This window comes from Oryx dammah, unplaced genomic scaffold (genome assembly GCF_014754425.2).
Source record: "Oryx dammah isolate SB20612 unplaced genomic scaffold, SCBI_Odam_1.1 HiC_scaffold_10, whole genome shotgun sequence".
Lineage (NCBI taxonomy): Eukaryota > Metazoa > Chordata > Mammalia > Artiodactyla > Bovidae > Oryx > Oryx dammah.
In genome coordinates this window covers 18,897,180-19,012,626 of record NW_024070194.1, presented here as the reverse complement: position 1 = coordinate 19,012,626, position 115,447 = coordinate 18,897,180, and the positions used below count along the sequence as shown (strand labels likewise).

The 115,447-nt window shown below is 45.0% G+C and overlaps 2 protein-coding genes across 3 annotated transcripts; one reads left to right on the top strand and one right to left on the bottom strand.

Annotated features, from left to right (window-relative positions):
* The first annotated feature begins 4,998 nt into the window (after positions 1–4,998).
* Positions 4,999–28,910, top strand: MYH7B (myosin heavy chain 7B). Its single transcript, XM_040247473.1, has 41 exons — positions 4,999–5,130; positions 6,391–6,497; positions 6,654–6,797; positions 7,280–7,436; positions 7,743–7,770; positions 9,037–9,133; positions 11,344–11,367; positions 11,521–11,613; positions 11,752–11,815; positions 12,979–13,077; positions 13,697–13,800; positions 13,888–14,026; positions 14,319–14,437; positions 14,530–14,679; positions 14,862–15,032; positions 16,152–16,331; positions 16,426–16,558; positions 16,643–16,719; positions 17,151–17,238; positions 17,404–17,521; positions 19,170–19,293; positions 19,395–19,531; positions 20,493–20,748; positions 21,723–21,965; positions 22,617–22,793; positions 22,881–23,026; positions 23,332–23,422; positions 23,500–23,889; positions 24,786–24,912; positions 25,003–25,121; positions 25,213–25,409; positions 25,516–25,865; positions 26,035–26,159; positions 26,258–26,373; positions 26,827–27,223; positions 27,317–27,442; positions 27,527–27,697; positions 27,797–27,901; positions 27,984–28,079; positions 28,546–28,683; positions 28,759–28,910. Exons 1-41 carry the CDS (start codon positions 5,040–5,042, stop codon positions 28,768–28,770), a joined length of 5,826 nt encoding a protein of 1,941 aa, XP_040103407.1. The 5' UTR covers positions 4,999–5,039; the 3' UTR covers positions 28,771–28,910.
* An 83-nt stretch (positions 28,911–28,993) lies between these two features.
* LOC120868679 (transient receptor potential cation channel subfamily C member 4 associated protein) lies at positions 28,994–98,943 on the bottom strand. 2 transcript variants are annotated; one of them, XM_040247470.1, is made up of 19 exons: positions 98,755–98,943; positions 85,108–85,236; positions 82,649–82,765; positions 74,522–74,579; positions 72,469–72,524; positions 66,489–66,617; positions 61,199–61,406; positions 53,465–53,650; positions 41,898–42,064; positions 39,583–39,714; positions 37,945–38,003; positions 36,193–36,294; positions 34,788–34,871; positions 33,636–33,726; positions 32,498–32,638; positions 31,800–31,908; positions 31,109–31,221; positions 30,059–30,265; positions 28,994–29,897 (listed from the first exon to the last, which is right to left on the bottom strand). In XM_040247470.1, exons 1-19 carry the CDS (start codon positions 98,920–98,922, stop codon positions 29,760–29,762), a joined length of 2,394 nt encoding a protein of 797 aa, XP_040103404.1. In that variant the 5' UTR covers positions 98,923–98,943; the 3' UTR covers positions 28,994–29,759. The 2 variants fall into 2 exon arrangements, with proteins under 2 accessions (XP_040103404.1, XP_040103405.1); XM_040247471.1 differs by having other exon boundaries at positions 41,898–42,040.
* Positions 98,944–115,447: the final 16,504 nt, after the last annotated feature.

The following is a 115,447-nucleotide window of genomic DNA, read 5'->3' as shown; positions in this document are numbered from 1 at the left end:
CACCTGGGTCTGGGGGCCCAGGGCCACGGGCTAGAAAGCCTGACGCCCAGCTCTCCCTGACAGCCCTTCCCAGGGCTGTTAGGCGCTCTGTGCATGCTATGCTACGTCGCTCAGTCACGTCTGACTCTTTGTGACCCCATAGACTGTAGCCCACCAGGCTCCTCCATCCGTGGGGATTCTCCAGCCAAGAATACTGGAGTGGGTTGCCATTTCCTCCTCCAGGAGATCTTCCTGACCTAGGGGTGGAAGCCACGTCTCTTATGTCTCCTGCATTGGAAGGTGGGTTCTTTACCCCTAGTGCCACCTGAGAAGCCCAGAAAAGATACAGGAAAGTACAGAAAACAAGCCATTGCACATTTTGGCATATTGGCTTCAAGTCTTTGGACCCAGAACTCTAGCACTTCAGGGTTCTACCACCCCAGGACTCTAAACCAAGATGCATATATATCTTGTCTCTGTGCTTGTAACATTGGGAAGAGAGACAGAACAAAGAACTCCAGGTCGTCCACACTGGCTACTCAGTGGGTGGGTTAGTTGGGATGAGAGGATGGTTGTTAAGAAACAAAACTTCCAGAGGGTCTAAAATTCTGGAACCCTAGCGTCCTAGAAAGCAATGGCACCCCACTCCAGTACTCTTGCCTGGAAAATCTCATGGATGGAGGAGCCTGGTAAGCTGCAGTCCATGGGGTCGCTTGGAGTCAGACACGACTGAGCCACTTCACTCTCACTTTTCACTTTCATGCATTGGAGAAGGCAGTGGCAACCCACTCCAGTGTTCTTGCCTGGAGAATCCCAGGGATGGGGGAGCCTGGTGGGCTGCCGTCTCTGGGGTCGCACAGAGGTCGGACATGACTGAAGCGACTTAGCACCGGCAGCAGCAGAGTCCTAAGGTTGGAACAAACCTCAGAAGTTGTCCAGTCCAAGGCCTCAAGCCCTGTTGCAACCTCTCCTTGATTCTTCTTTGCTTTTGGCAATCTCACTTTCTTCTAAGGCAGCCTCTTTCTTTGCTGATTGGCTTCAAGCATGAGAAAGTCCTTTTGTGTATGGTCTCCAAACGCTGCTTCCTTGTAACTGCACCACTGATCTGCTCCTGAAAGAAAGTGTTAGTTGCTTGGCTGTGTCCAATTCTTTGTGATCCCATGGGGTGTAGCCCACCAGGCTTGTCTGTCCATGAAATTCTCCGGGCAAGAATACTAGAGTGGGTTGCTATTTCCTTCTCCAGGGGATCTTCTAGACCCAGGGATCAAACCTGGGTCTCCCGCATTGCAGGCAGATTCTTTACCATCTGAGCGACCAGAGAAGCCTGTTCTGCTCTTAGTTAAGTCGCTTAGTCGTGTCCGACTCTGCGACTCTATGGACAGTAGCCTGCCAGGCTCCTCAGTCCATGGGATTTTCCAGGCAAGGATACGGAGTGGGTTGCCATTTCTTGCTCCAGGGGATCTTCCTGATCCAGGGACTGAACGTGGGTCTCCCGCACTGCAGCCAGATTCTTTACCATCTGAGCCACCAGGGAAGCCCATAGACTCCCTCTGCTGCAGGACAACTCCTCAGGTGTTTAAAGTTGGTACCTTAAGTCCTTGCAGATTGTAGCATTTGCTGCATCTCTCAGATGCATCTTGGGCTTCCCTTGTGGCTCAGCTGGTAAAGAATCCGCCTGCAATGCGGGAGACCTGGGTTTGATCCTTGGGTTGGGAAGATCCCCTGGAGAAGGGAAAGGCTACCCACTCCAGGATTCTGGCCTGGAGAATTCCATGGACTGTACAGTCCATGGAGTCGCAAAGAGTTGGACACGACCGAGCGACTTTCACTTCACTTCAGGTGCATCTTAGGTTTCCTCATTGCTTTGCCATGTTCGTCTGTGAGCTCATCTCAGCGGGAAGGTGTGCCCTGCATAGTAGAAGTGAACTTTACAAGGGCAGTTCCAGAACCATTTCTTTGGGCTGGTTTTTCAGTCCCAGATTTCTACACCAAGCAGTTAATTCTAGAATTCAGATCCACGTTATATTTGGTACAGGCTAGGCTTGTTAGAGCTTCTGATTCTCCAGACCAATTCTATTGCTTGGGCCTTAGGCACAAGGCCCTGCTTCCTGAGCATCTTTGAACAGGAGCATCGTTTTCCTTACCCTCTTGGCTTTTTATAAATTGCTCAAACCCAGGTCCTTATCTTCTGAACCCGTATGGAAATTACAACTCTATAATCTAAACTGTTAATCAAGTTCATTCATTCTTGTTTCATTCTCTTACTTCATAGGTATTTATTGACTTTCTATTACGTGCATCCCCTCTGCAAATTGCTGGAGACGCAGACCAAGCTCTTGTGCTTTTCAGAGTGTGGGTGTGGGTGGGAGGGAGGGGCAGGGAAGAAACAGTCTAAGTTCTATGAAGAGCATTAAAACAGAATGATGTTCTCGAACTTCTCTGGCAGTCTAGTTGTTAAGACTCCAGCCTTCCACTGCAGGGGGCGCAGGTCTGATCCCTGGTCAGGGAACTAAGATCCTATGTGACTCTGCCAATTAAATAAATATCAGGTTATTTAAAAAGAAAAGAAAAGAAAAAAGGGACTTCCCTGGTGGTGCAGTGGCTAAGACTCCACACTTCCAAAGTGGGATTTACTGGGTTTGAACCCTGGCCTGGGAACAAGATCCCACATGCCAAAATCAAGAGTTTGCACGTCACAACTAAAGATCACAGGTGCCTCAACAAAGACTGAAGATCCCATGTGCTGCAACTAAGACCAAATACAGCCAAATTACAAAAAAAGAAAAAAAAATGATGTTCTCACAAATATGGGGAGAGAAAGAAGAAAGCAATACAGATAAATTTCAAAACAATCTATGATATTTAGAAGTCAGAGTAGTAGGTGAAGGAGTGATAACTGAAAGAAGGTTGAGGGGGATGATAGTAATTTGAGGAGGGGTGCTGGTAATTTTGGGTTCTTGAACAGGATGTGTTTATTTTGGGAAAAATTCATCAGACTGTACAAGAATATTCACTGCAGCCCTGACTGTAATGGCAAAAAGAGAACAATCTAAATGTCTACCAGTATCATTTTGTAACATGGGGGAGTACCTGTAGGGTAAACTACTAACAGGATCTGGATGATTGTAATTTTGATAGACATTGCCACAGTTGGCCATGCTTTTTTATTTTGGCTACATCGTGTAGCATGTGGGACCTCAGTTCCCCAACCAGGAATCCAACCCACACCCTCTGCTTTGGAACCGCAAAGTCTTAACTGCTGGCCTGCCAGGGAAGTCCTTGGCAATGCATTTTAAAGTGCATATATCTTAAGCTTACAGCGTGATTAGTTTCAGAGAGAACACACCTGTGTAGCCACAGCCCAGCTCAGTTTATAGAGCATTTCCTGCATTTCAGAAGCTTCTCCTGTGCCTCCTCCCATCCTTACTTTCCCTCAAAGGACTACTGTTTCACTTTTATCATCATTAGCTAGTTTTGGCTGTTTTGAACAATGTACAGTTGAAACGGATCTTTGAAATTATTTCTATATATTTTATAGACTATAGATATGTCTATATATTTGGTGCTGGTAGCTTGTTGGTGTGGAAGATTTATCTCTGTGAGCTCAGCCCAAGATACCTGGCGAGAATCCTGGCTCTGGACCTCTTTGTGTCAAGTGTCGGAGGTTCCAGGATCCTTTGATTTTCTGACTCTAAAATTCTGTGGCATCACCAGGGCTTGAATGGGGTGATGCACAAGGAGAGCCCAAAAGTGAGGAAGGCAGCGGGAGTGTCAGCACCCCCAACTCCTGATGAGAATAGGGTGCAAGAGAGGGCTAAGGTGGGAAGTTGGCTTCCTGTGAATCTTCAATGCCAGGATGAAGGAGGCTCCTAACTGGTCTACATTCCCTCTATTTTCTTCCTCTTCAGCCAGGTTATTCCTTTTCACCTGTGGTTTGAGACCTGCTTTTCTTCTTGTGTGATTTCCCCAGGGGACCTGGGAGAACTGGGGATAGAGGGGAGCAGAAAGGGGAAACGACAGCATCCAGGTGCTTGGAGAGGGATGTCTCACTCTCTATGCTTCTCTTTTTTTCTTTATTTTTTAAAATATTTTGGCCATGCTACGTGACATGTGGGATCTTAGTTTCCCAACCAGGGATCAAACCCGCGGCCCCTGCACTGGAAGTGTGGAGTCTTAACCACTGGACCCCCGCTCCCCCACCCAGGGAAGTCCCTGCTTCTCTTTTTGACTTGGTCTCGGCCACCGCTTTTTGGTGAGACTTGACCAGTGCTTTCCTTTCCCTGGGCCTCAGTTTTCTGGATGTACAGAGAAGGTTGGACCAAATAGTCCCAGAGTGCATCCTGTGGTTCCTGCTCTCTGAGTTTTCTTGCTCTTCATTCCTGGACATGTGGACATTTTTCTGGGCATATCAGACTCCCTGAGACTTGGTTTCTCTCCTCCAGCACCTCAGTCTTCCCAAATCTCTCCCTGCCTTGTCCCTACCCCTGTCAGTTTGAATCTCAACCTCCCAGTCTCTGAGTGGAGCGAGTGTCCCTCTCCGCCTTTGTGATCCCTTGACAATGGGAGGTAAAAATAGCCCAGGGGCCGAGCTGGTGGAGATAAAAGGGAATTTGCCTTTTGTGTCCTGTGGCCAGGCTGGGGGGGCTGTGACACGTGGAGATTGCTGACATAGCTCTCCTCCGCTGACCTTGACGGCGGCAATAAAAGGGGGAGCCCAGCTCCCAGCCCTCACCGTGGTGCCGAGGTGGGTGATCAGGGCTGGAGTGGGAGCCCAAGGGAGGGCAGACAGGCTGGTGGGTGAGGGTGCTTGTGGGTTGGCACAAGTCTCTCCATTTCTGTGGGAGAGGATGCTCTGGTGTCTGAGAGGGTGCGTGCATGTGTTGGGGGCTTACCAAAGAATCACCTACTATCAGGTCTTGTGGGTTGGTTGATCACACCCCAGTTTGGGGCCCCTGCCCTCAGTCCCCTCTCCGTGCCATCTTCCAGTGCCTGCTGCCTTGGACTGCCTTGAACCTCCAAGATCTCTGCTGCTGCACCCTCCACCTTTCAGTGCCACTACCATGATGGATGTGAGTGAACTTGGGGAGTCTGCGCGCTACCTCCGCCAGGGCTACCACGAGCAGGTGAAGGTGCACACCGTCCTGTGGGATGGTAAGTGAGGGCAGAGGTGGGCAGAGCCACAGAGAAGCTCTTAAGGACTTAGAACAAGAGTGGGGAGGGGTGGCACTCCCCTTGGGTCTGAAGGAGCCCTTTGGCCTGACAGCTTTAGCCCCAAGAAGAAAATCCCAGGGACTTAGTGTAACTCACTTGTGTGCCTGTGAGCAAGCCTTGGTTTGCTCCTCTGTAAAATGGGACAGTATCGCCTGCCTCCTGTGACTGCAGTCTGCGGCCAGAGCCTGAGGCTTCTGAGATGAGAGTGACTGGTATGTGTGCAGGCTGCCTCCACGTGTCCATAAAACCTGTGCTGGAGTTATTTTTAGTGCTTTCCCTAGAGCCAAACCCTCTGTTTATTAGGGACAGGAATAAAGGCGACTATTTATGACCCGGTTTGCTCATAGGACAATAATAACAATATGCAATGTGTATCAAGCACTTATTGTGCGCCAGGCCCAGAGCAGATGACTTTCCATGCATCACTGCAACAACCTGGGGAGTTGGTGACCAGGGCCAGGGCCAGGGCCAGCTTCATGGGTGTGCGACCTCTGCAGCTGCACTGGGGGCGTTATACTCTTTGCTATCACCATCTTGAAATTTTAAATAATTTCTTAACAAGAGGACTTGCATTTTAACACTGGAGCCTGCAAGTTATGTAGTTGGTCCTAAGGTACTTGGCCAGTAGGTGACAGGATACCTAAGTCTTTAACTTTCATGATGCCTTTAACTACCATGAAATATGGGCTCCCTGGAGCTCTGGGACCAGCTGCCTGGGCAGGAAGGAGCATAAGACAGACTTACAAGGTGCAGGGCTTGAGTCTTGGGTGAAATAGGGGAGTAGAACTCACTAATATTAAGTGCCTGATACTGAGGGTTGCTCCAGAGGAGAACTAAGGCGATGCTCACAATGTGTTGCCTTTGAGGGACAGGCCCAGAGAGAAAGGGATTTTCCACAGGTCGCAGGGCAAATACAAGAGAAGCATGCATCTGAACTGAAGTGTAATCCAGGGCTGTGGGGGACCCTTACTTCAGTCAGGGGATCCTTTGAGGAGATCTCTAGAGAAACCTCCCAGTGCTTGCTGCCTTTTCAGGACACAGGGTCTGGAGGGATCTTTCCTGGGTACTCCCGTGTCCTGATAGAGGGGCTCCTGGGAGGCACACAGCTCTAGGGACACGACAGGGGAACCCAGTTGGGCCCCCAACCCCTGGATGTGCATCAGCCTCTTTCAAAGCCCCAATGCTCTCCCGGAAACCCAGGGAAGAAGCGGGTCTGGGTACCTGATGAACAGGAGGCTTACGTGGAGGCTGAGGTCAAGTCGGAAGCCACTGGGGGCAGAGTCAACGTGGAGACCAAAGACCAGAAGGTTTGGCTCCCTCCTTTTCCTGGAATTAGCTCCTCTGCCTCCCCGACATGTAGCTCCTGGAAGGCATGCTCTGGATGAAAGGGGGTCTGGGGGCGTACAGGGGTGAGAGGCTGAGGTCACTTGGTTCCTGCCCCCACGATATGGCCTTCCTGGCAGGTGCTGACGGTTCGCGAGGCTGAGCTGCAGCCCATGAACCCGCCCCGCTTCGACTTGCTGGAGGACATGGCCATGATGACGCACCTCAACGAGGCATCCGTACTGCACAACCTGCGCCAGCGTTACGCTCGCTGGATGATCTATGTGAGCCCGGAAACGAGGAGGGGCCACGGGTGGGATGGGGCTGTGCTTGGTGGGGGCGGGGCCGTAGCATCGGGGGTGGGGCTAGAACGATTGCCACGGCTCGGCGGGGTCGGGACCGTGGGGAGGGCGCGGGGCTGTGTGCGGTGGGGGAGCAGGGCTAGAGGTAGGGTAGGGTGATGTCATGGGGCTGAGGGGGCGGGGCCACCGGGTGGTGGGCGGAGCTGGAGGTGGGGCAGGAGGTTTGGCTACGGGACTGTAGGGGCGGAGCGGAAGCCGCAGAGTCGCTGGGCAATAGGCTGTGGAGGTGGGGCTGAGGGCCGGAGGGAGAGCTAGGGCGGGGCCAGGACGGCCACAGAGGTGTGGCGTCGCACCTTAGGCAGCTCATTTTGGGGAATTTTTGCAAAGATCATAGTTTTGCGAGGGCTAGAGCTTGAGGACGGGAACTTGGCCTCCAATAACCCATCTATACTGTCTCCCCCCAGACATACTCGGGCCTCTTCTGTGTCACCATCAACCCCTACAAATGGCTCCCTGTCTATACAGCCTCGGTGGTAGCCGCTTACAAGGGAAAGCGCCGCTCGGAGGCCCCGCCCCACATATACGCGGTGGCGGATAACGCCTACAATGACATGCTGCGCAGTAAGGGCTGCCTTGACTCCTCTCCCTGAGTCCTCTCTCTCTCCTGAGACCCCTCCCCCGGCTCCCGGATCCCCTTCCCTCCACTCGCAACTGCCCTCTTTTCCATCCCGCTGGATACTGAAGCATAGTCGTTCTGTCTCTTCAAGTGGGAGGTGGCCTGCAATGTGAAGGTTCCCACCTGGTCCTTCCCATTTCTGGCTCTGGGTGGCGGAGGGGCTGTCCCAGCGCCAAGGATACCCCAGGTGTTCCACCTGTGGCTGGTCCCTCACTTTGGCTAACTTCTCTGTCTCCTCCCCTTTCTTCCAGACCGAGAGAACCAGTCCATGCTGATCACGTGAGTGTGGGGCTCTGGAGATGGGGTGGGAAATGCTGGCCATCTGGCAGGGAGGGAGTGGAACTAAGATCATTTCCCGAGATTGAATAATTGAATACAGAGTGCTAAGGGCAGGGGTTTTACCACCTAGAGCCAGTGTCCCAGGTGAGGCTAAATTATAGTGTCTTCTCTGTCCCTGCTCTGAGCAGAGAAGTAGAAAAGGAATGCCAGACTGATCACCCACCCTCATACCTGCTGTTCCTAGGGCTTGGAATCTTCTCTCACCTCGATCTTTTGGGAGTTCTGATTCTGGCTCGGGGGTGGGGAGGAGATCCCCTTCCCTTTCCTCTATTGTTGTTATTGTTTAGTGGCTCAGTCATGTCTGACCCTGAGACCCCACAGACTGTAGCCCATCACACTCCTCAGTCTATGGGATTTCCCAGGCAAGAACACTAGAGTGGGTTGCCATTTCCTCCTGCAGGAGATTTTCCTGACCCAGGGATTGAACCCATATCTCTTGCATTGCAGGAGTCTTCTTTACCACTGAGCCACCAAGAAAGCCCTTCCTCTTTATTACCAGCTTCTTATTTCTGAATCTTATTTATAACCCTTTGTTTGCCTCCTTGAGAAAGTGGTAGAATTCTTACATACCAAGTTTAGGTCCAGCCAAGCCAATATGGACCTCGGTTGCACGTGAGTGTGTGTATATGTGTGAGTGTGCAGCCTGCTGGTTAAGAGTAAGGCCTTTGGAACCAGAAAGACCTGGATTCAAGTTCTCATGGGTCCACTTCCTGCTGGTGCCCTTGGTCCTCTGAATCTCATCAGTATAAAAAGGACAGTCCTGCTTACCTACTGCAGAGCTATAGGAGTCAGCCGGTGAATGTTTGCACCTGGCACCCAGCAGAAACAGCTACGTGACCTCTCTGAGCCACATACTCTGCTCTATCAAAAGAGGGTGATGATGGCGCCTGCCTTACAGGGTTCCTGAGGCTTCAATGAACCAGTTCAGGTGAAGCACTTGGCCCAGGGCCTGGCAGTAAGTTAGCGCTCAGTAAACAGTGGCATCATGTGTTTTCTCATCTCACTGGGATGATCTATGCTAGTTTGTTTTGTAAACACCTCTGGGATTTGACCCATCTCTGAGGAGTTTTGGGTTGGGGGGCTCCTGAGTTGGGAGCTAGCTGTGGGGAGGGCAGAGGCACCCTGCTGGGGAAGTAGGGTGCTAGGGGGTGGGAGGAATTAGAGTAGCCAGACAGACATTGGTGACTCATGTTTGTGTCGTCCAAGGGGAGAATCGGGGGCCGGTAAGACCGTTAACACCAAGCGAGTCATTCAGTACTTTGCCATCGTCGCTGCCCTGGGAGACGGGCCGGGCAAGAAGGCTGTAAGACTTGCCCACGCGGGCACTGCTCCCTGCTGCTTCTCACTGTTTTTCTTTTCTTTTTTTTTCTCCTTTTCTTCTTCTTTTTTTAAAAAAGTTGATTCCCCAGAGCCTCTAGCCCTGCCTGAGCCTCCCACCCTGGTGGCAGACTCTGGCCCGAGCAAGGCTTGACCAGAGAGGCTGCGGCCATTCTCTGTCACGTGACGCAGTTCCAGGCTTGCCTCATTGTTCCCATCTGTAATGCAGAGGGGCGGGACCACATTGCTAGTCCTCAACATTTCATGTAATTTTTCCCTTTCATATTTTCACGACCTTCATATTTTCAAAGTTTACCAAGCAGGCTGTTTTTACCAAGAAGTAATAATCAGTTTCTTGGTTTTCATGCTCCAGTTACCTGCTGTCAATCAAACAAGGCAGGTTCAGCCAGAGCCAAGGGCACTTGGCCTTCTCAACAGTCAAGATTAAGGGGCAGTTTTGCACCCTATGATTTCTTTATGGTTTTTGAAATTTTCTGAAACAATGGGGGACCAGTATTTTGGAGTTTTTTGTTTTCGAGGTGCAGTTTTCCTTCCTAGCCCTATGGTCAGCTGTTTAGAGATGTGTGGGCACTGCACACCCACCCCCAAATAGGTTGACTTTTCTTTCCAGAAGCCTAAGGCCTCTACCTACCCAGCCCTCACTCCTGGTCTTGTTGAGCCTTGCTTTTATTCTGGGGCATTTTTCTTTCTTCTTTTTCTTATCTTTTTTTTCCATTTAAAGTTTTTTTTTCTTTTTCTTTTTGCCTTTTCCTGTTTTCCCATTTGATTTTCTTGTGTTTTTTTTTTTTTTTTCAGTTTTGGTTTTTTGTTGTGGTGGTGGTTGTTTTTCTTGTTTGGTTTTGTTTTTGCTGTTGACTTTTTTGGTACTCTTTCCTCCCTCCCCTCCACCTCATTTTCCCAACTCCCAAAATGTCTCTGAGGATGCTACAGAAAGTTGGGGCTTGGTCCAGGAATGGGAATGGAGGGCGGGAGCTGACAGGGATACAGCCAGAATGGGTGAGTCTAGGGGGCACCTGGGCAGAAAGGAGCCCTGCATCATGGATTTGAGGTTTGGGGGAGCTGTCAGGCAAGGGAGGTAGAGAGAAAGGCTGGCCCACAGGGGCCATGGGTGTTGTAGCTTAAAAACCTTATCAACCTGCCTCCCCTCTGCCCCAAATTTGATCACATCTATCAGAAGGAGCCCTGTTCAAAAGCCCTGGAGCTGAGTGTGTGGGGTGGAGCTCAGGGGAGGGCTCCTGCCATCTCTCTCCTGCCCTTGTCTCTCCAGCAACAGCTCAGGGGGACTTTTAAGTCTTGGGCTCCCTGGAGGTGAGTGAATCACCAAAGTCTCGTGGCATGGCACCTGTCACTCCAGAATCCATTCCTTCCTTTCCCCCCTTTTTTTCCCAGGCTGCTGGGATCCAGGGCAGGGAAGAGATAAAAGGGTAGATGGAGGGAAGATGAGGCTAGGAGAGCAAGTGGGGAGGAGTCCTTTGGTTCAGCAAGTCCCTCTAGATGAGAGACAGGGGGCTTTGGGCGTCATGGGAAGCAGGATGCCTCTGACTTACTGTGTCATCTTGAGCAGATCACTTTCCAGCTCTGAGTCTTAGGTTCCTCATTTGCAAACTAGGGCTAATAATATCACCTGGCGGGGCTATTTTGAATAATACTCAATATATAGTGGTACAGTGAAAATGCATCCAATCATAATAGAAAGGAGAAGTGTGAAGAAGGGCCATCACACAGGGGGGTCAAGGGTCAGAAGGTTTGGGCAGGAAGAGTCTCTTCTAGCCTCAGAGAATCAGGGAAGACTTCCTAGAGGAAGGGGCTTTTGAGTTGGGCTCTAAAGGGGAGTAGATTGTAGTCAGGAACCTCTGGGGCTTGGGGCAGTGTCAATTCTGGGGTTGTGAGAAATGAAGGGATATGGAGGAGGCCAGAGACAGAGCTTTGGGGCACTGTGGGTAGGGGACACCCACATACAGCTCCTGCCTCAAGCCCCTCCCTGACTAGAGCCCTGCCTGTTCCATTTCTTGCATTTCTCCATCTAACAGCCCGTGGAGGGTCAGGCATAGGGAGTGGGGTGACATTTGGGTGACTAACGTTCACTGTCCTGCTAACCCACCCCACTCCCCCACTGCCACACTCCCGCCTGGTGAGACCTCACACCCTCTAACTTTGTCTTCCTTCTCCTCCCAGCAATTTCTGGCCACGAAGACCGGGGTAGGTATGGGGCTGGTATGAGTGGGGCAGGCAATTATTATGAAGTCCTGGGGACCCTCCCTCCCCTTTCCTTTCCCCTTCCCAAGCAGAGGTGGTCTGGGATGGGCTAAGACCCAGGACCACAGGGTGAGAGACCCCTCATCCTGCCACCAGGGCACCCTCGAGGATCAGATCATCGAGGCTAACCCCGCTATGGAGGCTTTTGGCAATGCCAAGACCCTGCGCAATGACAACTCGTCCCGCTTTGTGAGTGGCTTCAGTGGGAGACTTGGGGGGGTTGGGGCAGGAGGGTGGGGAGGCGGGGAGACACAAGGTCTGGGGAGCCCTGGGTGGATGGAGCAGCACTGCCTGGGCCGCCGACTGAGGCTGCTCCTCTGCCCACAGGGCAAGTTCATCCGCATTCACTTTGGTCCCTCTGGGAAGCTGGCATCTGCGGATATTGACAGCTGTGAGTTCAGAAGAGGGTGGGGAAGGAGGAGGATGGGAGAGGCCCAGGCCTGCACCTTCCCACTAAGATTGAGCAAGTTTCATCAAGTCCTTGGGGCTCCCACCTGCCCCAGACACTGCTCTTTATCCCCAGGCCACTGCCCAGCTCATGCCACCTCACCTCTCACGTGGAACTTACCCACTGCCTCCATGTGGTCTCCCAGCCTCCATTCCTCTGCCTGATCTTCTTTCAGCCAGAGTGATCTTTTTTGGCTACTAATCTGACCACATCGAATTCCTGCCTAAAAACCTTCTCCAGATCCCATCACCTTAAGATGGAGACTCCCACCCTTATTTGGCCAGTCAGGCTCCTTGTGATTGGCCCCTCCCCCTACCACAACCCCAGCCTTTTCTCTGACCCTCCATCCAGCAGACCTGTGCCCCTCCTGCCCAACCTCATCTCTGACACCTTGAGACACTGTCCTTCCAGGAAGGTCTCCCCAAGTGTGTCTCTGCAGTCATCACCTATCCCTCCTGACCCAGTCTGGCTATGCAGACACTGGGTGCCCAGGTCACATGCACAGAGAGACTCCCCCACGTTGACTGCTCCCCATCTTAGGATGCAGGGCCAGATCCTGATGGACAAGCATAGGCAGGTGGTGATGGGAGGAAACGTCATAATTTACACCCTGACGGGCCCATGTGCAAACACAGAGGCTCTGCTCTCTGCACACACTGGCACATCAGCACGGCTCTGGGGGAAAGCAGCAGTCTGTGGGTGGAGGAATGACAGCCTAGATAAAAGAACAGACAAACCGAGAGCCACACACAGGGGATTTCCCCGGTGGTCCAGTTAGGACAGTGAAGACTTGGCACTCGGTGCTGAGGGCCCGGGTTTAGTCCCTGGTCAGGGAGCTAAAATCCCACAAGTCATGTGGCCAAAAAAAAAAGACCCCTACACAGACACTCACATTAATACATGCACACTGGTGTACAGACACCACATTCCCACACTGTGGCACATGTGCCAATGGAGAGACCTCCTGTAGTGTGTGCCGGATGGGCCGGGGGCGGGGGTGGGGATGTGCAGACACCCTTGCCCCCAGCCAGCCCCTCCCCGCTGCTCCTCAGCCCTAGTGGGGTGACCCACTCGGGACAGTAGGCCAGCTCCTCCCTCTCCCCCAGATCTCCTGGAGAAGTCACGGGTGATCTTCCAGCTGCCCGGTGAGCGAGGCTACCACGTCTACTACCAGATCCTTTCGGGGAAGAAGCCAGAGCTGCAGGGTGAGGGCCAGCAGCCCGACGGGGTGGGAGTCAGAGGCCGCAGGTCTGGGTGGCAGTGGGGCTGCCCAACCCTGTCCCGGGCCCCCTCAGACCAGGCCCTGGGCTGCCTGTTCCCCTGCTGTTCTGGAGTCTGTGACATCCCTTCTTCCCTAGCGACCCAGCACTCCTAGCCACCCACCCCTTTCCTGGGATTTCAGCACTGCTGCCCTGGCCAGGTTGTCTCTCCTGCTGTCCTGAGACTAGGGAGGGTCCCCCCAGCACCAAGTGGGGAGCAAGGGCTCCATCTGGGCCTGGCTCACCTCTCTTGCAAGCCCCTCGAGGGCAGAATCTGATCCTCCTGGTACCTGAGCACCCAGCAGGGGTCTGGGCCAGAGGGGTGGCCATAGCAAGGGTCAAAAGGTGAGTGAGAGGTAGGGACTGTGGCTCTTTTCCCAGACTCATAAAGAAAGAGAAGCCTTGGGCATTGGCATGGAGGAGAGAAACTCCGGGTACAAAATCTAGAGGGGGCCCTAGAGTCTCCTGCCGTGACAGTCCCCAGGACCCACCATGCTGGGATCAGGGGAAGGAGGAGAGCTGGTGAACCCAGCCGACACCCCCTGCTCGGCCCTGTGTCCCCCAGACATGCTGCTTCTGTCTATGAACCCCTACGACTACCACTTCTGCAGCCAGGGCGTCATCACCGTGGACAACATGGATGACGGGGAGGAGCTCATGGCCACTGACGTACGTCTGGTGTGAGGGGAGCAGGTCCCGTGGCTCCGCTGGACCCTGAGGAGTCCAGAGTTCTCTGAGTCTTCCCTTCCCCCACAGCACGCCATGGACATCCTGGGCTTCAGCGTGGAGGAGAAGTGCGCCTGCTATAAGATCGTGGGGGCCCTCCTGCATTTCGGCAACATGAAATTCAAGCAGAAGCAGCGGGAGGAGCAGGCTGAAGCCGACGGCACTGAGAGTGAGGCGCCCTGACCCTGACCTGACCTGGTCATGCTCTTGACCCTGATCCCAGCCTCCAGTCCATGACCGTGATCCCTGAGCCTTGTCCGCAACCTTTGACCTCAGTCTGGCCCTGATTTGTAAACCGTGACTTCTCAACTCCAGCCCCTCCCCGTTCTGAGCTGTACAGTTTGCTGACCCTGAACTTGACCTCCCCAACCTCCCTCTTCTAACCCTAAATTGAGACCAGTAGAGCCCCCAAGAACCCCTATTCTTGGCCGCCTCCTCACCTCACCTGTGTGTCCTGCTAGGTGCTGACAAGGCTGCCTACCTGATGGGGGTCAGCAGCGGGGACCTCCTCAAAGGCCTTCTGCACCCCCGAGTGCGTGTGGGGAATGAGTACGTGACCAAGGGTCAGAGCGTGGAGCAGGTGAGCTGCCGGCAGGCCGGGGCCCACCCTGGGATGGCTGGGACAGGGTCTGCCTCTTGCCGGGTCCCAGCCCAGCCTCCCCGTGACTCCAGGTGGTATTTGCCGTGGGGGCTCTGGCCAAGGCCACCTATGACAGGCTATTCCGATGGCTGGTGTCTCGGATCAACCAGACGCTGGACACCAAGCTGCCCCGTCAGTTCTTCATCGGCGTCCTGGACATTGCGGGTTTTGAGATCTTTGAGGTGCGGGCAGGCCCATGGCCCCAGGCGCTGTTCTCTCCCGGGTGGAGGACCATGGGGGTGGGGGCAGGAGCCCTGAGGGTCTGCCTGGAGGCGGGGTGAAGTCCCGCACATCCCTGTTCTCTGTGGGCCTCCATGTCCCCATCTACAAGGAGGCCGGCTGAGCCGGGCACTGCCCTCTACAGTTTAACAGCTTCGAACAGCTGTGTATCAACTTCACCAACGAGAAGCTGCAGCAGTTCTTCAACCAGCACATGTTCGTGCTGGAGCAGGAGGAGTACAAGCGGGAGGGCATTGACTGGGTCTTCATTGACTTCGGCCTGGACCTGCAGCCCTGCATCGACCTCATCGAGAAGGTGGGGCCTGGGGCCAGGTCACTCCAGCAAGGAAGTGCCTGTGTGCTTGTGTGTGAACGAGCGTGTGCAGGCATGCATGTGCGTGTGCATTGAAGTGAGCGTGTGTATATGAGCATGGCTGTGAGCGTGTGTGTGTAATGTGTATATGAACAGAAATGTATGCGGGTGTGTGACTAGGTGTGTTGGAGATTGAGTGCGATCGTGTGTTGGTGAGCAGGGTGCGTGTGTGAGCATGCATCCCTGTTGTACTGCTGACAATAAGCCCTGGCGCAGACACAGTTTCATTGGACCCTCAGAACTGTCCAGAATTACAGGGCAGGGTAGGGTGTGTTTATTTGTTTATAAAACATTACACATATTTTCCTATGGTACAAAGACTAAAGGAAAGAAAAATCAAAGAAAAATGGAAAAATCAGAAATAAAGGGGAAAGAATATTTCCCCCAATCCTACCACAACGTGCGTCCTCTCCATCCTTTATCCTTGGCATCTCTGTTCTCTAATGGACACAGACTCACTTCTCATCCTACCTTTTCTCTGAAAGTGTATTCTGGGTGTGGTGCTTTGTTGAAGAAGACACAGTGGTTCACACAGCAGGTGATGCCCATGCATTTCTGTAATCTCTTACCTGTGCACATTCAGGTGGTTGACAATTCTTTGCTATTATGGCAGCAATGAAAGTATTCGTGTCCCCATTTTGCAGGTTAGAAAACTGAGGCTTAGAGAGGTCTAAGGGCCCCTTAACCACTAAGTGAGGAAGCCAGAGTTTGACATCAACTGTGTGTTTTGACTGCACCATGTGGGAGAGTGTGAGACCACAGATGTCGGGGGTGTGTGGGTACAGGGGTGCTGGTTTGAATTTGCACATTTATAAGCAAAGAGAACAACTCAGGGCTGCGAATTGGTCAGAAGCAGGTTGAAAGCCAAGCCACAAACTTTCTTTCTTAGAAGACAGGGCTCCTGGGTGCAGATCCATTCTGCCTCCCTCTGGGCAGATGGTGGCCGAGGTAGGGGGGGTCTGGGGAAGCTCCCAGAGAGAGGGGCTCCAGGAATTGGGGGTCCGGTCCAGCCTGGATGGACTGGCTTGATGGAGACCCTTCACGCTTGCACCCTGTCCCCAGCCACTGGGCATCCTGTCCATCCTGGAGGAGGAGTGCATGTTCCCCAAGGCCTCAGATGCCAGCTTCCGGGCCAAGCTCTATGATAACCATGCGGGGAAGTCGCCCAATTTCCAGCAGCCACGGCCTGACAAGAAGCGCAAGTACCAGGCCCACTTTGAGGTGGTCCACTATGCAGGCGTGGTAAGTGCCTGTTGAAACCCCAGCTCTTGACCTCTCTCCTCCCTTCCTGGGGTTCCCCCGCCCCTTGGGTCAGCACCTGTCTGTTCTCTGGCAGGTGCCTTACAGCATCGTGGGCTGGCTGGAGAAAAACAAGGATCCACTGAACGAGACGGTGGTCCCCATCTTCCAGAAGTCGCAGAACAAGCTCTTGGCTACTCTCTACGAGAACTACGCTGGCTCCTGCTCTAGTGAGTACCAAGTGGTGCAAGTCTGCAGGGAACTCACAGAGGGATGGTCTCTGCCCTGAGTGACTGGCCCCATGTCTGTCCTAGCCGAGCCCCCCAAGTCCGGGGTGAAAGAGAAGCGTAAGAAGGCAGCATCATTCCAGACGGTGTCCCAGCTGCACAAGGTGAGGCCCCGTCTAGGCCCCGTGCAGGCCCCCCCGCTGCCGCCCCAACTCGGTCCTGGCTCCCTGCTCTGTCCCCTGCACCCGGGGCGGGCGGCTGTTAAGACTTGCAGTGATGTTTAACTCCTCTCCACGTGAACATCACAGCAAGTCTGTGCTGCTTCCCGTCCCCACGCTGCCTGGGCAGGGTTTAGGGGGGATGGGGTGGGAGCTACGGGGCCTGTGGGAGGGCTGAGGGAGAGGTTGGGGGGCCCGCCTGGTCAAATGGAAGAGGGCCAAGGGTCACAAGGAGAGTCAGAGGGTGGCGCTGCAGAGACCCAGCGCTGAGGCGCCCAGTCCTTAGTGGGCTGGTCCATCCTTGACGGGCTGGTCCACTGCGGCTTCCAATCCTGCTTCTCTGCCCTCTTGTGCTTTCTCCCCTCTCCCTCCCCCAGGAGAACCTCAACAAGCTGATGACCAATCTGCGGGCCACACAGCCCCACTTTGTCCGTTGCATCGTCCCCAATGAGAACAAGACCCCAGGTAGTCACCCCAGCGGGGGCTGGTTCCCCATGGGGGGACATGGAGGGAGAGGATGGGGTGGACCAGAGCTGGGTCATCCCTTTCCACAGGGCCTGTGCGGCCTCGAATTCATGAAGGTGTGTCCCCTGACTGCTAGTCTTTTCCTTTAACCTCCACTGTGCCCAGGGGTCATGGACGCCTTCCTGGTGCTGCACCAGTTGCGCTGCAATGGCGTGCTGGAGGGGATCCGGATCTGCCGACAGGGGTTCCCCAACAGGCTCCTCTACACTGACTTCCGGCAGCGGTGGGTGTCTCCTGGCCCCAGCCCTGGCTCCTCCCCAGCTCCCCCCGCCAGCCACCTTCCCTCTTACCTTCCTCCCAGGTGGAGGCAGAAGGCTGGGTGGGGTGGGAAGGGCACCGAGGAGGATGCAGGAGGGCTGGGGAGGGGCCTGGGGGGCATCCCAGTGGGAAATGCTAGTCGGTGAGACCTGAGGGAGTGGGTTTGGGAGAAGTGAACAGGCTCTGGGTAAATACTGCAGGTTCAGCCAGCAGGGTTTGCTAATGAACTGGAAGTGGAAAGAGAATGAAAAAGACAGGGGTGACTTCCAGGTGTTTGGCCTATCAACTGGGGAGTTGGTGGTAGATTTACTAAGAAACCAAGACAGATTTTTAAACTTTTGGTGGTGGGGAGGTAGGTGGACAGTGGATTGAAGTCTCCTTGGAACATGTCAGATGTGAAATGTCTCCAGCAGGAGGCCCCGGAGGGAAGTCGGGCAGGCAGAGCCAGGTGTGGGTTTGGGAGTTGAACGAGGGCTCACATGGACTGGGCTTTATGTAATGCCTGGCAACGAGCGCTTGGTCAGTGCTGTAGCCTCTCTGCCTTCCCCTTATAGGTTTGACTTCTGTCTGGCTGCAATTGTCCACGGGTCCCTCCCCCTTCAGAAGTAATTGGGGCCATCCACGCTGACCATTATACATGTGTGTCTGTAGAAATACGTTACACATGAATGCACACACACACGAGCACACAAGCATGAGAACACACACATGAGAACACACACACATGTTCTGTTTTTTCCCTGTAACCATGTCTTGGGGATTGTTCCTTGTTAATAGACATAAGTCTGCATCATCACCCTTTTTTAAAAAAATTAAAACTACTTTTCTAGAGTAGTTCTAGGTTTGCAGCAGAATTGAGGGGAAGGTACAGGAAATTCCCCACAGTCCCGCTGTCCCCGCACATGCACAGCCTCCCCCGTTGTCAAGGAACCCCACCAGAGTGGGGCATCTGTTATGGTGGCGTGATAATCACTGAGTGTCTATATTCACCATTACAGTCCACTCTTGGTACTGTGCCTTCTAGGACTTTGGATAAACGTAATGACAAGTAGCATCATCCATTTTGTTATGGAGTGAAGTATTCTGTAATCTAGTGACCTGTGCTTTGTAATCAGTCCCTTAGCGACGGGCCTTTTGTGTTTCCAGGGTTTTGCCTTCACAGTGTGGTCACCACAACCTGACCCACATGGCCCTGTACACACGTGCAAGTGTGTCCTTCTGAAAGTGGGCATGCCGGAACGCTTGCTCTTGTTGATCACAATTCGCTCCCAATGCTTCTTCAGTTTGTGATATGCTGTAACACATTGCCTTCTTTACTTTTTTATTGCCTTCTCAAAAAACTGATAAAGTATTAAAAATTATAAGTTAAAAATTGTAACAGTGCCATAGGCCTTCTGTAAATACTGCCACCTCTTAAAGAACTACTGAAGCCATTTAAATATTACCTGAGCTTTTAAAGCAGAGTATGCCCACTCCCCCAGTATCACGAGGCTGTCAAGTGTCACCTGTCAGCTTGTTCAGTGGAGCCGGAACAAGCCTCCAAGAAGCCAGCCTCTCCAGTCCTCTGTTCCCCGCCCAGCACTCTCCTCACCAACCCTTCCCCACCCCCTCAGGTACCGCATCCTGAACCCCAGCGCCATCCCGGACGACACCTTCATGGACAGCAGGAAGGCTACAGAGAAGTTGCTGGGCTCGCTGGACATCGACCACATGCAGTACCAGTTTGGCCACACCAAGGTCGGGGCACAAGGGAGTTAGGGTCCTGACCCAGTGTGGGCACACACTCTGCAGGGGGTCATGCAGACGATTGAGGGTTATACCCACCACGCCCACTCCAGGTGTTCTTCAAGGCTGGGCTCCTAGGCGTCTTGGAGGAGCTTCGCGACCAGCGTCTGGCCAAGGTCCTGACACTGCTGCAGGCGCGGAGCCGGGGCCGCCTGATGCGCCTGGAGTACCAGCGCCTGCTTGGAGGCAGGTGGGTGGGGGCAGGGGGGTGGGACACAGGGTTGGGGGTCAGCCACTTTCCCCCAGCTCACAGAACTTCTAGGCTCTCTGAACCTGGTCGTACTGTCCTGTGGGTCAGATTTTGCATATGGCTGGTTGTCTCCGAAGGGGCAAGGCTCTGCTGTGTGCCCGTTAGCCCCCAGCTACCTGCCACTTCCTCCCCTCAGAAGGTGGGGAAAGAGAGTCCATCTCTATTCCAGGCCATCCCAGAGTGTGGTCCAGAGTGGGAATAAGGGCATCTTGTGTTTTCTAAGAGTCTTATGTGCCAAGCCCTGGGCAAGATATTTTGTTTGAATGTATCTTGGTTAAGGATGGACTTCTCAGGTGCCCCTGGTAAAGAATCCGCCTGCCAGTGCAGGAGATGCAGTTGGGAAGATCCCCTGGAGAAGGAAATGGCAAACCCACTCCAGTATTCTTGCCTAGAGAATCCCCTGGACAGAGGAGCCTGGTGGGCCACAGTCCATGGGGTCACAAAGAGTCGGAATAGGCTGAGCACACATGCAAAAGGCAGATGACCATCTCTGCTCACCAGACGGGGAGTCTGAGCAGAGAGAGAGCCGTCAGCTGGCTCATGGGGGGAGATGGGAGGCTGGGATGGGAGCCAGACTGTCCGACCTTATATGACAATCAGTGGCTTAACCACCCCTGGTGTCGTCTTCAGGACCTTTGCAGGGACCACCAGGCCATTCAGGGTTTGTGAGTTCCAGCCCTAGAGGCAGACCTGCATGCCCTGGGCTTCTCCCTCAACCTTGTCTGTAAAGCAGAGGATTAGGACCTATTTGAGAGGCTATGGGGAAGGTTAACGCCATCGACCACACACTGAAGTGCTTGGTGCAATGTCCAGCCCAGGGGAGGTGCTCAGGAGCACCGGGGCTATGGCTCTCAAGGGGCAGCTGTGAATCTGCTGACCACCTGTGGTCACTTCTCCCCAGGGATGCCCTGTTCACCATCCAGTGGAACATCCGTGCCTTCAACGCTGTCAAGAATTGGTCATGGATGAAGCTCTTTTTCAAGATGAAGCCGCTGCTCCGCTCGGCGCAGGCTGAGGAGGAGCTGGCAGCCCTGCGGGCAGAGCTGCGGGGGCTGCGGGGGGCCCTGGCCACCGCCGAGGCCAAGCGCCAGGAGCTGGAGGAGACGCACGTCAGTGTCACCCAGGAGAAGAATGACCTGGCCCTGCAGCTTCAGGCGGTAAGCGGGGAGGGGCGGGTTTCCTTTCTGTGACCTGGTGCCCCCACCCCCAGGCATCCTCAGGGAACCCCAGGCTGCTCCGAGGAAATAGCACAGGCAGACCCACCACGCCTCCCTGCCCCTTGCCCGGCCAAGGCCAGCCTGGCCTGTGCTGGGTGCTCAGGCTTTACCTGGGTCCTTTTTGCTATTCTGGAGGCTCACGGGCTCATAGCTGCGTGCGGCCTCCTCGTCAACCTCCCCACCCAGTCTGGGCACGTGTCCCAGTGCTCCCACACCCTGGGCCCCCATGGCTTCCTGCTAAAGCCTCCGTGGAGCCCCATCTCCCCAGCTCTCTCCTCCGCTCCCTCCCTGAGACAGTGCCAGGCTCCCTTCTCTGGTTAACGGCCACGGGAACCCCGGCACCAGGTAACAGTAACAACCAGAGGGCACAGATCAAGGGTCCAGATCCTCCCCCAAGTCCATACAGCCTTTCCTTCCTTCGGCAAATACCTTGAGTGTCAGGCCCCACGGCAGCTCTGGAGATGCACTGGTGGGAAGACAGATGGGCCTGTGCTCACAAACCCGCCTGCTAGAGCAGGAGACGGCTATCCAGTCAGGTGGTGAGGAGCAGCACAGTGGCTGAGAGCCTGGGCCCTCCGTGGCCCCGCAGGGCCCTCCCCACCCCGATTGCAGTGAGGGCGGACCTGGCAGTTGGCTTCTCTCCTTGAGCCCTTGTTTGGGCCTTTCTCTGGGTAGCCCCGCAGCCTAAGGTTCCCCTCTTGTCCCCGGGTCCATCCCTCCACTTGTGCCCTCATCCCACCGCACCTGCTTGCCTTCAGGGCCCAGAACAGGCCATTGGCATGGCATTCCTTGGTCCCAGAACCCAACTGAACCTGTGTCAGGCCTTGGCACGGACAAATGAGCTTTCTGTCCAGGACCTGGCCTGGGGTCCCTCGGCTGTCCTGACTCTGTGCCATTCCGGTGTCCCCCTCCAGGAGCAGGAAAACCTGGCGGATGCCGAGGAGCGCTGCCACTTGCTCATCAAGTCCAAGGTGCAACTGGAAGCGAAGGTGAAGGAGCTGAGCGAGCGGCTGGAGGACGAGGAGGAAGTGAACGCAGACCTGGCTGCCCGCCGCCGCAAGCTGGAGGACGAGTGCACGGAGCTCAAGAAGGACATTGATGATCTGGAGCTGACGCTGGCCAAGGCCGAGAAGGAGAAGCAAGCCACGGAGAATAAGGTGTGGGTGCGGGCCGGGGTGGGGCCAGGCACCTGCAAGTCCCACACCTGTGTGGCCCGGGGCAGGTCTCATCCTCTCTGTGAGCCTCAGTTTCCTCCTCTGTCAAATGGGGCTAATGGCAGCACTTCCCTAATTAGGGCAGGTGAGGATTCAGTGTGTAACTAGTCTGTGCGAGCACTCGCCACCGAGCCTCGCACATAAAGTAGGTGCTCAGCAGATGCTAGCGATCGTCATCCACCAGCTCCACGTGCCCCAGGCGCCTTCCCTCGTTGAACCCTCCCGAGAGCCCGTGTGGATCACTCTGGGGGGACTGACTCCATTATACAGGAGGGGAAAGTGAGGCTCTGGAGGAGGGTGGGCTGCTTATTCAGGTTCTCACAGGTGCTCCCCGAGGAAGCCAGGACTAGGGAACAGCTGCTTAAACACCCCTGAATCCCCAGATAGCTGGCATCTGTTGATCTCTCAGTGCCGGCCAGACACTGGGGAAGGGCTCAGTAATCCCTCGAGGGGGAAGCTACAACCATCCCTGAAGGATAAAGAAATTGAGGCTCGGGATGAACTGACTCGCCTGAGGTTCCCTGGCTGGAAGGGGCAGCTGCTCGGGACAGAATTGGGGGAGGCAGCCCCACGGTGACCTTGGCTCCGACACAGGTGAAGAATCTGACGGAGGAGATGGCGGCGCTGGATGAGTCTGTGGTCCGGCTGACCAAGGAGAAGAAAGCCTTGCAGGAGGCCCACCAGCAGGCCCTGGGCGACCTGCAGGCTGAGGAGGACCGTGTGAGCGCGCTGGCCAAGGCCAAGGTCCGGCTGGAGCAGCAGGTGGAAGACGTGAGTTGGGGCCACAGCAGGGGGCTGCACGGAGGGGCTGGGCTGGCCAGGACGGGGGGAGCCCACCCACCCTATCCTGCCCCACAGCTGGAATGCTCCTTGGAGCAAGAGAAGAAGCTGCGTATGGACACGGAGCGGGCCAAACGCAAGCTCGAGGGGGACCTGAAGCTGACGCAGGAGTCGGTGGCAGACGCTGCCCAGGACAAGCAACAGCTGGAGGAGAAGCTCAAGAAGTAAGTGTGGGGAGGGCCCAGCCCCGCTCTCCTGGGCACGGGGGCCTCCCGAGCCTGCAGCCCGCCTCTTGTTGCCCCCGGGACTCTAGTCAGTGTGGCACCACAGCAGAGGTTGAACCGTAGGGTGAAGAGGGCTCACCTAGGGCCAGGCTCTAGGGCCGGGGCTTGGGAGAAAACACCGGGGAGGTCTTGAGGGCTACTCCAGGCACAGTGCCAGCGTGTATGCTGGGGGTGGTACCCAGGGGCCCCAGGTAGGTGGGCAGCAGTTAGGACCTGGGCCAGCTCTTGCCCACCCTCTCCTCCAGGAAGGACTCTGAGCTGAGTCAGCTGAACCTGCGGGTGGAGGATGAGCAGCTCCTTGGAGCCCAGCTGCAGAAGAAGATCAAGGAGCTGCAGGTGCGTGAGGGACAGGGGTGGGCAAGGACCCGGGTCAGGGGCCCATGGAGGTGACCCTGCCGCCTGCCCGTCCCCAGGCTCGGGCCGAGGAGCTGGAAGAGGAGCTGGAGGCCGAGCGGGCGGCCCGGGCCCGTGTGGAGAAGCAGCGGGCAGAGGCGGCCCGGGAGCTGGAGGAGCTGAGCGAGCGGCTGGAGGAGGCAGGCGGTGCGTCGGCCGGGCAGCGCGAGGGCTGCCGGAAGCGCGAAGCCGAGCTGGGCCGGCTGCGGCGGGAGCTGGAGGAGGCGGCCCTGCGGCACGAGGCCACGGTGGCGGCCCTGCGGCGCAAGCAGGCGGACAGCGCAGCCGAGCTGGGCGAGCAGGTGGACAGCCTGCAGCGGGTGCGGCAGAAGCTGGAAAAGGAGAAGAGCGAGCTCCGCATGGAGGTGGACGATCTGAGCGCCAACGTGGAGACCCTGGCCCGTGGCAAGGTGTCGGCCTCCTTCCTGACCCTGACCTCTGACCCACCATTAGCAGCCCACCCTCACTGAACCCCTCCTGACTGCAGCAGCTGACCCCACCCTCTGAGCCCCGAGCACCCCCTGCCTATCTGACACCATACTAGTGCTGACCCTGCATCTGATCCTGATCCCCGGCCCATTCACCCGGCACCCAGCCCGAAACCCCCCACCAGTTCTGACCTCAAACCCTACCTCCTAAACTCTGTGCCTTGATGCCAGAGGATTTTGACCCAGTATCCAATTCCAACTTCTCAGTCTTTGACCTTTGAATTCTGACCTCATCCCTATCCTGTTTGGGCTTCCCTGGTGGCTCAGATGGTAAATAATCCGCCTGCAATGCAGGAGACCTGGGTTTGATCCCTGGGTTGGGAAGATCCCCTGGAGAAGGGAATGGCAACCCAGTCCAGTATTCTTGCCTGAAGAATTCCATGGACAGAGGAGCCTGGTGGGCTACAGTCCATGGGGTCACAAAGAATTGGACATGACTGAGCAAATAACACAGACCTGTCCTGACTGTTCTTGTCCTGAATCCCAGCACCCAACCCTGACCCCTGACCTTTGTACCACCTAATCTTAACAGCTGACCTGTGACTGCTGTCCCCAGCTGACTTCAGACTCGGGTATCCTAACCTCATCTTGACCCACTGGCCTTAGGACTAGTTCAGCCTGCTCACTTCTGACACCCATGTTTTAAGCCATAGTCCAGCCCTAGAATTTCTGACCCTGAACTTGGGGTTCTGTTCTCCCTTTGATTCCTGGGCACACATCTAGCCTTCTAGTTTCTGGCTCCAGTCTCTCTGATTGGCAGCCCTAGATCCTGCCTTGTGAGTCTCTGACTTGTTCTGATCCCTGATCCCGGCTCCCAGGCCAGTGCCGAGAAGCTGTGCCGGGCATATGAGGATCAGCTGAGCGAGGCCAAGATCAAGGTGGAGGAGCTACAGCGGCAGCTGGCTGACGCGAGCACCCAGCGTGGGCGGCTGCAAACCGAGAGTGGTGAGGCACGGGGCTCGGCCAGGCCACGGTGGGGCCTCCGTGCTGCCCACCCACCTTCACCTGACCTGCTGGCTCCCCTTTGGCCTGCAGGGGAGCTGAGCCGCCTGCTGGAGGAGAAGGAGTCTCTGATTAGCCAGCTGAGCCGCGGGAAGGCCTTGGCCACCCAGAGCCTGGAGGAATTGCGGCGGCAGCTGGAGGAAGAGAGCAAGGTGGGCCAGCTGTGGGCAGCCACAGAATGGTGGGGGCGGGGGCACAGGGCCACCGGCCAGCTCCACGCTGAGGTCACCGGGCTCTCTGCAGGCCAAGAGTGCACTGGCTCACGCCGTGCAGGCTCTGCGGCATGACTGTGACCTCCTGCGGGAGCAGCACGAGGAGGAGGCTGAGGCCCAGGCCGAGCTGCAGAGGCTGCTGTCCAAGGCCAACGCCGAGGTGGCCCAGTGGAGGAGCAAGTATGAGGCGGATGCCATTCAGAGGACCGAGGAACTGGAGGAGGCCAAGTGAGTGCCCTGCTGGCCTGGCCAGCACCACCTCAGGGCAGGGTAGGGTCAGGGAGGATGCGGGGCTCAGCTTCGCGCCCACATCCCATCTGCTCCCGGGGCCCAGAAAGAAGCTGGCGCTGCGACTGCAGGAGGCGGAGGAGGGGGTTGAGGCTGCTCACGCCAAGTGCTCATCGCTGGAGAAGGCCAAGCTGCGGCTGCAGACCGAGTCGGAGGACGTGACCCTGGAGCTGGAGCGGGCGACCTCTGCGGCCGCGGCACTGGACAAGAAGCAGCGGCATTTGGAGCGGGCGCTGGAGGAGCGGCGGCGGCAGGAGGAGGAGATGCAGCGGGAGCTGGAGGCGGCCCAGAGGGAGGCCCGCAGCCTGGGCACCGAGCTCTTCCGGCTGCGGCACAGCCATGAGGAGGCCCTGGAGGCCCTGGAGACGCTCAGGCGGGAGAACAAGAACCTGCAGGGTGCGGCCCGCCACGGGGTCAGAGCCGCCCTGGGGGTCACTGGGAGTTCCCTCTGAGTCACACAGGCAGGGTGCCCTGGCGGGGGCACCCTGGAATTACAGGGGGGTGGAGTGATGTGGCTGCAGCATGAGTGGCGGGGTGGCCCCTCAGTGCCCTGTCCTCTCTGCAGAGGAGATCAGTGACCTCACAGACCAGGTCGGCCTCAGTGGGAAGAGCGTCCAGGAGCTGGAGAAAGCCAAGAAGGCGCTGGAAGGGGAAAAGAGCGAGCTCCAGGCAGCGCTGGAGGAGGCCGAGGTCAGGGGTGGGGCGACGCCAACCCACTGGCTCCTCTGGCCTCCTCTCTCAACACACGTTCGTGGACCTCCTGGCTCATGGCTTGCTCTGTACCCCAGGGGGCCCTGGAGCTGGAGGAGACCAAAACCCTGCGGATCCAGCTGGAGCTTTCCCAGGTCAAGGCTGAGGTGGACCGGAAGCTGGCGGAGAAAGATGAGGAGTGTACTAACCTGAGGTGCGGGGAGCTGGCCCTCCTCTGCAGGCCAACAGCCTCTCCCGTCCCAACCGCCTGAGACCAGAGGGCAGGAGGTGTTGGCTGAGCCCGTGTGCATGCGGATTGGCATGACACCTAGTCCCCCACCCCAGGACTTTCTTCGTGGGGAGGAATGGATTATTGTCCAGAGTTCAGAGGTGAACCGAGGAGAGGCCAGAGGACTTGCCCAAGGTTATGCAGTAGAGGCAGAGCCAGGGTTCAGTCCGTGTCTGTCTGCTCTGGAGCCTCACTCTTGCCTGTGAAGTTGCTCTGATGGGCAACAGGCAGTCACGAGGGGCTTGAAACCAGGGAGAGACCGGTCACTTAGTTTGGTTTACATCTCCAGCGTTCCTTTTGCACCTGTCAGCAGGTGCGGTGCCCGGGCCCCTGCTCCTCACAGGTCACCACGCCTCCTTCCGTCCCTCCCAACCATAGGCGCAACCACCAGCGGGCAGTGGAGTCCCTGCAGGCCTCCCTGGATGCGGAGACTCGGGCCCGCAACGAGGCACTGCGGCTCAAGAAGAAGATGGAGGGCGACCTCAACGACCTGGAGCTGCAGCTGGGCCACGCCACCCGCCAGGCCACAGAGGCACAGGCCGCTATGCGGCTGCTGCAGGCCCAGCTCAAGGAGGAGCAGGCGGGGCGGGACGAGGAGCAGCGGCTGGCGGCAGAGCTCCGCGAGCAGGCACAGGCCCTAGAGCGGCGGGCCGCCCTCCTGGCTGCGGAGCTGGAAGAGCTGCGGGCAACCCTGGAGCAGGGTGAGCGCAGCCGGCGGCTGGCGGAGCAAGAGCTGCTGGAAGCCACCGAGCGTCTCAACCTCCTGCATTCGCAGGTAGGCACAGAGGGGCTCACCAGAGCATGCGGGGCGGGGGCCTGCTTGGTGTGGGCCTGCAATGCCTGACTCTAAAGCTCTGCTTCCCTGCAGAACACAGGTCTCCTGAACCAGAAAAAGAAGCTGGAGGTGGATTTGGCCCAGCTGAGTGGGGAAGTGGAGGAGGCCGCCCAGGAAAGGCGGGAAGCCGAGGAGAAGGCCAAAAAGGCCATCACTGATGTGAGGCTGGGCTGGGGCTAGGGGTGCCAGAGAAGAGTCCAAAGGGACCGTCACCTCATGACTAGACCGCCGCCTCCCCCGCAGGCAGCCATGATGGCGGAGGAGCTGAAGAAGGAGCAGGACACGAGCACACACCTGGAACGGATGAAGAAGACTCTGGAGCAGACGGTGCGGGAGCTGCAGGTCCGGCTGGAGGAGGCAGAACAAGCCGCCCTCCGGGGCGGGAAGAAGCAGGTGCAGAAGCTGGAGGCCAAGGTGTGTGCGGCCCGCCTCCCGGCCTGCTGTCCTGGTGGGTGGGTCAGCCCTGGGGAGGGCAGGACAGGGGCACCAGGCCCACCGGCTGGCTGCTTGCAGGTGCGGGAGCTGGAGGCCGAGCTGGACGCGGAGCAGAAGAAGCATGCGGAGGCCCTCAAAGGGGTGCGGAAGCACGAACGTCGGGTCAAGGAGCTCGTGTACCAGGTGGGTAACCAGGACCACCTCAAGGGGCGGCCCTAGAGCTGGCCTGCTTTGGGCAAGACCTGAATCCCCTTTGCCTGCCCAGGCCGAGGAGGACAGGAAGAACCTGGCTCGCATGCAGGACCTGGTGGACAAGCTGCAGAGTAAGGTCAAGAGCTACAAACGTCAGTTTGAAGAGGCGGTGAGTGCACGGGGTTCTGGGTCTTTGGGGCCTAGTACCAGTCAGGATGCTGGTGGTCACCCCACTTATACAGCTGGCCCCAGTCAGTGAGGATGCCAGCAATGGTCAGGCCTGTTCCATCTCTGGGCTATTTCCCCCATGGTGGCTTTGTGTGTTGGCTGGGACAGTGACCCCACTGCCCAGTGGGAAGAAAGACAAGTTTCTAACAGCTCCAGCAAGACACAAGACCCAGCTCTGTCTCTGAGGGACCTCTCTGCTTTCCTCTTCCAGGCAGGTCTGGCACCCGGGCACCTCTGGAACAAGTGGCTCCATGCCCTTCCTTCCTGCTGTGGGGACTGGGGAGGGGTAGGGAGGGCCGTGGGCAGCGGTGGTGAAACAGACTGGAGGACCAGGAGAAAGCGGCCCCTTCTGGGGCAGCTGACCGTCTTAGTGGTCCGAGAGTGAGCAGGCCTGCCTGTGTCAACAGGAGCAGCAGGCCAGCACTAACCTAGCCAAGTATCGAAAGGCCCAGCATGAGCTGGACGACGCAGAGGAGCGGGCAGACATGGCGGAAACCCAGGCCAACAAGCTGCGGGCACGCACCCGGGATGCCCTGGGCCCCAAGGTGAGGGGTGGTCTGGGGCACCTTCCCTGCCCCCTGCCCCGGGAGCCGCTCACTCAGGCACCCCTCTCCCTTTAGCACAAGGAGTGACGCTGGAGCCCTGGGCTCTGAAGAGGGACACCTGCTCTCTGCCCCACCCCGATCCTGGCCTCTCCTCATTCACACCTGCTGGAGCCTCGCCACCCCAAGTCCTACTCCACCCTGAATAAACCCTGTGGCTGCAGCTCTGACTGAGTTCCTGCTCATTCTTTGGGGTTCAGGAGGGGAGGGGAGCACATGGTCTCACAGACAAAAGTCAGGTCCACATCAGTCATTTAAAATAAATTCTTTAATAGTCTCCATTTAATTGGTTTATTTGTTGTTAATAAATTGGCAACACAAGAAGGGGCCAGGGGTGTGCTCCCAGGCAGGCTCCTGTGCGGGCAGGCTCAGGCAGGAGACGCTGCCTGGGGGTGGGGCATAGCCACCCTGTGCCCCAGGGGATTGAAGGAGAAAGCCCCCCAACTTCTGGGGGAAACCCCTGGGATGAACACAGCGGCCAATGAGCAAACAGAACCAGAGGAGCTAAAGGAAAACAAGGGAGGGAGGGACAGGTGGGCAGGCCTGGGGGAAAGAGGCGTTCTCTGGTATCCCCCACCCCTGCCCAGGGGCTCAGAAGCCTTTGCCTGGGTCCAAAGGCCAGGGCAAGTTCGGCTCACAGATTGGGGGAAGGGGCCCACATCTCCCTCCCCACGCCAGGACTGACAGTCGAGAGACCGGCGGGAGCTCAGACAGAGCTGTTTTTAAAAGTCCCCTTAGCTCTAGGTGGGCCAGGGCCCCAGGGTTCTGAACAAAGGGTGGGCACAGTGCCCCTGTCCTCATCATGGCGATCTTGAGGGAACTGAGGCACCCCAATGACCCAGAGCCTCAGAAGCCAGAGGCCAACGGCTTCTAGATGCTCCCTCCCACCCAGCCTGTACCTGAAGACCCGGGGCAGGTGGAGCAGCAGGGAGGCGGGGGAAGGGTGGGGGCAGGGCGTGAGGCACGCGTACCCCGCTCACCCGCGCTGGCCCAGCAGCCACGCGAGGCCTGGGCCAAGATCACTCCTCGGTGAAGTCCCTGTCTATGTCCATGTAGGGCTCTTCAATGTAGCTGACAAGGGCAGAGGGAGACTGGCGGTCCGGGTTCAAAAGGATGGACACGGTCTCTTTCCAGTATGAGAAGCTGATGCAGGAGCTCTGTGCAGAGAGAGGGGCCACAGAAGTGCCCTGGTAAGGGGTAGAGAGCTGCCTTCCACAGGGCCCTGGTGGGAGTCAGGTGGCCCGGACACCTGCCCCTCCGAGGAGCCTGGGCCGGCGTGCCGGCAGCCTGCCTGCCACCCTCGGGGCGGGGCACTCACGTTCTCCAGGCAGGTGCTGTCCTTGTCCTTGTGCAGGTAGTGCTGCTGCCAGAAGCGCAGCAGGTTGTGGAAGTTGTTGAGCAGGAAGCCGGGGTACTTCTTGCTGTGCTCCATCCGCTGCAGCAGCCGCAGGTAGAGGGGCAGCCGCTCTTTCCGTCGGGCCAGCATCAGGATCACCAGGCTGGTGTTGAGGCAGCTGACGTTCTCCTACAAAGATTGGGCTGTGCGGGTCAGGCGTGTGCCGGCAGCCCAGGGGCCCTGGTGGACTGGGGCAGGGGGTAAGGGGGTAGTGGGCAGGGCGGAGGTGTCCACGGGCCTCACACGGTGCTGTCCTGCATAAAGCCAACAGAGGCCTGCGGAGAGGAACGATGGGGCTCCTGCCCCCAGTGCCTTCCTGGCCCTCACTGTCCCCTTCTTGCACCCCAGAGGTAAGGGGAGTGGCATTATTAATCTAGTCAGTCCATGCCTCCTCCAGAATCAGCTCAGGCATGGCTTCTTCCTGGGAGCCTCAGTCCCTGGGGCGGCTGGGCGCACGCATCTCTCTTACTCAGCACTAGACTGGAAGCGTCTTGGTCTGTTTATTCACTGTGCGTCCCCAGCCCAGGATCTTGCCTTAATAAATGTTTGTTAGATGAAGGAACAAAAGAAAACCTCTGAGTGTCACCCCCATTTTAGAAAAGAGAGTGTGAAGCTTGGAGGAGGGCAGCTGCACAATTGTTTGTTGAAGGAGATGGGTGTCAACATCAGATCCAACCCCAGGTCTGTGCTGCAGGCGGGGCCTGGAGAGCACTGGACGGGGAGTCAGAACTCACTGCCCACCCAGACTCTGCCCAAACCACTTGTGACCTCGGAGCCTTGCTCCTTCCCTAGGCCCCTTCTGTAAAATGGGGAGCTGATCCCTTACTGGAACAAGTCCTCAGAACAGCTGGGGGGTCTCCTAGGAATGAAGGGGTGGGTGACAGGAGAGGTACTTCTAGGGTGAAGGTGGCCCCAGGATGAGGGTAACTTTCCAGTCCCCCTTTCCCCGGGGCAGGTCTGTGGGCCTCTCACCTGGGTCAGCGTCTGCACGTGAATGATATTGATGAGGCGGAAGAGGAAGGACATCTGTGTGGGCACCTGGGATATGTAGGCGAGCAGGCGGCACTCGGACAGGACCTCCGCGACTGCGGACAGACAGGCAGAGGCGTGAGCAGCGGGTGCAGAAGCTGCTTGGGGGCCCTGGGGCCTGACACCCAGGCTTCTAGTCAAGCCCCACTGGGGTCCCGACTCTGAAGCTCGGGTCCTGACTCTGAAGCTGGGAGCCCCCGACTGTCGAAACGACTACAGAAAAGCTGGGCCGCGCAGGAAACAAAGCTCCAGCTGCTCTGCCACCCTGGCCAAGCCTGCGTTCCCATGAGAGCCCCAGCCAGGGCGTGCCTTCACCTTGTCCTTCAGGCCCATTCTGGAGCCGTGCTTCCCTGAGGCCCTCCCCAGGCTTCACCACTTGAATCCTCATCCAGGCAATTCCAGGCCAGGAGAGGAAGGGTATGAGTTGTTTTTTGCATTTTGCTGGCAACAATGTTTTGACCTTCATTAAAATGTCACACATGCCCATCAGAGAGAGCCTCTGCCCTGACCCCACCCATGTGGGCGTTTGGTGTAGTGACTCTTCAGAAGCTTCTGTCTCCTTGCGAGAGGCTGGGTGTTTGGCACCAGTGCAGCCACAATGGACGGACTCGCTTCGGCACTGGGCCTTTCTTACCTTTCACGTCCACCTGGCTTTCGAATCGGTCCAGTGACAGAGTGACACAGCGCACCAGCATGTTGGAGTCCACCAGCGAGCTGTTGACCTGCTTCAGGAACACCTGGAACTGGAGTGGGGCCAGGCTGACGGGGGCGGCGGGCTCTCGGCTAAAGACAGCCACGGCCCAGGGCGTGTGGGCGCTGCAGGGGGCACCCACCTGCCCTGGCCCAGCTGTTGCCAAGGGGAAGACTGAAGCTCAGAGGAACTCGGTGCCCTGCCCTCCCCACCTAATAAGCAGCCCCAGCGAGAGCTGAACCAGATCTTCAGATACCACGTCCAGTGTTTTCTGCACCAAAGGGACTGCTGTCATTTTTACTTCAATTAGTCTGGGCTGGGTTTCTACCACATACACCCTGAAAGCTTAACACATCAGGCCCCGTCCTGCCCTTCCAGGGCCCATCATGGCACCTGGCACACTGCGTCAGAGTCATTTTCAAGCTCACCTGCTCCCGCCTGCCCACAAGCAGGCGAGACTTTCATCCCCGCATACCTAGGGTCTAGCGCAGAGCAAGGACTAATGAATGCTAACTGACATCTGCCCGCTGACCCCAGGACTCTCCAGTATAAAACCAGCACCTGAAGACTGGCAAGGACCAGGGCTCTGACATAACTTCTGGACGAAACAGTGAACTCATGAAGCCCTGGCTTAGACTTACCTTTGCATCAGTGTTGATGTACTTATTGAACCTCTTGAATGCATCAACATTAAACTTCATCAGCTCCCCAAGGAGGTCAAAGTAACTCTGCAGCACATCCCGTGACTTGCACTCACTGTCCACGATACAGTAGAGGATGTGCTGGGGGTGGGAGAGGACAGAATGAAGGCAGGAAAAGGTGGCTGGTCTCCAGAGGCCCCAGGCCGTGCTCATCTGAGCTGCCCATCGCCTGCCTCCCCCACCCTGGTATGTAGCTCAGCCCATGTGCTGTTAGCTTCGAGCAAGCATCCAGGTTGATAGAACCTGCTCCCCTGTCTAGATTCTCACTGGAGGATGCTGGTGGCTCCAAGGGCAGGGCCAGGCCTGACACACCTAACCAGGAAGTGGGACGGGTAGGGGTGAGGGCAGGTTGGGGTATATGTAGCCATAACCTCTCTTGCTTGCCCAGGTCTAAGCTAAAGTCTTTTTATGATGGCCAAGCTCTCCAGCTCACAGGGAGGGAGCTGTCTCCAGAGGTAATACGGCCCTGGCCTGAGCATTGAGGCCATTCAAGTGAAGCATGGGGTTTAAGGACAGGAGACACATTTTAACCCCATGGTTCATGTTAATAAATGGAAAAGTTTACAATGAGTGAATTTTTACGAGACAGTTAAAGTGTTTCCTTTTCATTTTCTTGAGTTATATATACTGATTTAGATGAATTCTTTACCTTATAGATTTTATTACAATTCATGGGTCAGTTTCTTCTTTGTATCTTTTTTTTTTTTTTAACCAATTGTAGCTTTGGACATTTTGCTTTACCCTCTTTTTGTAAATTTTGCTTTTTCTAGAGACCATTTTTCAATAAACATAAATCAGCAGCAAAGTATCCTTGGGGTCAAAAAGACTTGCTGAGCAACTTCACAGACTCCTATAATCCTCCATGGCCACCCCTCAGATCCCTCAATCACCCGGTAAGCACCCATGGGGAACCCAGAGCTGAAAGCTCAGGGGAAATACCAGAGAGATGTGCACTGGCGTTTGAAGATAGAGAGTCTGGTCTGCTTCTGCCAGCTGTCTAGGTCTCAGGGCAGGAAAGCAATGCATGGGGCTGGGGGAGAAGGGGACACCCGACACCCTGGCTCCTCCAGGCCATTACCTCTAGAAGGCCTCGCTTCAGCAGGAACATCTGGTCTGCATAGGAGGTGGTCCCTCGGAGGAAACTCTCCACAGCCCGGGCTTGCCAAAACCTGCGACCCAAATGTTGACCCCTGGCCCAGGGGGCTAAGGCTGCCCTCTTCTGGCCCACGTTCCATTCACAGAGGGGCTGGGAGATGTCTATTGCCCTTTTCACTGATTCAACACACTGAACACTGGGAGATGTTTACCGAACATCTCCCAGGCCTTGGGCCTCATACAGGGCACTGGGAACACGTGGCGAGTCCCCATCCTTAGGGAGCTGACGGCTCAGTGGGGAACAGTCCTCTATGTGGTTCGTCTGGAAGGAGTATGTGGGCTCAGAGGACTGCCCCAGGAGTCACGTGTGAAAACATACTCTAGGCTCTGCTCCTTCAGAGGAACAGGAGGACATGGAAGAGAGGGCTCAGAAATGCACGAGGGACCAGACAGGCATGTGGACGGGTCACTGAACTCACTTCTGATGGGCTGTCCTAGAGAAGAGGAGGCTGATATTGACTGAGTGGCCGCAGAGGGCAGAGCTTGGATCCGTGAGGGTATGAAGGGACAAGGTAGGCTGAGCTGACAGGGGACTCTTGGGCGTGGAGCCTGCTGACAGCTCACACCCACCCTGATGGAATGCCTCCCTCAGCCGCTGTCCTGTCCACAGCCTCTAAGACAATATGGATGAGTCTAAGGAACCGGGACGCCCTCCCTGTCTGCACCCACCCCCCCGCCCCACAAGCCCTTCCTTCGCTCCCACAGTCCCCAAGGCAGGTCCTGGCTCTGAGCCCTTCTACACCGCATGCCCCACATAGGGGTCTTTCCATGCTTATTTCCTGCAAGCCAGGGGCCTCCATATGGGTAGGGATTGTAGCTCCCATTTCTCCCCGCTTGTCCAGCATCAGCACAGAATAGGTGCTTGCTGAATGCTGGCTCAATTCCTGAAACACACTGCCAGCACACAGCAAAATCTAGTACGTGCTGAGTCAACACCAGGGAGCCAGCAGACTCCCTCTCCCTGACAGTAACCAGCTATGCGGGGTGGAAGCTGGTGACAACAGAAGGCATTTCTAACAGCTTAAACACTTGGTTTCTGCACCCTCAGGAGTGGGAGGTGCATGTCCAGACCTACCTGAAAGATGACTCAGCTGGCTCCTTCTTCATAACCTGCAGAAGACGTGTTAACAAGCCCCTCTTCCCATCACAGACCAAACTCCTGAAAGAAAACAGACAAAAATCTTGATGGCAGATTGGAGAGGCTGACAGAGGCCAGATTCCAAATGGCAGAAGAACTATGTCTTGAGACCCTGGGGCTGGGGGTCTTTGCTGACGTAGGTGGGTAAAAAGCAAAACAAAACAAAACAAAACATGAGGACATTTCTAAACCTATAGGATGTCCTCCTGCTCCACCTGGGTCCAGAGCACCCTAAGGACTCCTGCAGTCTCAGAACTAAACAGCCAAATGCATTCTCACATCTCAGGGCAGCCTTCCCTGCCCAGGCTTGCTGACAAGTGACCAGAGGCCAAAAACGCATCCAGAGTCATATGGGGCTCAGAACTGCTGGAGGGAGGGCTGCTCGTGACAAAAGTGGGTTTGGATCACCATGAGAGAGTCTAAGAGATGGGGCAAAGTCCGTGCCACTGATGGGGTAAGTAAGGCCGGGAGTACCCTGGGCCCCAGGTTTGGCTTCAGGTGGCCATGGACACATACTCAAGTTTCTGGGCCTCTGCTTCCCGATCTAGGAAGCAAAGACAATAAATGAGAAAAGCACTCAGGCTGCATTATGGAGGAGAGAGGAATAGCAGGCAGCGACTCTAGACCCTTACACCTTCCCTTCAAATAGAGCAGTCCTGCTGGTCACCTACTACAGGCCTTGTGCTGTGTGCTTGACTGCTCAGCCGTGTCTGGCTCTCTGCGACCCCACGGACTGTAGCCCACCAGCCTCCTCTGTCCATGGGGATTCTCCAAGCAAGAATACTGGAGCGAGTTGCCGTGCCCTCTTCCAGGGTATCTTCCCAACCCAAGGATCATACCTGGGTCTCCTGCACTGCAGACAGATGTGGGACTACATTCAATTTCACTTGAACAAAGATTTCTGCTGCTTTTAAATCAAGAACAACAACAGAAGACCAGAGAATTATGACTCCTGTTGCTGCACACAGTCCTCCTTGCCCTGATTCCTATGAGCCTGAGACCCCACCCTGCTCTGCTCCAGGAAGTGAGGCATTACTCGGCTAATAGGTTTTGGCAGAGGGCAGAAGAGGAGGAGGCCAACAAAGCTGAGTGAGCAGGGAGGGGCAGAGCATTCACGCCCTTTGGCAGGCGCCCTTGCTGAGCCCCTGCTCCCCAGTTTGTGAAGTGGGTGACAGTGGTACTTCCCTCCGAGGCTGCTAAGGGGCTCTGATGAGGCATCACAGGTGGCGGGAGGACAGAGCCTGGTACACGGGAGCCCTCGGGCATGCCAGTTACACGTGGGTGAGAAAGGATGAGTATGCAGACCCGGCTGCACCTGTCTGTGAGCCCCTCCCATGCTCACCTGTCAGTGTTGAGGACAGCTTCCACCTCAGGGATGTTGGCCTTGAGAGAGATGGCACTGAGCTCATTCAGCTCTTGGTTGTTGAGCAGTAGATATTTGTTCCTGAAACAGATGTGTTGGAGGCGGTAATCGACAGGCACTGGGGCCGCCACGTCCACACTGGGCCAGTCTCTTGCTGCCCACTTCTGTTAAGAAGCCCCTGGTAGCCACCCTGAAAACCACCCACCCCAAGGCAGCATTCTGGGGGAGGGCATGGAGCCCACTGCTGTTCGGCTGAGGGAGTCTCCCTGGCCCCACGGCCCACCCTCTGGAGGCCTGCATGTTCACTAACAAAGCCCCTTTCCTTAGTATGTGTGAGGCCCTTCTTTTGCCACCGAACGCTTCTATTTAATTTCTCAAAGGCACTTCCAACTCCATGAGGCCCAGATGGCCATCACTTTACTCAAGCCTGGCCCTAGTCCAGCTCTCCCACCAGGAGGCACGAGTGTGACATTCTTCCTTCCCCCTTCACACCCAGGCCTCTCGTCACCCAAGTCATGAGGACAGAACCAGCTTCCTAAACGGTCTCCCACAGGAATCCATCCCACACACAGCACCCAGAAAGATCTTCGGGAAACTGGAACCTGACCCTGCCACTGCATGAAAAGCACGCCCTCCTTTCCTGCTGCTGCAGAATATACACAATCCAAGCCTGCGAATGTGACCTGTCAAATGACGGAAGCGAGGGACCCAGGTCCTCAGGGAAAAAAGGACACATTCAGGACATACTGGTGCCATTTTTCAGAAAGTTGCCATATTTCCTGGGGCTTAAGGCCTTCAGAGAACCTCTCAGAGAGGATGAGCCACACCACCAACACAAAAGCTTCAAAGTGAAGGCCCCTGAGGCCACACGGGTCCTCAGGCATGTTCTATCAGCTTACACAAAGAATCTAAACCAGCACCTAAAAATCAGGACCTTGCACATAAATCTTCATTTCTGGCTTCTCTTGGAGGAAAAACTCAGAAACTATACAACAGTGGGCCCTGTTTCCTGTACCCAACAGGTGGTAAGAGCTGAGTAGCACCTGCTTCTGTTTGCTAGCTCACCAACGTCTTCCCAGTGTCAAGGGTCAGCTGCCATTTACCCCTCCCCTGCCTGCACTGTTCCCTCATAGCACAAAGTCATTCTCCTACACATCCTCCATCAAAGGCTGAAGAGTAAAAAATGAGAGGGCAGAATGTGTACTGTTCCCTCATAGCAGAGACTCATTCTCCTACACATCCTCCATCAAAGGCTGAAGAGTAAAAAATGAGAGGGCAGAATGTGTTCCAAGGAAAATGGGAGAAAACACATCTCCTCATACAGGCAAAGAATATCCCACCTGTTCAATGTATAAATACTCAGCCCACTCTGGCCATCTGAGGTTCCTATAGGCCCCCGTGAATAGCCAAGCTGTCTACTCCCAGCTCAGAGGGACAGACGGCCGAGCGACGGCCGAGAGCTGCATTGACTCCAGGGGTAATAAGGGGCCAGCAACTTCCGCACTCACTTCCAAGGTGGCTGTGGGGGGTCAAGGGGAAGCTCAGGTAGTGCCTGGCATAAAGGAAGGGCTGGGCAAATGGCAGCTCTTATGGAAGTGCGGCCTCGTGGTCACACTGAGGTGACTGCGGCTCTCACGGCTCCCGGGTCCTCCTCAGCTGAGGTCAGTGATGAGACAAAGGGAGAACAGCGACAGCAAACCAAGTCTCCTCTTGGGGACAGCTTGTACTTACTCGTGGTGGTCGCTGAAACTCTGGAGGAGCCTCAAAAACTGGATCTTCAAGGTGATGTCCTAAAATACACGTGCATCCTCGATGTTAAGACCACAGTCACAACGTTCAAAGAAAACAAAAGGCTTTGGTGAGAGCCTGGGCATCCTGCTGCTTCTCTGAGTCCCTGTCCTGGCGCACAGGGAGGACTCCTCTTTAGTCAGAAAACCTTTTGTCCACATCTGGGCAACAGTGGATTAAGCTAAGGCAGAACCTTTCTGTTAAAAACACTCCAAGATACTGGATACAAAATAACTGAAATTATTTTCAATGTGAGTCTAAGCACACATAGGAAAGAAAGGAAATTCCACTAGAATTAGAAATGAAAGAAGGACTGAGTTCAGAACAGTGAGCACAAGAGCTGATGGCTGGCAGAGAGGGGAAAATGAGACTTATTTGGGCCAGGGCTTGGGTTTCAAAGCTCTGTAGGGACCAGACAGGACCTTGGGCCTATGCAAAGCCTGTGGAGCTGATACGTTTAGTGAAAAAAGGGTTAGAAAAGCCTCACCTACCAGGCCCAGGAGCTGGCAAAGAACCCTGTCTCTGCTGGTGGAGGGGAGTCCCCAGGTCCGCAGGACCCTGGGCTCACACTTCCAGAGGGGGAGGGCAGATACTCAATGTGAAAACTTGCCCTGGGACACTGCTCCCTAAAGCACCTGACAGACAAAAGCCAAATATTCTATGGGACTACTTCCAGTATCCCCAAGGAAAACAAGCCCCCCGAAGGTGACCTTCTATAAATGGTACAGAACACAAGGCGAAACTCCACCCCAAGCTGAGTCTGCAGACACAAACACAAGTATTAGCACTCTGTTAACAATCCAAAAAAAAAAACCATAAAAAAGTATGAGTAACTAAAGAGATGAAATTAAAGAGAAAACACAACAGAAGAAAATATTTAACATAATCAATAAAAGACCAAATACTTTTTGACAAAGATCCAGACAAAATGTCTAGAAACACAAAATATATGAACCCAAATGGATCTGTTGAAAGGTAAATCTGACAAAGCCAAGGAGAAAAACAGCAAACTGGAAGACACGGCACTGAGGAAAGTCCCCAGAATGCAGCAGAGAGACCAGGCGGGACACGGCACTGGGCCCTGCCAGCCGTGTGGCACTGTCGCGGTGCTGATGGCCGATGACTTAGACTCCCCGTTCAGGGCTCTTTAGGGCACTGTGATGAAAACCAGGTAGACATGAGCCCTTGACCCTTAAAAAAAAACAAAAAAACAAAACTTCCTAAAGTCCTTTTTGGAGGCCAACCGCTGCCGTGGTTCTGGGAAGCAAACCTAATATTAGGGATGTCAATTAGGATGGGGTAGAGAACAGAATGAGGAAAAACCTGCTGCCCTGGAGTGGAGTGAGTGGCCCTGCCTGAAGGCGAATGAACAATGGGAGGCTGCTGGAGGGCCTCCAGAGGGATTCCTGGGTAGGTGGAGGGTGGGGGTCAGATCCTTTCCCAAGGTGGCTTCCAGTTATGGGAGTACACGGGCTGTGACTTTTAGTTTCTGCTCTACTCTCAAAGAAGGAGATTTCAAAGGGCCAACGGCAGGTCTTGAAACAACCACTCCTGGCCTCTGCCGTCAGGGTCCCTGCTCACCGGGCTACAGTCACAGTTCTGGTTGTGACCGTGGAGCACGAGGGCAGATGCTGAATGCTTCCTCCAGATCAGTTTGTCAAACAAATTATTCAGCCCAGGGATCAGCTTGAACTCTGCAATCATTCTGTGAACCTGGAGGGGTAGGAAGGCAAAAGTATGAAGACAGATGTGAGTTGAAGGTCTATCAAAAGCCCAGGCATATATGTACAAGAAGCCTTCAGGATGAAGAAAGCAATGCTGAGCTTTAAAGCAAACATCTACACTTATTCTCACTATGCACCAATACACTTTCACACTCTCTAGAGACATTAAAAATTGGTAAAATTAGATGCCTCATGGAAGAACCTTGAATGTTCAGGATCAGAGGGGAGAAAGGCTTCATTGATACTTATTTATACCTCAATACAGAACTATGTGAATTACTGACCTACTAAAATAATCCATGTGCCCGTAGTACCTGGCATACAGTAGGAACTCAGTAAATGCTGACTGTGCAAATAAGGACACAACAGCATCACACTGGCTCTCAGGAAGGCAGGGTCTTGAGGCCAGCTGGAAAGGGTGGCTGTGATCAGTTTAACCAAAGACCACAAAGATTCATAGAAACTTGGTACTGGGGAGACTAAGGGAGCAGGGGAACTATCACAGTGAAGGGACAGAAAGAAAAGTCAGAGCAGCAGGATTTAAGTCCTGCTCTGATGATGCCTGGAGACTGAGAACATGGCCCTTATATAGGTCTTGGTTTTCACAAGTATCAAGTGGGATGGAGGCCACCATCTGCTGTGTAACTTACCAAGTACCCGCAAATTCAAATATGATTACAGAAGTGTCTCGAAAAAGAAAAAGCACTCAACACAGGTAAGACATCGTGACTAGTATTTTTTATACGAAATATATACCACATGGAAGGAGGGAGCCCCAGTGCTGTGGACGTCACGGCAGGATCTCATCCAGTGTCCTGGTTTTAAATGCCAACCACAGGTTGACAATCCCCAAAGTTATACCTCCAGGGCCCATCTTGCCCCTAACTTAGGTGCAGGTAACCCCAGTGCCAATTCTAATAGACACCTAAACTTAACCTGTTCAAACCGAACCCTGTCCCTTCCTCCCTACAGACGTCTGCCCCTCCACTCCTTACCCACTAGTCTTAACCATCTCAATAAATGGCAACCATTCCTCCCACCTGCTTGGAAAGAGGTAAGGAAGTCATCTTTACTTCCTCTCTCCACTTAAGTCCATACCTAACTTCTCAGAAAATCTTACCTGTTCTACCTTCAAAACAGATCCAGAACAAAAGCACTGCTCACCACCCCTGCCATCAACACGTGGGTCCTAGCTACTGTCAGCTCTTGCACATAGCAGCCAGGGGATGGTTTTCCATTTCACTCAGGGTGAATGCCAGAGTCCTTAAGTGGTCTATGAAAGCCAGAGGCCTCTCCTGACTGCTGGCTCCAGTCCACCCCCAGCTTTCTACTGTTCCACTGAACCACCAGGCCGGTGCCCACCAGGGCCTGCTTCCTTGACCTGGTAGGCCACCTCGGGCGAAGCGGTCAGCATGCCTGGCTCCCTTGCTTTCTTCAGGACACTGCCAGGCCAGATGTCATCTTTTCAGCCAGTCTTTCCCCTTCCACCTTCTCTAAAATTGTTCCTCTCTTGCAAACTTGTAATAACCGCATCCATCTGAGAGAGAGCTGTGAGAGAGAACAGTCTCTGACTCAAAACAGTGCTCAGGGACTGCCGAGCTCCCAGCTCCCCTCAGGCCTCTTGCTACATCCCTAGGAGGTAGAGGGAACAGGAGGGGGCCATTTGTCCATCCTGGGGAGAAGCGGGGTGTGCTTCCAGAGCACCCCCCATCCTTCCCTCCTGGAACTGCTTCAAGACTCAGGGAACCTCCGCACAGCAGGACCCCTGGTAGCTGCCCAGCTGTCATAACTTGACTTAGTTCTGGCCCAGCACCCCAAGCCATCAGACTGGCAACTCCTCCAGTGCCATCTGCAGGGCAGACACCCACCCTTTATCCTGTGTATTAACAAGGTCGGGTAACATGGCTACGCCACCCACTTCTGCCTGGGGCCCCAGAGCTCTGTCTAGAAACGTTGCCCCAGTACAGTGTGGTGGGAGGACTATGGGCTCTGGAATCAGACTGCAGAGCTGAGGAACACGACTCCTCGCGCTGCTGGGCCAGGGCCAGGGCCCTGTGGGGCCGCGCGCCCCCGGGAAGCATCTCCCGCGCGTGCCCCCGGGAAGCGCCTCGCGTGCGCGCCCCCGGGAAGCGCCCGCCCCGGCGCCGCGGCCTGGAGGCGGGCGGGCCTCACCTGGTTGCGCTGGCGCCCCATCAGCAGCACGCACAGCACGTACAGCACCTCCAGCTTGTACATGATCTCATGCATGATCTTCATCGACTGAGGCAGCTGAGTCCTGGTGGAGCTGTGAGGCGGGCCGTTCTCCTCAGAAGCCCCTGGCGGAGGGAACACAATGGAGGCTGGCACAGCCACCAGGAGACAGGCTTCAGTCACTGTGCGCGAGGAAACGCGTTTCTGCCCCTCAAACCTGCTCTGTGAACAGACTTGAGGGGACAGCCTTTAGACAGGGCCCCAAGTCTGTGACGGAGACTCTGAAAGGCAGGCCACCAGGGGCCCAGGGGAGCTTAGACGCGTAGCAAATACGAACTCTGCAATCCTACCCCATCCGCTTTTAACGCTCTGATGCAGCCCAGGCAGTACCCTAACACCACTCTCTGCCCTCATCGGCACCCCTCACCCCACCTCCGCCCCCAGAAGGCACCCAGACACGTGTCCAGCAGGAAACTCCGTCAAATTCTCTTCAGGTCACAAATGACTCCGAATATGTGGTCATTCTGCCGACATTCCACAAGGGGGCACCGCTGAAGGACTGAAAGGGATCTTTTTAAAAGACTTTTTTTCTCCTATTGCTCAAACAATAGCCATGGGAAATTTCCTAAGGCAGATGAGGCATCACAATCGCTACTAGAGATGGAGATGAACATATTACCTACTAGCAGATTTTCATTTCCCCCGATTTCATTATTAGCAAATGACAGCAACAGCTATGTAGTACCTATGGGACATGATGTGTGTCAAACACTGTGTTCTGGGCTTTAGATAAACCATTACCCCACTACCCCACTAACAGAATAGTCTCAGTGAAGTCACACAGTGGAGGGTACTCTCAGGAGTGTGGCAGAGCAAAGGGATGAAGACTGAAGGCTGTGGAACAACAACCTGCTGGCTGTGGGACCCTGGGCATGTCACCTCCTCGCTGGGCTTTCAAGGGTTCTGTAAGTGGGGAGAACAGAAGTGCTGCCGCGGCCAGCTAGACATCCTGTGCAGAGTGAAGGAGCCCAGAACCTGCTTCCTGGGAAGCCTCACTCTTGCTGTGCTGTGCTCAGTTGTGCCCGACTCTTCGCAACCCCCAAGACTGTAGCCCGCCAGGCTCTCTGTCCATGGAATTTCCCAGGCAAGAATACCAAAGCATTCTTCCTGGAGTATTTCCTTCTCCAGGGGATCTTCCAGACCCAGGGATCTAACCTACATCTCTTGCATTGGCATGTGGATTCTTTACCACTCAGTCACCTGGGAAGCCCCAGTCTCACTCTGCGGTCCCTATTATTTTAAATGCTCAGAGTCAGGAGACCTTAGGATTTACTTCCTCTTAGTTTTTCTCATCTTTAAGGTGAAAGGATAAATCAATAACTACTGAGGTCCTTTCATACTCCTCCTGAACTGCTGCCCTGGAGCCTTTTGGAAAGGCCAGAAAATCTGTTACAGAGCAGTGGTGCTAAGATATACCCAGATGAGGCACTCACAGTTATGATTTCTATATGGTGATATCATGCCACAAGAACCTAACTTACTCCACCCCATGGACTTGGAACTATTTTTCCAGCCATGTTAACCATCACTAATATATAAGCTGGAAGACGACCAGTTGCTGAAAGAAGCATGACTGCACCACAGGGCCTAAAGACTTGGAGCCAGACTGTTAGGTGGCTTTGGGAAATCTGTTGACATGCCTATGCTTCAGCATCCATCCTTATCTATAAAACAGGAGTAACGGCAACAGTGTGTGTGCTGTTGCTCAGTCGTATCCAACTCTTTCCAACCCCCTGGACTATAGCCCGCCAGGCTCCTCTGTCGATGGAATTTTCCACGCAAGAATACTGGAGTGGGTTGCCATCTCCCGCTCCAGGGGATCTTCCTGTCCCAGACTGAACCCACATCTCCCGCATCTTCTCTCTTGTGTCTCTTGCACTGGCACAAGGATTCTGTAATACTGCAACACCAGGGAAGCCCAAAGGCAACAGTGTCTATCTATTACCAATGCTGCAGAGGTTAAATGACTTAAAGTGGCAACAGTATCTATTACCAATGCTGCAAAAATTAAATGACTTAATATGTTAAAAGTGCTTAAAAACTGCCAAGCACATGTACCCTACATACAAATGTTTGTCAAGCAGAAGTAAAAAACTAACTCTGGGATTTTCAGTTAATGCTTGCTTGCTACTTGTTTTCTTTCTTGTAATCTGCAAGCTCTTAATGGCAACTAAAGAGGCAGCAGGCAAAAATTAAGAAACATTTACTCAGGAAAATCTAATTGAGAAAATGCTATTTATTGATATATTTTCTTGCATGTTGGGAGAAAAACCATCATTACTCAGTTTTATGTCTTGGGACTCCTTGGCCCAGCTCCCAGAACAGTCAACTGACTGGTAAAGAGAATCTGATGAGTTATCACGCAGAACCACACCTCTGCTGCACACCTGCCGGGTGCTGTGAAGCCTCTGGTGCCTCAGCGTCCTCATCACCTAGACCAGGAGTTTTTGGTGGGGGAGGGGGGGCACTGTGGCAGAGGGCCTGTGTGGAAGGAGCAGGTATGGTGGGTGGCACACAAGCCCTCCTCGGTAATGAACCTCTGTGAAGAGACACAGGCAGCTTGGATTCTTCCGAGTCACTGCCAACTTTTGCTGCCTGGTTTGCAAAGGCCTCATAAGAAACTCTCTGGGATAAATAGTTTCAACAAACACAGGCCTCAAAGCAATAGCCAGAGTGCAGGAACAAGACAATTCCCAAGGATTGAGGATGGGAAAACTCGTTTAAGAGGCCTGGCCTTCCCTCCACATCTCTTCAGTTCCACAATACTGATTAAAGTGGGTATGACCCTCCATACATCTGTACTGTACCCTGGAGCACATTAACTTAAAAAAAAATAGCTTTGAGCTATAATTCAGATACCATACAATTCATCCCTTTCAAGAATATAACTCACTGGTCTTTAATATATTCACACAATTGTGCAGCTATCATCACAATCAACATTAGAGCACTTTTATCACCCCACAAAGAAATCCTATTTGCTTTAGCAGCCTCTCCCCTTTTCTCACCAAGCCCCTAGAAACCCAGGCATCCATTAGACTATGTTCTGTCTCTTTCTACAAATGGAATCATACAACTCGTCATTTTTTTTTTTTACCAGCACAGTGTTTTCAAGGTTTATTCAGGCTGCAGTATGTATCAGTACTGAATAATAATCTATTATATATCAATTTTGTTATCCATTCATCAGCTGATATGAGTTGTTTCTGTATTTTGGTTGTAATAAATCTGCTACTATGAACATCCACGTGTAAGTTTTTGTATAAACGTATATTTTCATGTATCCTGGGTGTATACCTAGAAGTGGAATTTCTAGGACATATAAAAACTATGTTTAACTTTTTGAGTAACTGCCAGACTGTTTTCCACAGTGGCTGCACCAGTTTGCATGCTTACCAACAGAGAATGAGGGTTCTGATTTTTCCATCTCCTTAAGGACACCTGTTACCAGTCTTTTTGATGATAGTCATGCCAGTGGGTATGAAGGGATATCTGATTGTTGGACTGGATTTGCATTTCCCTGATGGCTAATGATGTTGATAATGTTCCCATGTGCTTGCTGGTTACTCTTACATCATCTCTGGAGAAAGTCTATTCAGATCTTTTGCCCATAATTTGAAATGGGTGTCTTTTCATTATTGAGCTGTAGGAGTTCTTTATACCTTCTAGATACAAGTCCCTTATTAGATACATGGTTTGCAAAAATGTTCTCTTCTACCCTCCAGAAGTGTTCACCCATTCTGGCTTTTCCCTTTCTTGATGTTGCCTTTTGAAGCACAAAATATTTCCATTTTAGTGAAGTCCAATTTACCTAGTTCTCACTTGGCTGCCTGTATTAGGCATCATCTAAGCAAGCACCAGGGGTTCCCTGGTGGCTCAGCAGTAAAGAACCCACCTCCCATCGCAGGAGATCTCTGGGTCAGGAGGACCCCCTGTAGAAGGAAATGGCAACCCACTCCAGTATTCTGGCCAAGAAAATCCCACAGACAGAGGAGCCTGGTGGGCTACAGTCCGCAGGGTCACAAGGGGTCAGACATGACTGAACCACAACAACAACAACAAAGAAACCACGACCAAATTTAAAGTCCTGAAGAGTTATCCTTGTTTTCTTCTAAGTGTTCTCAAGGATTAGTTCTTACATTAGGTCTTTGATCTTTTTGAGCTCATTTTTATATATGATGTGAAGTGGCAGGGGAGGGAGGTCCAATGTCATTCTTTTGCATGTGGATATCTAATGGTCCCAGTACCATCTGCTGAAAAGACTACTGTTTCCCCAACCAAATAGTCTTGGCACTCTTGCTGAAAATCAACTGACCATATAAGTGAGCATTTATTTCTGAATTCTCAGTTTTATTTCATTGTGCATAGCTCTTGAGGTCAGTAGCACAATGTCTTGAATATTACAGCTTTGTACTAAGTTTGGAAATTAGGCAATGTTAAGTCCTCCACTTTGTTCTTCAAGACTGACATAGCTATTTGAGGCCTCCTGCATTTCCAAATGAATTTGAGGGCCTACTAGTTCATTTCTGCAAAGAAGTCAGTTAGGATTGTGACAAGGACTGTGTTGAATCTTTAGACAGACCTGGAGATCAAGGTGTGAATTACTGCTACTTTAATAATATCAACTCTTCTGATTCATGAACAAATGCTTTCTTTACAATTGTTTAGGTTTTCTTTCAGTAATAATTATGTTTTGTAATTTTCGTTTCCTATTTCTTTGTTAAATATGTCACTAAGTATTTTATTCTTTTCTGATGCTTTTTTAAATGAAATTGTTTTAATTTCATTCTTGGTTTGTTCATTGCTACTGTACAGAAATATAACTGATTTCTATATACCTATCTTGTATGCTGAAACTGTTGAATGAACTTGTTTATTGGTTTAGCAGTTTTTCAGTGGATCCTTAGGTTTTTCTATACAAGACATCATGTCATCTGTGACTAGAGACAGTTTTACTTCTTCCTTTTATTTCTTTTTCTTGCCTAACTACCTAGCCAGAACTTCCAGTACAATGAACAGAAGTGTTAAGAGCAGATATCTTTGTCTTCTTCTAATCTTAGTAAGGGAAAAGTTATCAGTCTTTGGCCATTAAGTGTTATAATACTGGCTGTGGGCTTTTTTAGATGCCTTCTAACAGGCTGAGGAGTTCTTTTCCATTCCCACTTGGAATGTTCTTATCTTAAAATGGATTTTGTCAAATGCTTTTTCTCCACCTACTGAAATAATCATGTAGTTTTCGTCCCTTTTCCATCAATATGGTATATTAAATTGACTTTCATATACTGAGTCAGCTTTGCATAAATTCCATTTAGTCTATACATACTTGATCAGCTATATAATCCTTTTTTGTTGCTGTATTTGGTTTGCTAATGTTTTTGATGAGGTGTTTTGCATATACGTTTATAAGTTACGTTAGTCTGTAATTTCCTTGTGATGTCTCTGGTTTTGTTATCAGGGTAATAGTTTCACAGAATGAATTAAGAAATGTTCTTTCCTCTTCTACTTTATGGAAGTCTGTGATGTACAGGCATTACTTCTTCTTTAAATGGTTGGTAGAATTAACCAGTGAAGCCTTTCGAGCCAGGACTTGTTTTAGGGATAGTTTTTCATCACTAATTCAATCTCTTGTTACAGGTCTGTTCAGATTTTCTATTTCTTCTTGAGTCAGTTGCAAGAGTTTGTGTCTTTCTTATAATTTTTCCATTTCAGCTGGATTATCTAATTTATTAGCATATAGTTGTTTATAGTATTCTCTTATAGTCCTTTTATCTTTGTAGGTTGGTTATAATATATCCTCTTTCACTCCTGATTTTGGTAATTTGAATCTTGTCTCATTTTTTTTTTTGCTTGATCAGTGCAGCTCAAGAGTTGTCAATTTTGCTGATATTTTCAAAGAATCAGCTCTTGGTTTTGTGGATTTTCTCCACTGTTTTTCTATTCTCTATTAATTTCCAATTCAATCCTATTATTTCTTCCCATCTGTCTGCTCTGGGAATGTGGTTTGCTCTTTGTTTAATGACTTAAAGCAGAAAGTTAGGTTATTTTTTTGAAATCTTTTATGTAGGCATTTACAGCCATAAATTTCTAAGCATGCTTTAGTTGAAATTCTGTAAATTTTGGTATGTTGTGTCATCATTTTAATTTCATCTCATTCATCTCAAAGTATCTTCTAGTTTTCTTCGTGATTTTATCTTTGAACCATCAATTATTTGGAAGTGGACTGCTTAACTTTCACACATTTGTGAATTTCCCAAATTTCTTTCTATTATTAATTTCTAATGTCACTCCATTGTGATTGAAGTATATACTCTACAACTTTAATCCTTTTTTAAGTTTTCTGAAATTTTTTTAGGGTTTAGTGCACATATATATATATATATTTAGCCTAGTTGGCTTACTGTGTTGCTCAAGTCTTCTATTTCCTTGTTGATCTTTTATATAGTTATCCATTATTGAAACTGGGTTATTAAAGTTTCCAACTATTATGTTGAACTATTTCCTCTCTTCGAATCTGTTAGTTTTTGCTTTCTTTACTTATTTTTGGCTCTGTTGTTAGACACATATGTGATTTTAACTGCTAAATCTCCATAGATTTACTATAAAATCTACTTATAAATCTGATAACTTTTTATTTTTAAAGTCTCTCTTATAGTACAGCCATTACAGTTTTTTATGGTTATCTTCTGCATGATACACTTCTATCATTTACTTTCAACCTATTTCTATCTTTGAAGAGAAAGTGTGTATCCTGTAGGATGCATAAAATGGATAGGTTTAAAAAACCCAACATGGCAATCTGTTTTTTGAATGAATTGTTTAATCTATTCACATTTAATGTTATTACTGACAAAATTGAATGTACTTCGGCCTTTTACTTTTTGTCTTGTTAAAGCTCACTTGTATTCCCCTAGTTCTTAACACTTTTTGTATTAAGTAAACATTTTCTAGTGTAACAACGTAATTCCTTTAACTATATTTCTAAAGTTACCATGTCAGCAGTCACTACAGGGCTTGCTTGCCATATACATCTTGACAGACTCTTTTTTAGATTTAAACTAACTCCAGGGCTTTTATAGGTCCCTCTCCTCCCTTTTTGTGCTATTATTATTATGCATACTACATCTACATATGCTGAAAACCAAACAATACAATGTACTATACAATACACTGTTACACAACATTTTAATTATTTCATAAAATTGTATGTCCATTAAAGAAGCTAAGAAAAGAAAGGAGAATAAATATTTATAATTTTCTATAATGACCCTCTTTATTTACCATTTTGATTTTCTTCAGATTACTGTCAATTCCTGAGTTACTATCTTATAAAAATTTCCTTATTCCAACACAACTTTGGTCCCACCCTCTTTCTTTGATCTGTTATTGTCAAATATATTACTTTTCTATTTGTTATAGGTTCAACAATATAATTATAAACACAGTTTTACACAATTGCTTTCGAAATTAGTTAAGGAAAAATATGCACTTATATTGTCTTTTAAATTATTATAATTACCTTTACTGATGCTGCATTTTTTTGGCGTGTGAATATGAATTACTGGCTGAGGTCACTTGCTTTCAGCCAGTATTTCTCATAAGGGAGATCTGCTAGCAGCAAATTCCCTAAGTTCTTCTTTATCTAAGCAGTTTATCTAGGTGTTTATTTCACCTTCATTAAAAGAAAATTGTTTTAATTGAAGCATAGTTCATTTACAATGTTGTGCCAATCTCTGCTATACAGCAAAGTGACTCAGTTATACGTGTACAGACATTCTTTTTTAAAATATTCTTTTCCATTATAGTTTATCACAGGGTATTGAATGTAGTCCCACGTGTTATCTAGTAGGACCTTTTTGTTTATTCATCTTGTATATAACAGTTTACATCTGTTAATCCCACACTCCCAGTCCTTCTTCCCCCCAACTTGCAGCTGGCAACCACAAGTCTGTTCTATGAGTCTGTTTCTGTTTTGTTCATCTGTGTCTTATTTTAGATTTCACATATTAAGTGATATCATATGGTATCTGTCTTTCACTTTCTGCCTTACTGCACCCAGTACGATAATCTCTAGTTGCATCCATGTTGCTGCAACTGGCATTATTTGCTCCTGTTTATGACTGAGTAGTATTCCATTATGTGTACATACCACATCTTCTTTATCCATATGCTGATGGACATCTGGGTTATTTCCATGTTTTTGTCTACTGTGAACAGCGGTGCATGCACCTTGTTGAATTACAGTTTCATCTGGTTATACGCCTGGAATAGGATTGCTAGACCGTACAGTGATTCTTAGTTTTCTGAGGAGCCTCCACCTTGTCTTCAACAGTGGCTGCACCAACTTACATTCCTACCAACAGTGTAGGGGGCGCTCCCTTTCCTTCACAACTTCTAAAGCATGTGTTTATAGACTTTTTAATGATTGCCAATCTGACCAGTGTGAGGTGGGACCTCACTGAACTTTTGATTTGCATTTCCTTAAGTGATTTGAGCATCTTTTCATGGGCCTACTGGCTATCTGTCATGTCTTCTTTGGAGAAATGTCTATTAAAGTCTTCTGCCCATTGTTTGTATATTTTGGAGATTAAGCCCTTGTCTGATGCATCATTTGCAAATACTTCCTCCCCTTCCATAGGTTGTCTTTTCATCGTAGGTGTTGTTTTTTATGGTTTCCTTTGCTATGCAAAATCTTGTAAGTTCAATCAGGTCTCTTTTGTTTATTTTTGTTTTTATTTTTATTGCCTTGAGGGATGCACCTTCATTTCTGAAAGGTTTTACTGGATATAATTCTTGGCTGAGTTTCTTTCCCAGCACTTTGAGTAGGTCATTTCACTCCCTTCTGGATGCTGTCATTTCACGCCCTTCTGGCTGCTATCATTTCTGATGATCTTATTGAGATAATCTTGGGCATGATGAGTCATTTCTTTCTTGCTATTTTCAAGATTTTCTCTGTCTTCCAGCATTTTCATTATGATGTGCCTGGGTATAATTCTTTTGAGTTTATTTACTTGTAGTTCTTTGAACTTCTTGGATGTGTACACATTGATTAAATTTGGGGAGTTTTCAGCGACTACTTTGAATATTATTTTCCTGTTCCTTTCTCTCAGTGAACTTTTCATTTCAGTTATTGCATTTTTCATCTCTGGAACTTCTTTTTGACTTTTTAAAAAATCTGGTTATTAATATTCTCTATTTGATGACTCATTGAGCTTCTTTGAGCATAGTTACCTTTAGCTCTTTGACCATAATTATGATGTCTCTGTTAATTCTAACATCTGAGCTCTTCCACAGGAAATTTCTTCTGCCTGCTTTCTCCAATGTATGGGTCATATTTTCCTGTTTCTTTGCATGTCTCAATTTTTGTTAAACATTGGACATGTTAGGTAAATATTATAGCAACTCTTGAGGCTGATTCCCCTTCCTCCTTTCAGGGCATGTTGTTGTTTTCTTGTTTGTTCAGTGACCTGCCCAGCCACTTGTGATAAAGTCTATTTCTCTGAGGACTGATTTGTTGTTTTCTTGTTTATTTGTTTAGTGACCTACCTAGCCACTTGGGGATAAAGTCTACTTCTCTGAGGACTGATTTGTTGTTTTCTTGTCTAGTGACTGCTCTCTGAGGACTGATGAGCCCCTCTGCCAGCCTTGGGCATGTGTCCCTGGATGACAGTGTTTTAGCAGGGCTCTCTTTGTCTGGATCTTTCCCTCATCTCTCTGTTAAACTTTCTGCCTCATCTGATACGAAACCCAGCTGTCAGGCTCCAGTAATTGCTAGCTGACCACTCTACTGTTTTTGACAAAAGCCTTGAGGCATAAATTGCTCCAGAGTCTGATTCAATTAAATTCAGGCAGGGGTAGTTTTTGAGACTGAGGTTTCTTGTGACCTCAGCTTTAAGCTCTTCTTAGCCACCTCTTTCCCTGGTTCTCTGGGGGAACTAGTTGGCATATTGTTTGACTTTTAATTCTCAATTAAAAATAAGTCCTTTTATTTTCTTAAAAAATCTACATTGTTTCTGAGAATGACCTTGAGCTCAAACTTCCCAACATTCTGTTCTTACCTATTACCTCTCTGCCTGGCAAAATCTCAGTGTTACTACTCTGAGCAGGATTGATAGCCTCTACTGTCTTCTCAGCTTGCCTCTCTCTATGTGGTGGAACCTCTGTTCCACAAGTGAACTGGGGCAAGGTGATAAGGGCCACAGAATTCTTGGCCTACTGGGCCAAGCTTCTGAGCTATGAGTATGGTATGGAGGTGGATGGAAGGAAGGAGCCCCTGGCATTATGCTAAGTAAAATAAGTCAGAGAAAGACAAATACTGTATAATACCAATTACATGTAAAATCTAACAAAAGCTGAACTCAGAGAAACAGAGTGGTGGTTACTAGTGGTTAGGAATCAGGAAAATGAGAAGTTACTGGTTAAAGAACACAAACTTCCAGTTATAAGATTAATAAGTTCTGGGTGTCCAATAGGGAAGATGGTGATTACAGCTAATAATACCATTATCATATACCTGAATGTTGCTAATACGGTAGATCTTAAATATTCTCACCAGAAAAAAAATGTTAATTATCTGATGGGATAGAGGTGTCAGCTAAGGCTACAGTGGTAATCATTTTACAATACATAAACGTATGAAATCAACACGTTGGGAAGGGAAAGGAAGGGAGAAGGAAAGGAGCCCCTGCCCTCATGGCTGTATTCATCAAGAATTCAGCCTCTTCCACTTGGAGCTAGAAGGAATGAGAGCCTGTCCCTCCCAGTGAGATTCTGTATCCTCATCTGGGAGCTGAGAGAGCCCTATCTTTCTGGCCACACCTGGCTAGAGTGGAACTTGCATCACGTGGAAATTCCAGCGTTACAAGCTCTCAAGGTTCCCAGTTTTAGTAGATTTTTCTGGAAGAAATGTTTCCCTACTCGCTGTATGCTCTGAGAACAACTTCCACAGACTTTACATGGATGTCTGTTGCTGCTGCTGTTGTGTATCGCAGGAATGAAACTCCTCCCTTCACTTTTATCTGCACGATTCCAGTGGGAATTCCTGTGTTTGTACAATTTGACCCCAGAGTCAAATGCTTTGGGCTGAGCACCTCATCTAAAACAGAGCAGTTCACTGAGACTAGAAGTCCACACATTTCCAGGCGGCATACTCATCAGAATGGAGAGCGGAGAAGACTAAAGAAATGTGTAGGAAGAAGCACGGACAGAGAAAGATCCTCTGGGCTGCTAAGAATGTTCTGGTAATGCTTTTCCAGTTGGTCCTTTGGGTTCTGTAATAAAGGTCCTGTCCCTGAAATCAGGTCTGCTTTGAGAGAGCTCCAAGAAATTCTGCCATTTGCTATTAAAATCTGAACAATCACGATTCAGAACCGCCCTGAGGGAGATTCTTTTTTGAGTCAATTTCAACTTATTCTCCTTGGAAAAGAGGTCAAGAATAGCTCTAGGAACCCACAGGAACACTCTCCACCTCTCAGGAGACCTGCCCAGGGTACCTTGACTGTGCTCGGATTCCTCGTTAGCCACTCGCATCAGGGCGTCTAGCACCAAAGCATTGTCCAGCCACGTGTACCACTCCTCCAGCTCCTGCAGGAAGCTGGCTGCGCCCGTTGATTCTGACACCTTTCGAGTTGCCAGCTTGCAAAGCCGCTCGACAAAGCCAGGGATGCTGAGGAGGGCCGCTGCCGAGGAAAAACAAGAGAGGAAACGTGACCACAGAAACCAGTGTTACAGCTCTCAACAGACAGCCAGATCCTCACCTGCATGAGAGGAATGATCTCTTTTTTTTAGGTGAAAATTCTGGGTTTTTTTTTTCTTTTATTTTTTAATTGGAACATAATTACTTTACAATGTTTGTGTTAGTTTCTGCTGTACAACAGCCTGAATCAGCTCTATGTATACATACATCCCCCCTCCCTTTTGAGCCTCCCTCCTGCTCCCTGAATCCCACCCAGAGGAATGACTCTTAAGCTGACAGCAGTTAGAACTTCCTTTTAAAATGAAATGCCCACCCAAGGTAAAATAATAATAAAGGTAGAGAAATAAGAGCAATTTTAGCAGGTGCAGGGAGTCAGGCTCTCTCATATCAGTTGGTGGAAATATAAACTGGAATAACCTCTAGACCTTGCATCTTTGTCTTTGAGCTAGAGGTCCATTTCTGTGAATTCACCATAAAGAAATAATTACATATAGATAGCTAGATAGCTAGATAGGCATCTATATAGAGAGGTTCGCTGGTGTTCCTGTAACAGCGAAAGTCACAGATGACTGTATGTTCATTAGCAGCACACCGCTTACAGGCAATACACCCATGCAGTGGAGTGCAATACACAGACACTAAACACAACGACACGTATGTCTTCATGCAGCAACTCTAAAGAGGTGTTTAATTCACTTCTTAAATTATCAAACAGTATTGGCTTAAGCCCAATTTCTTTCAATTTTACAGTTTTCTTCTTTAAAATATGCACATAATATATATATACACACATGAAGAATGGAAGGATATATACCAAAGTATTTACTGTGGCTGTTCCTGAGTAGGAAAGGATACAAATACTTCTTTTAGAATTACTTAACTATCTGATTTTCCTATAACACACACACCTTTTTTTCTTTTTTAAGGTAAAGAAAGCAACTTAATCACCTACCTCCTATTTCCACCAGTTCCATTGTACTCACAATGATGAGTAAGACAGAAATTCTGGTCAGCATAAACAACATAATAAACTTTGAAGGCAGGGAATTCAGGTTCAAATCTTGGCTCCAAAAATTAACGCTCTTTAAAATAAAGCTAATGTCTGTGCCTATTTGCTTGTGGATATACTAAATCTTGGAAGGACAGAAAAGAGTGGTTGCCAAAAGCAAAGAGAATATGGCCATTGGGAATAGTGTGAGGGGACATTTTCAGTGAACACCTCTCTGAATTTGTGATTTTCTGAACCATGAAAATGTAACATTTAATAAAAAATTAACAAGTAGATTTCAAAATATCAAGATATTAATATTACTTTGGGAGAGTATAATATGGTATTAAGAGTTATGGTTCAAGAATCACCATCTTATAGAAACAATGAAATATATGCAGGCGAAATATTAAAACGTCTTGGATCTGCTTCAAAATATCCAAAGTGAGGAAGGGAGGAGTAAAGGAGGGTGGAGACAAAGACAGGCCATCAGTTGATAACTGTTGAAGGTAGGTAATAAGTAAACAGGGATCATTATACTGTTATATACATGTCTCTACTTTTATATGTGTGAAGATTCCCATAACAAAAAATTTAAAATAAATCCTAAAAGAATACAACTTTAAAGAAAAGTCTTTAAAAATAGAATAAATAAAAACAAAGTAACTAATGAGGATTATGTCATATGAATTTAGTCCCAGCAGAAATTGGCAAATCATCTTAGCCCCCCTTTCCATCCTCTACAAATTAGTGACTATAAAATAATGTATGACCTCATTAATAAAGATGAAATAAAACTACATTTAAACTAACTTTTCCTCAAAAAGTTAAACATAGAATTATTATACTATATGACTTAGCAATTCCATCCTAAGTATTCATTCTGTAAGATCTTACAGAAAAATCTGAATGAACTTTTTGGCCAACCCAATACATACCCAAAAGAAGTGAAAGTAGGTGCTCGAACAAATACATGTGTTCAGAGCAGCACTATTCACAGTAGTCAAACGGTGTAAGTAACCCAAATGTGCATCAATAGATACACAAATTTTGTTATATACACACAAAAAAGAATGAGAAAAGAATGAAACAGTGACATTCAACAGCACTGATGAACCTCAAAAACATCATGGTAAGTGAAAAAGGTATGAGATGTGATACAAAAGGTCACACATTTTAAAAATCCATCTATATGAAAAACCCAGAATAGATGAATCCACAGACAGAAAGCAGACGATGGCCAGTGGTTGAGGGGAACAGAGCTTCCCAGGTGGTGCTAGTGGGTAAAGAACCTGCCTGCCCTAAGAGATCTTCCCCGGTGGCTCAGATGGTAAGGCGTCTGCCAGCAATGTGGGAGACCCGGGTTCGATCTCTGGGTTGGGAAGATCTCCTGGAGAAGGAAATGGCAACCCACTCCAGTACTCTTGCCTGGAGAATCCCATGGACGGAGGAGCCTGGTAGGCTACACCCCATGGGGTCGCAAAGAGTCGGACACGACTGAGCGACTTCACTTTCACTTTAAGAGATGCAGGGGTCTGATCCCTGGCTCAGGAAGATCCCTTGGAGGAAGGCAATGACAACCCACTCCAGTATTCTTGCCTGGAGAACCCCACGGACAGAGAAGCCTGGTGGGGTCGCAAAGAGCTGGACACAACTAAGGCCACGGGGGTGCGGGGGGAGAGGTTGGGGAATAACTGTTGAATGTATTCAAGGTTTCCTGTTGGGTTGAGGAAAATGTTGTGGAACTAGATGGAGGTGGTGGCCACACAAACTGCAAATGTACTGTAAGTCACCGAATTAAGTGGTTAGTTTTTTAATGTAACTTTCACCTCAAGTAATAAAAATATACTGGGATAGAATTTTTTGGTTTTGTTTTTACATTTGTTTCTTTTGAGATACCATTTCTTACTTATCAAGTTTGACAAATATCAAGAAATCTAAAATAGCCCTATACTGGGAAGGGTATACAGGGTGGGAAGATGAACTAGTAATTTCTTTGGAAGGTAAATCTGTTAACATCTATCAACATTTAAAAGGCAAATATCCAGCACATTAAACTCTATACATAAGGATGTTATTTGTAGGAACAAAGACGAGGGAAACCAAATTTCCATCAACAGTGGACTAATTAAATAAATTGCGGTACGCCCATACAATGGCTATCCACTTGTAAAAAGGAATCAGGTAATTCTACATGTACCGTAATGGGATGCTTTGCAAGATAAAGTTATCTGAAAAGAGTCAGAGGCAGAATGGTGCTTATTTTATATCATCATCAGTACAAACAGAAAGGAGCCAGTCTTCTCTCATTCCCTCCTCCACCCCCGTGGCTGGGCATGTACAGATTATCTCTGGAGGGACAGATGAGAAACTGGTAATATGTCACCAATGGGAGGAAAACAAACTTTCTGCTGTATACCTGCTATTCGTCTTGTAGTTTGTGAATAAAAAAAAAAAATCTGTAGATTTCTCCTCCACAAAAAATAAAATAAATGAGTTTGAATTCTAAAAATTTCTAATTTTGAAAAATTTCAAAAACATGGACTTTTAGCCACACCTTCTTTCTCCAGGTAAACAGCCCAGTTTTCCTAACTGTTCCTCGGAGGGCAGTTCCTAAGACCTAGTCTACACACCGTGAACACCAAACACAGCCATTTAGATGTGACCTGCCCAGTATTTAGGATTCTGAGACTGATTCCCATCCCACAGGGTCCTGAGCTTTTGTTAGTCACTCATCTTGGCAATGGCACCCCACTCCAGTACTCTTGCCTGGAAAATCCCATGGACGGAGGAGCCTGGAAGGCTGCAGTCCATGGGGTCGCTGAGGGTCGGACACGACTGAGCGACTTCACTTTCCCTTTTCACTTTCACGCATTGGAGAAGGAAATGGCAACCCACTCCAGTGTTCTTGCCTGGAGAATCCCAGGGACGGGGGATCCTGGTGGGCTGCCGTCTCTGGGGTTGCACAGAGTCGGACACGACTGAAGCGACTTAGCAGCAGCAGCAGCAGCATCTCTGATGAATGTTATGGATTTTCTGATGATGAAAGCTGATCAAAGTTATGGATTCTCTTCTCAGAAAAAACTCACTGGCCTCATTTTACTTACCAACTTATGCCCAATCTTAGGGGACTGGCACCCCAGCATTGTACAATCTTTGTACTTCTCACAGCTTTACCAGTAGTTACCACACACACTGTTGGCTAATGTTAAACCAGTTGAACATTAAAACATCCACAACTTCCAATAATTTCTGCAAAAGCAGACCTCGTCTCTCTTGTTAAAACATCAGTATTTCCAAAATATTCCTGTAAATTTTTCTGCTGCAGTTGAGGCCCTGCTTTTCCAGATCTCTGAGAGGATTCTGAATTCCATTCTATCTCATATGCTGTGTAAATTAGCCCTTCTCATCCTGGTGTCACCTATAAATCGATAATTGCCAGGCCTGAGGCTCTATTTACATCTCTGACTAAAATTTGAAAGACTTTTCCCCGCAGATGGATCCATTTGTTCCCATCTGAATCGACAGAAGAGATAATTGGTAGTTTCTGAGCAGCCTATAAAGTGCTCTGACATTTTCATTAACTGAGGGGCAGGAAGATAGCATAAATCATCATTTTGCCGGTCAAGAAAACTATTTCACAGCCGCAGTTTACTAGAAACAAAACAAAAACTTTTTGGCAACATCCTACACACTTTAGCCTTCCATACTATAATGGAATGAACTGTGTCCCCCCACCCCATTCTTATGTTGAAGCCCTAATCCACAACATGACCATATCTGGAGACAGAGTCTTTAGGGAGGTAATCAAATGAGGTCATAAAATGAGGTCCTAATCTGACAGGAATGGTATCCTTATTTAAGAGGATGAGACACCAGAGCTCTCTGTGCATGTGCAGAGAAAAGGTCACACTGAAGGCGTGAGAAGGTGGCCATCTCCAAGTCAGGAAGAGAGGCCTCACCAAAACCACTGCTGATGGCACTTGCATCTTGGACCTGTAGCCTCCAAAACTGTGAGAAACTAATTTCTGCTGTTTAAGCCACTCAGTCTGTGCTACCCTGTTATGGTAGCCAATGCTGACTCTTATGTATACCTCTATTGCCTTAAACAACTAACAGCAGAGCTACCAGTTAGATCCTGCAATCCCACTCCTGGGCATATATCTTGGGGGTTTAGCCACTAAGTCGTGTCCGACTCTTGCTACCCCACAGACTGTAGCCTGCCAGGCTCCTCTGTCCACGGGATTCTCCAGGCAAGAATACTGGAAAGGGTTGTCATTTTCTTCTTCAGGGTATCTTCCTAACCCAGGAATCAAACCTGGGTGTCCTGCCCTGCAAGCAGATTCTTTACCAACTGAGCTACAAGGGAAGCCCTGCATATACCTGGAGAATACCATCATTCAAAAAGATACACACGCCACAACATTCATCACAGCACTATTTATAATAGCCAGAACACGGAAGCAACCCAAATGTCCACTGATGGATGAATGGATAAAGACGTGGTACATATACACAACGGAGTATTACTCAGCCATAAAGAATGAAATAATGCCTCTTGAAGCAACACGGAAGGACCTACAGACTGTCATACTGAGTGAAGTAAGCCAGAGAAAGATAAATACCATACAATACCCCTTATATGTGGAATCTAAAAGTAAAAAAAAAGGTACAGGTAAACTTATCTACAAAACAGAAATAGAGTCATACATGGAGAAAACAAACTTACAGTTACTAAGGGGGAAGCAGGGGAGGGATAAACTGGAAGACTGAATTGACACATACACACTACTATATATAAAATAGATAACTAGTAAGAAACTTCTGTATAGCACAGGGAACTCTACTCAGAATTCTGTGATAACCTATATGTGAAAAGAATTTCTTAAAAAAGTGGATGTATGTATATGCATAACTGATTCATTTTGCTGTACAGCAGAAACTAACACATTTTGTATCAACTATACTTGAATAGAAAGAAAGACTGCTGAAATGACAAATGATTTAAGAATATTACATAAACTTAGTTGATAAAGCAACAGCAGGGTTTGAGAAGATTGACTCCAACTTTGAAGTAAGTTATACTATGAACAGCATTGCCCGCTACAGAGAAATCATTCACGAAAGAGTCAATCCACGTGGCCCGCTACAGAGGAATCATTCATGAAAGAGTCAATCCACGTGGCAAACTGCTATCTTATTTTAAGAAACTGCCACAGCTACCCAAGCTTCAGCAACCACCACCCTGATCAGTCAGCAGCCCTCAACACTGAGGCAAAGAGATTATAGCTCTCTGAAGGCTCAGATAATGGCTAGCACTTTAACCAGTATTTTTAATTAAAGTATGTACTTTTTTTAAGATACAGTGCTATTATTACACATTTAATAGACTAAGTATAGTGTAAACATAACCTTTATATGCACTGGGAAACCAAAAAGTTTGTGTGACTCTATTGCAGTATTTGTTTTACCACAGTGCTGCAGATACTGGAATCGAACTTCCAGTCTCTCTAATGTATGACTGTATATATCTTTCTCTGTGTGTGTGTGTGTGTGTGTGTGTGTATATACACACACACACGTGCTAAGTCACTTCAGTCGTGTCTGACTCTTCACATCCCCATGGACTGTAGCTCACCAGGCTCCTCTGTCCATGGAGATTCTCCAGGCAAGAATATTGGAGTGGGCTGCCGTGCCCTCCTCCAGAGGATCTTCCCCATACACAGACACATACACACACATATACACACACACACACAGCATATAGCATCAGTCAGTATCAGTTCAGTCGCTCAGTCATGTCCGACTCTTTGTGATCCCATGGCCTCCCTGTCCATCATCAACTCCCAGAGCTTGCTCAAACTTATGTCCATCGAGTCAGTTATGCCATCCAACCATCTCATCCTCTGTTGTCCCCTTCTCCTCCTGCCTTCAGTCTTTCCCAGCATCAGGGTCTTTTCCAATGAATCAGTTCTTTGTATCAGGTGGCCAAAGTACTGGAGTTTCAGCTTTAGCATCAGTCCTTCCAATGAATATTCAGGACTGATTTCCTTTAGGATGGACTGGTTGGATCTCCTTGCAGTCCAAGAGACTCTCAAGAGTCTTCACCAACACCACAGTTCAAAAGCATCAATTCTTCAGTGCTCAGCTTTCTTTATACTCCAACTCTCACATGCATACATGTGAACTGGAAAAACCATAGCTTTTGACTAGACTGACCTTTGTCAGCAAAGTAATGACCAAAGATTTTTTGCATATAGCATAAAGACCCAGAAAAGGTGTAGCAGAATAAAAGATATGTGTACTTTTAATTTTGATAAATAATGGTGCTTCACTTTTTTGAAATTCTGGCTCTATTAAAAAATCTGATGGCTATGGACTTGGTCCCCCAAAATAATGAACAGATACACACAAATTTTACATACTCTAACTGGACCCAAGGAGCCCTCATATGGGATTCAAATCTCTAGAAATACTGAAAGAAGATTTAGGAAGGGATCTCAGTGCTACAATGTCAAAATTCTGACAACTTAGAGAGTTTACCTTGGTTAATTTCAGCTGCAGAAGGCCCCAAGCTCAAGCTCTTCTTCTGCTGAGCATTTTTGGCAAGAAGCGTATGCTTGTCATCATTCCCTGTATCCATCTCTGAAATGGTGACGGCCAGAATCCGGCAGAAATTAGCAAGCTGTTGCTGATCAAAATTGGATACTAAGGAACTCAGATTGGGGACTTCATCTAGTCGGATCATTTCCTACAAAAGACACAAACAGAACAATTCCCATGCTCAGTTCATTTGAGATTGAATGTGCTACTCTGCTGCATTCCCCTAAGAATGGAGCTTGGTATCTAGACCACTTACGTTCAAATCCCAGCTCCGCAATTTGCAGCTGTGCAACCTTAAGTAAGTCATGGAACTTAAGTCTTTGTTTTCTCATTTATTAAATGGAACTAATCTACCTCACAGTCTTGGTTTGAGGATTAAACCCTTTGAGCGCCACTATTTGTATTCTCTACCTTTGCTCATATGTCCCATTTTGGCTTAAAAAAAAAAAGTCTACCATTCAAATTTTATGAATGAGAAATTGCCACAGATGTTCTCTTTTTAAGACATAAAATATTTTAAACATAGCTGAAGGCCCCTGTGTGTCCCTATCCAGTTGCCTTCACTTCCTTCCCCTCAGAGGTAACCATTACTTTGAAATCTATTTATTAGATCTACACATGTTCACATGTACAAATATTTCCACAACAATACTGTACACAACCTACTATGTATAAAATAAAGATATAATGTATAGCACAGGGAATGCAGCTAGTATTTTATAACTTTAAATGGAGTATAACCTAGGGACTTCCCCAGTGGTCCAGTGTTAAAAATGCCTGCAATGTAGGGGATGAGGGTTTGATCCCTGCTCAGGCAACTAAGATCCCACATGCCTAGGAGCCACTAAGTCTGCATGCTGCCAACCACTGAGCCTGCATGCCACAGCTAGAGGGTCCATGTGCCACAACAAAAGATCCCATGTGCCAAAACTAAGACTGGATGCAGCCAAATAAATTCTTAAAATAAATTTTAATGGAGTATAATTTTTTAAAATTTTGAATCACTAAGCTGTATACCTGAAACTAATATAATTATACCTCAATGAACAAAATATATGGTTTTGTTCTGCATGCAGTGGGATTGACATATTATACCCTATTTTTCACAGTCAACACTGTAATTTAACTTTATTGATACAAGTCAGTCTGGTTTATTCATTTCTCACTGTTTTACCCTATGATTTATTCAATCCTTCTCCTTTTAAAATATGTGTATGTTAAGGTGGACTACAATTTTTCACTATTAAACAAATTTGCAATGAACATTCCCACAGGTGTCTCCTTGTGTACCTGCCTATGTAACCAATTATCAAGAGTAAATGATAGACATTCTCCCCTTTTCCTGTAATAGAAGTATTCCCAACGTTTCAGGTTCAGTTTGATGTCTGCTGTAAATTTTAACAGATAGTCAATATCACCTTAAGGAATTTTCTTTCTATTCCTAGCTTTTATCATGAATGAGTACTGAGTTTAATGAAATGCTTTTTGTTGTTTGGTTATATTCTCATTTCCTTTCTTTCTTAATAGCCACAAATGCTGCACATATATCACATGAGTTTCTCTCCTTGGAGCAGCCTGACATGCTTCAGATAACACCTGCCACCCCTCATCCCATAAATTTACTCCACTTTCACTGGATTGGGTATTTCTCTATCACTGCACATATCACATGAACTTGAAGTTTTCTATTCTTGCATCTAATTTCCCGAACAAACTGACACTGTCTTGAGGGCGAGGTGTGTCTTACCTTCTCTCCAGAGCTTCAGTGCATAGAATCTGGTAGTGAGGGTCTCAGTAAGTATGTACTGAACAACTGGATGATTCCTAGAAGCCCTCCTGAATCCTACTCCCACTTCTGGTTGTCTGTGGAGGGGTATTTGAGAACAACTTCTTCCACCTTTGCTTCTCAGTAACAACAGTAACAATAAATGTTGGCTATTGTTATTATTGAAAACTGGGACTTTCAGCTTATCAGTTACTCTGCTGCTGCTGCTGCTGCTAAGTTGCTTCAGTCGTGTCCGACTCTGTGCGACCCCAGAGACGGAAGCACACCAGGCTCCCTCGTCCCTGGGCTCCAGGCAAGAACACTGGCGTGGGCTGCCATTTCCTTCTCCAATGCATGAAAGTGAAAAGTGAAAGAGAAGTCGCTCAACTCTTAGCGACCCCACAGACTGCAGACTACCAGGCTCCTCCGTCCATGAGATTTGCCAAGCAAGAGTACTGGAGTGGGTTGCCATTGCCTTCTCCCTCAGTTCCTCTAGCCGTGGCTAACAGGGTGTGAGGTTACAACCCAGGCCCTCCCACTCTTCAGGTGCACTTCTTTGGGTTACATTTTAATTTTTATTTAATACTTGGTACAATATATGCTACAAAGTAAAACAAGGTGAACAGCTATGTGTGCCTTTTCTATCACATTTCCCTGTCTCTCTATCAGAGGTAACCACTATCCTGAATTTTATTATTGTTTCTTCATTGAAAAAAGTTTTGTATAATTTAAGTTTGCCTATTTTTGAGCTTTGTAAAAATGATATACTATAGACCACCTTCACTGACTGACTTCTATCAATAATTTCTATGATTTGGCTATGTTGCTGCTTATAGCAACATTCATTGTATAATATCCCATTGTGGGAATAGAGGACATTTATCCATTTTCCTGTTGATGGATCAGAGAGACCTGATTTCAGGCTCTTAATCAATAATGCTATAAACATTATGTGTTTCTTGATGCACAGGTGTAGAAGTTTTTCTGGGGCAGTGGCTTCCAAACCATTCTGACAATATTCAAGAGTAAAAAATAAAATTTCCATCACAACCTAGCAAATATACATAGGTAAATGCATAAATATGTGTATAAACATGAAACAAAAACTTAGTACCCTTACAGAATACATTTTGATCTTTTCTATTAGCTGGTAGATCCACTGAATTGATTTCACACCCTTGTGGCTTCAATTTAGTGTTTTTATTTCTAAGAATCACTGTTATGGGGACTTCCTAGTGGTCCAGTGGTTAAGAATCCGCCTGCCAATGTGAGGGATACAGGTTTGATCCCTGGTCCAGAAGATTCCACATGCCATGGAGCAACTAAAAGCCTTTGTGCCACAACTACTGAGCCTGTGCTCTAGTGGCCGCGAGCACTGCAACTGAGCCCACGTGCTGAAGCCTGTGCACCCTAGAGCCCATGCTCCAAAAACGAGAGACGCCAATGCAATGAGAAGCCTGTGCATTCCAACTAGAGGGGAGCCCCTGCTCGCTGCAACTAGAGAAAGCCTGCACAGCAATGAAGACCTAGCACAGCCAAAAATAAATAAATAAAAGAATCACTGTCCTGGAACTTAGCTTCCCCACAAGCATGCCTGGGCATAGGTTACAGATGTCCTAGGCCACGATACAATGCCTCAGTCCTCAAGGAAATGCTTCCATAGGTGTGGGTCACAGGGAAGGCACATATTCAACTAGAAAACAAAATAGGTTTACTCCACTGATACAAAAAGGTGTCCGCAGTAATGCGTTTGCAGTGATACACATTCTCACGGCAGTTAAGCATCTTCTATTTATGGATCATTTGTCTCTCTTCTGTAAAATGCTTGTTCCTATCACTGCCCATTTTTCTACTGGGCCATTTGTCTCTTCCCTGCTGATGTGTAAGAATTCACGATAAATTCTATTGTTGCTTTTGGTCATTTTTGTTGTTTGTCTGGCCATGCCACGAGGCATGCAGGACCTCTGTTCCCTGGCCAGGTATTGAACTCATGCTCCCTGCAGTTGAAGCTCAGAGTCTTCAACCACTGGAGTGCCAGGGAATTCCTCAAGATAAATTCTGAATACCAGTCTTTTGTTAGTTGAATGAGTTGTAAATATCTTTTCCCAGTTTGTGGCTTGTGTTCCCACTCTCTTTATGGTGTCTATTCTTTCCAACTAACATCTAGCAGAACTCATCACCATTTTTGGCAACACAGAAAAGTATGAGAGGGGAGAGAGCACACAAGAGACAAGAGGGCAAAGTTATGAAGGAGCAATCCCAGAGACTCATGCTGAGATTGTCAGGGAGTTTGGAGTTTCCACCTTGGAAGCCCCTTCTCACAAACTGGAACATACAATTATTGGAAAAATAACAAAGCCTTTTCATCAAAGGGCACAAAGGGTCTGTCTGGGACCTGCACACATCTCCAGTGTGTTTCTACAGACAATGGGTCACTTGTGCATCTTTGGCCTGGGCAATGACAAGCAGAGCCCGGGGAAAGTGCAGCAGAATGACAGAAGTGAAAGCGGGGAATCTCCACAATGCACACGGTGCTCTTTTCACCGCAACAGCAACTCTAAGAGCAATGCTAACTCCCACCTCCTCATTCGTAAAAGAAAGAAATCTGCCAACTGACACGGACTGGGGGAAGAAAACCAGGTTCTAACAAGCATTATGCCAAAAATCTAATACAGTGCTTCTCTAACATGTCTACAGATGTGTTCTGGGGAGGTCTGTGAGTACTTGATGACAAGTTTTTAATTTAGTGCTTTCCATTACAGTTTGCCTTTGGGAAAAAAAAAGCATATTCTGCATCATTTGAAAGTCTGTCTTAAGACCAAGTAGCAGGATTTCAGTGCTCATATTTGTTATTTCCTATGTTGGTCTCAATTAAAACTAACTGCTGAAGATTAATGAGAAAAAACACAGGTGAATGTAACAAGTGAAAGTTAAACATCACCACAAGAAAGCTTCACAACAGTTCAAATATAGAGAAGTGGTAGCAAAACAGAGTCCCTGAACAGCATACAGCAGAAGAGCTATGCGAAAAAGATCCTGCATCATAATAGAGGGACGATTTGATTTCAGCACAGTAACATTAGCTGACACATTAAATTCACGTCAATTTGTCCTTTTGAGTTTTATAATTAGTTTGATTTCAATCTGTCTTAATTTTTATAGTCACTTAAGACCTGTTATAAGGAGCATAACCTAGTAAATATATTTAACACAAAAAAATACCTTTTTTGTGTTAAATATATTTAAGTATTTAAAAATATCTTTAAGTATATGTTTATATATAAATATTCTGTTAGCATATACTATAATAAATATTATATACTTATAAATATATTTAAGTATTTATAAGGAATAAGGTAAAATTCTTCTTTGAAAGAGCTCTTGTATATTACTCATGTTTAAAAATAAACTGTCTGAGACATTCTGCTCCACCCAGTCATGCACCAGCTAGAGGACCCAGCTCACCTTTTTAACACCCAAAATATCTTCAATGAGGGTTGCTGTTTGTAAGAATGTCTTCTTACTCGTCATCAGTGTAAACAGGAAGATCACAAAGTCATTTTTTTCCGCCAAACGCTTTGTAACCCCTTCCGTCTGTCAAGGGAGAAGAAAAGACAGAACAGGTTAAAAATCACAAAATAAAATATGAAGGGCAAAATATACCCTCCAGACACTGGAAAAGCAATTCCATGCTATACCAGGAATTGTGGCTGAGACCGTAAATTCCTACAACTATATAAAAAACACTGTGTATGAATGCATTTTTTTTTCTGGGGAGGAGTTTTTAAATAATATCCATCATAGGCTCTTAACCTAGTATCTGCCTAGTATTTAAATCAAGCACTACAAACCAGCACATAGTAGGCCAAGTTTTATTTGGCCAGCAGCACCTTTTAAATTTTGAATTTAAGTCTTTAGACAGGACAATCTTATTCCAGGTTAGTCACAAGTTCCCACTCTAAAACAAGCAAACCTTTCTTGTTTGCTACCTGATCCTTGGAGGCACTGGTGTTTGCAGCTTTAAAAGCCCTAGGTTTCCATCTAACCTGGATGTAACTCAAATCAGCACAAGGTTGCACTATATTATCCTATCTTCTTTATGTTTTTGTTTCTTCTTCTTTCTTCTCTTTCCTTTGTTTCATTTTCTTTCTTTCTCGTTCCCTTTTTTTCTTCCTTCTTCCCTGTCTTTCCTTTCCCTTCCTTGCCCTTTATTAAAACCAAACTGTGTTCTACTGGAGTATCATTAACATTAGGTATCATTATTAAGAAACACTCTTGTAAGACTGCCCCATAAGACTATTAACAGCATGGAAGCTGTGAATGATGGAGTCTTCACATCATACATGCATCATCTTTTTTTAAATAAGAACAATTTCTTACTGGCTTTAGTTATAAGAGTAATTGTGTACTATTACAATTAGCTTATTTTTATCTTATGGGTCTGTTTGTGCCTACCTGTGCCACTAGCTACACGTGACTACTGAGGACTTGAAATGTGGCTAGTCTGAACTGAGATGTGCTGTGAGAGTAAAAACTACACTGGATTTTCAAAGTTTAAAACAAAAAAAGAATGTATCATTAATAATTACTTATACTGATTACCTGTTATCTCACTAATAATTACTCATATTGATTACATGTTGGAATAGTATTCTTGACATACTCAGTATTAAATAAAATACACTGTTAAAATTAACTTCAACTATTTCTTCCCACTTCTTTTCTTACTTTCAAAAAAACTGCCTATGAGGACATCTAAAACAACCTAGTAAGCGGAGAAGGCAATGGCACCCCACTCCAGTACTCTTGCCTGGAAAATCCCATGGATGGAGAAGACTGGTAGGCTGCAGTCTATGGGGTCGCTAAGAGTCAGACACGACTGAGCGACTTCAATTTCACTTTTCACTTTCCTGCACTGGAGAAGGAAATGGAGGCCCACTCCAGTGTTCTTGCCTGGAGAATCCCAGGGACGGGGGAGCCTGATGGGCTGTCGTCTATGGGGTCGCAGAGAGTCAGATACGACTGAAGTGACTTAGCAGCAGTATGTTGGAGTGATGGGTTATTTCATCTGTTTTTGGAGTATTTTTATATTATACTCTAATATTCTTGAGAGACCAGTATAATACATTTTTATACTTTTTAAAATGTGGTACACAGAAGCAAACACAAAGTATACATAGCCTAAAGTGAAAGTGGAGAGTGAAAAGGTTGGCTTAAAGCTCAACATTCAGAAAAAGAAGATCATGGCATCTGGTCCCATCACTTCATGGCAAATAGATGGGGAAACAGGGGAAACAGAGTCAGACTTTATTTTTGGGGGCTCCAAAATCACTGCAGATGGTGACTGCAGCCTTGAAATTAAAAGATGATTACTCCTTGGAAGGATAGTTATGACCAACCTAGATAGCATATTCAAAAGCAGAGACATTACTTTGCCGACTAAGGTCCATCTAGTCAAGGCTATGGTTTTTCCAGTGGTCATGTATGGATACGAGAGTTGGACTGTGAAGAAGGCAGAGCGCCGAAGAATTGATGCTTTTGAACTGTGGTGTTGGAGAAGACTCTTGAGAGTCCCTTGGACTGCAAGGAGATCCAACCAGTCCATTCTGAAGGAGATCAGCCCTGGGATTTCTTTGGAGAGAATGATGCTGAAGTTGAAACTCTATTATTTTGGCCACCTCATGCGAAGAGTTGACTCACTGGAAAAGACTCTGATGCTGGGAGGGATTGGGGTCAGGAGGAGAAGGGGACAACCGAGGATAAGATGGCTGGATGGCATCACGGACTCGATGGACGCGAGTCTGAGTGAACTCCGGGAGTTGGTGATGGACAGGGAGGCCTGGCGTGCTGCGATTCATGGGGTTGCAAAGAGTCGGACACGACTGAGTGACTGAACTGAACTGAACTGAATCAGGGACTAAAAATGCAGATTAGGTGCAGATTTATTACATAACTCCTTTTTTGTTTTTTTTTAAAAGAAAAAACAGATCTGAATCTTCATGGTTTTAAAATTCTACATGTCTTTTACATTTGTTATTTAAATGACCTCTAAATGGTTAATGTACAATGAATACTTTTTTCAGAAACTGAACCATGAATTCTGACCTCATCAATATGATTATTCTAAACAGAATAAGAGAGTGTTGGGAAGGGCTGTGTGCTGCTTGGAGACTACCACCAGCACATGCCTTCTTGTAGAATCCAGGCGACCAATCTGTGCAAAATGCTTCTGAAGACTAATGATTATGGCTGATTTTAAAGTCAGTCAATGGGATTAGAGTTTCTGTTTTGAAACATCAAAGGGCATTTAAAAAAATAAATGAAACAATTTGCTTTCACAGTCTACAGAGGTAAACTCAAAATTATGAATATCTGCATGCAGTACACTCCTTTTCAAATATTTTTGAAAAATTTATACATTTTATAAAGCATGTCTTAAAGAGTGTAAGTTTTCTGATACTGGTTTCACAAAAGGACAAATGCTGCTAACAATAACTAACAGTGAATATCTAAGTTCAAGCTAATGTATATGTAACAGGCAATTAAGGTAGCTAATCATAAGCCACAATGCACATTTTCCCTATGAAAAAATGAACTAGTTTGACCCACATTTCTAGAGTTACTTGGGTAGAAAAACAAAAACCACTTTAATTCAGCTGAGAGTTTTTATGAATTTATTGTTCCTAAAATGTAACCAGGTAAATAGTAAATGATATGTACCACTGAACTATACTATTATTTTAACTTTTCTATAAAAAGATGGCCTGCTGTGTTGGAAGGGATGAATGAGCACTGTTGGACAAATGAGAAAAATGTCACAGAATGTCTGTTTCTTCCATAAATTATACTTTCTTCTTCCATGACACAGGTTTCACTCTATAAAACTTTGTCCCCAAAGGAACTTTACAACTGTTTTGTGCCTTTCTGGCCTGACAGTACTCCTTCTCCATCACTTTTCCAAGGACCCATGGTCTTTAAGATGTACCTGAAGCCTGGACTGGGATGCGGGTCCACCAGTGGGCACGGTGGCTGGAAGCTGGAGAGTGGGGACTGGAGAGCAGTCTCAGGGCCAGGACCCCAGGACCCCGACCTACCACAGAGAGATGGCCTGAGCGAACAGGAAGGAGGAAATTTCTGGCAAGGAGTGCCCCAGAGGAAAGCTGCACAGCCATGGAAGCAGGGCACCACTGCTGAGTCACACATAGGGGTGCAACTCCTTTTAAATATTTTATTTCAACAGATCAGTAGACTAAGCTTGTTTTAGCCTTTTTTGGTGACAGTAGTCTTTGATGAATCCTTTTGAACTCTGAACTTACTGACAGTTTAGGCCCTTAAACAATTTTTCATTTGTATGCTGGAATCAAGATTGCCAAGAGAAATATCAATAACCTCAGATATGCAGATGACATCACCCTTATGGCAGACAGTGAAGAGGAACTAAAAAGCCTCTTGATGAAGGTGAAAGAGGAGAGTGAAAAAGTTGGCTTAAAGCTCAGCATTCAGAAAACTAAGATCATGGCATCCAGTCCCATCACTTCATGGGAAATAGAAGGGGAAACAGTGGAAACAGTGTCAGACTTTATTTTGGGGGGCTCCAAAATCACTGCAGACGGTGATTGCAACCATGAAATTAAAAGACACTCCTTGGAAGGAAAGTTATGACCAACCTAGATAGCATATTCAAAAGCAGAGACATTACTTTGCCAACAAAGGTCTGTCTAGTCAAGGTTATGGTTTTTCCAGTAGTCATGTATGGATGTGAAAGTTGGACTGTGAAGAAAGCTGAGTGCCAAAGAATTGATGCTTTTGAACTGTGGTGTTGGAGAAGACTCTTGAGAGTCCCATGGACTGCAAGGAGATCCAAACAGTCCATTCTAAAGGAGATCAGTCCTGGGTGTTCTTTGGAAGGAATGATGCTAAAGCTGAAACTCCAGTATTTTGGCCACCTCATGCGAAGAGTTGACTCACTGGAAAAGACTGATGCTGGGAGGGATTGGGGGCAGGAGGAGAAAGGGACGACAGAGGATGAGATGGCTCGATGGCATCACCGACTTGATGGACATGGGTTTGGGTGAACTCCAGGAGTTGGTGATGGACAGGGAGGCCTGGTGTGCTGCAATTCATGGGGTTGCAAAGAGTCAGACATGACTGAGTGACTGAACTGAACTGAAGACATATCTCCCTTGCTCAGGACCTCAGTTTTATTTCCTGTATGTTTATAGTTATATCCAAAGCTTACCTCTTTTTAATTATTTTTATTCAAATGGTCTATCATGTATGTTGTCAAGATCTTTGTGGATGCTGATTTTTACCTTAGGATATCAATCCTGAACTAATAAACACGTCATTTCTAAAGGTAAAATAAAAAAAACCTGAGTGTTTTGTGTTATATTTCTATTGCAGAGCACTGTTATAATAGGCTTAACTGTGTTAAGCACTGAAACATATTTCCCTATTTGTGTTGGTTGCTAAGACGCTTAAACCCAAATTTGTACCCCAATCCACGGTACAGATGATTTTATGTTCAGCCCAATTCCTGGATACCTGCTTCTAAATTAATGATCTTGGTAGATTTTACATGCTCCTAACAAAGTACCTGAAATCCTTCTTTGAATGAGGCAAGCAATGAAATGAAATGAAATATTCCTTTGGGCTTTGACTACATATAGGTTTCACTTCTACAGCAGCATCTGTTTCCTTCTATTGTATATGATTCACTCTTTACAGTTTACCACATAAGCTCCCAAAAGACAGGTACTGTGTCTTACAAAAATTAACACTGTATATTGCTTTACAAAGTGCTTTCACATCTATCATCTCACTTAATTCTCACAATAACCCTATGGTGTTATTAGTATGATTACTAACCACACTCTGCTAAGAAATGAAACTGAAGCAAAGGGAGAAGGAATAAGCAAGAAGACAAGAGCCAGAACCCCGAGTCAACTTCCAGCCCTAAGTGCTATGCTCTCTCTACCAAACTGCTTCTTCTATTTACCATTCTTTCTCACTCAGTGATCAACCTAGATGAGCGTCCTGCTCAACAAAAGGTGGGCCTTCTGGTTCTTGTTCTGTTTTCTAACAATAAAAATGAAGGAGTAGGCACAGCAGAGTTTAAAGAAATCCTAAAAGGTCATAGACACGCTTCCAATGCTTGCATCCATTTAACAAGTATTTGTTCAGTCTCTGCTTGGACTCCTCCAGGGCTAGAGGAGTTCAGTAGCTGTTGAATCAGCCATGGTTCTTAACAATTACTATGAAATTTTGCCACCCCACAATTTCTACCTGTTGATTCTGGTTCTTGGGCACACATAAGTCCGTAAGTCCAATTCTCCAATGTGTGAAGATAGCTGTCATGTCTACCACCCCCATTCAAATCTTCCTTCCTCAAGCACTGCAGATCTGGTAGGGAGATAAGTGAGGTCCCAGTGGCAGGGGTACTTACACAGACACAGGTATTATACAAGATGCTCAAACAGTCCTTGGACATTTCATCACTTACTGAAAGTGAAAGGGGAACAAGTGGTTATTTTTCTCATTGGAAAGACAGTACCACAGAATCAAAGTTTTGAAAATAAGAATTGTTCCCCATAATCCCAAAATGATTATTTTCCTTTCCGCATACCTCCTTCCAGTCCTTATTTACCTGAGTTTCAGGATGCCTATCAGAACCTATTAACCGATTTGTATATAGCTTTTTGGTCTGATATACTACTATGCTTATTAGGCTCCACAGTCGTCATAACTTCAACCTGTTGTGGTGTTACCACTTAATTAGCCATGTTCCCTTTGTAGCTTGCTAAAAATCATATCCAGCTTTTTTCTTTTTTACTTTTGCTATTTAAATAGGCTAGAAATAACGTAATATACAGCCTTAATTTTATGCTTGTGTTGAACTGGTTCCCTAAAACACATTTCCAAAAACAGAATTGTTAAGAACCCACTAAAACTAAAGTATCAGCGCCATGATTGTTGTTATAAATCTCCACTGAAAATTCTATCAGCAGCAAACAAGGAAGTCATTTTTACTCCAGCCTCAAAGTGTTCTGTTTTATTATTTGTGCTAAATAAAAGGCTTTTAATCCCTAACCTACTGACTCTAATAAAGAACTAGTTACTTCTCTGTGAGCAGGAACAGAAGAGTATGACAAAATGGAAAATAAATTTTCATGACCTCAAAAGCAGGAGATAATAAAGCTGAGTATGAACCATGGATAAAGTGTTTTGTTTGGCATCATTTTTTTATTTTTAAAAACTGTTTACATTCATTCCCATGCTGCCACAAACTCTAAAATGTTGGGCTTCTCTTCACAATTCCAGTGGGCAGCCCTGCCAAGCTAGAGTGACCAGAGGGCTAACTGACATAATCTTGAGACAATGGAGATGTCCTATATCCCTCACCACCGCTTTTCAACCTAAGGGGGCTTTTTCGTTTATTTCATGACTTCAGAGCAGGCTGGAACACCAAATCAGTGTATTTCAATACGTCTAGACCTTCATTTTCAAAGGGAATTGGAATTCACTCATTCATCAAATATTTATTCAGCATCCACTCTAGAGCAGATACAGAATATACAGAGGTTAGCAGGGGGAAAAAAAAAAGACAAAGCCTCACAGAACTTATAAATTTAGAGTGGAAGAGAGAATAAATAAGTACACCAACAGGTAATTATAAGATGCTACTTGCTACGAGGACCAAGGACATGAAGAATCAATTTAGACAGGATACAAAGGTACAACATCAAAGATGAATATAAATCCTCTTAACCGCTCCTGCACATATAAACAAGGCCTTCCTTATACACTAGGTCATGTTTTTTTTTGTTTAGAAGAAAAATTTTTCATTAAAAAAAAAAAAAACAACTGATGTTTGTAGTAAACATTCATTATATGTTAACTGATCCCTGGCTTATAATGTCAAAGTAAGTGTACTTACAATTTTTAAAAAAATTATAAAAGGACTACCTAAAAATAGTATTTGCAACATGTGTAAGTTATAAAGACTAATAATAGGACAATACCCATATGCCCACCGCCCAATTCAAGAAATTATGTGCTATCTTAACACTCTGACTTTTCACCATACACATTCTGGTAGTAACAGAACTTTTTACAAAGAGCATGAATAACCTCATAACAACAAAAACAAGACAATAATTAAAAAAAAATAAATGATCTTGCCAGTTTTTTCCTTACTCTCTCAATTAATGATATGAGAAATAAGAATTTGCAAAGAAAACATAAAAGCTGAACCCAAAGACTGTTAGAAATTACGAAGATGCAATTCTTTTAGTCCAGTAGTTTTCACACTTTTTGATTTAAAGCACCAGATTTGTATTTTCTACCGAGTATACAATAAAGAGAGCAGTTAGGCAGAGAATGTTCTACAGCTGAATGTAAGGCATGTCCTCAGTGTGAAGGGAAAGAAGAGACACTCCTGGGAATCACCACAATAGGAGGTTAGGAAATGAGCACCAGTAGCTGTTGAGTATACTTACTTTTCAGCTTCTGTCCCCGAATAGAAATTGTAGGCCTCATAAGAATTTCTACAAGGAGCTATTTAAAAAAAAAAAAAAGGATAAAATCTTCAAAATTCAAAGCACAACTTGTAAAACAATCTTTGCTGTGATAACGCATGGTCCAAATATCTGTCATGGTACTGCAAGACCCTTTTGTTCCCAACACAGGGAAAAGGCAGTGAAGTTCAGGGAAATGAGCACTGTACCAAGAGTCAGGAAACCTGGGTTCTAGTCACAGCTCAGCCACCTATTCTCCATGTAAACTTGGGCAAGTCAGGGTCCCACCATGGTCTCAACCCTCATTTCAAAAGAATGTTAGATTAGTTAACCTCTGGGATCCAATATGGCTTCTATTTTTTAAAAGCTGCAAAACATTATAACAATGATTACTCTTGCTTTAGAATATTTATGTTCTTTTATAAACACAAGTTTATAAAAAGAATCACAAAAGATACACCATAAACTGTTAATACTGATTTCCACAGGGAGAGGATATGCATTCACTTATCATTTTACATACCTTTAGTACAACATATTACTGTTTAAGGGCTTCCCTGGCGGCTCAGACAGCAATGTGGGAGACCCAGGTTCAATTCCTGGGTCAGGAAGATCCCCTGAGAAGGGAATGGCAACCCACTCCAGTATTCTTGCCTAGAGAGTCCCGTGGATAGAGGAGACTGGTGGGCTATATATAGTTCATGGGGTTGGAAAGAGTCAGACATGACTGAGTGACTAACACTTTCACTTCATAACTGTTTAAACTGTTTATAATAAATATGCATTTAAAAGCTCATTCTGAAAAAAAAAAAACCCAACATTTTGTTGAAAGAGAGCTTACAATGAAAAAAGGGTCAATCCAGTGGAAAAGATATAACAATAATAAACATATATGCATCTAACAACAGAGTCTCAAAAGACACGATGCAAAAACTGACAGAACTGAAGGAAACAGACAAGTCAAAAACAGTAGTTGGACAATACAATACTCCACTCTCAATAATGGATAGAAAATGAGGTTATCACCAAACAGAAGACCTGAACACAATAAACCAATCAGCTCTAACAGATAGCTATAAACTTCTGCCCAGCAAGAGCAGAAAACATGTTCTACTAAAGCACACATGGAATACACACACACACAGAAGAATACTACTCAGCTATAAAAAAGAACAAAAATTTGCCATTTGCAGTAACAGCAACAGACTTGGAGGACATTATGCTAAATGAAATAAAACAGAGAAAGACAAACACTATATAAGTATCACTTGTATGTGGAATCTAAAAAATAAAACAAAATAGCGACTATAGTAAAAAAAGAAGCAAACTCACAGATACAGAGAACAAACCAGTAGTTACCAGTTGTGGGGAGGGGCAACATAAAAGTGGGGGAAGTACAAATACTGAGTGTAACACAGGTTACATGAATGTATTATAAAACAGGGGGAAGATAGCCAATATTTATAATAACTAAAAATGGAGCATAACCTTTAAAAACTGTGAATCACTATGCTGTACATCTATAACTTATATAACATTGTATAGCAACTGTACTTCAGTAAAAATGCAAAAAATTTCTCTTAAAAGAAAAAAAAAGGAGTTATCTCAAACCAATAGCCTAATCTTTTACTTCAATTCACTGGAAAAAAGAGGTGTAAGCCAACCCCAAAGCAAGCAAAAGAAAAGAAACAATAAGGATTAGAATGGAAACTAATTTAGCAGAGAATAGAAAATAACAGAATATCAACGATATCACCACTGACCTTATGGAAAAGAAAAACTACCTTCCTCCTGATGAATATTTTTAACTATTATATGTAATGTCACACTAAGCATTTTTGTATACAAAGCTTTATCTCATTTTGACTTATGTCCTCAGAAGAGATTCACATAAACACAAACAGCAAAATCAGTAACGATCTTTAAGATTTTGAGATGTACTATACAAAAGCTTTTCAAAGAGATGCCCTGCTTTTCAGTCATCCCAGGAAAGTATGAGGAGCTCATCCTACATAGATTATTACATTTAAAATAAACTATCTTCAAATACATGATGTACTATGTCAATGAACAAATTAAAAGTCCTTGAATGCCAAGCATGGATTATACCTGGCCCACAGATGTAATTCATGTCGTCCACATCTACTAAAAAGCTGATTCTACTTACGAATCTAGATTTCCTACATCCCTGAGGGCAAAGGTCAACCGAAATGGAAGTCATTTCCCCATAAAAGCAGGCATGCACTCTCCAGTTCATCTCAGTCCCTGCAGTCATTTAATTTATGTAGATCATCTTACTCTGGGCCTGCTTCACTATATACCTACTTGATCCTACAGGCATCTAACTTTACAAACTCTAGGATACACTTTCCAGTGTTACATTAGGGGTTTGTTCAAGTTGACAAGGAATGGTCTAGCCACCACTCCACTTCAGCTAAGCATTAGGCAGCATGTTGAAAAGGGAATTACTTTGGAGCCTTTCTGGGGATTGGCAGCAGGAGAAATACAGAACTTTGAAAGATACTTTTAGAAGCAAGATGACAAGAGTATTCAGCAAGAAGAAATGGACCCAAATAATGGTTAGTGAAGAACAAAATGATCCAAGCCAAAGCCTCTATCTGTAAACAGACTGAGATTCTTGGAGAAGCTAACCTAACTCAAAGCAGGGAAGAAAAACTCCACAAAATCAAGAACTAATGATCTGAAGATGTCCTAAGATGGGACATGTACCTCCAACAGAAAAGCCTCGTTCCCACTGCAAATAAGACACCAGGCTAAAGACTCCTATCTTCTTTTTCCTCCCAGGAACACACTGGTTTCTATTAAGCAAATTCTTTGATGAACGATTCAGAAGTAAAGGCCCTTCAAACTGGCCAGTAAGTAAATGCGACAGGACCGCTAGGACTGCTAAAGAGGGAATGGTGGGCAACAGTTGAAGGAATACAGTCTATGACTCATGCTATGGATGTAAATGTTCAACACTCAAACTTTGCTTTGGGGAAAATGGCATCTTTTGAAATGTTTTTTCAAATTGAAGTAATAATATGATAGCAAACACTCTCTTCCAACAACACAAGAGGAGACTACACATGGACATCACCAGATGGTCAATACCGAAAACAGACTGATTATATTCTTTGCAGCCAAAGATGGAGAAGTTCTATACAGTCAGCAAAAACAAGACCAGGAGCCGACTGTGCCTCAGACATGAACTCCTTATTGCCAAAATCAGACTGAAATTTAAAAAAGTAGGGAAAACCACTAGACCATTCAGGTATGACCTAAATCAAATCCCTTATGATTATACTGTGGAAGTGAGAACTAGATTTAAAGGACTAGATCTGATAGACAGAGTGCCTGATGAACTATGGACAGAGGTTCGTGACATTGTACAGGAGACAGGGATCAAGACCATCCCCAAGAAAAAGAAAGACAAAAAAGCAAAATGGCCATCTGAGGAGGCCTTACAAATAGCTGTGTAAAGAAGGGAAGCGAAAAACAAAGGAGAAAAGGAAAGATACATCCATTTGAATGCAGAGTTCCAAAGAATAGCAAGGAGAGATAAGAAAGCCTTCTTCAGTGACCAGTGCAAAGAAATAAGAGGAAAACAATAGAATGGGAAAGACTAGAGATCTCTTCAAGAAAATCAGAGATTCCAAGGGAACATTCCATGCAAAGATGGGCTCAATGAAGGACAGAAATGGTATGGACCTAACAGAAGCAGAAGATACTAAGAAGAGGTGGCAAGACTACACAGAAGAACTTTACAAAAAAGAGCTTCACAACCCAGATAATCACAGTGGTTTGATCATTCATCTAGAACCAGACATCCTGGAATGTGAAGTCAAGTGGGCCTTAGGAAGCATCACTACAAACGAACCTAGTGGAGGTGATGGAATTCCAGTTTAACTATTTCAGTCCTGAATGATGATGATATGAAAGTGCTGAAGTCAATATGCCAGCAAATTTGGAAAACTCAGCAGTGGCCACAGGACCGGAAAAGGTCAATTTTCATTCCAGTCCCAAACAAAGGCAATGCCAAAGAATGCTCAAACTACCGCACAATTGCACTCATCTCACACGCTAGTAAAGTAATGCTCAAAATTCTCCAAGCCAGGCTTCAACAATATGTAACAGTAAACTTCCAGATGTCCAAGCTGGTTTTAGAAAAGGCAGAGGAACCAGAGATCAAATTGCCAACATCCGCTGGATCATCAAAAAAGCAAGAGTTCCAAAACAACATTCCAGAAAAACACCTATTTCTGCTTTATTGACTATGCCAAACCCTTTGACTGTGTGGATCACAATAAACTGGAAAATTCTGAAAGAGATGGGAATACCAGACCACCTGAACTGCCTCTTGAGAAATCTGTATGCAGGTCAGGAAGCAACAGTTAGAACTGGACATGGAACAACAGACTGGTTCCAAACAGGAAAAGGAGTACGTCAAGGCTGTATACTGTTACTCTGCTTATTTAACTTATATGCAGAGTACATCATGAGAAACGCTGGACTGGAAGAAACACAAGCTGGAATCAAGATTGCCGGGAGAAATATCAATAACCTCAGATATGCAGATGACACCACCCTTATGGTAGAAAGTGAAGAACTAAAGAGCCTCTTGATGAAAGTGAAAGAGGAGAGTGAAAAGTTGGCTTAAAGCTAAACATTCAGAAAACTAAGATCATGACATCTGGTCCCATCACTTCATAGCAAATAGATGGGGAAACAGTGGCAGACTTTATTTTAGGGGGCTCCAAAATCACTGCAGATGGTGACTGCAGCCATGAAATTAAAAGACGCTTACCCCTTGGAAGCAAAGCTATGGCCAACCTAGACAGTATATTAAAAAGCAGAGACATTACTTTGCCAATAAAGGTCTGTCTAGTCAAGGCTATGGTCTTTCCAGTAGTCATGTATGGATGTGAGAGTTGGACTATAAAGAAAGCTGAGCACTGAAGAACTGATGCTTTTGAATTGTGGTGTTGGAGAAGACTCTTGAGAGTCTCAGGGACTGTAAGGAGATCCAACCAGTCCATCCTAACGGAAATCAATCCTGAATATTCATTGGAAGGACTGAAGTTGAAGCTGAAACTCCAATACTTTGGCCACCTGATATGAAGAGCTGACTCATTTGAAAAGACCCTGATGCTGGGAAAGACTGAAGGTGGGAGGAGAAGGGGACAACAGAGGATAAAATGGTTGGATGGCACCACTGACTCAATGGACATGAGTTTGAGTAAACTCTGAGAGTTGGGTGATGGACAGGGAGGCCTGGCGTGCTGCAATCCATGGGGTCACAAGAGTCGGAAACGACTGAGCGACTGAACTTAAAAACATGATAGAGCAAACAGTATAAACTGTAAACACACAGCTCCAGTTTTCACAAAGTGCATCTCATTCCAACACAGTCAACACCCAGATCAAGATACAACACAACCACAACACCCTGAAAGCCTCCCTCATGCTCCCAGTAACAGGGGAAAGGACAGGTATCTGAGAGAAAAGCAGCAGGATCCCTATGTAATCCTCACTCATTACATAGAGATAAATTTCAAGTGGTGCAAAAATTAATCATACATGATAAAAACTTTAAAGTATTAGATGGAAGTAAAGACATAGTTTATAACTCAACAATGGGCAAAGAAAAACTCTGAACCCAGGAACGGAAAGACTGATCAGTTTGACAACTTAAAAAGTAAACCTAAGGAGTTCCACATTAAAGTGTATCATAAACAAAGTCAAAATTCAATTTTCAAACTAGGGAAAAAAATCGAACACTTATGACAAAGGACCTTTAAAAACTGAGTATTTACAAGTTACTATAATCTGCACGTTAGTGTCTTCTGAAAATCACGCTAAATCTTAATGCCCACTGTGATAGCATTAGGAGGTGGGGCCTTTGGGGGTGATTAGGTTTGAGGGGAGGGCGCTCACGAATGGTGTTACACCTTATGAAAGAGGCTCCAGAGATTCCCCAGCCCCTTCATCATGTGTGGACACAGGGAGAAGCTGGCAGTTTGTAACCCAGAAGAGGACCTTCACGAGACACCAAATCTGCCAGTGCCATGAATTTGGACTTCCCAGCCTCTAGAACTTTGAAAAATAAATCTGTTGTTCATAAACTACTCAATCTGTGGATTTTGCTATAGCAGCCTGAACTAAGACAAAAATCAATAAGAGAAGGTGAATCAATTAGAAATCAATATTTCTAATAAACAAATAGAAAAAAAAGGAACTACTTATAAACACATGAAAAGATATTCAATTCCACTCATAGAAAGATATAAATTTTTAAAACTATACAGAGACTATATAAAGGGCTCTCAGAATTCATAATAACAATATTTTCCAAAGAAGACAAACAAATGACTTAGAAGCACATAAAATAATGTTCAACAGCATTAGGCAACAGGAAAATGCAAATCAAAACCACAATGAAGTAACATTTCACACCCATTAGGATGGCTATAATCCAAAGTAGAGAGAATAGCCAGTGTTGAAGAGGATGTGGAAAAATTAGAACCCTTGTGCATTGCTGGTGGGTATGTAAAATGGTGCAGCTGCTTTGGAAAACAGTCTGATAAATCCCCAAAGAATTAAATACAAGAGCTACTATATGACCCATCAACCCGACTTCTAGGTATATACCCAAGATTAATAGAAAGGTATTTCTACACACAAACCTGTACACAAATGTTAAGAGCAGCATTATTTGTAATAGTCAAAAGGTAGAAATAGCCCAAGTGTCCACTAACTGACAAGTGAACATACAAAATGTGGTATATCCACACAGTAGAGTATTATTCAACCATAAAATAGAATAAAGTGCTGAAACATGCTATAATGGGGATGAACCTTGAAAACATTAAACTAAGTGAAACATACCAATAACAAAAGATCACATATTATGTGACTCTGTTCACATGAAATGTCCAAGACAAGGTTATCTATAAAGACAAAGTGGAGGAACAGTTGCCTATGACGGGGCTGGTGGTTGGAGGAGTGGGAGAGTGACAGCTTAAACTTATGGTTTCTTTTCTGGGTGATAAAAATGTTCTACTAGAGTGACTGTGGTGGTGGTTTCACATATCTACAAACACACTAAAAACTACTAAGTTGTACACTTTAAATGGGTGAATTATATGATGTGAACTGTATCTCAGTAAAACTTAAAAAAGCTATGAGGAAATATCATTTTTCTCATATCTGCTTAGCAAATATTTAAAATACTTAAAACATATTGCTTAGTGAAGGAAGCTACTATGTGTTGGTAACATTCTATTTCATGGTTTGGGTGGCAAAGGTGAACTTATAGTTACTGACATACTTCACTGTATGCAAGTTATACCTCAATAACAAAGTCCATAAAAATACACATACGCACACCGTGTTGGTGATGGAGTGGATAAAAAGACACTCTTCTTCTTTGTTACTGGGGATACAAGTTGATAAAAGTCTCTTAGGTACATAAACTGGTAAGTTTATAAACAATAAAAGATATATGCTTTGATTCTAAAAGTATAACATGTACAAAAACTTTCACTGCAACCTTGTTTGTTATAGGAAAGGTGTTGAGAAAGCTAAATGTCCATCAACTAAGTCCTGGGTAAATAATGGTATAATCATACCAGGGAATACTATATAGCTGTTAATAATAATGAGGCTGATTTACACATATTAAAATGAATCTACCCCCAAGTTACAGAATCACATGAAAAAAGCAAGCAAGGTACCTGTATATATGATATGCTACTTCTATGTGGGGAGAATATAAACCTAAGGTGGGGGCAGTCAGGGTAACTATTTACACACACACACACACATATATATATTACATCTCTGGAAGGACAAAGAAGAAACTAGTAATCACAGCTGAACTAGGAAACATTAACTTTGTGCCTTAAAAAAGTTGATATTATTATCAATTCCCATAAATCAACTCTTTCAATGTAAAAGCTATGGTATTTCAACACAGGTGAATATCATGGAGCTTCTAAAGGAGAGAATTCTGAAATGCTTGCTATAAATTCTAAAACGCTTCCTAATTCCCATTTTGAAAGTTCCCAAGCCATTAAATAGCAGTAGTAATAATAAACAATGACTTACATCAACACCTCCAAACAAGTCAAAAATATAAGTATTTGGATAAGTGGTTTCTTGGGTAAGTTTCCTCTCTTCAGTAACAAATGCCATAGCCTCCATGGAGAGAAGAGGAGAAATTTCCTAGTGAAAAAGGATACCAAGAGACACTGAGTTTTACTATCCAACACAAACCAGACACCAAAAGAACAGTTTGCATTTTAGTCACAACTTGAATTCCCATGAGGCCAAAAACAGCCTCCACAATGAATTAAAAAAAAAAAAAAAAAGCCAACTTACAGAAAAGCTGATATGATAAAAGTTGTTGTAATCGTAGTAGAAGCTAACTTATTAAATGTTTATTATGTACCAGGCATGGTTCTTCATAAGTTACCTCTTTTAATCCTCACAGCTTTATGCTGCAACAGTAATGTACTGGGCCCAATTTTACAGATAAGGAAACTAAGACACAAAGAAGTTGTCAGTGTCAAACAGGGTAATGTGATAAAGTCAGGACTTAAACCTAGGGATGTCTGGCTCCTGAGTCTATGCTTACAAAAGAAAGCATACCTATTGTGGGTCAAACAGGAGAAAGAATAGGAAGAATACAGGGTCCTTGCTCTCTTCTTAGGAACCTCAAGGGAAGACAGAACCCACTGGACTAGAGCAGTAGTTCTCATACAGTGGTGAGCATCCAATCACCTGAAGGACATGTTAAAACCCAGACTGCTGGGTCCCATCTGCAGTTTCTGATTTAATGGGTCTGGGCTGGGGCCTGAGAATGTGCATTTATCCTAAGTACCCAAGTCATGTTGATGTTGGTCCAAGTACCACTCATCAAAAAAAAGCAGAACTCTCTTACAGATAACCTATTACATGACAAGCACCGGATTTGTATACTTAAGTCCATTTAATCCTTAAAATAATTCAATGAAGTGAGTATAGTTTGATCCATTTTACAGATTAAAAAACAAAAATCACAAAGTTGTACAAGGTCACATAATTAGTGGGAGAACTACTTCCTCTGGGTTTCATTTCTCTCATTTATAAAACTAGAATGTAATTCTGCAGGCAACACTGTACAATGGAAGCTGGTTTCAGGAGTAGGACAAATCTGGGCTCATCATAATGATAACCACATGACGGTGGGTGGATTATGCTGAGTCTGTTTTCTCAACTGAGAAAGGAAATGGAGAAGACATCTGGATTTTCCTGCTCAGTATCTCCTTTTCTCTTCTTCAGGTAACAGCCCTACTTCTGTGGAAGAATACGAGGCCACACACAGATGTCAAGATAAGAAATAGACTGCCTAACTCTATTTGGCCCCTGAATTCACATCTGTGCTTTCTGAAGATGTGAGACAATAAATAATCTTTTTCGCTAATCTGAGTGGGTTACTGTTACATGCAATCAAAGTATTTTGGACTAATCTACTAATACCACCCATCTCACAGAGTTATCATAAAAATTAAATATGCCTGGTACATAGTAAATTCCACATATTTGCTGAATGCATAAAGAAATGATCATATAGCAAGCACTCACAAATACAAATTTCCCTCTTTCATCTACCTCATATCTCAGAGATTTTGCAGGAATCAAATGAAATAACGTATAATTCTTCACAAAATGTTTTCAAGCAAGCATAAGACACAGTAATTATTTCTATCCTAAATCAAACTGTGAGAAGATCAAGAACACAAACGTCTTTTTATAAATTTTTACTTGGGAATGATTTTCAATTTACAAAAAAAGCTATGTAGACAAAACATCTCTTCTGAAAGGTAAAGATTAAACTTATCTGGCCCTATTAATAATTATAAATGATTTATGTGAAATAATAAACAGAACTTCACATATGAAAAACATATTTTATTATGATCAAATATAACTTGAATAGATTTTAGCTACATTAGAGCCAGTAATCTAAACTCAAAGTTGGACCTGCTTTCCCAGTATGAAGTCTGACCTACTAAATCAGAAATTCTACTGGCAGGGCCCACCATTAACAAGGCTTCCAGGTGACTCTGATACACACTCCAGATTTGAGGACTGACTGCCCTGGATGTCTCTGCACTCTTTCCAAGTCCCTTCACCTTCAGATGTCGGTCATACTTATCAACAACCACAAGGCCACTTCCTTGAAGTCTCACCAAAATGGGACCTTTTAAATCCCATTGAAAAAGAATATATCCCAATCCCAGGGCAAGGCCTCCTTAATTAGGCAAGTACTAGGACAAAACAAGTGTGAATAAAACCCAGAAGTATATACACCGGGAACTTAATGGTGATTATCTCTGGGTGGTGGGATTATAGGTGATTTTTATTTTCTTCTTTGCACTTTTTCTGAACTTCCCAAATTTTCTACAGCTTACTCAATAAATACAGGCTATTTTAAAAAGCAGACTGAAGAAGAGGAGTAACCCAGATGTCTAGTATCACCTGGAGGCCCTGAATGCAGCCCCTCCAATGCCCCTAACAGTTACCTTGAGGATGTTTTGGCATTCAACGAAGTCACTGTGGAGGTGGCTGGTCGCATACAGCTTAAGGAGCAGCTGTGGAATTCCACTCCATTTGGACTGTTTGTCCCTTTCCGTCAAAAAAGTTTCAGTGAACTGTAAGTCCAAAGGAAAAAAAAAAAGAGGAAACTATTACTGGTGAGGAAAGAACTACTAGAACATACAGCAAAGGAGAGCAGCTGGCTCCCAAATCCACCCAGGACAAGTCAGTCAAAGGTCTTTTCAGAAACCTTCAGAAGTTCCCCGACAGCCTGTAAGGCCCAAGTCCAGCTCCTCGTTTATGATACACCCCCTTCCTGTTCTATCACCGACTTTCCTCTCTTAACTTCTTCTTTGCCCAATGCACACTCTAGGCTCCAAAATGTATGTGTTCTCTCCCTATGCTTTGCATGTGTTTATTCCCCCATACATGGCTCTGTATAGACATACAGGTATGCCACCTGTATGGGGAGAAAATAAACCTAAGGTGGGAGCAAGAGGGGTAATTATTCACACACACACACATACAGGTTTGAACTGCATGGGTCCATTTACATGAGAAATTTTTTTCAATAGTAAACATTACAGTACTACACAATCCATGGCTGGCTGAATCTACAGATGCAGGGAAACTGTGGGTACGGAAGGCTGACTCTTAAGTTATACAGTAATTTTGACTGTGAAGGGGCCCCTATGCCCCTGTGCTGTTCAAGGGTGGACTCTATGCCACAGAACATTTCTGGGCGTCTTTCCTACCTGGAAAGCTCCTCCTCCTCCCTGTCTCTTCTACCAGAAAGTTCCTTCCCCTTCAAAATGCAAGCCAAAAAAACAGAAACTTTCCTTGATAGGACTTCCTCTCTCTCCTTTCTAAGAGGGTCTGGGACCTTACCTAACATTTATCATACTGTATCATAATTACTGGTTCATTTGTCCTAACCACCGCCTGCCACTATAGAGCAGGTGCCAGGCTGTGTTTATTGTGCACGCCTTCTTTCTCTCAAAGAACGCCAGGCACGGAGCAGAGGCTCAGTAAGTGTCTGAAGGCATGAGCAATAGCCTAGTCTAATGACAGGTTCATTAATCATGGCAATGTCTATTTTGGGGATATGGTATTATCGGTGCCAGAAGTGAATTATTTTCATGTAGACTTGTCCCTCAGTTAGATCAAAAGCTCACTGCAGCTTACAAAGGACATGCAGGTCTTCAGTAACAGGTTGGCCTATCCTGATACACATCAGTACTCTGATCTTGGACAAGTCCCATTACTCTTCCTGAGCCTGTTTTCTTAAATTGTAAAAATAAAATAATTCAAGGGTCATGAAAGATAATGAAATGTTTCTGAGTATTTGTATTAGGGTGAACCATAGGAAATTACCATTTCTGTAGGTCTAAATGATTATCAAAATGTTATATTCTTCAAGCAAACTCAAATTAAGGCAAACCCCAAAACAATGGAAAAAAAAAACACCTTTCCCTTCCTTGAAAGGAAAAAGACAGAAAACAACAATGGCTTCATGGGACTAGGCAAAAGCAGTGCTTACAAGTTGATAGCTATAAACATTTATATTAAAAAGGAGAGCAATCTCAGATTATCTTATCTTCCATCATGAGAAACTAGGGGAAAAATGGAGTAAACCCAACCCAAAGCAAGCATGAGGAAATTAAAAAGATCCTTGCAAAAATAAGTGATATAGAGAAAAGAAAAATAACAGGAAAAAAAATCAACAAAATCAAATTTGGTTCTTTGAAAAGACCAACAATATTGAAAATAGTTACACTGACTAACTTACATTGACTCAAATTACTATATATTCAGGAATGAAAGAGGAAACAATTACCAATTTTAACAAGATAAAAAGGTTTAACATGGAAATACTAGGAGCAACTATATGCCAACAAACTACATAAATTAGATGAAACATACAAATTCTCAGAAGGACACAAATAACAGAAACTAACTTAAGAAGAAACAGAAAATCTGATATACCTAAAACAATTAAAGAGATCAAATTAGTGATTTAATACAAAAGGAAGAAAAAGAGGGAGGGATGAAGGAAGGAAACGACCCATAAAAAAAAGCCCAAGTGCAGATGCTTCACTAGTAAATTCTACTGAACATTTAAACAGAAATTGGCAAATTCTTCACAAACTCTTCCACAAACAGAAGAAGGAACACTTCCCAACTCATTCTATGAGGCTAGTGTTACCCTGATACCAAAACCAAAGACATTAAAAGAATACCTAGAAATAAACTTAATCAAGGAGGTGAAAGACCTATACTCTGAAAACTATAAAACAATGATGAAGAAAATTAAGGATGATACATAGAAATGGAAAGATATCCTGTGTCCTTGGATTAGAAGACTAGTTAAAACATCCATACACGCAAAGCAATCTACAGATTTAATGCAATCCCTATCAAAATAGCCATGGCATTTTTCACAGTACTAGAACAAATTCCTAAAATGTATATGGAACCACAAAAGATCCAGAACTGCCACAACCATCCTGGAAAAAAAAAAAAGAACAAAGCTTGTGGTATCACGCTCCCTGATTCAGACTATACTACAAAACTACAGGAACCAAAACTGCACAGTCCTGGCACATGGACGCAGACACACAGATCAATGGAACGAAACAGAAAGCCCAGAAATAAACCCACCACTTATGGTCAATTAATTTACAACAAAACCAACAAGAATATACAACAGTGAAAAGACAGCCTCTTTAATAAGCAGTGTTGGGAAAACTGTACAGCTATATGTAAAACAATGAAATGTGTAACACAACATTGCAAATCAACTATACTTCAATAAAATAAATTTTTTAAAAAAGAAATCTGAACATTTTTTCACACAATATAAAAAATAAATTCAAAATAGGTTGAAGACCTAAATGTAAGACCAGAAACCATAAAACTCTTAGAAGAGAAGAGAGGCAGAACACTCTCTGACATAAATCATTGCAGTATGTTTTTTGTATCTGTCTCCTCAGGCAAAAGAAACAAAAACAAATAAATGGGACCTGATTAAATTTAAAAGCCTTTGCACAGCAAAGGAAGCCATCAACAAAATGAAAAGGCAGAACCTACTGAATGAGAGAAAATACTTGCAAATGATATAACTAATAAGGGATTAATATCTAAAATATATAAACAGCTCACACAACTCAAATCAAAACTACAAAAAACTAATTAGCACAAATTAGCATAACATTATAAATCAACTATACTTCAACAGAAAAAATAGAGGAAAAAAATATAAACAACCCAATTTAAAAATAGGCATAAGACCTAAACGGACATTTTTTCAAAGGAGACCAACACAAACACTTAGAGCTAACAAATGAGTTTGGCAAGGTTTCAGGATACAAAATGAATATACAAAAATCACCTGAATTTCTATCCATCTGCAATGAACAATCCAAAAGTAAAAATAAGAAAGCAATCCCATTTGTAACAGCATCAAAAAGAATACTTATGAATAAATGTAACAAAATATAAGATCTATACAATGAAACACAAAACATCGTCGAAAGAAATTAAAGAAGTAAAGAATGCCTAAATAAATGGAAAACCATTCATGCTCAGAGATTGGAAGACTTAATATTTCTAATATGACAATATTCTCCATATTGATGAGATGGTTGGATGGCATCACTGACTCAAAGGACATGAGTCTGAATAAACTCCGGGAGTTGGTGATAGACAGGGAGGCCTGTTGTGCTGCAGTCTATGAGGTCCCAAAGAGTCGGCCACAACTGAGTGACTGAACTGATCAAAATTCCAGATGGCTTCACTGCAGAAACTGACACTACATTTAATAGCTACTCTCTATACATTCTTTGCAAGTATACAGAACATTTACAAAATGCACAGCTGCTGGGCCATGGAACAAATTTCAACACATATCTAAATGAATCAAAACACAAACTATGTTCTCTAACTGCAGTGCAATCAGCGTAAAATCTGTAACAGAAAGATAATTATAAAACCCTGATATTCATAAATTAAAAAGTATACCTCTTAAAAATGCATAGGTCAAAGAAGAAATCCAAGGAGAAATCTGAAAATATTCTGAAATAAATGACAATGAAAATACTACAGATCAAAATTTGTGGGGTCCAACTAAAGCTATGACTAGTGGCCAGGATAAACTTGACGCCAAAACCTGGTGAAAGGAAAATTATAGGCCATTCTCATTCATAAACACAGAAGGAAATAAATCCTAATAAGAAAATTAGGAATCAAATTTAGCAATCTATAAAAAGGATGAAGTTTTGAATCAGAAATTCAGATTTGGTTTAATATTTGAAAAGTTTACTCAGTGTAATTCATCATATTATTAACATAAAGGAAAACAATTATATTAACATCTTAATGTAGAAGTAGCATTTTGATAGAATTCAACACAGAAATTCAGAAAAGAAGTGAACTCATAAGAGTATCTACAGAAAATATTCAACAAACATCATACTTAACGGTTAAGTGTTTAAGGCTCTCCCTCTTAAATCAGTAACATGCCACTTCAATTCACTGTAAAGGAGCATCCCAAACAGTAGTTAGGTAAGAAAAAAAAGTTGTAAGATAGGAAGGGATAAAATAAAAGCTTCATTTGCAGATATACTTGCAGATGACTGTACACATACACAATCCAAGTATTAAAATACAGGAGCAATATAAACACTGCAGCAATACAAACCCAATCTTGCTTTTATATTACAGCTACAGCTAGAAAACATGACTTTTAAAATGCTATTTACAATACCACCAAATCATATCAAATGCCAAGGAATGAATCTAACAAAGACCACTACATAGAAAACTGTAAAATATCATCAAGAGAGATTAAGGAAGATTAAATCAGAGAAAAAGAGATGTAAGGGAAGGAGAGAATGAGTGTGCGGTATTGAATAGACTGAAAACAATCCCAATCAAAATCCTGTTGTAAAAATGTACATACTCATTCAAAAATGTATATGGAAATGGCAAAGGACCAAGAAGAGCCAAGGAATTCTTGAAGAAAAGCAGGAGAAGCTACTCTTCTGATTCAATATTCTATAACCAAAATCAACACATAAAATTACAGAAAATAAGACAATGTGATATTAGCATAAGGGAAAATGGGCAAATCAGAGAAACAGAACAGACATGAAACAGACATGAAAACAAACACTACAGAGCACTGGACGGACAAAAAAGACTCTTCAATAAATAACTGGTCAACTTGATCTCTCTATGGAAAAGCTCACACCACACCCAAAAATAAATTCCTAGCAGAACATGTATTTCAACGGCAAAGGCAAAACAGTAAAGCTTCTAGAAGACAAGCAGAGTATCTTCATGACCTTAGAGTAGGTAAAGATTTACTAAACAGAATACAAAAGGCACTAACCATAAGGGAAAATAGTGGTATTAAAATTAAGCACTTCTGTTTACCAGAAGATCTCTTGAGAGACTAAAAAGCCAAGCCACCAAATAAGAGATGATATCTGCCAAATATAACTACAAAGGGCTCATATCCAGCAAATAAAAAGAACTTTATTTTAAATGAAAAACCCCACCAGAAAAATATGTAAAAGATTTAGACAGGTAATCCACAAGACAGAAAGTCCAAATGGCCAATAAACTCCTGAAAAGATGCTTCACTAGTCATGAGGGAAACACAAACTCAAATCACGAGACGCTACTTCTCACACACTCGAATGACTAAAATTAAAAAGACTGGCAACACCACAGGTTAGTCAGAACATGGAACAGGAGCTCATATATACTGCTGGTGGGACTGTAAATTAGCACAACCATTTGGGAAACTGTTTAGCTGCTAATGCTAAACCTATGGATATCCTATAACCTAGCAATTCTATGTTTAAGTATACACCCCAAAGAAATTGCACAGATACGCTTAAAGAGAGAAGTACAAGAATGTTCACATAAACATTATTCAAAACCACCCAAAACTGGAAAGGTCCCAAATACTCATCAAAATTACAACAAATTAACTGGGGTTTAATACTATATAGCAATGAAAATGAATGAACTACTGGAGAAGGGAATGGCAAACCACTTCAGTATTCTTACCTTGAGAACCCCATGAACAGAATGAAAAGGCAAAATGATAGAATAGTGAAAGAGGAACTCCCCAGGTCGGTAGATGCCCAATATGCTACTGGAGGTCAGTGGAGAAGTAACTCCAGAGATGGCATCACTGACTTGATGGACAGGAGTTTGGGTGAACTCCGGGAGTTGGTGATGGACAGGGAGGCCTGGTGTGCTGCGATTCATGGGGTCGCAAAGAGTCAGACACGACTAAGCAACTGAACTGAACTGAACTGTGGTTTAATACTATACAGCAATGACAATGAATGAACTACAGCTTTACCTGTCATCACAGATGAATCTCACAATGTGGGCTGAAAGAAGGCAGAAGGCAGACGTAGTACATACTGTTTGATTCTATGTATGTATGTATGCATGTGCGTGCTCAGGCGTGTCCAACTCTTTGCGACCCCATGGACTATAGCCTACCAGGCCCCTCTGTCCATGGGATTTTCCAGGCAAGAATACTGGAGTGGGTTGTCGATTTCCTTCACCAGGGAATCTTCCCAACCCAGGGATGGAACCCTCGTTTCCTGGATTGGCAGGCAGAGTCTCTACCACTGTGTCACCTGGGAAGCCCTGATGCTATTTGTATAAAGTATAAAAACTAGTATGACTAAATGCAAAGTTAGAAGTGAGACTAGTGATTTCATTTGCGGGGAAGACGAGTAGAGAGAGAGGGTAGTAAGGAGTACAGAGGTGATGCAGTATTTGCTACACAGTAGATAATTTTGAGCTGTTCATTTATCTTTGTGCATTTCAACACAGAAAGTTTGGTAAATGCCTAAAATAAAATAATCTTATGTACTGATTATGGAAGGATCTCTAAAATACATTTGTAAGTGAAAAAAGCTAGAAGCACTAGTATGTATACATACTACACAATAGTATGTATAGTACAGTATCACTTGTATAAGGAAGACTACAGCGACATATTTGCTTTCCTAAGCTTAGATAGAGGGATCCACCAGAAATCAGTAACCAGAGTTGCATCTAGGAGTAGAACTGGAGGGAGACAGCAGAGGTGGCAGCAGGCCATTTTTAAGGCAGACTGACTTTCCTCCCTTTTGTACATGTGTCTATGTTACTCAAAACAAATGTTACCTCCGGCAGGGAGGGACTGACATGAAAGGGGCATTAAATATATTAATAACTTCTCAAATTTGGCCATGGGTACATGTTTACTGTGGCAACACACTGGTATTACTTATTACAGCTTTTTAAAGGTCAAACATTTAACAATAAACTTAAAAAAAAAAAAGCTAACTGTACACACAATGGCATACTGTGGATGTCCAATAAATGTTAGCTACGTTCCCCACCCTAATCCCAAATATCTAAACTTACCTCCCACTGATCTCCCACAGGAGCACTTCACTTTCTCTTCTGTCTTCTAATGGCCAGTTATCGGGACTTTCTCAATGGTGTTCCTGAGAAATATCTACGCTACTGTTAAAAGTCTACTCATTCTTCAGAACCAACTCACGTCTCACTTATTCTATGAAGTTCTCCAAAGCAACCATAGCCCAAATTTCAAAGGAGAGAAAATGTCTTTTAAAAATAGGAAGATCCTAAGAGAACACTCAGTGAAATCATTTTGCAGAAGGGTTAGTCAGGTGATAGACATGACTTCATTATAGTTGTTACATGTTTTAATGTACATCTACCAAAGTGTACCCACAATGCATAAGAAGACTTTCATCAATGCATATTATAGCTAAAACTACAGAAGACAAGCTCTTAGGAGGTAAGGAGTGGGAATATAGGTCATGCACAAAGGTTGGGGAATGAGAACAGAACCTTTCGACAGTTACACCAAATGCTTAAAGATAATGGAATAATATGCCATTAAAACTTTAAGGGAAAATAACTTCTAACTTAGAATTATATACCCAGCTAAACTAAATACTCAAGTATAAGAAAAAAAAGACATTTTCAGACATACAAACTTAAAAGAAAGTTACCTCCCATGTTTGCTTTCTTAGGTGGCTACAAGAGAATGTACTCCAAGAAAAAGGAACACAGAATTCAGAAAACAGAGATCCAAAACATGAGAAAAAGAAATAAAATGTCCTGAATTTGGTGAAGGGAAACCCCCAAAATTCAGCTATACAGCTGTTCTAAGTAAGTAACTAGTCCAAGCTGAAGCAGGCCAGAGGGTTCCAAGAAGAATTTCTTTTTTAAAAGAAAAAAGTAGGAGTTTTAGAATTTGGTAGTAAATTGTAATAAAAAGTAAAGCAAATTTTATACGGATGATTACAGTGAAAGAAGCCAGACTCAAAAGTCTACATATGGAATGGTTCCATTTCTGTGACAGTCAGTAAAACAGCATAATAGGATAGACAACAGATGAGCAGTTGCCAAGGGATGGTGGTGGGGAAGGGTAGACCACTACAGGGGAACTTTCTGAATCTTAACTACAGTGGTGGTCACACAACCATGTGTGTTTGTCAAAACTTACAGAACTATACACTGAAAGGGTGAATTCTACTATACCTAGGTCTCAATTTAAAAAGTAGGGGAAGAAAGGGCAGCTTTTAACTAAGAAAAACACATTATACAGAATATAATTGTTGCATACTATATGGCTCTGCCGTAAACAATTATATCTTATCCCTATCATCATAAAGAAAATACCAATGGCCAAAACTGACATAACCACATTAGGAGAATCCCAGAGACCAAATGTGTGGCACAGGGTGCTGTGAATTAAACCCTAATCCTCTACAAGAGGAAGAGAATAGATAACCTTTAAAACTGTACAGTCAAGTATTAGCCTTATGTCATTTAGAATATTGGCTTTCCTGTTTCGTGGACTCTTCGCCTGCAAAAGAAAACAGCCACAGTGTGGACAGTGACTGCCTGGGGAGAGTGGAACTTGGGGTGAAAAGTGGGGGCACTGCTATTATTTTTTACAAGGTTCATGATACCCAGAGATTCTCCAAATCACATTCAAAATATTCAACTTCACATGGAATTTCTTTTACTACTACCAGTTTGTCTTACAAGGCATTTACTCTCATTTAAAAATAATCATCTGGATTTTGTTTTCCTGTGAACATCTGAGTAGTATGATGAAAAGAGCCACCATCCAGGCATCTTCAAAGCTGAATTTTTGGCAGGTGTTGTATGGGTTTTTTCTCTTGGAGTACTTGTGGTTTGACAGTTTACAGGAGTGATAATCTCTTACATCATGCTGCCTAAGCTGTCAACCTATTTAGTAAATGTGACACTTCCAGACATTTACAGTTTTTGTTGACTTATTTTTGCCTTTAGTGCTTTTCTTTTTAAATAAATGCTGAACTCCATAAACATAAAATGTATATTTTATTTGTTTAGTTCTAAGTGTAAGATATCAAATGCCTTGAAATAAATTAAGTGCAAGTAAACAGCATTTTTCAAGATTAATGAAAATTAAATACCTTTAATTAATGAAGATAAAAGACATTGTTAGATTATTCTGGTAATATTAACCAATGAATGCTTGCATCCACTTTAACGGGATCTGTTATGTTTTAATATAATTAAAAGTGAATTTTATGGTTTGTGAATATACAAAGCTGTTTAAATATTATCCATATTTTTAAAAGAATTTATCCTACTGGGGGGCTTTCAATATCAAATTATCCTTGACAGGCGAAGAAGACAGTATTTGATTTGAACCTCTAGGTTTCAAATGTTAATGCTTAGAACAAGGCTGAAAGAGGCAGTACCAATTGAAAATTAAAAAAAAAAAAAAAAAGAGGGGGTCAATCTAAAAAGATACATATGAGGTAAATAACACTCAGGTAGAATTTAGATATACCAATAATTACGAAGGAAGTGATGACTGGAATTTGGGAAACAGAACAGGATGCCATAACCCAGCCTATCATTAGATTTCCAAACTGAAGTGGTTTATCTCTAGGTGTGGTGGGTCATGACCTGTTGAGTTGCCCTGCCTAGTCTATCCCTTTCCCGCAATTCCCACTGACCATGCAGGGTCCTGTGCACCCCTGGGAAGGAAACTGGATTTGATACCAACTGCCATGGGATGCCACTGGAGGGTTTTAGGCAAGGGATTATAAGATCTGATTTGTTTTAGGAATCAAATGTGCTGATAAATCTGGACAGGCTCTGTAAACACTAAAGCATCATACCAGCATATTTTATTACCCTGACAGAGGACAAACTGAAAGGCAGAGATGAAAATAAGGCACACTAAAATCCAAGTAGGATAGGCCCATTTTAAACCATTCAGCCTGGAGTCTTCTCCCACGCTCCTCTCAAGTTCCATTTGGGACTTGAGGAAGATCAGATTAGGTGGGCTGTATTTGCTATATTAAGTTTTTGAGGTGCCCATTAGATGTCTGTGTGGAGATGCTGAGAAAGTATTTGGATATATCCAACTGGAGCTAAAGGGGGGGAACCAGGATAGAAATATAGATTTAGGATCTATCAGAATATAGTTTTGCTAAAAACAATACTTGCTAATCTTTATAGCATGCCTACTATATTTCAGACACCATTTTAAGTGCTTTACATGTATAAATGCTCTTGGTCCTTACCACAGCCTTACCAAGCTAGAGCCCATGATTATCTCTATTTTATAAATGAAGTAACTGAGGCAAAGAGAGATTAAACTACTTGTTCAAAGACACACAGCAAGTATGTACCAGAGCTGGGATTCAAACCTAAGTAATCTGACTCCAGAACTCTTTAAAGCCATGGGACTGTGTGGGATATACAAAGAGACAGCACTGAGAAAGACAAAGCCCTCAGATACAGTATTTCAAGTCAAACAATTTCCTGAGTCCTGAGGATCAAATGACTGGTGCTGTTTCAGGCTCTGCAGACACATAAAAAAATAAAACACAGTCTTTCAAGAGGCCTAGTCTCAGATCTATGAGCTGATGACAACGATTTACTGAGCATCTACTATATGCCATATACTGGGCAAGCTTTTTAGATATATTATTCTACTTACTCCTCCCCCAACAGCACTAAGAAGATGTTACCATTGCCATTTTAGAAAGAACGAAACTGAGGTTAAGAGAGGTTATATAACCTAGCAATAAATGACAGAACTATGGTTCAATACAGGTCCATCTTACTTCAAAATCTGGTTTTTCCCAAGGAGTTCCTGTTACATGCTACAACACGGATGAACCTTGAAGACATTGGGCTAAGTTAAATAAGCCAGGCACAAAAAAACAAACAATGCATGATTCCACTTATATGAGGTATTTAAAATAATCAAATTCATGGAAACAGAAAGTAGTAGAACGGTGGTTACCAGGGGCTGTGAGAAGGGGAAAAGAGTAGTTTAATGGCTCAAGTTTCAGATTTACAAGATGAAAAAATTCCGGAGATCTGCTTCACAACAGTGTGAATACTTACTGACTGCACACTTAAAAATGAATGAGTTGGTAAACTTTACATTATGTGTTTAAAACACAAAGAAGAAAATTTTAACCTGGTCTTTCCAAGTATTCCACAGGCCATAAGAGAATATACTCACTGTGTCATGGAAATACCTGTGAGGAAATCATTTATTCTGCAATGTGGGGGAGGAAAAAGAGTGAAACAAGGAAGAGATCAAAGAAAGTTACTAAGAAGCGACACATTTGAAAGATGAAGATCCCCACTTTATCTTCACTATAGTTTTGGGAAGGAACCTCAGTTTCAGCTTCTGATATAGCTCCCACACCTGTATTGTATACAACTTGATTACCATACTAATGGTGGTAATTAATGTGGTAATCAATTATTACCACAGACTATAAATGGGGCTCAAGAACATTCCAGCACCTTCTATCTGATGAGTTCCTCCAGTCTCCTTCCACTCCAAGTCGTCCAGCATTGGGTACAAATAAATGTAAAGAACTTAATTTTCTTTCATTCATTGAGTTAAAGAACTTTGGTGGCTCTCTATTGCTCTCAGAACACAGAAGATTATCAAGAAGAGTGTTTAGGAGCAAATTACCTAATCTTTCTGAGCCTAAGTTTCTTCATCGGTGTTAAGAGATGAGTTCTGACACTTGATTCAAAAGACTTGAGAATGAAATAAAGACACTGTATAACTTGCACAATGCTTGATCCAAAGTATGTACTCAATAAAGGTGAGTTGAGTTCCCTTTCTGCCCATTCCTACCTACTCAGGTCAGTAAGAGTCTTTGGGTTAAAGGACAGAGCAAGTATTTCCAGGATCTTAAGGAAGATAGAGAAGAATGCAAAGGGAAAAAAGTTGCTCATCTATGGTTATCTTATGGCAAGGAAAATACTGCTCACCCAGAACTGCTTCTTCATCTGTAACCCTATACAAACACACACACACACATATATGTCCTTTTAACCATATAATATTAAAATGGTTCAAAACTAAGTTACTATGAAAAATCTCACTCTCATTCTCTCCCTCATCTACCCAATTCCCACTCCACCAATCACTTTATTAGTTTCCTGTACATACTTAAAAGTTTCTTTATGCAAAAGCTGTCCTTAAGTTAAGCTAATGTTTTACAGGGGTGTTTACAAGGTAACTTCCGGGAACAAGGTGAGGGGGAAGGGGAGGGGCAAACAAACTTGGTCTTATTCATCCTGATTTACCCTAAAGCAGTGTCCTTCATTCATTAAAAAAACAAAACAAAACTAATCATATAATAGGCACGTAGAGTAAGCTAGATAACAAGTACTGCATTATTAACTGATTACCCTTCAGCTTTTTACTATGCACCAGAAACGCATTTAATGCTTTACACAATTGTCTTTGATCCTCACAACCCCTTAACAGGTTGGTTACTAATTATCATCTTCATTTTACAAATGAGGAAACTGAGGCACAGAAAGGTAAACTTGCCCAACCAAGAGACAGCAGGGTTCTGAATCCAGGCCTGACTCCAGAACCCTAGCTGTTAACCATGACGCTTTACACACGCAACACAGATACAGTCCCTGCACCCGTTGGAGCTCAGCCGAAATGTAAGATACAGGCGAGAAAAAGAGTAGACAACAAAGAAATATGTAATTAGAGACTAAGAAAGTAATGTAAACCACACGAACTCTGGGCTGTAACTGAATAACAATGGGGACCTACTTTAGAAGCGGGGGAGGGGTTATGTCAAGGAAAGGCCTCTCCGAGAGAATGACATTTATGATGACTTGGGAACCCTTTGGTGGCTGCAATGATGACCCACCGCCCAGTTCAACGCGGAGAAACTCGCGGCCCGTAGAGGCTAAAGCAAACTCGCCCAGGGTCCCCCAGACGTGCAGACGTGGCGCAAGGAAGGGAGGATCCAGGAGCTGGGCCCAGGACTCGTACACGCCATCAGTGCCCGATGCAGCCCAGCCCGGCTCGGCCCCTAACCCGGAGCCTCTAGCCCGCCGCTGCCCACTGCCCCGCCGCGGCTGACAGCGTCGGGACAGCCTTCAGAGAGGCCCAGCGACTGGCCAAGAGGGGTCAGGCCCGTACTGCGGCGGCCTGGAAAGGCCTCTTCCCCGGCCCCCCGCCAGCTCCCGCCCGGTCCACCCCGCCCCGCCCCTCCGGGCCGGCTTCATACCTGCACGGCCCGGGCCAGGCCCCGGCCGGTCAGCTGGCCCTGCCGCAGCTGCAGCAGAATGTTACCCGGCCGCGGCCGGCCGCCCCATCCGCCCCAAGCCGCCACCGTTGACGCCGCCCGTCGCCCTCGGCCGGCCCCAGACCCAGCAGCCGCCGGCGCCGCCGCCATGTCTCCTCGTCCTACAAACAGGAAGCAAGCGGCCCCGGGGCCGCGGAGATTTCTACGGGGCGGCAGAGGGGTCGCCGCAGCGCCCCCAGTGGGCTGACGGCGGAGGCGCAGGCCGCGTGGCAGGGGCTGTGCGTGCCGCGGTGGCTGCTGGGAAATGTAGTCTTGCTCCCAAGCGGGCCGTTGAGAGAGAGGCGTTTCTTGCGCCACTTGTCCTTCTGGCCCCTCGGTCCAGCATTTCACTGAGGTCCCTCCAGGTCGAAGACAAGTCCCTGCGTGCGCAGTCTCCCATTTCTTGCCAATTTGGGGAGGTAAGAGTTAAATGACTAGGAAAAGATCTTGGGTTCCAGACCAGGAATCAGGCCGCCTGGTCTGATTCCCACCTGCTTCTTTCTGCTTAGACTCGCCACGGACCTCCCCGAGCCTCATTTTCCCGAGTTCATTCAAGCGGTAGTTCCTGGGAGCCTATTCAGCCAATACATAGTTCCTTGGAGCCAGCTCTGCGCCCAGCACCGAGCAGTCCCTGGAAAAGCAGTGGTGAGCAGAGAAAATAACTAGGTCCCTGTTTTGGAATGCGAGTTGCAGGGGAAGACAGCACATCCCTACTCAGACGCACAGTAGGGTAAGTTGTGTAACTTGGTAGGTTGCTGTGAAGTTAAATGAAATAAGGGGAGGGAAAATGGTTGGTAAATTGTGACGTCATATTCACTGTCAGAGGAAACGACCTGATTTCTCCCCACCAGTATGTTTTTACTCTACTCTGAGCCCAAATAATCATGCTTTGGGCAAACTTCTGTGGTAGGATCGTGGCGTCTCCTTGTCTTTTTTCGTTCTGGGAGGGGGTCTTGTATTAATGACATAAATGAAAGAGGAATGCTGGGTGTGGTGCAATAAGGAATGGTGGAGATTGTAACTCATAATTTATTCCTCAAACCAGAACATTTTTGAGAATGAAAGAGTGCTATTAATTACAACAGGACAGTAGGCATATAAAGAGGCTGTTTCTGGTAACCTGGGATTGTGGTCATCATCCTCTTTCCCATCTACAGGGAGTGGGCTCTACTTGCCTCCAGCAGGTTGTTGCTAAATTGTCTGTTTTTTTTCCCAGAAAGGCCAAAAGTCTGAATTTTTATGTGAAATTACCCAATTTTGAAAACCCCATGGGCCAAATAAAACCCTATTTGTGACCCCTGAAACAAGGAGATCAAGATCAGATTCAGGTATGCATGGAAATTTAACATGTGGTAAGGGAGACATTTCAAATCAATGAGGAAAGAAAAAAAAAAAAAAAAGTTAGGTGTTGAACTTTACACCAAAAGCTAAAATGAATCTCAGACATACTAAAAGCTGTATGTAACAAAATCAAAGGACAGTTTTAAAGGTGGATTGTGCTAATGGTTATACAACCATAAGTTGGCTACAAATCATTAGACTCAAAAGTGGGTGAGTTTTATTGTATGTAAATTATACGTCATAAACTTATGAAATGTAAATTATATATGTTAAAAATCAAAGTATAAAAACAGTAGAAGTGAATCTATGGGACTACTTTTATGATTTGGGAGTATGAAAGTTCTTCTCAATCATACAGCCCAGAAGTCATAAAGAGGAAAAGATTGACAAGTTTGACTGTAACAATATTAAAGCCTTCTGTATAAGACACTGTAGTGTTAGTCACTCATTCGTGTCCAACTCTTTTCGACCCTTTGGACTGTAGCCTGCCAGGCTCCTCTGTCCATGGGATTCTCCAGGCAAGCATATTGGAGTGGGTTGCCATTTCCTTCTCCAGGGGATCTTCCCACCCTGGGGATTGAACTCAGGTCTCCCATATTGCAGGCAGATTCTTTACTGTCTGAGCCACCAGGGAAGCCCCATAAGACAGCAGGCTGCTGCTGATAAGTTGCTTCAGTCGTGTCTGACTCTGTGCGACCCCCTAGATGGCAGCCCACCAGGCTCCGCCCTCCCTGGGATTCTCCAAGCAAAAATGCTGGAGTGGGTTGCCATTTCCTTCTCCAGTGCATGAAAGTGAAGTCACTCGGTCGTGTCCAACTCTTCGAGACCCCATAGACTGCAGCCTACCAGGCTCCTCTGTCCATGGGATTCTCCAGGCAAGAGTACTGGAGTGGGTTGCCATTGCCTTCTCTGTAAGCATAAACAACCATAAAAGGCAAGGAATATTCTGGGGAATAGTCAGTATCCAGAATGTGTGAGGAACTTACAGTGTGCTCTCAGCCAAAACTTCTCATCCCCAGGAAGCTTTCTTAATGGCTTGCTTTCTCATGTACTCCAGGTTTCTATTCAAGGAGAGACCTTCCCTACCATCCATATAAAAACAGCCCTTGCACTCCTTACTTACGCTCTCCATCTTATTACCTGCTTTGTTTGACCTAACATGGTTTTTCACTTTCTGCACCCCTCCCCCTGCCTAGAGGATAATCCAGGTCTTTGCTCATTGCTGCATTTATATCCCCAGCACATAGAACTTGACACATAGTAGGTGATCAAATATGTTTATTGGCTCAGTAAATTAATGAACAGATGCGTTTTTCAGTTCAGTTCAGTCGCTCAGTCATGTCCGACTCTTTGCGACCCCATGAACCGAAGCACGCCAGGCCTCAGGCCTCCCTGTCCATCACCAACTCCCAGAGTCCACCCAAACCCATGTCCATTGAGTCGGTGATGCCATCCAACCGTCTCATCCTCTGTCATCCCCTTCTCCTCCTGCCTTCAATCTTTCCCAGCATCAGGGTCTTTTCCAATGAGTCAGCTCTTCACATCAGGTGGCCAAAGTATTGGAGTTTCAGCTTCAACATCAGTCCTTCCAATGAAAACCCAGGACTGATCTCCTTTAGGATGAACTGATTGGGTCTCCTTGCAGTCCAAGGGATTCTCAAGAGTCTTCTCCAACACCACAGTTCAAAAGCATCAATTCTTCAGCACTCAGCTTTCTTTATAGTCCAACTCTCACATCTATACATGACCACTGGAAAAACCATAGCCTTGACTAGATGGACCTTTGTTGGCAAAGTAATGTCTCTGTTTTTCAATATGCTATCTAGGTTGGTCATAACTTTCCTTCCAAGCAGTAAGCGTCTTTTAATTTCATGGCTGCAATCACCATCTGCAGTGATTTTGGAGCCCCCCAAAATAAAGTCAGCCACTTTTTCCACTGTTTCCCCATCTATTTGCCCTGAAGTGATGGGACCGGATGCCATGTTCTTAGTTTTCTGAATGTTGAGCTTTAAGCCAACTTTTTCACTCTCCTCTTTCACTTTCATCAAGAGTCTCTTTAGTTCCTCTTCACTTTCTGCCATAAAGGTGGTGTCATCTGCATATCTCAGGTTATTGAGATTTCTCCCAGCAATCTTGATTCCAGCTTGTGCTTCCTCTAGCCCAGCTTTTCTCATGATGTACTCTGCATATAAGTTAAATAAGTAGGGTGACAATATACAGCCTTGATGTACTCCTTTTCCTATTTGGAACCAGTCTGTTGTTCCATGCCCAGTTCTAACTGTTGCTTCCGGACTGATTGGCTCAGTAAATTAATGAACAGATGTGTTAACACCTACAAAAATCAAGGAAAACCAAACAACCCAATAGGTATGGTGGACTAGACTGTCTCATCTTTGTCACAACTGGGAGACAGGATCCTGACACATCTTACAGTTCAAATGGCCCTTCAGGTTTCCCTTGGCACTCACTCATCATGCTAGAGGCAAGTCTTCCCATCTCAGCTGTGACCCAACCACAAATGTCACTGTCCGTTCCTAAATTTGTACGTTCCTCAGCCCAGCCTGGCCCAGGCATTCCCCAAATCTGTCTATTCACTGAGTCAAAAATGATCACTTCAAGTTCAGTCCCAAGGTCACTACCAACTAGGAAATAACGAGATAGGTTTTCAGAAAGTGGAAGTGAAGTCACTCAGTCGTGTCCAACTCTTTGAGAACCCCAGGAACTGTAGCCTACCAGGCTCCTTAGTCCATGGAAATTTTCCAGGGAAGAGTACTTGAGTGTGCTGTTATTTCCTCCTCCAGGGGAATCTTCCCAGCCCAGGGATTGAATCCCCAGGTTTCCAGAAGCCTCTGGGTAAAGGCACTCCCGCTTCATCTCTTTTCTGCCGGCCTTTTCCATAGAAACCAGATGAGTGTCTTTCACCACCAGAGGGCGTAGGACCCCTCCCAAAAAGAGCCCAGTTGATGTCAATTGGGGTCACGGTTAGAAAAACTGAAGCTTCTTAATAGGCTAATTTCCCCCCCATATTAATCCCAAATGGTTTAACCAAACATGCTGATACTACTCAGAGACTATCACTTCTTGTAAATGAGTTACTCAACTGGGCAGATGGATTTTCTGGGGCAATTTAAAAAATTTTTCAACATAGAAAAGTAATTTTAATCAAAGCAACTGGCACAGTTATATTCAGACCATAGAAACAGCTGTTCATATATCGTCCTTTGCTGTTATTTCCAACGATTATATTTTACACATTACACTTCTAATGTACAACTTTTCAAGGATTTGTTTCAAAAATGTTTGTTGGGTACGGTTTCACTTGCCAGGCGCTCGGGATACAGTGCTAAATAAAAGAAACAAAATCTCTGCCCTCATGGAGCTTATATGCTTATGTAAGACCCACCCTTTTCTTTTTCGGCGGGGAGGGGGTGGGAATTTACCATTGGCCAAGCAGTTTCAATATTTTATTTTCCCTCCAGTTTTTTGGGGGAAATTTTCAAATCTTCAGAAAAGTTGAAAGAATAATACTATGAATACTCAGATATCCTTGCTTAAACTCATCAATTGTTTACATTATTTTATCTTTATTTTTCTCTATCTGCATATATATATATATATATATATATACACACACACATCAAATTTGTTCCCAAACCATTTGAAAGTAAATTACAGATATCATGATACTATACCTCAGTACTTTAGCATATTGTTTCCCAAGAATATGGACCTGCTTCTAATAACTATGACACCATCACATCTAAGAAATTTAAGGTTATATAATATCACCTTCTATTCAATTGTATGCAATTGCCCCCAAGATGTCGTATAGGGTCTTCCCCCCACCCCACCCCCCCAACAGGATTCAATCAAGGATCATGCCTTGTTTTTGAATATCTCTTTAGTGTCTTTTAATGTCTAAGAGTCCTCTCATCTGTTCTGTCTTCAGGACACTGACAGTTTTTAAGGGTCTGGGCCAATTTTGCTGAATGCCCTATCTGGATTTCTTGATTAGATTAGGGTTCAGATTTTCTAGCAAGAATACTATATAGTTGATGGTATCCTTCCCACTGATTCACATCAGGATGAAATAATATAAATTTATCCCATTATTAATGATGCCAAGGTTGATCTCTTGGCCTAAGTGGTATTTGCCAAGTGTCTTATTGGAAAGGTACATTTTTTCCTTTTGTAATTAATAAGTAATATGTGGCCTCAAGACTGAAGCTATCTTGTTCCCCCCCCACCAACTTGTTGTTTTAATTGCTAAGTCGTGTTTGACTCTTTTGAGACCCCGTGGACTGCAGCCTGCCAGGCTCCTCTGTCCATGGGATTTCCCAGGCAAGAATACTGGAGTGGGGTGCCATTTTCTTCCCCAGGGGATCTTTGCAACCTAGAGATCCAACCTACATCTTCTGCACTGGCAGGTGGATTCTTTACCACTGAGCCACCTGGGAAGCCCAACCTTTTCCCTAGGATGATAGTAATTAACCTTTCCTCTGTTGTCAAAGGGGCTTCCCTTGTGGCTCAGCTGGTAAAGAATCTGCCTGCAATGTGGGAGATCTGGGTTCCATCCCTGCCTAGGTTGGGAAGATAAGGAAATGGCAACCCACTCCATTATTCTTTCTTGGAGAGTTCCATGGACAGGGAAGCCTGGTGGGCTGCAGTCCAGGTGGTTGCAAAGAGTCAGACACAACTGAGCGAGTAACACACACATATACACGCACCCCTGATTCCCATCATTCTTCCAAAGAGTCTGACACCCTGATTCCCACCATTCTTCCACATCCCCTTCATGTTCCAGGCAGGCTCGGATCCTTAGAGACCTCCTGGGTGAGAAGACCCAACTCCTGCAAATCCCACATTTTCTTTAAGACTAAGTTCCTACTCTTTGCAGAACTCTGGAAGCATTTCTGGTCAGACTCTCACAACCTAACCCTTGCTCACCAACATTTTTAGTATTGTTCTATACTTAGTTCTCGTGGTTTCTTTCAACTTCCTGGTAGACTGCCTCTGACAGAAGGATAAAGTAACAAGATTACTTCCCCTCCTCCTAACATACATATAGTTCAAAAGACATTCAAAACCTTATTTCCTGCAATTGTATAATTATCCCTTTTTGAAACTCCTTTTTAGAAAGAATCAGAAAAAAAAAAAAGGTCTCTTTTGAACAGAAAGAAAAAAATCTAAGTAAAAGCCACTGCCTCTGAGTCTTTCCCGTAATTCCTGGGAACTTCTTGACAGGCGACAAATTTGACTTCTCTGGTGAATTCGAGTCTCAAAAACAGGCCAAAGTCCTTGAGTGAAACGATGAATAGTGGATGATTAATACCATTTTTTTGTTCTTAAAAATTTTTTTTAATTTGGAATAATTTTAGATTTACTAAAGAGTTGCAAGAATAATACTAACAGTTCCCTTACATCCATATCTCATCTTTCTCCAATATTTACATCTTACATAACCATCCTTTTTCTGTTTGTTTTTTTAAAGTTCAATACAAGGAAAAGAAGTTCCAGATTGACTGTTGTGCTGCAATCCTAGAAAGTAATCAATCAAATTAGAAGAACCACTAAGAAGAAAACAGAATAGATTCCCACCAGGAATTAGTATCAAAAATTGAGATTCTTCAGCATTCAGAAACTCATAAGAGGATATACTTACAATTTTATGCCTAGACATTTGAATATTTAGATGGAATAAAATTTCTAGGAAAAAAATCTATATCTAAATGGACAAAAGAAGTAATAGAAAATTGGAATAATCCCATAACTATTAAAGAAATTGAATCTATAATTTAAAAACCTTCCTCCCCCCCCCACACATACATACACACACACACACACAAATACAGTCCCAAATGGCTATGAAATCTACCAACCTTTTAAGGAATAAATAATACCAGTAATATATAATTTCTTCCAAAAGCCAGATAAAGAAGTAATATTCCCCGACTGTTATTGTGAAGCCAGCATAACATTAATACCAACAATAAGAGATAAGGGGCAATGAAGATCTCTAATTTTATTTCGTTTAATTTGAGCTGCTTTCATTAATAAGGTTTCATCGATTTCTTGCAACAATGATGGGGACATCAAATACCCTGGTTCTGAAATGTGAGCTTACATCAGAATCACCTGGCCAAGTTGAGCATGCAAAGTTGCTTCAGTTGTGTCCACTTCTTTGTGACCTTATGGACCGTAGCCCGCCAGGCTCTTCTGTCCATGGGATTCTCCAGGCAAGAACACTGGAGTGGGTTGCCTTTTCTTCCTCCAAAGGATCTTCCCAAATCAGGGATCAAACTCGCGCGTCTTACCTCTCCTGCATTGGTAGGCAGGTTCTTTACCACTAGCGCCACCTGGGAATCAGCTGGAAGGCTTGTTAAAACACATACTGCTGGCCCTCCCTTTTCTGAATCAGAAGTTCTGGGGTGGAGCCCATGGGTTTACGTTGGTAACAAGTTCTCTGGTGATGCTGCTCCTTCTGCATCAGGGGCCACACTTGAAAACCATGGAACCAGTAGCATGTATTAGGTTGGTACAGAAGTAACTGCAGTTTCGGACCGTGAATTTTAAATCATTATAACGAGGATCAGCTTCAATGGTTGCTGTCAGTTGGTTGATTTCAATTTCCAACGATTCGCCACTATGCACCTCAGCTTAAAGGCTCTTGTCTCCTTTGCAAAACTTCTTGAACCACCACTGCACTGTACATTTGTTAGCAGTTTCTGGGCCGAATCCATTGTTGATGTAGCTAGTTGTCTCCACTGCTTTATGACCCATTTGAACTCGAATAAAAAAGGTTGCTCAAATTTGCTTTTTGTCTTAACATCATTTCTATAGTCCAAAATAAATATAAAATAAACAGCAAGTAATGTCATTAGCAAAAAACCAGAAAGTGAGAAATGCAATTAAAATGATGTATAACATAACCACATTTAAGAATGTATTCTAATACCAAACAGCAAAGTCCAACAGTGCAAAACCACAATTACTTTTGCACCAACCTAATATATTGAAATTTTGCTTGCCATTGTAGTAATATCATTTGAAATGCTTGGATAGGCCTGAAATGTTAGACTGGGTTTCCTAAGAACTTTCTAATTTAATTCACTAAGAATGTTAAAAAATATATCAGTCAAATAGGCCAACATTGTTATTCCAAAAAACAACTTTGAAAAGATTTTCCAAATGAGATTGCTTTTTGGCTAGAAAAATAGGAATTTTATTCTTGTAATGTACTTTAGACTTTTCCTTAAGACCACCAACTAACTCTGATATGATAAAATAAGTGGTAGGTCACCTCTAATCCCTGAAGAATTTTTTTCCAAAAATTGGCTATTCTGTTGACTTCCTTTAATAAAATGAACAACTTCCACTGTTTCTGCCAAACATACACATGAATTTTAGCAAAATTTGTTTTCCAATGATTTACAACCTGTAAGACTATGCCAAATAACATTGTTTTCAGATGCTGCTAACATTTTTAAAATGCCTTTGTCATATTTTAATTTTTCCAGACTAATTTATATTGACCAAAATCACACTTGTCAATTTTGTAAACATTTTTAATCCAGTTTTGTGTGAGGAGAATAACTAAATACATAACAAGACCCTCCTTAAAATGGCCTTACCACTCATCTCAGGCATAAACTAAGCATTATGCAATACCCAACTTGTCTTTCTCAAGTTAGATTGCAAAATCAATACCATAATTAACACTACTTTCAAAATTCTGCAAAGATTCAAGGAGAAATCATATTATTGCTAAAACGTATGTTTATTGATTTACCATGAAAACAGTACACAACAAAAAATATACCAGAAGACTAAAAACCTTTAGCACAGGGAAGGAAACCATCAACAAAACGAAAAGTCTACCTACTGAGTGGGAGAAGGTATTTGCAAATTTCACATCCAATAAGAGGTTAATATCCAAAAGAGACAATTCATACCACTTAACATCAAAAACAAAACAAAACCTAAGTAACCCAATTAAAAAATGGGCAGAGGATCCAAACAGACATTTTTCATACAGATGACCAACAGGCACATGAAAAGATGCCCAACATCACTGATCAACAGGGAAACGCAAATCAAAACCACAATGAGATATCACCTCCCAACTGTCAGACGGCTATTATCAAAAAGACAACAGATAACAAACATAGGTGAGGATGTGGAGAAAAGAGAACCCTTTTGCACTATTGGTGGAAATGTGAATTGATGCAGCCACTATGGAAAACAGTATAGAGATTCCTCAAAAAAGTTAAAAATAGAACTACTATACAATTCACTCCCGGGTATTTATCCAAAGAAAATAAAAACACTAATTAAAAAAGATATGTACTCCTGTGGTCACTGTAGCATTATTTACAACAGCTAAGATATGGAAGCAACCTAAGTGCCTATCAATAGCTGAATGGATAGAGTATGTGGTATAAATATATATTACCCAGCCACAAAAAAGAATGAAATATTGCCATTTGTGACAACTTGGATGAACCTAGAAGGTATTATGCTAAGTGAAGGAAGTCAGAGAAAGAAAAATGCTCTATGATTTTACTTATATGTGGAATCTAAAAACCGAAACAAAGCAACAGAACAGAACAGAAACAGTGAGATACAGAGACCAACCAGGTGATTGCAGAGGGGAAAGGAGTCAGGGGTGGGGGAGGAAAGAGATGAAGGCAATTAAGAGTTCCAGAATTCAGGTTACAAAAGAAATGAGTCAAGGGTACGAAATGTCCAGTGTGGGGAATACAGTCAATAATTATGGGGACTTCCCGAGCGGTCCAGTGGTTAAGACCTTGTGCTTCAAATGCAGGAGACATGGGTTCAATCCCTGGTCCAGGAACTAAGAGCCTCCATGCTGTGCAGCAAGGCCAAAATAAGTTTTTTAATAAAATAAATAAGTATGTAATGTCTTTTACAGGGACAGACTGTAACTAGACTTATTGAGGTAATCATTTTGCAATGTCTAAAAATAGCGAATTACTATGTTGTGTAAAGGGACTAAAACAGTGTACACAGGTCAGTTGTACTTCAAAAAGAAACTCAGAAAAAGAGATCAGATTTATGGTACTAGAGGCAGGGGGAGGGGGCTGGGAATTGGATGAAAGTAGTCAAGAGGTATAAACTTTCAGTTATAAGGTAAATAGATACTAGGGATGTAATGTACAACATAATAAATATAATTAACACTACTATATATATGAAAAGAGAATAAATCATAAGGGTTCTCATCACGAGGAAATTTTTTCTTCTATTTCTTTAATTTTGTATCTATATGAGATGATGGATATTCACTAAACTTACTGTGAAAATCATTTCATAATGTTATGTAAATTGAATCATTATACAGTGCTGTGTGTCAATTTATATCTCAATAAAACTGGAAGAAAAACAAAAGCAAAATATATATATGCCAGAAGAACAGTTTCTTATTTTTTCAGGAGCTTTGTGAGCAGTTTTCCCTTTTGGCACCGAATATACAATCCAATACAATGATAATAAGGATTTCTCATTGATAGCTACATCATGGCTCAGAAAAATCTGTCCCATCACATTGTATATACTTTTCTTTTTTTGAAAATATTCAAGGGACTGATTCAGCATGTCATGTTTCCAAGTATCTTTTTAATACTACTACTGCTACTAAGTCCCTTCAGTCGTGTCCGACTCTGTGCGACCCCATAGACGGCAGCCCACCAGGCTCCCCCGTCCCTGGGATTCTCCAGGCAAGAACACTGGAGTGGGTTGCCATTTCCTTCTCCAATGCATCTTTTTTATATTGTTGGCTTATTGATGCTTTCATCGGCAAGAGTATCATTACAAATAATGCGTTAGTATATGTCACTTTTGGTTTTGTACATTTGATAAAGTCATATTTTTAAAATACTGTCTCACTAAACTCACCCTTTTTTTTGGCTGTCCTGGGTCTTCCTGATGTGTGGGCTTTTCTCTAGCTGCAGAGAGTGGGGGCTACTCTCTAGATGTGGTGCAAGGGCTGCTTCTTGCAGCGGCTTCTCTTGTGGAGCACTGGCTCTAGGGCAGGCGGGCTTCAGTGGTTGTGGCGCAAGGGCTCCGTAGTTGCAGTTTCCGGAGGCTTCAGAGCACAGTTGTGGCACACAGGTTTAGTTACTCTAAGGCATGTGGGATCTTCTCAGACCAAGGATCCAACCCGCGTCTCCTGCGCTGGCAAGTGGATTGTTTACCACTGAGCCACCAAGGAAGTCCCTACCCTTTCTTCTTCAGTTCAGTTCAGTCGCTCAGTCGTGTCCGACTCTTTGCAACCCCATGAATCGCAGAACGCCAGGCCTCCCTGTCCATCACCAACTCCCGGAGTTCACTCAGATTCACGTCCATCGAGTCTTAATGAGGCACAAATAAAGCCATTGTCTGCTAACTAATGTTAAGTACTTTCCCCAATATCACTATTCATTCTTCCTATATTTTCACCTTCTCATTCTCAATTTTTGTAGCATGAAAACACTCCATTTAAGGACAATTTGAACTATTTCAGTAAAAATGCTACATTTTTCACATGTTCAAGATATTCCTGATTATGAACTGTCTGAAAAAAACCACACTGCAAATTCCTAACCAAACTCAGTTGAAAGTTATGGCAATGTTGCCAAAAATGAAAAATTCTCCCACACTTTCATTCATAACTAATTTCAAATTAGTTTGTGGTAACTTGTTATAGCAGCCCAAATAGACTAAGACACCATGTCCTAGTGGGCATGAAGTGGTATCTCATTGTGGTTTCGATTTGCATTTCCTTAATGACTAATGATGTTAAATATCTTTTCATGTGCTTGTTGGCCATCTGTATTCTTTGGAGAAATGTCTATCTCCTTTGCCCATTTTTTCATTGCATTGTCTTTACTGTTGAGTTGTAAAAGTTCTTTATATATTCTGGATATGAAACCCTCACCAGCTATTTGATTTGCAAATATTTTCTCCCATTCTGTAGGCTGTCTTTTCATTTTAGTTATAGTATCCTTTGAAGCACAGAGTTTTTAATTTTTAGAAACTCCAATTTATCTGTTTTTCTTTGTTTACATATGCTTTAAGGTATCTTCTAAGAAGCCACTGCCTAACCCAAGGTCACAAAAATTTATGTTTTCTCCAAAGAATTTTATAGTTTTAGCTCCTATTTAGGTCTTTGATTCACAGAGTTAGTTTTTTATATGGTATTAAATAGTGGTACAAAATCTTTCTTATGCAAGTAGATATCCAGTTGTGCCAGCATAATTTGTTAAAAATGTTCCCCATTGGATTGCCTTTGCACCTTTTTTAAAAATCAATTGACCATGAAGTTTTATTTCTGCATTCTCAGTTCTATTCCATTAATTTATATGTCTACCCTTATAGCCAGCACCACACTTTCTTGATTATTGTATCTTTGTAGTAAGTTTTAAAATCATGAGTGAATCCTCCAGCTTTGTTCTTTTTTAAGATTGTATTGACTATTCCGGGTCCCTTGACTTTCTATATGACTTTTAAGATCAGCTTGTCCAATTCTCTAAAAAAGACAACTGAGTTTTGATAGAGATTCCATTGAATCTGTAGACTAATTTTGGTACAAATGCCATCTTAACAATATTATGTCTTTTAACCCATGAAAATGGAAATATTTTCCCATTTACTTAGGTCTTTAAACTTCTAACAATGTTTTGTAGTTTTCGGTGTATAAATCTTCTTGTATTTTTGTTAAATTTACTCCCAAATAATTTTCTTTTATGCTGTTTTAAGTGGAAATGTTTAATTTCATTTCTATATTTTAATTGCAAATGTACAGAAGTAAATCGATTTTTGTATATTGATCTTATATCCTGCAACCTTGTTAATCTAATGTTTTTCTCTTATTTGGGAGAGGTATAAAAAGAACAGTTAACTTTAGACTTTAAATTAAAAACATGTACCAGTCGGAATGGTCTCTAGATTTAGGCACCTGAGAGGAAACATACAACTCACTCAAATTAGAAAGATGAGAGGAGGGTTTAGTAAAAAGACTATTTACAAAGGTATATGGGCAGAGTATAAGAGAACCTCAAGGGATATCATAGTAATCTGGGGCTAGTACTAGCATAGCCATTACCATTACCTAGCCTGAAAGAATAAGGGAATGGAAAGGTTACCATCACCTGAAAAGAAGTTGAGAGAAACAATCACCTTCAACTGAGAGAACAGCTGGCCTGAAGCACCCCCGCTGGAAGAAAGCCATGGGAATAAATACCATGACCTCATTCTACTTCCTTTCGCCAATCTCCTGCCCAGACACCCCACTGACTGAACCCAAGTAGAAGCCAGGGAAAAAGTGAACCCATTGGTGTAGTTCATACAGGACCACAAGAGTAGAGAACAATCCACCCTCGTGGGGGAGAGAAGGTGGAGCAGACCTCCAGAGGAGCAAATGAAGATACCCTCACACGAGGTTATGCCACAGTGATAGACAACCTCATCAGAATCACTCAAAGAAAGTAGGAGGAAGAAAACAATAAAAAATACTGAATCACTATGCTGTACACTGGGAACTAGTATCATACTGTAAAATACATTTCAATAAAAAAAAATAAAGTACCTGATTAGTAATAAAATGTGAAAGAATTAAAAAAAAGAAAATAATAAAAGCCAACATTAGATAGTAGAAAATAAACATAACAATTAACAGTAACAAACAAGTCAAAAGTTTGTTCTTGAAAAACGAATAATAAAATTTAAAATCTCTGGCAAGACTAATCAGGGCATAGGTAAGTAGTATCAGGGATAAGAAATAAATTCCTGAAAAATACAGTTTTCTTTGGTGATCACTTCGTGATGTATAAAAAATCAAATCATTATGTGGTACTCCTAAAAATATTAAATCACTCTGTTGTACACCTAAATAGTATAATATTGTAAGTCAATTAAACTTTAATTTTAAAAATGCCACTCTGTAAATTGGGGAAGAGAATAGGATTTAGGAAAGGACTTTCCTTCTTCTCTCTGGTCTAGAATCCAGTATGTTGACTGATGATCAAAGGTATCCCAAGAGTGTGGAGGTGAGTTAGCCTTGGCCACAAAGAAGCTCTGAATAATGAGTGGGGTGGGTTGTGGTTCTATGAGCAGCCATAGCTAATGGTAGCTGTTAGTTTCTAAATGCTGTCATTTCCCCAACTTTCAGTCAGATCTTACTAAAAGTTCATACACCACGATGAAGTGGAATTTATCCCAGAAATGGCCCAATATCCATAAATCAGTGTGATACACATATTAACAAATTGAAAAATAGAACCATATGATGATCTCAACAGATGCAGGAAATGTGTTTGACAAAATTCAACACCTATCTGGCTGCTCTCACTTTCTAAGACTGCCCACAATCTGTCTGTGGGGTGTGTTTCTCCCAGGGTTTCTCTCGTCTTTTGAGAGGGACTATATCCTGTCTATAGAGTGTGTATCTCTTTCACTTCACTATGGCTCACTCTTGAATTCTTTCCTGTGTGAAGCCAAGGACCTCACTTGGTGGCCTGTCCCAGGAACTTACCCTGAGACCTGGGACATGACCACCCTCTTGTGCGTCATTTTCCTAAAACATCTTTACAAAGGAAGACGAATAAGGTGGTCTTCTCCCTCTCCCCACTTCTCCTTTGATTATAAAAATGTGGCCCACTTAGTTCTTGGGTTAGAGCCCTCTTGCCTGCCTATTTGTATCCTTCATAGGGTCCTACATTAATAAGTCTATTTCTTGCCTATCAAAAAATATTCAACATCCACTTATGACAAAGACTCTTAAAGTGGGTACAGATAGAACATATCTCAACATAATAAAGGCCATATATGACAAATCTATCATCAATATCATACTCGGTGATGAAAAGCTGAAAGTATTTCCTCTAAGATAAGGAAAAAGGCAAGGATGCCCACTCTTGCCACTTTTATTCAACATAGTATCAGAAGTTCTAGCCACAGCAATCAGACAACCAAACAAAGGGAATACAAGTTGGAAAAGAAGAAGTAAAACTGTCACTGTTCACTGATGACATGATATAGAATCTATTTATAGAAAATTATAAAGATACCACCAAAAAACTATTAGAAATAAGTGAACTTTATCATACCATATAAACATAAGACTGCTGCTGCTACTAAGTCGCTTCAGTCATGTCCGACTCTGTGCGACCCCATGGATGGAAGCCCACCAGATTCCCCTGCCCCTGGGATTCTTCAGGCGAGAACACTGGAGTGGGTTGCCATTTCCTTCTCCAATGCATGAAAGTGAAAAGTGAAAGGGAAGTCACTCGGTCGTGTCCAACTCTTTGCAACCCCATGGACTGCAGCCTTTCTAGGCAAGAGTACTGGAGTAGGGTGCCGTTGCCTTCTAGAAACCATAAAACTCCTAGAAGAAAGCATAGTATGCTCTTTGATATTGGTTTTAACAATATTTTTTTGGATATGTCTCAGACAAGGGAAACAAAAGCCAAAAAAAAAGGCGGGGGGGAATTACATCAAACTAAAAAGCTTTTGTACAGAGAAGGAAACTATCAACAAAATGAAAAGGCTGTCTACTGAATGGGAGAAGATATTTGCAAATGATATATCTGAAAAGGGATTAATTATCCAACATCAACTCAACATCAAGAAAACAAACAACCCAATTAAAAGATGGATAGAAGACATAAATAGGCATTTTTCTAAAGAAGACATATCGATAACACACAAACACATGAAAAGATGCTCAGCATCACTAATCATCAGGAAACGCAAATCAAAACACAATGAGATATTCCCTCATACCTGTCAGAATGGCTATCATCAAAAAGACAACAAATAAATGTGGGCAAGGATGTGACAAAAAGGAAACCCCTGTATACTGTTGGTGGGAATGTAAATTGATATAGCCACTGTGGAAACAGTATGAAAGATTTCTCAAAAAATTCAAAATAGAACTCCCTTAAGATCTAGCAATTCCATTTCTGGGTATTTATTTGAAGAAAACAAAAACGCTAATTTGAAAAGATATATACATGCTGATATGCATGCCTATATTCAATGCAGCATTACTTAGAATAGTCAAGATACGGAAGCAACCTAAATGTCCATCAACAGATGAATGGATAAAGATGTGGTGTGTGTGTGTGTGTGTGTGTATACATATATATATATATATATATACACAAATATTAGTCACACAAAAGAATAAAATCTTGCCCTTTGTAAAAATATGAATGGACCTAGACAGTATTATGCTAAATGAAATAAGTCAGAAAAAGACAAATACCATGTGATGTCACTTATATGTGGAACCTAA

Bases quoted from the DNA above. Each gene is read 5' to 3' on its own strand.
- MYH7B (XM_040247473.1), top strand. From the start codon at position 5,040: ATGATGGATGTGAGTGAACTTGGGGAGTCTGCGCGCTACCTCCGCCAG. The intron at 7,437-7,742 runs GTAAGGGCTGCC...CCTTTCTTCCAG, and splicing joins CTACAATGACATGCTGCGCA to ACCGAGAGAACCAGTCCATG. The intron at 19,532-20,492 runs GTGGGTGGGGGC...ACTTCTCCCCAG, and splicing joins CAGCGCCTGCTTGGAGGCAG to GGATGCCCTGTTCACCATCC.
- LOC120868679 (XM_040247470.1), bottom strand. From the start codon at position 98,922: ATGGCGGCGGCGCCGGCGGCTGCTGGGTCTGGGGCCGGCCGAGGGCGA. The intron at 85,237-98,754 runs GTATGAAGCCGG...TTGGACTTACAG, and splicing joins GCCTGGCCCGGGCCGTGCAG to TTCACTGAAACTTTTTTGAC. The intron at 30,266-31,108 runs GTGAGAGGCCCA...CAATCTTTGTAG, and splicing joins ACGTGCAGACGCTGACCCAG to GAGAACGTCAGCTGCCTCAA.